General features: G+C 49.9%; 3 protein-coding genes across 5 annotated transcripts in view; 1 reads left to right on the top strand and 2 right to left on the bottom strand.

Annotated features, from left to right (window-relative positions):
- The window catches only part of CD80 (CD80 molecule), a 24,434-nt gene extending 18,250 nt beyond the window's left edge, over positions 1-6,184 (bottom strand). The window contains exons 1-2 of the mRNA XM_074857494.1: positions 6,062-6,184; positions 5,809-5,903 (exon numbers count right to left, since the gene is read on the bottom strand). Coding sequence (XP_074713595.1) covers positions 5,809-5,890 — 82 coding nt within the window. The 5' untranslated portion in view covers positions 5,891-5,903; positions 6,062-6,184. The remainder of the gene's footprint in view (positions 1-5,808; positions 5,904-6,061) is intronic.
- Positions 6,185-22,689: 16,505 nt separating this feature from the next.
- ADPRH (ADP-ribosylarginine hydrolase) lies at positions 22,690-33,795 on the top strand. 2 transcript variants are annotated; one of them, XM_074857459.1, is made up of 4 exons: positions 22,690-22,827; positions 23,520-23,866; positions 31,283-31,643; positions 32,382-33,795. In XM_074857459.1, exons 1-4 carry the CDS (start codon positions 22,754-22,756, stop codon positions 32,794-32,796), a joined length of 1,197 nt encoding a protein of 398 aa, XP_074713560.1. In that variant the 5' UTR covers positions 22,690-22,753; the 3' UTR covers positions 32,797-33,795. The 2 variants fall into 2 exon arrangements, with proteins under 2 accessions (XP_074713560.1, XP_074713570.1); XM_074857469.1 differs by lacking the exon at positions 22,690-22,827 and adding an exon at positions 22,934-23,421.
- A 264-nt stretch (positions 33,796-34,059) lies between these two features.
- On the bottom strand, positions 34,060-131,932 carry IGSF3 (immunoglobulin superfamily member 3). Of its 2 annotated transcripts, XM_074857441.1 has the most exons (10): positions 131,845-131,932; positions 104,221-104,598; positions 69,539-69,949; positions 68,287-68,676; positions 66,216-66,617; positions 62,190-62,594; positions 44,677-45,087; positions 42,553-42,960; positions 37,785-38,219; positions 34,060-37,014 (listed from the first exon to the last, which is right to left on the bottom strand). In XM_074857441.1, exons 1-10 carry the CDS (start codon positions 131,885-131,887, stop codon positions 36,764-36,766), a joined length of 3,534 nt encoding a protein of 1,177 aa, XP_074713542.1. In that variant the 5' UTR covers positions 131,888-131,932; the 3' UTR covers positions 34,060-36,763. The 2 variants fall into 2 exon arrangements, with proteins under 2 accessions (XP_074713542.1, XP_074713548.1); XM_074857447.1 differs by lacking the exon at positions 66,216-66,617.
- Positions 131,933-142,565: the final 10,633 nt, after the last annotated feature.

Below are 142,565 nucleotides of genomic sequence, written 5' to 3'. Positions count from 1 at the left end.
ACTGCTGTCCTCGCAGCACAGTTTTTGAAGTTGAGGTCCTCCCCACTGCTTAAGGCCACAGTTTTTTTCAGTGCTTGCTAAATCTCACTGCCTCATGTGCTCCCCAAGTAGCCAGCCCACTACTGAAAGTAATAGAAAGTGCCCAGTAACCAAGAAAATCAAGTATGATACCTCTCAATTATGCCCACTCAAGATTAGAAAAATTACGATTTTTTATATTTTTTTGCTTCTAAAGTACTTGCCCACAGCCATAGTAATATTCACCAGTGCAGCTAACAATGCTAAGGCCTGCCAGCCATTATCCTGTTATAAAAACCTGGTTCCTGCTCAGGCACTAACTCACGAATGCTCTGCAGATGACAACCTTGACAATAACCCTGCAGCAGGAGGACTGGCTGGAAGAGAGATTAAACAGCTCTATATAAGAGTGCAGCATGGCGAATGGTAATTAACTGAAGGAGGACTAAGAAAATAAGACCAAAGCAGTCCCGAGGTGTCTGAAAGGTGCAAAAGCTACAGAGGGAGTGAAATGAGAGGCTGGGGCAGGGGCGGCTGGAGGCACTGGCTGGGAGCATTGCAGGGCAGGGCAGCGCCGGGAAGGGGCTCTCTCGGGGGGTAGGAAGCAGCATCTGACAGCGAGGTCTGGTCAGACTGAAGCACTTCCCCCAGTGCAGGGGTGAAATTCTTGCCTGCCGGGCATTTAAAACTACGCAGGAGAGTCCCTACTATGGTGGGAGCAGCAGTGCACAGAGACACCTGCCTCGATGGTCTTTTCTAACAACTTTTTATATGATACGGTAGCATTCTGCGCTCGCCAAAAGGTGAACATCTTCTGAGCGCAGTATGGCTAGAGATGCCACCATTAGCCAGCAGTCAGCACTTTTATTTTCAGCCAGGGAGTCCCCTGGGACCAATGATATTTTAAAAGCATAATAGTGAAAAAGCAGAAGCAAAGCCTGTGGCATTTCCACATTGGGAAAAATTTACATATTCTCAAATGACCTCCTGAGACTCCTGATGGTGATGTCCCTCCAAGGGGACAGAACAGTTACCATTAAACAAAGTTCATCTATTTTGTTTTTAAATACCGACCTCCTTTCGCCAAGCAAAGAGACTTCACTGCGTTCAGCACACTTGCCTTGCCACCTCATGAAAAATACCACATCTACATGTGCACAGCGCTTATATTATGAAACACATGTTTAAAAGGAAGGAGAGTTTCTCTGAACACAAAAATTCTCCTCCAGCTTGGCACAACCTTGGGGTGCAGCCAGACGACAAACTGGCTCTGATCTCATGACTTCCCCACACAAGCAGGGGGGATCTGGCTCCCCTTTCCCTTCTAACCCCACGTGCTCCCACTGCTTTCCTTGCAGAACTCTCCAGAGACTTGTTCAATATGTCACATTGGTGTAAACCAAGGGGGAAAAAAAGAAACTTTCTGCTAACCTGGAAGGCAAATTAGGTCATCCAAGGATCTGGCACATACCAGAACTAGCACAAAGGCAAGGGGGATCGCACAGCCAGAAGCCAAGGAGAGAGGAGCAGGATTGCACCTTTTGGTGGCAATGACCTGTTTGGCCCCCTCAGCTTTGCAGCCTGTCTGCACATCCCTCTCTGGGGTACACAGCGTCGGGTGTAAAAGCAAACTGGCACTGAAGAGAGTGGGCTGACCCCTGCAGAAAACTAACTCATTACAAGCGAGGCAGGGGGATAACTCTGTAAATGACAGCCTTCATTTATGTCAGATTAATTACACCCATTAAACCACACTTGTAACTCAGAATTGAGGCAGCAATGAGCAGGAAAGGTGTCGAGGGCATACAGAGTGGCAACTTCTGCTGGTAACCTACCAAAGTGCATAAAAACTTCAGCCCCAAACTTTGCATGTTTAAATGCAGGAATGTCAATATCTGACATTCGCATTGCAAAAAGGTTACAAATGTCTCAGTGTTTCAAGAAATGCAAAAAAGCTGTTGCCTTTAGAGTAATGTGAGCTCACTGGAGTTATCTGGCTTCGTTATGATCTAACTGCAAAAAGGAGACAATGTGGGTGAAAGGAATGTTTGACCAGCAGCTTTACAAACTCAGTATGCAGGCGTATAACTGTATTTTGACTGTGTAAGAATGTAGCTTGTCTATGTTTAATTTTCTGTCTTTTTTTTCTAAAGAATTATTTAAAAAAAAACACATCAGAAGAAGTAAAACCAAGTCTATAAGCAAAAGCAGGAGCCTTAAGTTGGGTTTCTCTTTCTCCAGACAAGCTGGTACAGCAGGTTTCACTCTGGATAGAAAGAGACATAGACAGAAAAAGGAGTTCCTTAGTTCCTCTGCTCTTGTTTTTGAACCAAAGACATTTCTTTTCTGCGTGTCTGGAACAGTAGGAGACAGAAACTCATCCGAAAAAGTAAATTTAAAGAACAGCCGAAGGTAGCAAGAGCAATAAGATAGAAACTCAATTTGCATCCAGTGATCAAATGGGCAAATCCAGTATGTAAAGAAAAATTTCTGCCATCTCCACCATGAAATCTGACCTAGGCACAACCAATACCGGAGCTGGCACGGAAATTAGATGCCAAGCACCTAAAGCTCATTGCTAAATGCTCAATACTTGGGGGTGCCCATGAAACAGGAAATCTTTCTCGTTCTCAACCTTCTTTGTCCCTTTCTGAAACCCAGCTCCGCTCCGAGCTCTTTATTGGCAGTAACATGTGAGAGGGGATTCCCAGACTGAGTTACTTGTGAGCCAGCGCTTGCTTGCAATGCGGAGGGAAGTGGATATTCCCCCCACCCTCAACTCTCCAATATCTCAGAAAAGCTTTAGGGATTTTCCTCAAAACTTCCCAAAAAATTTCACCATTGGGAAGAAACCAAGAACTAGGCAGTCCCCAGTCGGAAGAACAGACTCCAGGGAAGCTTAAAAGGAATACTCCATGGACACAAAGCCAGGCTTGCTGGGTCCCTGCAATCAGTGCCTACACCATGTTTGCACACAAGGCAGGGAAAAGCCATACTGAGCGACTTCTAGCAACATTTTCCTAGTATAACAAACTGGGACTGAGAACATCCTGCAATTTGTAAGTAGGTGTGAAGGTGCAACAGCAGGAGAAAAACAAGCCCATGGGGATACCAGCAATGCATTCAGACTAAATAAATTTGTGCTGTAACCAAGGCTGTTCTGCCACTTTTCCACTGTGCTGAGGCAGCAGGGTGTTCATGCACATCAGTGTCTCCAGCAGCAGATGACATCTCAGAAACAGCTCTGAATCACGCTGGCATTTCAGCGGGTCATGTCAGGAGAACCTCAGAGCAGCAAAATTCAATTCAAGGGGAAACAAATGTATCTATGTAGCTTGGGCATACATGATTTCCTATGAAATACAACTTTCAAATCATCCTTTTTAAGCCCGCCATTAATGCCTTCTATTGCTACAATGTAAAAGTTCAGCCTGGCATTCCCTACTATTTTACTCACACAGGGTGGAGGAGAGCACCTGCTCTCATCCTAGCATGCTACCTGACCTTTCGAGCACTACGGCACGGAGCTGTGCAAGCACCAGGACACCTGGGATAAACCCAAGGACACAAGATGTAGCCACCGGCTCTGGGTGCTGGCTTTGACTGTGCCTTGATGTGGTCATGAGCAGTCCCACACGGTGTCAGTTCTGTAAACGCTGGCCATGGTGACTCGCTTAACAACGTGTGGGAAGTCACTGGCAGGGCGATGGCAGACTCCCAGGGCTTCACCATTTTGCCACGACAAGGTCAGAAGTGGGTCCTTGTGGTCCCTGTGGGAGACCTCGGGAAGGCATCAGCTACAAGTCTCAGTAAAGCTTTTAGAACCACTCCTTTGTGGGTACTGTACCATGTATTTTCAGGGGTCGCTAACATAGGAATACCTTTTTTTGGAGAGAACAGTGGCAGGGGATGTGCGCACGCATACAGAGAGAGAAAAGGAAGTGCATCGGCTGTGATGTTCTTACCAGTCTGCCAAGCAACCTGCTCCTGAGGCACCAGGACTTCCACAGACTCATTGTGTGGGAAGCATCTAACAACTGTGCCCCAAAAGTTGACATAATGCTTTTAAAACAGCTTTTTTTCCCCACTTTGCTTCTTGCAGAATTAAACCCTGTAATTTTGTAATTGATCAGATTTGGAGAAGCAAGTCTTCTCAGCAAGAGGATGACCAAATCCTGCTGGCCTATGAATTTGTGCCTTGCGTTTCCCAGCCCGGACACCTCTTTCCACACCTCCCAGCCCATTCCCAATTCCTTGGTGCCACCATGTTCCATACAGCCCCCTCGCAGATGGCTCCTGCCCTTCCTGTTGGCTGGGCAGGAGGAGGGGCAGCACGTGCTCTGGCTGTTTGGGTGCCACTTGTGGCTAGCCAGCGGCTTCCATGTAGCGGGCAAGGACGCCACATCTCTGCCAGCTCTGCGTCCTGTCAAATTTGGTTGAAACTGGGCAGAGGATTTGAAAGTTACAAGCAGGAGCCTAAGACAGATGGAGAGATGGAAAGCAGGATAAACTATCATTCCCTTAGTAAATCATATTGAAAAAAGCACAACTATAGGAACATCTAGTTTTCTATTATCAAACTCTTATTTCTAGTACTGGATAGCATGCATCAGACTGTATGTCCGAGTATTGCCCATCTTTGGCCTTGGAATCAGCATCCTTTTTAGACAAACTGCACAACTGGTGAACTACCACATGCTCGTAATTACATTAATAACATACCACAAGCTCTTAAAGTACGGAGACAGAAACAGTTCTGCACATGATAAATTGTTTGCCCATTGCTGCACGGGCAAAATACATCCGTGCTTGACACGTGCTTCACAAGCACAGAGGTTGGGGAAGGAGTGCAGGGGAAAACAGGAGAGCAGAGATCTCATGAGTGGCATTTGAGGTGGTTGCTTTCTTCACAAGTGAGCTCTGCGATTCAATCCCCGTTAAATTCTCTGAGTTTTGTTTTAAGATTCTGAGACTGAAACTCAAAATGAGACTCAGCATCAAATATCTCCCAGTTTCACAACATCAGCATGAAAAACTCCTAATTTTGCATCACTCGATCTTTAATCAAAGGCTCAGTTCAGCCCAGGTTTGCTCTAGAGTATCATTAGCTGTGATGAAACACTCAAATTGCCAATAAGCACAACTTATTTTGCACCCACAATGAACCCCAGCTTAGAAGTAAGTTTTGTGTGGTTTCAAGATTAACATTTCACACAGCTGAGAAGACTCATCCCAAGCCTCTTGAGGTTAGGAGGGACCTGTGGACTCCAGTGAGCTTTGAAGCAGGTCCTCGGAGAAGGACGGGGGACAGCCCTTGCAGTCCTCTGACGGGGACTTGCGTTGTTGGAGAAAAGCACTTGCTGTGTGCTGTGCTGCCCAGGCGGCCGAGACCCCTCCGCCCTGCCCTGTCTTCCCCACTGCGTGCTCAGTGTCAGCCATCCCAAAAACTGCAGAAACCACACCGCCACTAAAGCCGAAGCCTGAGGGGCTGCGCCACAGGCTCCCCACAGACGTCAGCTGCGCCAGAAACACCCTCTTTCTTCTCACCCCAGCTGGGATGGGTGACCACCTTGCCCCTCTGGGAGCCAGCTCACGGGTCCTCAGCGCTCACCACCACAGTTATCAGAGCCAGCCACCCCGAACCCTGGCCCAGCCTCAGCCCTGGCAGAAGACACCAGAACAAGCGCCCTGAGAGCCACCGTTCTTTGCCGACCGGCACACGGGTGCTGCAGCCTGCTCGGGCCCAGCACACCCCCCTCCCAAACTCCCACGCCGGCCGCTCCTGCTTACCTAAACTAAGGCAGAGCAGCACGAAGAGCCCGAACCCCAGCCACCTCCTCAACGCCGGCGGGGCGGCGGGCAGGCCTGCCATCTTCCTGTAGCTCCTGGGCCGGAAGGAGAGGGGGACACGGTTAGGGGAACGGCGCCCGAGGAGCCACAGCACTCGCTGCTGTGCCCCTCTCCTTCCTGCCCGCTGCTGCCCCAAAAAACCACAAGCACGAGCCCAGCCCGCCCCACCTCCCTCCCTGGAGCCCTGGAGTACCTGTGGCTTCCCTGGGTGCGTGGCCCTGAGGCAGGGAGGAGGCAGGGAGGAGGCAGGGGGCTCAGTGCCAGGCCATGGGCGCTCAGCTCCTGCCACAGAGACGCTGACTCCCTGCCGGGGTGCAAGAGGAAGGCTGGGCAGCGGGAGGGTGCTTGGCCTCATAAGTCGCCTCACACCCGCCCACGACTTCCTCATGGGGCGTGTGTAAGGCTGCAGCGCCCGCTGTCCCCGGCGCCCAGCGACGGGCATGGGTGCCACCTTCGCCCCTCGGTGCCGGTTTGGATGTGCCTCCAGCAAGGTGGGGGCAGGAAGGTTTTGGGCTGAGGGGGCAGAAAAGGGCCCTGCCCGCAAGCGGTGGGTGACAAGCGTAAGTGTTGGGCAGCGCTGGCACCGGTCGGACTTTTCAAGTTGGAGTTTGAAAGGCAACTAAGTTAAGCGCCTGATGCTACGTGGGGAATAATCCTATAAAACTGTATTTGAAATTAAAAACCCCACAGCATCATTTCAGGCCCAGCTGGATATAATCCATCAAGTTCAGTTACATGATGAAAATTTAACAAAGACCGCTTAAGCTGCATGTGTTGGCCATCATGGCCAAACGCCCGGGCAGGGAGCAGCCCCCGGACCCCCGGACGCGCCACCGGGACCAAACGGGCTCCAGAGAGCATCCACCGGCACTGGCAGGAGAGGCGGAGGGAGCGCTTGCCTTCCCAGCACCCGGTCCCCCTCCTCCAGGAGGCACCCACTGCTCACCCTCAGCCCCTTCCTCCCACTCCCCGGCTCACCCCGGCTCCGGACGGGGCAGGGAAAAGGCAGGGGTCCTTCTTGCTCTACAGCCTGGAAGAGCAGAGCCCACACCAACCCGAGCAGTCAGACAAAACCAGTCTGAAGCAAATCCTAAGAGAAGAACAAACCACTTAGTAAATAAGAGCCCGAGGGAGTAAATACATGTACGTGATGTAGATTTGCACAGATACTGCACACCCTCTTGCGAAATAAAACAAACCCTGGTATAGTGTAAGGGGTTATATTTAGCTGTAATAATCACAGTGAGAGGGCTACACACCAATGAAAACCTGATTTTCTTCAAGGAAAAAAATAAAGTGCAAATGCAAACCAAGATTAAAATCATTCATTTAAATGCAGATTTCTGGCTTGATGATTTTAATTACTCTGATTTAAAGCATATGCATCCTTTTTATCAGAAATGATTGCCACTATGTTGCTCCAGTTCTTCAGTTTATCTTTCCTGAATTGGATTAGACAGATTGACGTAGAAGTGAATTCATCGTAATACAAATCAGTTTTATTGCGACATAATTAACCAGGTGGTATTGTATAGAGAAATTAGATACTCCAACAAGAACAGGTTACAACTTTTCTGTAGAGAAAAAGATGATTCTATATGAAATGATGGAGAGGAGTTTGCTGTTGACTCAGAGTGGGACTCTGTGTCTCTCCATTGCAGGATTTCTAATGCACGTGCTTTGTGATTTGGGCTGTGATTTAAATCTTGTACATTTGTACTCTAGGCATACATTTTCTAACAGGACCACTGGCATGGTTTGCAAATGCAGATGACAGTAGGACCATGTGTTTACATACAAGTGTTTTCATGGTACTCAGAGAAGACAAAAATATCAGTACTATAGTCATTATCACAGTCCGAGCTCTCAGGCTAGGGACTGCCTCTCTGCAAGTCAGATGGGTCCATGCACTTTCTACTCCTGGTCTAATCATGTACCCTGAAGCATTATGGAGTTACGGGCAACCCTGTTATAGTTGCACAGTTTATCATCTCACTTTCATTTTAAATTCAAGATTTTAATTTTTTTAAAATATTTCTGTCATTAGAATATTACAACTAGAATGAAACTCCAGCCTGTTACATCCACATCTGCATTTCTTCCTCTGGGTTTAACCCCATCTGTCCCAGAGAAAGCAACTGAACTCATCAGCTGCCAGTCCGTAGCAAGGTGGCATCAAAACCCCTTCTTATCCACAGAGGAACCTGGAGAAGCTGATAGCTTCATTAAGGCTGCCTAGATTTTAGACAGACAGCTGAACTCACAGATGCTATTCTCTGCCAGATCTCCTTTTCTTTTTCTAGGTATCATGGCTTTTGGTATCTTCTCCTTCGGAGAGCTCCCTGATTGCAAGGAGACTGCAATAACAGAGAGAGTGTAGTGGACAAGTGCTTTGTTCTGCTTTGATCAGAAGTAGAAGTCATAATTTTTCCATCACTTAAAGCTTCCCTAAGTACACATTCTTGATTCTCAGAAGCCATCTCTTCAAGGGAAGAGGTATTACGCATACTTAGGATGCTAACAAAGTTGAAGGACTCAGACATATTGAAGTCACAGTTCAGAACAGACTCCTTCCTTTCTATGAGCACTGTAGCGGGTAATATAAGCCACTAATTCACAGCAAAATCCCCACAGGAATAAGTTTTCTCATGCACTTTAATAGGCCTTCAGCATTTCACCTATATGTGCTCCAGAAACAGGTTTAAATGGGTAGAAGAAGCATTGTAGCCTGAAAAGGGAAGCTTGGATTTAATAAGAAAGGGCCTTAAAATTCTGTTAAAAACAACTACTGTGGAAAAGAGGAAGGTGCAAGAGCATCACACACCCCACATTTTTGCTTTGCTGTCACACAAAACCATTAGGAAAAAAGCAGAAAAGACAAGTGAAATTTTGCAGCGTATGTGCTTGTATAGGAAATTAATTTCACTAATCAGCACTTGTGGTAGAAATCCTTTCCACTCAAAGGGAAGACTTCAAATATATTGCTGCTAGATTTCTCCTGTAGACCCACTGACATCACCAACTCTTTCCAAATGGCAGAGCCACTGCTGCAGAAACGTACTTCTAGCACAGTCAAACATCATTATTTTGAACATTTAGTAATTGGTAAAAACAAAAGAACCCCAACAACCTCCCCCTATTTCTCAGTCAACATCTCAGAGAAATATCAGAAAGGGTAGAACTGGCTAAATACTGAAAAACAAATCACAACACCTACTCTCTGGTGAGGATTCATAACCACATTCCCTCCTACAGAACTGGGATCCTTTTTATCGTTTTTAATGTGAATGGACATTCCCAAATGTGTTAATCTGAACTAAAAGCACATCTGCATACTTTTAATACAAGAATGTCCAGGTTGAATGGGAAGTATCCAAGATGTCTGTCCAGAGATGTACATCACTAAAAGATGGTTGCTCAAGTGCCCTAAAAACATGTTTGTCAGACAAATGATCCCATTGCAAAGCAGAGTAACATTTTTAGGAAGATTTTTCATAGAATTATACAATTATTTAGGTTGGAAAAGACCTTTAAGATCATCGAGTCCAACTGTTAACCTAACGCTGCCAAGTCCACCACTAAACCATGTCTCTAAACGCCACATCTACACATCTTTTAAATACCTCCAGGGATAAAGTCTCAACCATTTCCTTGGGCAGCCTGTTCCAGTGCTTAACAACCCTTTTGGTGAAGAAATTTTTCCTGATAACCCGTCTAAACCTCCCCTGGCACAACTTGAGCCTATTTCCTCTTGTCCTAGAGCCAGCATTCAATGGTTCTAACACCAGCATGTGGAATGCAAGATATATGGAGCATTGAACTGAATTTGGCTGATAACACTCATCTCTTCATGAATGGGAGTAAATGACAGCTTTTCTTCTTTTCCTGTAAGAGAAGGGCAGAAGGCAGTCTTACCAAAAAGGTCCCAGTGTCCTGAGAAGTTCAGCCGTTCAAAGATAGACTGTCTCCTATGCAATGTCAATAGCAAAAGAAAAAAAACTCTGTGGGGAAAGAGGAAAAATCCAACAGTTTCGAGTTACAGAAAATCACTTTCATCTTAGAGAGGGAAATAACAATAACAGAAACCCCACAGCTCAGGAGATTTCTTGTTCTCGTTTTTCCTCCTAGCTGTCCCCAACCTTCAGACTGTAAAGCTGGCAAGTTGTGAAGTTAAATGCTTCATCTCAGCACAGATTAGAACTCAAGTATAGTCTTGTTTACAGGAAAAAAAAAAAAAGAAAAAAAAAAAAGATGACTTTCAGGAAACAAGGGCAGGTTTCACTTGTGCAACCTACTTTGAGCATGTCAGAACAGATGGTACTGGCCCCTCAGAGCATGGGAGGGAGCCTGCCCCTCTCATGTCCTAGACCCTTTGGTGAGAGGTCTCAAAACTAATTTCATCCAAAGATGCTGCTGGGTGACGGCACACTTCAAGTGGTTTGGTGTTTGTGGTGCACTGGTGCTGAGGCCAACTGAAGGAGGAATCCTCAGGCAGTGTTCCCCTGCTGGGCTCAGCCCTCTCCCTGTGTTCAGCAAAGGTCGCACATGTTTGCTGGGGACCCCTCCCCTGGCATCACCCCCTAGGTACTGTGCTCCTCCACCATGCTGGGCCCAAGGAAGTCCTCACCGGACCTCTGAAAGACATTTTAAACCAGGGAGATGGGCTCAGACCCAGTGTTTACCCCTGTAGAGTGTGCTGGGCTTGATGCACCATTGTTCTGCAGCCTCTCCAGTGTGATGTATGCTCTGAAGATCAGCGGTCCTCTGGCCTTCAAGTGATTTGTATGCTGTCGCAGGCCTTTCAGAGGGCTAACAGCTTCACAATCATTTAACATCCAAGCTAGCAGACAGATTCTGTTTCCACAGATTCCTTATCTCAGTAATCTGAAGGCAGAGAGTCACTGCTATCAAAATGTGCTGAGGATGGGACAGGTACAACAAGCACAGTGCCCGGCTGGGAACAGAGTCCAGCAATACCCAGGGCAGGCAGCACTGCTTGGCAACTGGACTGGCCATGCACAGACAGATAATGTGCTTTGGTGACATGGTGCATTAGAAAGCACAGGTAGTATGTCTGCTGTGCTATGGTAAATCAGGAGTGACGAATAAAGTTAAAAAATGGTTTGAACTCAGAAACAGAGAAGGAGAAATGTGGGAAATTAATTCAAGTAAGCTAAATGCAAAATGCACCCACATTGTCTGGCAAGTGTAACTTCGGCCTGATTACTGTGTGGATATTTGACTTTCACTGCTCAAAGCACCAGGGCTTCTTGCCAAAACAAAGTTGCCTTAATAATCTGGGATTAACCTTCTTCAACTACCCCACAGCAAACTGCTGTATGGGACCCACTCGATCACTGTACTTTGTTGTTGTGAGGCATCACTGGTTTTGTAACCACCATGCAGAAGAGCCCAGCATGCTCACACGGTCCATGCAGCAAATAGTGAGCAGGTCTCTGCCCCACAGCATGCAAGATGGTGCCCACAGTTGCCTTCATCCACCACCCCACACCCCAGGCTAGTTCCTGCAAGCTCTTGCCTTGCACAAGGGGTGGTTCTTCTCCTTGTAAAGAAGAAGCAATCCCCCATGGTTTCCACCCCAGTGTGTGAAGACAAAGCAGCAGATACGCTGGTTCTCCTCAATAAAGCAGGCTGTGCTGCCTGCAATGGCTGTGCCAGCCCTCCCTGCCAGGGAGTCACAGCTCTTGGCAGTAGCAGGCATGGCTACTAGAAGACACGAGCCGATTTTTATTTTTTTTTAACATTCGCGCCAGCTATTTCAGCACATGGGTGGCTCAGACTCTGTTGCTGGCTGTGCTATAGGTTAGTATTTGTGCTGGTTGCATCTTAGGCTTCTTCTGGCTCGTAAGGGACTGAAAGCCTTGGACCTGTTTTCACAAGCAGCTTAGGCTGGCAGGGCACGGCAGCTCTGTGGGGGTATGACTGTGGCTGAGACGTCCTTGTCCTGACTACCTTCACTGTGGCCCCGGGACAGAGAGCAGGGACAACGCCGCTGGCTGCCACACCCGGCAGGCGATCAGGTAGACACCACTGAAACGTAGCACCTGGTAGTACATCCTGGGCTGTATATTAATTTTTTTGTGCTATTACATGGAAGAGATTTAAATGCAGCAATGGGCAAGCATTGAAAAGGGACCTGTCTGACCTCTGAGGGCTGCTGGAGCCCTGCCTCTCCCTGCAGGCAGGGCATCTGCGCTCCCTGCTCCGGGCATCAGCAGTGCCAGAGTGCAGCTGAGGACAGCCGGGTCCCTGGACAGCCTGCCTAATCAGGCACTTTGCTATTTGGCACAAGCCACTGCATCATGGGGAAGATGATTTTCAATCTGGTTCTTATCCAGACAGGACAGTATTGCTCTGTGTTACCTGGGGAACAGAGACTGCCCTTGCATTCACTGGGGAAAAAGGCGTAAGCCTCTGAGTCGGCTTCAGAGTGCACCACATGGAGGTGAGGTCTAAGGACTTCAGTCCTAGAGGCTTTGTAGAGGTCCATGAAGTTCAAGCTGTCCTAATCATAAAAGCACAGTGACAATGAGAAACTGGCACAGTGCAAACACAAGCAAGTAAATGTTTAAGCATGTGTTTCAACCTGATGACATGTGGCTATGAAAATGCATGTGTAAAAGGAGTGAATCAAGATATGAAGTAGCATGTTTGAGAAGCAGCTCTTTAGATCTACCTTCTACATGAGGTCTGCTGGGCATCTGTCCTGACAACTTGAGGAATCTGTCAATACGACTAAGGGCTGACAACCTGTAAGTGGGTTTTGCTTGTCAGAATGTTGTTTTGATTTTAGTAATCCACAGTTGATTCGCATGGTGCTTGGTTTCTAAAACACAGGCTTGCAAAAATCCCGAGAATTACTTCCATATGGATGATCAGAGAGAGGGACAAATCTCACCCTGGAACATTTATCCCTCAGTGCCCTCTTGGAATCTGGTTCAACATGCTAACCCAGCAAAGAAAAAAATTAAATAAACTTGCTTTTCTTGGCCATCTTTGTGAGTTGCACCAATTCACTGGAATATCAGATGAGCCCAAGAACCAGCATGAGCAGTGGGATCTGGTGGGCTGAGGACAAAGAGAAGCGACAGGTCCCTGTTGGCAAAAGCTGGGCATTAAATCAGCTCCAACTGTCGTATATAATGTCACCCAAACCATTGTGTTCGAACCTCTCCTGTCTTTGAGAGTGGAGTAAGGCAAATCACACTCAGTGCCCACTAAGAGCATGTAAATGAGGAGTTAATGAGAATCAGTGAGCATGCTGCTACCTCACAGCCCAGCTTCCTACCTGCAATTTCCCCATATGGACAAGAACAGTGTTTCCAAGTGTGAATACTATTCTGACACATATTTGTGTATATAATGCAACGCTGATTTCAACAGGATTCATGCCTGAAGAGCAGAATTATACCCTCTATTAAAAGCAGGGCTGAAAGCACTACCTGTAATCAGTGCTGCTAGGCATTGTTATCCTCTGCTTTGGTTGTGGTTAGGCTTCATTTTAAAGGCATTAGCTCTGCCGGGATGAAATTTTATATATAAATATGAAATTTTGTATTAAAAATATACACCAAAAAAAAGAAAAGACTAACAGTAAGAAAATAATAAGCTTTTTTCCCTCGTGCTGAGGTTGTGTCTGTATATCCTCACCAGGCTTTGGCTTGTTTCTGCATTGAAATAAGAAATTCATTGGTCAGAAGAGCATTGTCATGGCCCCTGTTTTTTCCAATCCTTTGAAAAAATATGCCCATATGTGTTAAAAAGCATTAGCTGGTTTCAATTTACATGTGCTCGGTAGAGGGATCACTACATAAAGCCTCCAAAACCTCCATCTGTAACAAGGTTGTGCTGGCAACCTACGGACTGGCCCCTCCTCACATTGGAGCAGTTTTTTTTGCCAAACACAACATTTTTTGGCAGATTTGTTTATTCAGAGACAGCTATGTATCTGTCCTTGCTGTGGATGCATCCACAGACGTAGCTCACTCTAGTGTACACACAAATCAGATGGCAACACGGGAAGTGCAAATTCAGGGCTTTCAGGAAGCAAAGCTCAAAAGGACTCAATTCCAGAAACCTGACAGGTTGACATTTGAAGGTGGGAGGGGGAGTTCAGGAGAAAACAAACAAAAGCAAAAGCCCCCAAAGACTAAAACAAGAACCAAACCTGAAAACATTTGAACCTCAAGCCTAAATGTGGTGTCCAGCTTTGGTTTCTTTCTTTTCCCTTCGAACCTAAAAAAGAGTGATTTTCTGTAAGTGCGAGCCATGGGACATCCCCCATTACATGGGTATCACACTTTTTTGATGGAAACCCTTGGACCTCTGGGGCACGGGTACCTTTTACTTGGTTGTGCCTTCCTTCATAGGCACCATCCACTCGTTGTGAGGCTCAGGGCAGCCTGCCTGTGGAATTCAGCTCCTCCATCAATATATCTTGTCTTCCACTTAGGGCACAGGCAGAGGATGAAGACTGATGGGAGGCCCGGGATCCAAATGTGCTCATGAAAAGCCATGAGAAGACACAAAGCAATCCCACAGCACAGGGGCTGTGTTTGGCCTGTTCGGCAGGTGTGCTTCCCATGCCCATATACACGCAGGTTCCCTCTCCGGCATCCCACAGACAAGCCCTGGCTTTCAGAAGTTCGCAACCTTCAGAAGGCTGCACTACGGTGAGGAATTTTAGAAGGTTGCAAGCACCACCAGCAACCATAGGATTGCCTTTGGAAATAAATCTGAAGCAAACATGTCTGGAAGAGCTCTCCCGAGCACTCAGCCCTGTCCCTGCTACCATGGGAAACATTTGCCCCAGGGTAAGGTGGCACACTGAGCAGCGGACACCCGGCATCGCCAACCCTGTTGGGTGAGTGTGGCTTTGCAGTGGGCTCGTAGAGAGGCACAGGCTTGGACTTGCTGCCCCCACACCCTGGTGAGGCACTGGCACTGTGAATTTTCCAGCATCAGCACCCTGTTGTCACTGCCATGGAGTTTCTCCCACCCAGCAGCCATGCTCCTGCACACCTCTGGGTGCTGGCCATGCTGGTTTGGTCTCTCCCTGCATAGCGGGCTCTCTTCCCATCCTGGTCCCCTCTGTCCTGTCCTCTGTCAGCCTGGTAGGGCTGCCCAGAGCCACCCTCTGCATGCCCACTGCAGGTGCCCTGCGCCTCCATAGCCACCCAACAGTGCCTTTAAACCAGCTGGGGAGATCTCATCTGTGGTCAACTTCTTCTTTTTCTTGGCTACACTATGGTGACAACTCAGCATCAAACAATCAAAACTCCCCTCCTTCTGTAGTTTCTAAATGGCAGGGGACAAGCTTGGAGCAAAATATCTTACAGCAATTCTCTGCATGCACAAGCTTGCACTTTGTGCTGCTGACTTTCATCCTGTTCCCCCTATTCCAGCCCTTGGTGCCATCAGCTCTTCTTGTGCTGTAGCCTGAGCAATCTCTGCAGTGACTAGCCCTTCAAATCTGACTGAATGTGATTAGAGCTTGTTTTCCTGCTGGGTAAACAAGATCTCCCCTTTGAGGAGCATCATTAATAACCCCCTTCCACCCTGCTCACTTCCCTTGAGGCACAACCTCCTGACATCCTTTCTTTAGGTAAACCCTTACAACACTCACATTAATCCCCTGTTTCTCCAGCTTAATGGCTTTGCCTGTAGCACTGTAAGGACTGCCTTTCTGAAGTCTTCTGTCTACACAGTCAATTATCTTATCAAAATAAACATACTACGATAGCCTGGCATGAGATAGCCTTGGCAAACTCATTTTGCACTTTATCTCATTTCCCATTTAGGGATGTCAGGCTAGCTGGCTGCTTGGAGATCCCACCTCACATACCTCTCCAGCCTTGGTTTCTTAATGATAGCAATCACCTTTGCTACAGTCCTCTCTGCTGGTAGAAATTCCTACCACTGGACTGTGTTTTCACATGTCAGTTCCTGAGCTTGGGGATTATGTTGCCCCTCATTTTCGCCTACCACCACCCTCACATACAACTGCTCCCTTTTCAGCAAGGAGCACCATCAGCTCTTCTGGTTTGCTTCCTCCTGGCCACAGCACAAGACACCTACAGGTTCCTCATATCAGCCTCGTTTATGGCTGGACACATTTGTGTCAGTTCAAGAGTGGCCTCACAGGTTTCAGTATCGCAGCCAAGACGACTTAAGCCACGCATGGCTAGGTTATATTAAAGCAGCTGGCATGTCAGGGATATTCAGTGGAAAAAAATGAGAAGGCTCTGGAGACTGAGGACGGGATAAGCAACATTTCACTTCCCAAGCACCAGTCCCAGTGCAAGCAGATGCAAGAACAGCAAGAAAAAAGATCTCACACTCCTCTGCCTCTTAGAGCTCCCCAGCTACTCCAGCATGACGGTGGCTTTGACAGACCGGAGACCAACACGTTTCCCACACCCAGCAAATGTCTGCTCTGACATGAAGCCTGACCCCTGAGCTCATGCCCTTGTCACATCCATGTCAAACAAGAAGCCGTTCTGCGCCCCTGCTGCTGAGGGTTTGGGGTGAAGCACAGGGGAGGGGTCTTTGATACAGAATAGAAGTACAAGTGTTATTTTCTCCTCTGTCCCAAGCAAAAGTGACTGCTGGCAGGCGGTGCAGAGCCACTGTCTTTGGGGGGGTATGGACCACTGCAGTACTGGACCTACAGTAGGGGCAGCATCCTTATTCCCATGCCTCTCTCTGTTTCCTGGAGTTGTGATTTTCTTAACTTTCAACTGACTTTTGACAACACGTGGTCTGACATATATCACCAATAAGTATGTCTGTTTTTTTTCCCCAAACCAGATCCTCTTACACTGTCTTGCAGCTTTGAGCAGCTACATACCTGGCAGCTCAGTGACAGACCTTCTCCTCCCAGATCTCAACTGGTGTATCAGTTTTAAGAGCAAGAGGTTTCACAGTTAGCAGCTTCCTTTGCCTAGCGAATGCTGTCAAGGGCTTGCCCATCCTTTCTGCCAGACCAGGGCCATTGTGGGAACACACAGGAGGGCTAACCACAGCACAGTGGTGTCTTTGGTGGTCTCCTCCAAAGGCTTCATTGCCCTGAGAGTCTGGGTACGTGCACGGGGTGAGGGTGAAGCCGGAAGCGGGGAGGCCAGCGGTCCATGTCCTTGCAACATCTCCCCGCTCCTCCTTCTGGAAGGACTTCTCCACGCATCAAGGCAATGCCACCATCGAATTGCATCACACACAGTGCGTAAGTACAGCAAGGAAACAGGCAGATATTTTTAAGCCTTGTCAAACCAATGGATAAAACAGAGCATTCAGTGGTCTTGTTCATACGTTCCTCTTCTGTCACACACCAGTACTTCCCAATTCTCTGAAATCTAATTCATGAAGAATCAAATGCAGAAGTAACCTTTCAAATGTCATGTTTTGCTGTCCCTAAGCCCTTTCCCACTAATTCTCATGGCCCTTTGTTCTCTTGGTATATGGCCAAAAGTAGGAGTCATTCCTAGGAACAGAAGTGTTTTAGAGGGAGCTGGTGAAGAAATAGCCAGAAGAGAAAGGCAGGAGAGAAGGTTCAGGTCACAACCCCACATCAGAGAAATCCCTGTGGTGGAAAATAACCACCCAATCAAATAACTCAAAGCCACCACAGGGCTTTTCCTAACCTATATTACCTAGCATTTTGCTTAGTCTCAGTTTAAGTCATTCAAGCTGAGGAAAGTTATCCTTCAGCCTGGCACGTCCTGGTGCTATAAGCACTCCCTGATAAACTAACAGGAATTTCTGAGAGCACCATTCCCATTCACCTGCTTCCTCAGATCTCAGCTAGTGTCTCCAGCTCTTCCTCCCTCAGGTTTAGCTTTCATGCCTGTACACAACCTGTGATTTCCTTAGACACCTTGAACACACTTAAAACCTGCTGGCAGAAGACAGCTGAGACCCTACTCCCCAGCTTAGTTCCTTTCCTACCCTTAATTTTACACTACTAACCTTCACCTAACTCAATTTTGGCAGGATTGAGGGCCAAATGGGCTTTACGTGGCAGGCAGATGACCGTCATACCAGGAGGCAGATGCATGCAGCTGGGAGGAGGGAAAGCTGGAGGGGAAGCGGAGCAGTAGTTTTTGGAGGAGCCCAGTAGTTAATTTGCCTCCGCTGTAGTGTGGAAGCACACATTGCCTGTATGAACCACACACACTTGGCCACATCTGCTGCTGTTGCAACACCAGGAGCCTCAGTAGATCCACACCTGGGACTGCAAGACACACTGTGCTTTCTGTTCCAGAAGGCTGAACTCCCTCTCCTGTGGCTGTTCTTCATATTCCTCGCACCTGACACACCTTTTCTACAGCACAGATCGCAATTATGTTTCCCAGACTGTATCTTTTCACACAGAAAGAAGAAACCTGCCCTCAAAGCAAAAAACAGGTTTAACACTTTAAACACTGCTGCTTCTGCAATGCAGGAAAAGTATCACTGTCTCAAAACCTGTAGCATGATGAAATCTCCTCCTCTCCCATCGCCAAGCAGCTGGCCACGTTTAACCCACCACATCCCACTAGGGTTTATCTTCATTGGCAAGTGCCAAGAACCTCCAAATTTAGCCTGCCGGTGGCTGTGAGTTGAGAGTGGTTGTAAGGCAGGCTTGATGGGCCCCCCTGTTTGCAGGCATGACACCCCTCTGATGAGGTCCCCCAGTCCCCCTGCCCCGATACACTCAAGAAAGGACATGGACACAATTGTCAGCAGCTCATGGAAAGAAAGTGGCAGAAGGGACAGCAAAGCAGGCCTGCAGACACCATCACCCTGCAGGTAGGGAGCACAGTGCCAGCACTGGCACACAAACAAAAATGAAAATGTCACTTGATTTACATCAAGGATCAACAGGCCTGCCAGTCCTGGTGCCTCGGAGTCACCGCTCGAGCCAAACCCCAGGTCCACAGGAGCTGGACAGGACTGCTTCACTGATGTCCCCAGGTTTGAAAGCAGGACTTGCAGCCTGCTTGGGTGGTCTCTGTCCCCACACACTCCCATTTACCAACATGCCAGCTATAAACCTAATGGAGGGGCAGTAAAAATGAGTTTGCAGTTCCTTTTGCTAGATGTGGACGTGGGAGACAGCCCTCAGCTCACCCAGGAGATGTTCCCTGTGTCACTGACCTTGCTGCTTGTCCCAAGGCAGCGTTGCAGTGACTCTCTGTGGTAAAGCAATTATCCTGCTTATCTTCTACCCTGCAGATTATGGTTATTTGAAACAGTTAGACTCGGTGCAGGGGTTTTGTATTTTTTAATTTTTTCTTTTAAAATCTGTGTTAAAGAGGGCTTTTGGAAGCATCCTGAGGAGAGTGATAGATGCCACAAAGAACAGATCACACCAATTTTCCACCTTTTCCCTTTCGCCCTGGGCAGCGAGCCAGACGCGCTTTCAGACAGTTTGTGGAAGGAGGCAAGCCTGGAAAGAAAAAGGCAGATATTTCTCCAATGAAGCCTGATTTCTTGAATGAGAGGCCAAAGTCCAATATTCCCCAAAACCAAGTTGGTCGCCCAGAGGCACGTCTTCTGCTGCCATCTCCAAAACTTTCTTCAGCCAAGCCCTACAAAACTTCTCTCGCTATTCCTGCAATGATCCCATGTCTAGGCAAAAGCATGTCTGTGACCGGCTTTGCCCCAGGCACAGGCTGTGTTTGCAGACAAGGCTCCCACCACCTTTTTTGGCTGTTCCTCAGAGGCGAGCCTCCCCCCTCCGCCCCCCACGTCATTACATGTGAAGTCAGGCAACAAGTGAGGGTCACCACCCCCCCAGGGTTAGCTGAAGAAAGCAAGTGCAGCAGCCCCGAGCATCCTGCAACAGCGAGCGTTTCCCTCGCACACGCATGCGGGGTCATGCACTGCTGCCTCACCAGCAATCGCTGCAGCCGGGTCCTGAGCAGACCTCATGTGGCATTTGCTGCCCCTGCTTTGAATGCCCCTGTTCTAGTGTATTACTATTTACTGGTGAGTGACAGACATGCACCTGGGGACTGAGAATTAGGGTAAGCCCAGAAATATTCCCCACTCAAAAAAGTGCCTGCTGCCCTTAGAGAGAAAAAAGTGCTATTAAAAGAATAAGAGACTGTTAAGAGGTTGGGACTGGTCCAAAATGAACATGGTCAAGGGCCCCAGAAGATCCTGTGGAAAGCCACCTTTGAACATGGGGGGCAAAGAGAAGATGAACAGGGGAGGTGAAAAATGAGAATTCCAGATGTTCCCTTGCAGTCCTGTTTTGGGTACAGCCGTAGGATCTAGAACAGAGAGGCACTGCCATGTTTAAGAGGGTGCACTGTGCATTTTTAATGTTCACCTTCTTCCAGCTCTTGACCAGAAGGTCTCATGTGAGGAAATGTCTCACAGGGTCTAATCCAGTACATAGCTCCAGTGCTGCAATGTTACCCTTCACAGCCCCTCCAAATAGGAGCCCTCAACATTGGGCTTATCTAGAAAGGCACATTTTTTTTAGTCAGAAAGAATTACCCGTTTTTTCCAGATGAATATGAAGGAAAATTCTGAGTCTAAGCAAGTGCTAACCACAGTGTCCAACACATGGCAGGGGCATGTCAGCAGGCTGTTCCAAGGTGGTACTTTCCAGAAGGCATATCATGGCCATTGGTGCACCGCAGCTTAAATTTTTATTTTTTAAAAAAAAACACAACAAAAACCCCAGAAAGGTGCAACATGGTGAGTCTTTAACTCTTTGCATGGCTTAGCACCAGAAGGCCAACCTTGCAAATGGGGAGAGGTCGTACCTGCCTCCTCATGCCATGGGGTGACTGCACCCCACAACGCTGCCCTGCACCATCTCCGAGCTGGAGGTGCTCCCTGATGGAGAGTGCTCTCCTTGCCCACCTCAAGGGCATCCCGTGGGACTCGCACAAGCAGATCCCTTTGGGATCAATGCATGCATTCAAGCCTGAAGAATGCTGCTCTGCCCACACCAAGTTTGCAGGCTCCTGCTGCTGGTTCCTGCTGCTGGCTCATCGTCCGCCGTCTGTCAGCGAGCAGCCCTTGACGTTTTTCTGTGACGTATCTCAGATGTCACTTAACTGCATTGCATGTCTTGGTTTCAGTTTTTAGGAAGCTGAAAGAGCTCAGGAACTAGGAAACAATTATGAGATCTGAAGATCTCAGTGTCACAGGCATTTTGTGCTGATACGGAGGCGTTCTCCCACCTTCCTGTCCGTTTGGGGAACCCTGCAACTACCCTCTCTGCTCCTCTGCCCTCCGGGCTGCAGCAGAAGCCGTTCCTCACGGATAGCCAGCCAAAGGGGGAGGGGTTTTCCCTCTCGCAGGCCCAAACCTTAGGAGAGAAAAACCCTGCTTTGCTTTTAAGCATTGTGCCAACCTTAGTAAATTCAGAGCCGTTCTATATAAACCAAAATGAAGTAGAGAAGCAGAAAAGGTGGCAGTGCTGAGACACCAGTAGCTTATTTTCCCACTTCCTTTTCTGTTACTATTTTCTCTACCAGATGCTTCTCAATCTCCACATTTGCAGCAGGGTGCAGAGGAGCAGCAGATACATCCGAATGGGCACGGCATGCCAAACTGCTGCAGCCGCTGGGGCGGACGCTCCCATGCAGTCCTGCGCTCTCAGCTACCTGAAATCCCCCAGGGCCCTGCTCCAGCCCCCCACTCTCACTTGCCCCCAAATTCCCCAGGGACTCTGCTCTGACCCAGCGCTACATTTGTGATTGCCCTGAAATCCCCCAGGGCTGCAGCTCAAAAACTACCACTGCTTTCTCTCATAGGCATGGGGGGGATTTTTTTTTTTCCCTTTGTGTAAGAGGCTCTGGGGTTCACCTTCTGGGGTGAACCGGAGCTCTGGAGACCTGGACTGCATCACATCAAGTGACTGCCGGTCAGTTAACAAGGTTTGGCCTCCGCAAAATGCAACCCCGGCCATGCTCAATCCTGTTTCTTGCTCCTGCTTCCTGCTGCTGTCCCTTCCTTGCCCATTTGCTATAAGCCCTCAGCTGCCTCACCACCATTAAAAATAAAGGATAAAGCGAGGCAAAGGGATCACCAAGTGCCTCGAGATGCAACGTAAAGCAGCACCACTGGACATAGCAAGGACTAGCCCTGGTTTGGAAGAGGCCAGGGTCACCAGAGCGCTGAGCTGGGCCAGGCTGGGGGCTGTGGGGAGAACCCTGACCCGAAACACGGAAAGACAGGGCAGGTGTATAGGCAAAGCCTCCCGGTAACGGCTGGGGGCTCCGCTCAGGCTGTGGTGTACGAATGCTGAAATAGGAGGGGAGAGAGAAACCAAGATGGGGGCAAGCCCCCCCCAAGTCTCCCCCCCCCTCCCCGGTGCAGATGCTGAGCGGGGCCTGCAGCCCGGGCCTGCTCCCCACAGCAGGCGGCTGCCCTGGCTGGGGCTCAGCCAGGAGGAGGGGGGGCTGCTCGTGCAAGCAGGGAACAGTTTCAATAGGAAAAGCAGGGGAAATGCTGAAAGCGCGTTTCATTTTCAGCTTATTGAATTATTTATTTATTATTATTAAATAGTTCCATTGCCATGCGGTGACTTCATTTCCATGAGGCAGCTTCCCTTCCGAGTTGAGCGTCGTGCCTCTGAGATCACCAAGAGAGTCAACCCCGAAATGGAAGAAAACCCCCATCTCCCTCCCGAGCTCCCAAACCCTCCGCCCGCGGCCGGGGGAGAGCTGGGCCCCGCCGAGCGCCAGGCCGGGCTGCTCTGGGAGCGGCACTCCCGGGCCCGGCGGCGGGAGGGGCTCCGCCGGCGCCGGCTGGCGAGGAGGGGCCTGGCCCGCCGCCGGGCCGGTCGCGCCGCCCCGGTCGCGGCGGAGGCGCCTCAGGCAGGCAGCGGCTGGGCAGGCCCGCGGCCGCGGCGCCGCGCCGGATGGCCCCGGGGAGCCGCCTGCCGCTCCCGAGGCGGGCCCGGCGCTGGCCGCCCCTGCTGGCAGGGCTGGCTGCGTAAGTACCCGCTGGGGCCGGGAGGAGGTCGCCTCACCCGGCGGCGTGGACCCCGGCTCGGCCTCGGCCGGCCCCGCCGTCCTTCCCCGCCTCCGCTTCTCCCAAGCGAAAGGGTCTCGCCATCAGGGGCCGCAAACCCCGAGGAGGAGCGTGGGCTGTCGGGGGGGGCATGGCTGAAGGTACCCGCTGGTGTTGCCAGCTCTGCCTGTGCGAGCACCCGCGGTCGTGGAGCAAGGCCAAGCCCTGCCCAGGGCCCGTCTGTTTTACCACCTCTACCAGGCCCTGCTAAAATGGCCAAGCTCTGCCTCACGCCATCAGCTGCTGGGAGCTGATCTAACCTCCTTGCCCGTGCTGTGGGCTGCATGCAGAAAGGTGTGGAACGTGGGTGCGGTCCCAATAACCTGCACACATCCCTGCAGTCCTGCCCTCGCTCTTCAGTCTTTGACTCGGCTACAGCCTGCAGCGTCATCCTGGGCTGCGGAGGACATGGCCGGCACACTTACCCGCTGGCGGGTGCATGCGGCCAGAGGTCCGTGGGGAGGCATGTGCTTTGAAGAAATACATCTTCTGAGGGAGACGCAGGTGCTAGGCCAGGTATCCAGCCTGCTGCAGCATAGCAGTAGAGGCTCGTACTGAACTGGGAAAGATTTTATTTTCAGTCTCCCTTTTTTTTTTTTTTTTTTTTTTAATAGTGTTTTCTGCATTGAAGCAGTCCTGGGGCAAAATTTGTGTCCTAAGGCGATGGAGAACTATGTGGCGTCGATGGTGCTGAGCGCGGTTGGTGACACGCTGGGCTATTACAACGGGCGATGGGAGTTCCTGCAGAGCGGCCCAGCCATCCACAAGGAGCTGGAGGAGATGGGGGGACTCGGCAACTTCAGCATCCAAGGTTGGAAAGTCAGTGATGATACGGTGATGCACTTGGCGACAGCCGAAGCCCTGGTAGCTGCTGGGAAAAACCCAAGTTTAGCGCATCTGTATTCCGTGATTGCAAAGAACTACAAGGAGTGCATGAATGACATGAAGGGCAGAGCTCCAGGTAACCCCTCCGTAACACTGTCTGGGCAGGGCTGTCCTCTCACTAACATCGCTCCCATTTCTTGCAGCTTGGAGCTCAGGCTGACTCAGGCTCTGCTTTTGGATGTTTATAGCATTAACTGTATTTCATGTAAATGCAAACGTTTTCCACACACAGTACTTGTTTCAGGATGAACTAAAGGGAACAGAATAACGGAAGCTGGAGTGGTTTGGGCTTCTCTGAACTAGATGAAAAAGATACTGTTTTGCCCATGTTTACAAAGCATTTTTAGAGGCATGTTTGAGGCCTGGCCTTGAATTCAGGGGAAAGATGCTGGCTTTTGCGCTGGGGATGTGTCTTTCCTATGCTCAATGGATGAAAACCAGAAATGCAGCCATGTGTAATGCACACCCTGAGATGCTGTGTTAAAGCAGCACATTTAAACAGAATTAATACAGAACTCCTCATAATAACAGCAATAAATTACACATAAAATATATTTAAAGGCACAAAGATCCTTGCCTGGAATAATTAAGTTTATTAAACCCAGAGTTCTGCATGTTTACTTTCTGCAACAGGACAGTCAGGCAATCGTCTTTTCTGAACCCTGTACCTCCATCATCTCATTTTTCTCTGCATAGACACGATGGTGCTGAGTCTGGGTCACAGGCAACGGGGTCTGGCAGTGTGTGGCAGTATTCAGGAAGGGGCCTTGACAGGCTGTGGTAGCCAAGCCATATACAACATATTCCCGTAGTTCCTAGTTCACCCAGGCCTGCTGACCCAGCTCTTCCCTGAGGACCCTGTCTGTCTCTGTGCTCATGGCCCAGCCTCTTCTGGGTGCCTGAATTAAACTTAAATTGGAGCTAATGAGGCTGGGCCTCTAATTTGACTAGTGCAGGCAGCGTGAAGTGAAGTATCCAGGAAACACTCAAATTCAGCAATCCTATGCAAAGTTTATACATTGAGAAGCAATTGCCTAGACATGCCTATTAGGAGTTGCCAGAATATATCAAGAATGTTCTGGCTTGACATTAAACGTGGGAAAGGCGAAAGCATTTGATACCGTCCTGCATGACATCCTTGTCTCTAAATTGGAGACATGGATTTGATGGATGGACCGCTCGGTGGATAAGGGATTGGCCGGATGGTGGCACTCAATGTCTCGATGTCTGAGTGGAGAGCAGTGACGAGTGTCGTTCCTCAGGGGTTGGTGTTGGGTCCGGCGCTGTTTAACATCTTTGTTGGTGACACGGACAGTGGGACTGAGTGCATCCTCAGCAAGTTTGCCAGTGACACCAAGCTGTGTGGTGCGGCCGACAGGCTGGAGGGAAGGGATGTCATCCAGAGGGACCTGGACAGGCTGGAGAGGTGGGACCGTGCAAACCTCATGAAGTTCAACAAGGCCAAGTGCAAGGTCCTGCACATGGGTTGGGGCAATACCAAGCACAAATACGGGCTGGGCAATGAGTGGATTAAGAGCAGCCCTGAGGAGAAGGACTTGGAGGTATTAGTGGATGGAAAACTGACTATGAGCCAGCAATGTGTGCTCACAGCCCAGAAAGCCAACCACATCCTGGGCTGTATCAAGAGCAGTGTGGCCAGCAGGGTGAGGGAGGGGATTCTCCCCCTCTACTTCACTCTCATGAGACCCCACTTGCAGTGCTGTGTCCAGCTCTGGGGCCCCCAACATCAGAAGGACATGGACCTGCTCCAGCGGGTCCAGAGGAGGCCACGAAGATGATCAGAGGGCTGGAGCACCTCCCGTGTGAGAACAGGCTGAGAGAGTTGGGGTTGTTCAGCCTGGAGAAGAGAAGGCTCCAGGGAGACCTCATAGTGGCCTTCCAGTACCTAAAGGGGCTACAGGAAAGGTGGGGAGGGACTCTTGATTGGGGAGTGTAGGGATAGGATGAGGGGTAATGGTTTTAAACTGAAAGAGGGCAGATTTAGATTAGATCTAAGGAAGAAATTCTTCCCTGTGAGGGTGGTGAGACACTGGCACAGGTTGCCCAGAGAAGCTGTGGCTGCCCCCTCCCTGGCAGTGTTCAAGGCCAGGTTGGACGGGGCTTTGAGCAACCTGGTCTAGTGGAAGGTGTCCCTGCCCATGGCAGGGGGGTTGGAACTAGGTGATCTTTAAGGTCCCTTCCAACCCAAACCATTCTGTGATGATGGTGATGATGCTCTCTTAGAGCCACTGAGCATAGTGTGACAGAGCTGTGCATTTCCAAAGTAAACCAGGTTGAAAACTTGAGCAGGAATTACTCTGCTTACCTTTCCACAGTGACCTCCTACCCTTGTGTAAAGAATTAAAATATCAGTATTCTTTAACACAGGTAGTCTGAGTTGTTGGAGTAGCCTAATTAATTAAATATTTAGGAAGGGGTAATGATGCTTGCCAGGATAGCAGGACTCAGCAGGTTAAACTTCCAAGAGACTTGCTGCTGTTTCAGCAAAGGAGCATCTTGTAGTTCCCCCAGCTGGTGGGGCCTGCCACAGCTGGCAGTGAGACAGCACCTGGAAGATAATTTTGCCTCTGCTATCTAAGCTTGGTGACTAAAACCTGAGATGAAAAGGAGAAGAACCTAAAATTTAAATGTTAGTAATTAATAGCTAAGGATAATAGCCCACCTGCTGCAATCCTTCTGTGAGTAACTAAGCTGCAGTATGCCCAAAAGCAGTTCCGATTTGGAAGTGAAGAATTTTAAAGTAAGTTTGCTATGGACAGTAATCAGAGTGACAAGGAAAGGCCAGGTTATCTAGCTAAACAAAGAAATGCATCTTCTTTAGTGGGTCCATGGACAATTAGCCTCGTAAAATTTTAAGGAAAGTGGGGAAAGTAATGTGGAAAAAAATGGAAGTCTGTTGGGAATGTCGTTGAAACAGTGTTCTGGAGTGCTCCTGCCGCGGCCACAGGAAAGGTGCTCGGCTCTGAGAGCTTAAATCCTGACACTTAACAGTTTAATGCCCACTGACATACTACCAAAGGGAATACCTAATCCATATCTTGAAAAGCTGTCTGCAGTCTCTGTGCCATATTGATAAATTCTGATGATAGAAGCTGCACATCAATAACTTCTTTCGGCAGTTCAGAGTAGATGGATTTTAACTGAGAACATAACCCAAGGTGATGCTGTTCGGGCCAAAGTAAGTACTCACGGGGGAATTGCAGCCCTTAAGGCTGAGAATGGAAAGTTGCTGCTACAACTTTCACCCAACAGAGAAGAGATTCCCCCAGAACAGTGGGGGAAAGTCACATTGCTCGCCCACGCAAGGGAGTCCAGACCTGAAAACCAAAACTGACAGTAACAAAGGGATTCCCACACGGTTATGAATCATCAGACGGTCACGGCAGGGTCCCTTAAGTATGCAGCCCTAGTAGAGAACTCACTGTCTTAATTTAATGGCAAGTTAATCCCTACATCCATTATTGCTAATTGTGATGTGTTGCAGCCCCAAATTCATTGTTCTTTGCAGATAACCAAGCCAATGAATTAAGCGACACAAGCATGGACATACTTCTTTCTTCGTGGTGCAACTACATCAGCCTCCACAGCTCTCCAGGGAACCTTCTGCTTCAAAACTCTTTCGGTCCAAGTCCTCTCCCTGTGGAATTATTTACCACTATGTGGTTGTTTTAAATCACCTTTTTTATGTGTATTAATTGATCCCAAACAGCATGTCTGTGCTCCTGAAGAGACTAAATAAGTGGAATGGAGGCCTATTCCAGAAATAGCTTCCAGTTGTACTTGAAACTTCTTCAGGTTGTCTTTCTTTACACACTGCTTTTTGCTTGTATTTCTTCTTTCCTTCGACCAGTACCCTCCTCAGGTTACTTTTAGATTATTATTGTTAGTACAAAGGATTCCTAACCAGGATTTGGTGGATTTCCAAAACAGAATTTCCTGATTCAGAAACTCCTACAGCAGTTTTTTTTTTAAACCTGTTTTTAAAAAAAGACCTGACAACGTGATTTCAGCTTAGTCTTCCTAAATCTGCTTTCAAATATTTTAGTATTTTAACTGTTTAAAAGCATGAGGATAATACTTGTAATACTTCATAATTCACAAGAGTCTTAGCTGTTGTATACTGGTTTGTTTTACACAATTTTTTTCCATTTGCAGGTTATCAGTAGTCACCTCCTAAAGTAATATGCACAGGCTTAAAGCTGCAAGCAAATTGTATTGTAAAATAACCAGTCTGTCTTTACAGGTTAAGCCTTGTCATCTACCTCATTTTCTTTTGACTACACTTAATGTGAGAACAATTTCACTTTTCAGCAAGGACTGAGTTGCCTGGTCTCAACCTGCCCAAACATGTCCTGAAGAAATGTCTTTCTTGCAGTTCCAGCAGGATTGCAGAGTCGTTTTGCTTTTGTTATGCAGATTTTGATTTTAAGCTACCCTAGTCCCTTTGCTCTTTCCCCTTCCTCTTGTCTTCCTGGCAGAAGGTCTGTTTTACCAGGAATATATGAATAGTCAGCACAGCTTTTAAAAACGTGACTTTGTTTGACAGGTTCTTTTTAATGTCCTGTTATAGGTCATAAGTGCAATGCTTAGTATAGTTAGATTTTTGAAAAAATGCCGCAATTTTCTGTAATCATCATAAAGTTGGAAATTCTACTGATATCCCTCTTAACGATTTTGATACATAGCAGCCAGCACTGAATTAATAAACTACATGAAAGGCAGATTTAGAGGCCTGAACACATTCTCGCTTTGAGACGTCACAGAAACAAACTCCCAGGCAGTGCAGTTAGAGGGTGGTGGTGATGAGTCTCGGCAGAGCCCGGTGCTACCCACACCAAACATTCTGCCTAGAATGTTTCTTCTTCCAGCAGAGAAACACAGCCCTGCAGTTTTCACTGTAAATCACCATGAAGAAGGATATGTAAGGAAGATCTGGACTGATCCAGGGGTTGGCTGGCCGTGAGTCACCACAAAACCAGCAGGTCTCATCTACTGGGAAGGGTGTGACAGTGGCGTCACGCGAGGGGCTGGTGTGCCAGCACAGCAGGCATGGACAAGGCCGGTGAAGTATCAGATCTGGTTGGTGCCTGGGTCATGCTGTGAGGAATTCAGGAGAACTGAATTCAGAGTGGCCTGGCGCTGTGGGCCGTGCCGATTGGCAACCTGTTTTTTCTGATGGGGGGAGACTTGCATAGGCTGTTTCCATTCTCAAAGTTGATTTCAGTTGACAGGCTTGGGGGCAAATAGCCCAACAGCCAGAGGATCAAGCTGCTTTTTCAGTTGAGACAACCATGCTCGGGGTGCTGATCCACCCGTTCACACGACAGAGGGCTGTATCCTGCGTTGATCTAATAAGCCTATAATGTAACAACACTGCTGGAAAAGAAAGACGCTAAAGACACAGACCAGCACATGACCTTATTCCTGACAGCAGCCAGCCATTATGTATTTTTAGCACATGTCCAGAAGCCAGTCTTAAAGCTGGATACGGAGTTATTTCAGTTGCGAGGGTGCTGTAAATGCCGTGTGCAGGTAAAATAGACAGCCATATACCAAATCCTACTGCCGAGCATATACATGAAAGTGCAGAGGTGATGAAGAGCTCTGCAAAGTACTTAGTGCAGTGATCATGGTGACTGAATTGCACAAAAGGTTACTGAATTGTAGAGTTCAGTCAAGTTTCTTAACCAGGCTTCTTCCTTGCTACTCTATTCTATTGAGCTTGACTTTCAAAGTAGCAGAACACTTACAAGTTTATCAGCTACCTCTCCCAGTTAGGCAGCAAACTATAGGAGCAACGGCCTAATTTTGGGTGTGTGAGCATGTCAGCTGCTGCTGTTACGCTGTGTGTCTGAGAGAGGACTGGGCACGCTATGGTTAGAAGATTAGTCTTTTGAGCCCACTTTTGCCATTGTCCAAAACATTAAACTTAAACAAACTGCTTGAAACCTGCCCTCAATTTACCTTTCTGCTGGAAAAGAAGTATTTCCGACTTGGCCAGAAGACTAGGAGAAAAAGACAAGGTAGAAGAGAATCAAAGATAACTTATTTTTTTTAAACTTGTTTCCTCTTCCTTGCACACAAGCATTTGGGCTTAAGTCTCCAAACATGTTTCACGGTCTTGGCTGGGGAAGCTGGCCAGGCTCTGAAATTTGGATGTGTTTGTACAGATGGCTTTATCCTATGAATGTGCTGGACTAACAAGTGAGGTTCTGAAGAAGCAGCAGAGTAATTTCTTTGAAAAGTAAATAGCAGAACTATGAAAGAGATGGAGGTGGACAAAGAGGAGTTATGGTGTGGCTTCCCACCAGAAGAGACGCAAAATTGCACTAGTGAGCAGAAGAAAACTGAGGAAGAGGGACAAAGTATATACAGACTTGAATAGAGTGGAGCATGAAAGGCCGTTGCTTCTTGTAATGTAAGAGGGATGTTTAAGGAAATTGTCAAATGGCAGTTTAAAACAAAAAGAAATGCTTTGCCTAACAAATCATGGCTCTGGTTACCATGGGATGTTGAAGGAGTCTGAAGGCACGCATGGGTTCAATCTAAGGAGACCAGTTGATGGTGGCTAGGTCGGCTGGGGGTTACTGAACACACTGCTTCAGGTCCATCTTCTGACTCGAGCAGGCTGTGCTCCTCTGTCTGCTGGAAGCCAGGCAGGTCTTCTTGGGGAAACATTGGCCTTGCCTCATTTTTTATAGTCTTTCCATAGTTATCAGTTAGTGGCTGTGTTTGGAGACGAGCTCCTGGGCTGGACAAACCTTTGGTCTTGCCTAGTACAGTTGTTCTTCAGCTTGTTGAAGAGGAGTACAGTAAAGCCAGTTATGTAGACTACGTTGCAGTGAGGGAGATACTACATCCATCGCTTCCTGACAAACCTAAACTGCAGCAAGGGAGATCTGGAAAACATTTCCTATCAGTGAGGCAATGGGAAAGATGCCTGTGAGCTTGTGGGGTCTCTGCCTTTAAAAGGTCCTGTAAAGAGGCTAAACAAGTAAAAAAGCAGAGGTACTTTGCTGTGCCTTGAGTGAGGGATCCTCCAAACCTCCTTTCTGTTTCTATCTATCTATCTATCTAGATACATGTGTACATATTATACCTAATATATATAGTATATATGTTTTATAGATAAGTTATTAAATAAATAACATGAAATGTAAATATAAACAATGTAAATAAATCAGCAGTGGAGTGTTTCTTACCCCTCTAGACTTTTTAGTTATTTCTACAAACAGGAATTATCAGGTCTGCTTGGGAGTATGCAGGATGCACCAGCAATTTAAGGCAGGATATGTATGTGAGCAGACAAGTGATGTTTTTAAAGAGAAGCTCGAATCCCTTACGCAGAGTAATGCTTCCTTCCCCGCTATCTTGCCTGTCTTCCCTCGGTTCCCAAGTTACGTGACTCTGTCTCCTACTGATGCGTGTTTCTGTTTCTTTTTCTTTCTTGGGCTCTGCTGCTCCTGTCCAGGTGCCATGTGTCAGGAAAATGCGCTGAAGCTGGATCCAGGGCGGCCGGATGGCTGGAGGATCCCGTTCAGCCCCCGGGCAGGAGGCTGCGGGGCTGCCATGCGCTCCATGTGCATTGGGCTGCGGTTCTGCCACCCCGCTGAGCTGGACACGCTGGTGCAAGTCAGCATCGAGAGCGGCCGAATGACCCACCACCATCCCACCGGCTACCTGGGGTCCCTGGCTTCGGCCCTCTTCACGGCTTTCGCAGTGAACGGCGTGCCCCCCCCAGCCTGGGGGAAGAGGCTGCTGGAGGTGCTGCCACAAGCAAAAGCCTACGTGCGGGACACCGGCTTCTTCGTGGAGGAGAACATGGGGCAATGGTGAGCTGTGCTTCCAGCACCGGGCTTTGTTAAAACTACAGTAAACCTCACGTGGGAGAGGGCGAGCTCTGTTTATACTTAAGCTTCAGTACACATTATGATAAACCCCTAGAGCAGCACATGCCTGCCGTGGGGTCGAATCGATTCAGAAAGTCTCTGAAGTCCACTTTAACAAAAAAAAACCCCAAACCTGACAGATTGTGTTTGGGTTGTGTAGTTGTGACATTTTTTGGATCCAGTATGAGGTAGCTAGACTTGTCATCTCAAGCAACTGTGATCTGATGAAAGATGAGAAGCGGAGCTGGGGAACAGCACCAGGCTTAGGGCTGTGCTCAGTTTGAAAGTTATAACCAAATCTGGCTGCAGATTCAGTGCGCTCCGTGCGCAGGGGCACACACAGGGCAGAGGTACTCTGAATCTGGGAGGATGACTCAGTTCTCGCTCTGAGCCTTTGAATCCTGCACAGCGCGACAGCAGCAGGTGCTGGGCTGCCTTCTCCCATGTGGCTGGAGGGAGGGGAAATCTAACTCACTGAAACATGTCCTTGTGCCTCTTACTGTAAATCATGTCCCTAGTTTGACAAATGGGGGACGCCTACCATTTTGCCGAGCCATCGCTCTGGGGTCCTGACGTGGCACGTTTTCAGCTGGCGCCCGGCACGCCTGCAGGGAGCTCGGGTATATCCTTCTGCGGTGGGACGTCTCCGACAGCTCCTCCATCCCGTCTCCTGTTTTACAGGCATTACTTTGAAGAGCAATGGGAAAAATACCTGGCAGAGAGAGGCATATCGGATGGGGTCTCGCCACCCACCTTCCCCCCCACGTATGGCGTGGAAGAGAGAGATTCATTCTACACCTCCCTCAGCTACGACGGCTGGGGGGGCAGCAGCGGGCACGACGCCCCCATGATCGCTTATGATGCGCTGCTGGGCGCAGGGGACTCCTGGGCAGAGCTGGCTCACCGGGCTTTCTTCCACGGGGGCGACAGCGACTCCACCGCCGCCATCGCAGCCTGCTGGTGGGGGGCCCTGCACGGCTTCCGGGGGGTCCCTGCCTCCCTCTACACCCACCTGGAGTACAGGGGCCGCCTGGAGCAGGTGGCCAAGGACTTGTACCACATGGCCTCGGCCGGGGGGCGGCAGGATCACACCTAACGCCCCTCGCTCACTCAGGGTTTTGCAAATTCTGTTTGCAAACCCACTGGCCTGAAGCATGCGAGTGTAAATCAGAGCCAGGCCTGCTTTTTCTGTTTGGGTCGGCTTGAGTAGGGGAGGCCATTTCGGAGCTAGCAGCTTGGGGCTGGTGGGTGGAGGGAAGCAGTGACAAGGTGGTTTGATGGGAGCACGCAACGGTGCCACGCTCCAGCAGCAGGACCCACAGCAAAACCCCCTCAGGCTGCCCCAAACCAGGGTCCTGCCCTTACAAGCATGTCAGAAGGGGTCAGGGACACATGCCTGAGTGCAGGGAGTGTACATGGGCTGGCAGTGATGCTCCCTGGCAAACCTGCAATGGCTAGCCCAAGCCAGTACTGTCAACGGGGAGTGCTGGGGACACCCCCTGCCATCTAGTGCTGAGCACCTGTAGGGCTAAACCCCTGCTTCTCAGCAGAGAGCACATGCAGCCCCTGATAACCCCCTGAGGGGAGCGGGTGGGGGGGCAAACAGCCAGTTGTGATGGGGGCAACAGATTTTTTTCATTCAGTTATTTTATCAGAGGATATGTCTTGTTTCAAATGAATGTGGGGAAAAAAAAAACCCCAAACCCAATCTTAGAGCTGCGTTAGCAGTGCATTTTGCACAATTTCACAGCACTTTTGCTACACAGGTAAGAATATATTACACTACTTCCCTATTTCAGTTAACGTCAGAGTTCAAGACTACTGACCAAACCCTTACTCAAGGTAAAAGTGGGTAATGAGGATTAACAGGTTGCATTTTACATCAACTTAAGCAACTTCTGTAGTGAACTATATTCTTCTGCTTACATCAAGGTTACTAAAGATTATTTGCTTAACATTTGCTATGGATAATTCTATTAAAAAGTATGTTTTTTCTTCAAATCCAGACTATGAAACAGCAAAGTCATTATTTTTTAGAGCATTTCAAAAACGGTGTATCTCATTCAATAAATAGACCTGACATGCCTCTGTTAAATGTTATATTCTATTATGGGATGAATTAAGGGATGGGAGGGAGAAGTATGAAGAGTCAGAGCGTGCAAGGTGTCTGCAAACTCCAGCTCACAAGAGAGACGAGATGCGCTACCAGGGCGGGAGGACAGTTAATGCATCAGGGAATAGGGGTGGTGGGAGAGGGAGAGGCTGCCTAAAAGGGGGAGTTCGACACACCTTTATGCAGGGACTGTGCGTAAGGGCATAATGAAAGCCCAAATCTGACAAAAACCAGCAGCGATAGGACTCACAATTTCAACACGGTTTACTACAGCTCTCAGGTGTGTTGTATAAAACATGTTTTAGTGCAACATAGTACAAAGTTTTTGTTGTTTTTTTTTAAAAAAAAAAACCCAAACATTTTTCCACATCATGCATGGATAGGGTATCTCTCTTTCTTCTCGGGTTTGTTACAGAAAGTTACAGCAGAGAGAGTGGTTTGAAAAGTTTTGTGTTAAAACTCGTTACAGGAAGAGTCTGCCTTATAAAAACAGAGAGAAGTTTGAGACTGGGCAACACACTGCCAGAGCAAGGGAGAAATGTCACCGACAAGGTACATTCAGGGACCACCGTGGGAGCCGCTTCCTGGGAAAGCCTGGGCTCGGAGCAGGAACCGCAGGGCTGGGACCTGTTCCAGCCAGGGGGACAGGGCCGTGGGACAGCCCTCCAGGAGGGCCCTGCTCTGGAGCAGAGAGGCTGGCGAGGCGGCTCTCCCAGGAAAGAACGGCTCCTGCCGACTTCATTTTCTCTTTTTTCCCTTAAAGCTGAAATGAGCTGCAGTTCCTGCCCGGGAGCAGTATGTACAGGAGATACTACATTTACGAAACAATACCCACTGGCTGCAGCTGCTGCTGTTTGCACCTCGGTTCTTCATTTCCATTCACTTCTCATCCCACTCCTCTCTTTGCAGACGCCTTATGCAGAAAGGGAAGACAAGTGTGTGGGTGTGTGATACATCTATATATAGGAGTGTGATATTCCGCATATGCTGGGGCCAGTAAGCAGTTATGTCTCGAGGAGGCAGACTTCGCAGAGGGATGAGTGAAATTTGGGCTTCCCAGCGGAAGGAGAAACCAGTGCGGTTCTGGTGGAGGAGTAGAGGTGGCTGACTTAGAATGCCCTGGCACGGGACAGTCCGCGGCCATGTGGTCCTCTCCCAGCTGGGAGAGAGGGTGTGCGGTGCAGATCTCCCACCCGAGGCTTCACCACCTCTGGAAACATCAAGGCATCAGGGTCTAACCGACTAGTGCTACAGAGCATCTGCTGAGGTCCCCTTCTCTTCACGAAGAGCAGTCCGACCCTCCCAAGGAGGGCAACGGCTGTGGGTATGGCACCTCTCACACATGAGGGGGGGTGCAGGGGGGGCGGGTCTTGCAGCTGCGCCCGTCCGCCCCGGTTGGCTTCAGCCATGCTGCAAAAAATAAATGGCCGGATTTGCCAGGAAGACATCAAGGAAGACAACAAAGGCCATTTTTGGCAAACATTTTCTTCCGCCAGACATAACGCTTAGGGCGTATGGGGGAGGAGGCGGTTTCCTCCACAGGACAGGGCAGGGGTACTTGGCATTACGGGGTACGGGAGCTCAGGTGCCCCATGTGGCGAGAGCCCTGGTTTGGTTCACGAGAGCCATATCTTTCACAGAAAGAACAGCATTTCCTGCCACAGTGACTGCCTACGACAAGAGCAGGTGACTTTGCCAGGAGGGGGAGCTTATGGAGAAATGTTTTCTACTCCTTAAGCCCCAGAAACGAAAAACGGCAGATACACGCACAAGCGCAGGGGAAGATTTCTCTCGGCCCAAGGGGACAGGGAAGCCCACAGGGTGCCGCTGCGGTGCAGGCTCCTTGCCTTGTCCAAGCTCACGCCGGGAAGTAGTGCAAGCTGCAGGGAAACTTGTGACACGTGGTGGTTAACTGCATGTCCCCGCTGCGTGGCATGGCTGCAGCTGGGCTCCTTGGCTGAACCATCCAGGGGCCATGAACCCAACCGTGGAGCTTCCCCTTTCTAGAGTCATTACTTTGGTCATGTTGAAGTCTTCAGAGACTGAATCCAGCCACCCGTCCCCAGGCGACTGGGGCACAGAGGGGACCCGCCTCGTCAGAGGTGGCAGCATGGACACCAGGGAGGAGCACGACTCTGGACCGTACGAGGACACTCTTTGCTACCAACAATGTCAGGGCTTTCAGGTGTCCTCCTTCCACCCCCCACTTCAGTTCCTGGAGACAAACAAAATTGCTTTTGTCCTGACTGCAAGTGCGCTGAATATTCAGTCTAAGACCTGGGAATGCTCCCAAAAGGTGAATTGCTCCCTCCTGAGAGGGCAGTAAGATGGAGGCAAGAAGATGCTGACGCTACAGCCAGTCTTTGAGATGGACCTCCCGATAGCCCAGCTAACCCCTCTGGAGGCGGACTTGGCTTTGTTTTGGTAGAGGAAGGAGCTAGCTCAGCACACCTTGGGAAAAGACCTTCTTCACTGTGGCATCGAGTCTGAGGAGGAAAAACTAGTCTGTTTTGGAAAACATATACATTTACTTCCAAAGAGATCATCCCAGGACCAAACGCCCCCTGGGAACTTCTCACTGTGTGGAGGGCAGGGGAAGCCTACAGTTCTTTGAGTGACCGAAAAAGAAACGACAACAAAAAAGTAACGGCCCAAAAGACAGCAACTGATGGGAACAAAATGAATCCGAGAGGAACATCTGCTATGTACAGCAAGCGCAGGGACCCTCCGTCCATTGGGGTGAGGGGGTGCGTTCCCACAGGCGCTGGAGGACGCCTCGGACCTTCCCGTCCCCACCGGCTGGGCGCTCCGCAGAGCTCAGCCGCCGCATTGGAGCACAGACACGGAAACAAATGAAACAAGAACAACAAAACCCACTCTGTTCCTTAGGGTTCCCGGTGTGTCTCTGCTTCTCTCTCTCTGCGTGTCCCCCCCGGGCACCTCTGCCTCTTTAGTCTATGGTTCCCGGGTGGATGCTGAGGACCGGCGGCTCTAGGCAAGTGGGAGAGTAGTTGAGATGAGGCTCTTTGATCCACAGCAAGGGGACTCCATTCTTGCCCTCTGAGTTCTTGCTGGAGTTTCGGCTCTTGAACCGCACCAGGAGGATGGTGATGATCAAGATGCCGAAGATGGGGAAGGGGTAGAAGAACACAAAGTAGAAAAGGGCATCGTTGGAGCAGATGACAGACTGCAGGGTGGAGCCTGGAAAAAGACACAGGATGGTCACATTTCCTGGCTTCTCTGCAACACAGGGCCTATAAACTTCTTCAGAAACAAAAAACCCAGATGCTCGTTAATCTGTGTCAATGCAGGAGATGGGGCTATGAGAAAAATACCAATACTGGAAAACAGAGCAGCACAAGAAAGTTATCTCAGGGCATGTTTTGGCTTTATCCCCCTCCCCAAAGTTTCACTAGGAAGTCCTCCCTGGTGCAGATTTTATGATACCTTATAAAGCGGCGAGCCTCACAAGCGTTGATTCCCTCAGCTCGGAGGCAGCACCCCAGGGTACCTCTCTCCAGGGCCTACAAAACTCTCACGATACCAGTTATCTCTGGGGCCTCTAAACCATCTGATGGCTTCAAGAATTGCTGGGAAGAGACCCTTGTGCCACAGCCTGCACCCCTGTGCAGAGCTAAGCCAAGTTCCAGGATGTTTCCCAAGGGGAAGGGTTAAACCCCAGCCAGGGGCAATGTCCGCCCCCACTGACCTGAGACATACCAGGCGGTAGGTGTTGTGGGGCGGGCAGCCCCAGCACAGAGCTAAGCACAATGCGGATGCTCAAGCCCAAGCAAGAGCTGGGCTACGAGCCATCAAGCTGACTGGAAAAGCACCGGCACTGGCACAGACTTGCCCCAGTGCAGTTGAGACCCAGTCCCACTCACCCCTTGGCCTTTTTATCATGGTTGAACCAAGATGCAGGGGATGGATGCCAGGGCCATGCCCCCAGGAGGGTCATTGCCTCTTCTCACCTGCATCCTGCACATGAACGGCGACCATCCCCGACTCCTCCTCCGCCAGCCGGTACCACACGCCGTTGGGGTCCGCCAGCCACTCCTCCACGCGGCAGGAGTAGTTGCCCGTGTCGGCACCGCCAGCCTGCAGCACCGTCAGCCGGAAGAGGACTGCAGAGAGCCTCTGGAAGCGCAGGCGGCCCTCCCAGCGACCGGCCTCGGGGCTGAAAACAGCATCAGGGCCCACGCTCAGAACCGCCTCCTTCTCCTCCTCCTCCTCCTCCTCCTCCTCCTCTGCATGGCCACCTGCCTCTTTGGCCCGCAGGTTGTACCACGTCACTGCAAAGTGGGACTCTGGGCTGGAGCGGGACAGGATGCTGCAGTCCAGCGGGAAGGACTCCTTCTCCTGCACCGTGAGGTTGGCGGTGGCCGTGTCCACCTGGAGGGTGGGATCTGAGATGACAAAAGGGGAGAGGTGAGCACTGAACAAAATGCTATCGCCAAAGCCACCCTGCCCTGGCGCAAACTGACTGTCACAGCTCTGGCAGTGGGCGTGATCCAAGCAAAACCCAAAGGCTTGACGCAGCCTGCCAAGTCCCACAGATACCTCTGTGGTCAACCCCACAGGCACAGCAACCTCACCCCACCGCACGCCGCCTGGCACAGAGTCAAACAGGAGCTTGGCTACGAGCGTGGCGCTACCGCCCTGCCCACGCAGACCCTCGCACCAACTAACGGGTGTGTGTGTGAGCAGAGAAAGCTGCTGCAGCTCATCCAGACGTGCTACGAGAACATGCCAGGAAATACTGAGGTTTGGTGCATGTGCTGAGGAGCAATGTACTACTACTCCTCAGCTACCGGTGCAAAGAACACTGCACTCTGTGCTTATTTTTTATTTCTTTAGAGCACTCAAAAGACGAGAAAATCAGCATGACAGAAGAGGAGAGGACTTTTTCCAGCAATTTGGGAAGTTATTTAGGTAAGAGGTTCCTCTATGGAGATGTCATCAGCACACACACAGCAAGGACATTTCCAAAAGTGTCCATCTCTTGTCTTTTTTCTCTAGTGCTTGCTGCAAAGCTGAAGAGATGTTTCTACCTAACTGAGATACAGCGGCCAGAACCCAGGAGGAGTTGATTAAAGGCTGACTTCAAGAGCAATTAACATTTGGTTTAGTCATCTTGCCAGGGAACACATACTCCAGGGATCGCAATCAGTCCGGATCTAAGCCTTCATTTAATGATTAAAAAGCCCTTTCTGACGTGGAGGCTGCGCAAGAAGGGCAGGCTGATAGCTCACCAAAGAGAGAGGAGCCTTCTCCTCCTGCAAAGAGAGCTGGGCAAGCCCTCCCTTGCACAGATCTTGGGCGTCCCTGCAGGAGGGGGCTGCTGTCCCCCAGCCCTCAGCAGCCGCGGGGCTGCTGTGCCCAGTGGGGCTTCTCATTACAGCCCCTGCCCTATACTTCTTAAATGGTCCCATAATGAAAATCTTCATTAAGGCCAGAGCTCTTCAGGCCATAGGCAACATGAGAGTTTTCAGCTCACATCTTTCCCCAGGAAGACTCCTGTGCAGAAACAGGAATGAGGTAAGTCCTGAGACAAGGTAAATCGGGTCTACTGAGGTAAAAAGGAGGAAGGGAAGGAAATGGCTTGTTGAAATCAACACAAATCCTCCCACACCTCAGCAGGTTAAGCAGAAAGAGGAGAACTGCTGTCTGAAGGTGCTGAGAGGTTTTTTTCTCCCCACTTTGCTCATGATTATAGTCCTGAAAGATGAGCATGGAGATCCTCATTAATGAGACATGAGTCACAAGCTACACTATTTTTAAGTGTAGTCATTTTGTTAGCTACTGGCTGCCATGAAAGAAAAACAAACAACAACAAAGCACTTTTAGAAAAAAATGATCCTGAATTAGTGCACCCCCAACTCCCTCTCTTCTTTCCACTCCACATCTTCCACAATTCAAAATGAGCCTCAAGGATTTCCCCTGCCATTCATTCCCCACTCCATCAGGGCTGGCAATTCTCAGCCTGGACAAAGGGCTGCACTTAACAATGGAGCAGGCATGCAGGGTACAGGGATTGTCTGGGGGGGAGGTCTCTGCTCAAGCCATCTTGGTCAGCAAAGCTTCCCAAGCAAAGACGTGGCAGATAAGGGCTGTACTGTCCCCTGAGAGAGCTCCTCCTTCACACTACAAATCTTCTCTGCCAGGAATGACCACTAAAACCTTTCCAGAATCTTACCCTTTTGCCAGCTGTGTTGCAGAGTTATGAGGCTGACACCTTGCTGGAACAGGCAGGCATAAAGCACCACAGCAGTACTTGCAGAGCGGTTGCTTTACATGCTGGAAAGTACCCAGCAAATGAGGATCATAACTGTTATTTGAACTGCAGACTTTAAGACAGACATTTAATCTTCAGTCATTTGCCTCATGAACTAGAGAATCCGTATTTTCCAAGGTAAATTGTCCTTGCAGCTTATCTGTTATTAAAATAGATGAAACTTAGCAGAGTACCCTGGGAATCTGCTTTTGAGGGCTTAGGAGTCAACGAGCACTGGTCAGTCTTTAAGAACCACCTTTTAGAAGCACAGGAGCAGGCAACTGCACTGTGTCCTAAGTCAAGCAGCGGGGTAGAAGACCAGCTTGGCTGAACAGGGAACTCCTTGTGGAGCTCAAGAGGAAAAAGAAATTGTACGATCTCTGGAAGCAAGGTCAGGCTTCACAGGAAGATTACAGAGCTGTGGTTCATATATGAAGGGAGAAGACATAGAAGGCCGAAGCTCAATTAGAGCTGAAACTGGCCAGTCAGATAACAAGAAGGGCTTTTTAAAGTATGTTAATAGCAAGAGGAGGTCTATGGAAAGCATTGGACCAATACTTGTTGGAGACGGTCATCTGACTACTAGGGATGAAGAAAAAGGGGAGGCATTCAATGCTTTTTTTTGCCTTGGTCTTTAATAATACTGACAGACTCTGAGGTATCTAGTCCCCTGAGTCAGAGGACCACGAGTGAGGGAACAGCGACTTTCCATTTGTGGACACTGTAATTGCAAGGGAGCAGCTGTATCAGCTGAATGCTCACAAGTCCGTGGGGCCTGACAGGATTCATTCCAGAGTAGTGAAGGAGCTAGCGGATGTTATGGCAGGATCCCTCTCAATCATCACTCAAAGGTCTTGGGAGCCTGGGGAGGTCCCTGCTGACTGGAAGTTAGCCAGTGTTATTCCAATTTACAAAGAGGGCATAGGAACTACAGACCTGTTAGTCTAAGATCAGTTCCTGGAAGGATTATGGAGAAGATTACACTGGATACTATTGAAAGGCATTTAAAGAATAATGCAATCATCAGGCACAGTCAACATGGGTTCACAAAGGGAAAGTCCTGTTTAGCTAATTTAATATCCTTCTATGATAAGGTCACCTGCCCAGTGGATGTAGTTTTTCTGGATCTCAGTAAGGCTTTAGTATCCCTTTAGTAAGGGATACTGTACCTCACAGCATCTTTCTGGACAGAAGGAGGGCAACAAAGCTGGTGAACAGGCTGGAAGGAATGTCCTGTGAGGAGCAGCTAAGGACTCTGGGTTTGTCTAGTTTGGAGAAAAGGAAGCTGAGGGGTGAACTCACCACTCTCTACAGCTTCCTGAGGAGGGGAAGTAGAGAGGGAGGTGCTTATCTTCCTGGGATCCAGTGATAGGACACATGGGAATGGTTCACAGCTGTGCCAGGGGAGGTTCAGACTGGACATTGGGAAGCATTTCTTTACCAAGAGGGTGGTCAGACACTGGAACAGGCTTTCTAGAGAGGTGGTCGATGGCCCATCTCTGTCAGTGTTTAAGAGGCATTTGGACAGTGTCCTTAATAACATGCTGTAACTATTTGTCAGGCCTGAAGCAGTCAGGCAGTTGGACTAGGTGATCATTGTAGGTCCCTTCCAACTGAAAATATTCTATTCTATTCTATTTCTATTTCTATTCTAATTCTTATTCCACTCCATTCGCAACCCTTTGCAACTGGAGCTTCCTCCCTGATTTGAACTTCTGTAGCACTTTTTTCCCCACTAGATCCTGGAAATAACAAGACCTGCAGCAATCCCTGATGCCTGCCTCCCTGTGTCTGGGCACGGCTAAAACCCATGGTGTTAGGCAGCAGGATCCACCTGAACCACTACCACCAGCAAGAGGCTGGCCAGGAAGCCTGTAAGTACCCCCTTGTCTATACAGAGGTAAGGTCTTCATAGCCAACTCCTGCCCCATCAAGAAGTCTGAGGCCTTGTCCCAGCTGACAGACGAACCCCTGGAGTTGCACACCCCACATCTGCTTCTTCACCTGCAGAATGGGGAGCAGCAGCGTGAGAAACTGCCTGGACACCAAGAAGGGTCTTGACCTCCTCTGCCACCCTCCTTTCATGCAAGGATCCTGCCCCTGGGGTGCACACCTGGGAAGCACAGACAGCTTCTCCCATCTCATTCTCAATCAAAACGTGAATAAAATCAGAAACCTATCCTACTGAATCTGCCAAAAATGCTGTAAAAAATTAAATTTGCAGATGCGGTGGTGACACAATCCCAAACCCATCTAGCCGTGTTTGCAGGGCTTGCTCCATGCTCCTTCCAGAAAAGCAAGGGTGCACCCAAGAAGACATGTAAGCAGGCATCAGCACGGTCTGTAGCGCAGTGGTCCTGCCCTGTGCCTGGACCTGCTGTTGATGACAGACAGATGGTGACTCATGACTTCAGCCCAAGAGGGCAGAGCACGGCTCAAAGCTGGTGGCACCAGATCCTCCTCACCTGGCTGCTTGACGGTGAGGGTGATGAGTCCGGAGAGGTCCTCTGCCCGCTTATACCAGCGGTCGCTGGGGTCGAGGAGCCACTCTTCCACACGGCAGTTGTAGGCCCCGCTGTCCCGCACGGTGGCGTTTTGGATGGAGAGGAGGTAGAGACCCGGGGAGGGGCTCTCCAGGTGCAGCCGGCTCCGCAGGTCGCCCAGCGCCACCAGGTCCCCGTAGCGCAGGGTGCTCTGCCGGCTCAGCCGGGCCACCGCCTCCTTCTCCGGGTGGCCCGGCCGCCAGACGTACCACTCCACTGAGAGCTGGGATGAGGGGCTGGTCCGGCTGCTGACCAGGCACTCCAGGGTCACCCACTGGTTCTCCAGCACTGTGATGTTCTTGTGGGTCTGGTTCACCTGCAGGCGGTTATCTATGGGGAAAGGCCATTAGAAACGCAAGGTGACCGAGGGCTGCAGGGGTCCTTTGTCTCCCCCCAAGCCCTTCCCGCATAGATACAATCCTGGGGTGTGATGAAAGAAATGAAAGGGAGGAAAAAAAATGATGGGGGGCGGGGGTGGGGAAGAGGAAAGGAAAATAGGACTTGTGGTTTTTAGGGTCTTCTGAAAATCTCAGACTAGCCACCAACAACACCCCATTCAGCATAGGGAACTGGAAACCCACAATCCCCCCGTAGGACCTGGGGTCCTAAGCGCACAGACACTTTGTGAAGGGAGGTCACACCTCATTTTTTTCTCATTCTCCTCCTGGGGCAGGGCAGTAGCCCGGTCACACCCCAACCGCTAAGCCCTTCTGCTGTGGGAAAAGGGAAAAAAGAAAGGCGGAGAACGGATGGCTGATTATAGGGAACCACCACTGTAAAACGAGAAGTGGCATGAGGTCAAAGTCACACACTGTGTTTTGCTGCCTTGGAATGTCCCTGATTTTTGCTCTACAATTTCATTGATACACAGAGGGGGTGACTGCAATCAGCTCTTTTATGTGAAATGATGTGTCATACACTCCTAACTCCTTCATGACTTCTTTCTAGGGCCACAGCCTGGACTTCCCTGCTACAGCCACTGCAGCAAGCGATGGACATTGTACTTCCCAGAGAGAGGCCGGCAATGCAAAGGAGGCGGCAGATCACAGTTCCCCCCTCCCTGACTGTCCCACAGCCACCCCGGGGACTTTGCAGACAGAAACAAGGAGCTGGGAGTGGCAGCGAGCAGCACGTTGTGGCCTGCTGCGCTTCCTGTGCGACCAGGCAGAGCTGCGCTGGGGATCATACTCAATATCCCTCTCATAGCCCCATCCACAGAGCTTGTGTCTAGCCAGCGAAATCCACACAGAGAAAAGCTTTAAGCATCCTAGTCCAGCCCTGCAATCCAGCTGTGTCCCTCCTGCCTGCGGGATTTTCTCCTCCAGAAACAAGCAGCCGGAGCAAGTGGAGACAAGGCAGGTTTCCTTCTGAAGTACTGATGCTCTGCCTCAGTAGCACACATGGTGTCCAGGCTGCTCTCAGAGACAATGCCTGCCTCCCCCCTTCGCACAAAATGAGGGTTCTGTCCCCAGTTTGTGAGGGCCATCTTTAGCTCCTCCATCAGCCCACCTTTATCAGTGATGTTGGCTGCCACAGAAACCACCAGCAGAGAAGATTTCTCCTTTCCTGGCAGTCAGCTCCCCACCTCATTAAACTCATTACTCGCATCTCATGTGCACAGTGCAGAGGGAAAAGAGACAAGGCACAGAGTAAAAATGAACTGTGTGCAAAACATTAAAATGCTTTCCCAGGCAAGCACACACCGGTTCTCTCTCAGTAGGTCTCTAGTTGACACTCTAGCTACGTGATGCTCTTGAGGATAAAGAAACCTGGATGGATACAGTGGCCCTCTAGATCACGGGGGATGGACAGCCTTCATGTAGGGACACTGAAATGCACGCCACCCCAGCCTAAATGGAGGACGGTCACATCAAAGGGGGAAAAGGTCCCTCTTTGTGCAGGGATGTGCAGGCATGTGGATGCAATGAGGGGGCGACAAGGAAAGAAGAGCCGAGGATCCCTGTTGCCCCAGAAAAGCTTGGTGAGCTCATGAGCCGTGCACAAGAGCCGATGCCCGGAGGATCCCACCGGCGTGGCACATGGTACCTGGCTGCTTGACGGTGACCTCCGTCCTCCCCGACACCTCTTCCGCCAGCTTGTACCAGGCGTGGTTGGGGCTGAGCAGCCACTCCTCCACGTGGCAGTAGTAGCTGCCGCTGTCTCGGACCTCGGCCCGCTGCACCGTCAAGCTGAAGAGCCCCCCCGACGCCGAGCGCTCAAACTGCAGCCGGCCCCGCAGCCCTTCCTCCTCCGCGTAGGTGCCGTACTCGAAGGCTGAGCTGTGGGTAGTCTTCAGGATGAGCTTGCCGTCGGCGTCAGAGGGCTTGTGGACGTACCACAGCACGGCGAAGTGTGAGTCGGGGCTGGTTTGGGATTTCACTGAGCAGTTGAGGGGGATGGGCCGGTTCTCCACCAGGGTGATGCTCCGCTTCGACTTGCTCACCTGCAGCTTGGTCACTGTGAGGGAGGAATGGAGAAGGATGAGGAAAGGTGGGTCATTAGCATAGAAAAGAAACTCACCTGGTTTGGAGAGGACCAGAAAGTCCTCTCCCAACTGCAGGCATGGCTGCTCCCACGTGCATTGGGCCTTTAAGACAAAAGTGTTTTAGATGTTCTCCTACCAAATCTTCTCTCTTCTTTCATCCCCCTGCTCTACTCCTGGACCCTCCCACCGCGGCCCTCAGCAAGAGACTGCTTTTTCAGTTTGTCCTTTAAAAGATTCCCTTTCTTAATTCACTGTGATCTAAGCCACCAAACTTAGAAAGAAGATTACACCCAAACTTTTTCAATGGTGAGATCATACCGTTTGCACCTCAGGGCAATGAACTGTTGAGCAGTTCTAGAGAAAACCATTTCCAGGAGGAGCAAAGTAAACAAGACTCTACTGCTGTCACATGCCAGCCATCTTGGTGACATGTAACCCACAGACACGCAATAGCTAGGGGAGCAAATGTGGGCACAACTGGAAAAAAAGAAAGAGCACCAGACTGGAAGGGATCAGCAGGGAGCAAGCTCTGCTCCAGAGACCTGGTTCCAGGTCCACCACAGACCATGCAGCTCAGGACAAGGTACAGCCATGTCACCTCCCTTGGCTTCCCAAGCACAACTGCAGCTCCCACGCAGTAGCTAAGTGGTCACACAATGTTGAGGATGACACAGCAGTGTCATTAGCTCTTGTCCCTGCAGGGAGAGAGACACAGCGGTTTCCAATTCCTCTCTCCCTGCAGGAGCAGGAGATAAAGCCTCCCCTGCGTGTGCTCAGGCTGTGCCTGTTGCCCAAGTCTTGACCCAGGGCAATCCCGTCTGCGGGGAGGACACGAAGCGCCCTCCTGTGACACTTGTGTCCTGGAGCCTGGCCGGCTGCAGATCCGAGGAGAGGAGCAGCTCCTGGCCAGACACACCACTCCTCCCAGCAGCACTGCCACCACCTCCCCTCCTTCGCCTCTCCCCACATGGCAGCTTCCCTCTGAAAGGGGGCATGCAGTCTTGCCGCCAGGTGAAGGGATTCTGCTGACAACTGGTAAATCTCTTAATAAAACCTAGCGAGCGCCCTGGGCACAAGTGGCACGACAGAAGTGTGGCAGCGCAGGCACGAACAACTGAAGGCTGCCGGGGGAGCTGTGCCCATCGGCACCCTGGAAACCTGTCCCACATCCTGTGTTTGCAAGGAAGCGACGTTGTCTCCCCTGTCTCACCGAGGCACGGGCTCCTCGCTTTGCGTTATGCTTTGCTTCCAGCTTCCTTGGGCCCCAGGGTCTCGGATGCCTGTCGGCACAAGCGATGAGCGATGGTGTGGAGAGAGAGGATGGGCACAGGCAAACAACATCAAAGGGGCGGGAGGAACTCCCAGCACAGCGATGCTTTCTGCTCTAACACAGCATCTGAGATAGGCATCCTGGTAACATATTAGACATTCCCCTGGAGCCTGGATTGCCCGTGGCTTTAATCAGTATGCTAATAAAGACTGGATGGCTGTGTTACCAGTATGGCATCAAGGCAGTGGAGGGAGGGAAGGAGGGAAATAGTCCCTTGTTTTTCCTCCCTGGGGACTTCAACCTAATGGGAGAGATTTAGCATCACCCCGTTGTGTTTGTGCCATACCCCAGACACACTCCTTACCCTTTGTTTCGCTTCAGGATGGCAGCACACCCACACTCGTCCCACCTCTTCGGCTCACCGTTGGTTAAGAAAGGTTATTTCAAGCATTAATCAATCTTCCAAGTCCCCGGGAGATGAACCAATGAAGGGGAAGGTGATTCTGAGCAGTTTCCTTTCTCCCCCAGCCCCCTTTCCAAACAGTTTATTTTTAATTGGTACTGGATTATTTTCTGCAACCGTTACTAAGGAAACCTCTGTTACTATAGCAACCGTGTATGTTAAGTCAGTAGCCCTATATCTATTAAAATGCAGTATATACACATGCTGTGTGTGGTGGGGTTGCTCAATATCAACACACGCGTAGAGACAAAGCCAGGGTACGCACAGACCAGAGCTGCTGAGATGCAAGCATCCCTTCCAGTGCTCTTCCCACATCGCGGCACCTCCAGCAGATGAAAATGAGGAGGACTGGCATGGAGTAGTTTTAAGCCTGGTGTTTGGGGCACCAGACCTGCACCTCATGCATGACAAGATGTATTTCAGTGAAGCAGTGCCATAATCATGGCAATTCCCACTGTGTACAAACAGCACAGACCCCTGAGGTCATCCAAGGGCCCTTGGATGGCCTCTGTGCAGCTCTCCCTGCTTCCATTTGATGCCTCTGAAGACATCATCTTTTGTAGGGGTGAGGGTGATGGGGAAGAAATCTTACTAACTCTGGCAAAAATGAGATCTTACATTCCACGCATGCACTCCAGACCCCCAAGCCCTATCTGGCAGCCACCGCAGCCAGTGTTCAAGAATTTGCCCAGCCATGCAGAGTCCCCCAAATCTTGATGAGATGACTGCTTCTACTGCTGCTACCAGTCAGAGCAGCAGGCCCTGGCAGGGAATTACTGGTCTTTCCTTTGCTAGACTGTACGCACTTGCACAGGTTCATAACACTGTGTGCAAAGTTTCATCTAGATTAGAGGTATCGTTGATATGTAATGACACCCCTGCCAATGCACTTCTCATCTAACATGACTTACTTTCCTAACGGAGGCACACCACAGAAGATGCAAGTGCAGGTTTCATTTCCCTCCCACAGAATTAGAGGATATTTGGTCTTTTCCAATCTGTTAACACCAAATGCTTCCCCATCCAGGTGCTGGCTCCTGCATAGTAAACACACATGTATCTCTTCTTCATTACCTTCTGCAGATCCTATAGAAACAATTCATGGCTTTTACAGAGCACAGGCTGAAAACTGCTGAGCTGGAAATGCTGTGACACACAGTTACCTTGGGGCAGCTTCACCTTCGGCCTGCAGGCTGGTTTGCTTGCTCGTGCAGGGGAAAGATCCTTTGCCCACAGTCTGGTTAAGACACGGGAAGCCTTGTGGGGTGGCCTGCACTTCTGCTCCCCCAAAGGGATGACCATCAGCTATCATTCACAGACACACAAAGTAACCCAAAAGGCTCATTGTGCATTTGGGAAAAACTATTTTAAAAGGGAAAAAAATAATAAATCCTGAAGTTAGTGGTCCAGGGTGATGGTAATGGTACAATACAATGCCAGGGAGTTCATCTCTTTCCATCCTGGTGGTTAGGTCTACTCCAGCACAAAGTGGGTCTCCCTACGCCCCGTGCAGCTTGCCAGGTCATGTTTAAAGATGCCTGCCATGACACAGAAATGATTGTAGCTGCTGGTGCAGGAATGAGACTGCAAGAAGACTGACACCCCAGGCACTGAGCCAGCCAAACCTCACCCTCCTGACACAGGGGAAACTCCCTTTCCTGGCTTGGGGATTTGCCTGGGCAGAGAGCCAGGAAAGGGCTTGGCCTTCAAATGCTGATTTGATCTGGTCTGGCCCAGGGGCTGGGGTTTCGGTGTGCCAGGGCAGGGCTGCTCCAGCCCTCTGTCAAGCACCAGAGGTGGTGGGCGCAGTGATGCGAACATGGCACGGTTACATGGCATTTTCTGCAGCGCTGTCAAGAGGCTGATGTTCTCTTAACAGCCTCCTGAACATCTGTTTAGTGAGGGAAACAGGTGCATGTGTCTAGGTGAAGTTATCGTGCATATCATCTGCAAACCATAATCCTGTTGCCACAATGTCTCCTGGCTCCCTGGAGAGTGCCAGTAAAGAGGATATCATACCTTGATGTACTGTAATTGGTTCTACATACACTATTAAGACTTTCAATTTACACTGGCAACAAGTCACGTTTACAACCCTCTTTTTTTTTTAAGCCAGCCTGGTCTCCCAGCCCCTGTGAAGCCACACCACCTGCACAAAGAACACATGCAGGCGTTAAACTCTGCAGTGGTGCTCAGGCAGGGGCCCTGCGGGCAGCACCAGCGCAGAAGACATCAGCTCTCCAATGGCACAGAGACACGCTCTCCCACACCGCTGAGGGCATCCTGACACATCTGCTGGAGGAGCTCCGGGAGGTTAAACGGGTGATGACTCATGTTGGAACCTGGCCAGGACACAGGGCACCTTACGTGCCTGGAAGGGTGGTGAGGCTGGCAAAGATGCTAGGTGTCCACAGCAAGCCCATACACTCACTAGACACCTGACTTCACAGACCGCCCTCCAGCATCACAGCCCCTTTGCACTAATTCCCAGGCTGAGGAAAACGTCCCCACTTCTTTGCAGGGACACACATTGTCTCAGGATACCTGCAGCAGCCTCTGGTCCTCAAAGCTTATGTCTCTGGGCTGGGGGGCAGGTCAGACACACCTTACAACCACTGCAGGCTACGACATGGCTAGGTGCTCTATGAGCTGATATATATGGTAGGGGTTTTCTACACACCATCCAGCAGGCAATCAGTCTCCTCAGACTGGGCATGTGGTAAGCAGAATTATACAAATATTTGGGGGAAGGGAAAGCAGTCATCAGAGGAGGAGGACAGAGGCAGTGACGTGATTCACAGCTTTTCTGCTGACTCGCTGTCATGGTGAAGCCACTTGGCTCCCTCCCCTCTGTTTCCTAATCATCAAGCAGAGGTTACAACACTTACCTTTACTAAAGCACTTTGCAATCTGTACCTAAAAATGCTGCGATAAAAAGATGCTCTGTCCCAGACTCCTTACATCATCCTCCCTCACAGGCAGCAAGAAAATACAGCAGCAGGAGTTTACTTCCCACCTGGGAGCCACTATCACCTAGTCCTGGGAATGGCAATGTTAAATTGCAGCTGAAGATACCCTCCCCCACAAAAAGCCCCTTACAAAACCCAGGCATGCTGCCCTACAGTGAAAGAGCGGGGGGCCATTGGCTGGGGAAGGAGCCAGCTCTGCATGAACCACCGGCTGTGGCGCAGGAGAAGTGAGCAGGAGGATGGCCACCACCAGCCCAGAGAGTCCCTGAGGAGCCCTGTCACCGTAGCAGGGAGGCGGTGTCCCATTTTGGAGGCTGCTGTCCTCTGGGGAGAGCTCCTCCAGAAGACGCTCTCGCCTGGAGAGAACTGATGAAGTGTTGCATAAAGTTTTCCTGGGGAATGTCCTACTTTTAGAAGTCTCCACTGGGATTTCACTGTGCTGAGGTATGGGGAGGGGGCAGGCAGAAACAAGGCCAACCCAACCCAAACCCAGCCCTGGTTTAACACCAGACAAGGGGTTTAGCAGGCCGATCAGGAGAGACACATTTCTAAGAGCACGGCCCCAAGGTGACTCTTCCTGTGAGGAACCCATCTCTCCCCAGCACCCTCAGCATACAACCCTGAAGGGCACTGGCTGGGCTTTTGGCACAAACTCAGCTGACCCCTCAGCCTGTGGTCACAACCCAGAGGTGCCTCATCATTTCCTTCACTAGGGCCCAAAAAGCACTTGGTGCCTAAATTCCTCCCAGTGGATGTTCACCTGGGACTCAAGAGACCCATGTGCAGGTCACTGCCTGTCACAGGCTTAGACATGCACTAACACTCAGCCCTCTGCCAGCCCTTATCCCTTCCACAAAGCAGGGCTGAAGAGCATCCTCCACCTCCACACACATTGCAAGGACACCCGTGTTAATGACCGTGGGGAACTGGGGCAACGGGAGTCAAGCAAGTACACGCCAGTCTTCTGACTCAGCACGGCGAGGGGTGGGTGACTCACGTTGACTAGGTTAGCTGAAAGCAAATCAATATTCAAAAGGGAAAGATGCACGAGCCCTTTCAGAGAAGAGCAATCAGAGGAAAGGCATTCACAGAAGGGAAGAAGATGAGATGCTCCTAGGAGGACCTTGCTCATTAGGCTTAACTGTGGCATAGAAATCACAGCGAAGTAAAGACAAAGACTTCCAGTGCTGGAGCAGCCTCCCAGGAGATGGTGGGAACATGGCAGCACAGCTCCCGACTCCTGCTATTCTCTTTTAACAGAACACAATTCCTCCTGAAACTGGATTAGCAAGGTTGTAAATTGCATTAGCCAACATGGGAGGCTGCTGGTGCAACAGGAGCAGGAGAAAGGGAAATAGCATTAGACTTTGCCTGCCATTATTACTGCCATTATTAACTTGTCACTTTACTGTAGTGTTCCTATAACAATGAATTATTGCCTGCAAACAGGCTGACATGATTGAATTACTGGGAGAGCAGCTCCATGGGAAGGAGAGACAATGTTAACCCTTTCCTGAGGAAGGCTCAGCTGCTGCCCCCTCCCAAGTGGGCAGACAAAAGAGCTCAGGCTTTGACTTTCAACACCAACCTGCCATCTTGACCTTCAGCAGTGCAGGTTTCAGGGCAATGCTAAAAGTTTCTACAATCCCCAAACCGCTCAAGTCCTGGTTGCAGGTGGGCTGCTCTGGGCTGGACATGCAAACAAGAGCAGAATATATGTCTGTCTGCAGCAGCGACAAAGATCCACAGCTGGAGCTCTCCCATCTCTGCAAGTCTTCCTGCCACCTCTCTAGCCTACTAATTTCATAAAGCTAAATCCTCAATTTTGCATGCTCCTCCTTTCTGGTACAGAGAAGATAGGTGCCTGGACAAGCCACCAAACCAAATGACTACTAGTCTAGATGGATGTGGGTCACCTTGTTTTTCCCCCTCCCCCCTTGCAGGGTCAATACCATCTGCTTGCAATCAGACAGGCTGTTAATCCGACTTTGCTCTCCCCTGGAGATGGTGCGATGACCCTTCCACAGAGGGCTGCACCAAGGCAGAGCGCCTGCACGGAGCGGGGAGGAGCAGGCATGCCTTCACCCACCCAGGCCATGCCCCTTGGCATTACCCCAGGTGCCTCCCAGATCCTACCCCCACTCCCCTGGGGTTTGAGAGGCATGAGCCTGTCTGGACTACTGTTCATGTTTTGATAAAAAAATCAGCTACATGACACTTCTCTCTCAGATTTACTGTTCCTTGTATGAATGCTGCAAATAGTGCTTCCTGCAGCACAGACTGGTGGGTGCTCCCAGCCCCAGGAGCAAGCCTAGGAGCTGGCTGTGACCCACCTCCTCTCAGGGACAGAAAGAGGCCAGGAATAAACCACCAAGTGACCTGCATTTCATTGTGTTCAACAAGCTGCCGCAAAGTCCACAGCCCAGCAGACACAGACATTCCCTGGCCTCACAGCCTGCTGCCGCAACAAGACAAGACAGGTACTTAAACAGCTGTACACATCCATGCTGACCATCACTGATTCCAACAGCCCCAGTCCAAATTTCAGCCCCAAGCACAGACACGTGTCCTGAAGCACACTGTACTACTGTAGCTTGGAGAAATGCAGCTAGATGCACCCAAAATGTAACCCCAGGGTGCTGTGGCAAAGCAGAACAGGCACCTCTTCTCTAACCCTGGGTGGACCCACCTGCTATGCTGTACCCTCGCCAGCTTCAGGCCCATAGAAGGTGAGCACCGCATCAGCCACACCTACTGATAAGTGGCCCGATGCCCCCCACCGCCCGCCAAAAGCAGCACAGTCAGACTGCTGACCTACCAAACACAATAGGTAACGGGGTCAAGTCCATCACTGCACGCCTCATGCTGTGGCACAAAGACCGCAGGCGGTGACAAGGACATCTGCTCAGCTAGGGGACAGCCTGGGATTACCAGCCATGCCACACTGGAGTCCGTGGAGCAGCTAACAAACTAGCAGGTAACAAAGCAGGGCCTCGGGGAAGCATGCATATGTGACCCAGAAAGTCTCTTTGAAGCCCAGAAGCCATACATCAGTGAGTATACACAGAAAAGGCCGTGTGTGTAGCTGCAGGGATGGAGGAAGCTGGGAAGCCCAAAGCCTCCACAATCCGGCCATGAATAAGCCAGAGACCACTGTCTGGGACATGCCGCTGGCCTGGGAAAAGCAAGAGCTTCCCCAAGAAACAGAAACCATGTCTCTCTGAAGGACAGCAAGAAACAAATATACCCCAAAGCAAAATGCCCCACCAACCTAAAACCAGAAACCTTCCTGCCAAACCCTGAAATGAATGTAAAAGTTCCGCAGGAGAGAGAAGAGGGGAGGGAAGAATAAAGATTCCCAGCATGAGTGGTGCCTGCTGTCAGAAAACAATATACGGCTCACTGATCACTTGTAAATTAAAATATGGAGATAGGATCACTTGAAGATAAATTCAGTACCAAGCTACAGCCACTGAGGATGAAGAAAGAAAAAAAATAACATACTGAGATATTTAATCAACTCCTCATCAGAAAGATTTCAAACAAAGGAGTGCTCTGTCAATTAGGAAAAAAAAGTAATTAAATGTACCTGAAGAGCAAGTTATAACACATACAGCAACACCACACACAAACTCCCATGCCATTCTGGAGGCTGGCCATTAACAGCCAAATTTCCTAACAGCGTGTCAGAAAAATACTTGAGAAGTTTGTGTAGGTGCACGCTAAGAGTACAGCTGCACCCTGTAGCGTAGGGCTGACTTGCACATGCTGTATTGGACTTCAGCATTTTCAGCAGTTGCTGATGAAAAGCTGGCTGCTACACAGAGAGAGATGAGATGCTGAGGGTACTATGAAATGCCATTTTCTTGCCATCCAGAGAGCAAACTCTCCAGACAGACCTCAGGCAGGATCACGAGGTCTTTTGGACGCTGCCCACACCAGCGCTGCCAGCCCCCAATTTTCAGTGCTGCCTTCTGTGCAAAGATAAAGTCCCCTGAGAAGGACCCAGCTGAACCCACTCTATTTACCTTTAACTATTCGTTTGCACCAGGTTATTTTTCTGCAGGTTTAGTAAACTGAGCTGGTGCACAGCAGGACCAATGCTGGCACAAGGAATGGGACAGGACCATGCAGCCAGCAGCGCACGTCAGGGATGAGGATCACCCCCTCCTGTGCAACCAAGTGCTAGGTCAGCTCCACCTGCATCCTAAACACTCATGATGCTGCTGCCTCCATAAATTAACTGGCAAATTTGACTACTGTGTGGAAGAACCACCAGGTGAAATAAGCCTTCTGTCATTTCTTAAGAAATTGTCTTCCTGAGTTTCTTCAGGACTGAGGAAGTATTACAGCAGGATGGGCTACAGATCCATCATTATCTGCGCCCCCTGCTTCTCTGTTATATGGGACAGAGAAAGCTGTAGGAATTTTCTTTAACAGCATCCCGAATTCCTATTTAAGCAGGCAAGATGGCACTGGGAACCAACTTTTACGTATACATGTTAAAATAAAAGACCCTGAGCCATAGGTTCAGCATGTCTGGAGCCTGCCACTTTGCTCTAAGGAAGCAGATCACAGGTTGTGTGAACCCATGAATTTAGTCTTCAACCAATGTCAGAACAGGTAGAAACCCCAAAATAATCAGCCCCTTATGAACCAAACTTCTGGAAAAGCAGTCAGACAAAAATTGTCCTTATTTATACTGCTGTCACGGAGGTGTTAATCTCATGACATAATATCTATATGGGAAGAAATGGCTGGATTTATCTTACTGAAGTTGCTTCCTTTACGTGGGCACTGCTGCACCACCTGGCTATGCAGGTCACTGTCGCGGTGAAGAGCAAAGCCATTGTGTCCAGCCAGCTGTGTCCCACCAGCAGAAGACACCCCCAGACCACCAGTCAAACCAATGCTCATGAAGGCAAGAGGCAGGGGATTTACAGTATATGGGGCTGGGCCACCTCTCTGTCTCACTGTTCAGCACTGTCTTCTCAAAACAGAACACAGCCTGGCTGTGCAAAGGACTGATGGGGAATACGTAGTTTCTCATCCCAGGAGAAGCATCCCACGCGATACAGAAGACAGAAGAATGGTGCAGGTCTCATGCACAAGGATGGACAGCCAAAGCTGCTGCTCGGGCACGCTGGGAGGGACACCTGGGCTGGGTACCTCTCCGACTGCGGGGCTGAGAACGCAGCAAGAGAAAAATTGCGCCGCTGGAGCACTGAGCCTGCTGACCCTGAGGCCACTCACCTTGTGGGGACCTGCAGGGCAGGGCTGGGGCTCCACGCATGGACTGGGGAAGGAGAACGGTCAACACTTGGCTGGAAACCCACTTATCACCAGTGCTCCCTCTCCCCCAACTGCTGCCCCTGCTGACTCTGCTTTTGAAGTCTTCAAGGACATTAGGGATGTACAAAGCTTTAGAGTTGGACAATGTCTAAGTACTGTTCACTGCAGAGTATTTTAGTCCAAGGAGAGCAAATAGGGAATCGATGAGAAGCTAAAGTGTGTGGAGAGAAGACGTTCAAGACAACATCAAAGAAGTTGTATGTGCACAGACTGCAAACCTGGCTGACACCGTGGTTCTGTATATGCACGCTGCAAATGGGAGTGGAAAACCACTCAGGAGATATCAAAGAGAAAAGCAGAGAGTGCTTTGAAATCGAAGTGAAAAAATTGCTCCTAAAAAAGTAACTGTGAAGAGAGTTCATTTGAACAGAGCAGCATATTCTGAATACAGCCCAGGGCTCCTGGTGCTGTCAGTCCTGTTAGGGGGGCTGAAAAGCAAGACTGCCCGCAGTAAGAACAGCGGACACACACAGAGCAGGCTGAGCCAGGTCAGGGTCCCACTAGGTGCAAGGATGCATTCCCACTCCCTTCACCTTCGTGAAATGCATCCAAGATGCTTCATACATTTAAAGTCCAGCTTCTCAGCTTATACCCTTGGGTCCACTTTCCAGGCTGAAGCCCCAAGGGAAGCCCTGAACATAACCGACTGCAATCAGCTCAACACGCTTGGCTCCAACAAACATTTCACGGGCAAACCTGCAGAGGAACCAAGTATCGCTGCTCCCAGATGGGAAACCAAAGGCAGGGGGAGGTGAATCACAGGTCTGATCCAGCAAGGCCAGTGTCAGCATTCCCAGCACGGGGCCAGGAACGCTGCTCACACAGATGGCCTTGTTTCTATGTGACAGTCTTTCTGTGGGACCAAGATGGCATTTGCTCTGGGTGCTTCGGCCCTGCTGACACCAATGGAACCTCACACCAACGTGTGACCTGCATGGGGCAAGATTTGCCTGGCTGAGTGATGTGGCAGAGAACCTCTCTGATACCCATGAACACAAAACCACAGCTGGCTTGACAAGGCCAGCCAGGAAGCACCCCGCTTGGAGCAGGGCAGGGAGAGCATCCTCATGTGGCTGTGTGCCCATGGGTAAAACCCCACCTCAAATCTGTATTTACAAACCAGTACCCAAACACTAGAGGGTATGTTACACACTACAGCAGCAGTGAGAAGAGGAGGCTCTCAGGTGTGTGAGACAGTGACATGGAGTACATGGAGAAGATGGGGATGGGGATGTTGGGAGCACGGTGTGATGGCTAAGTGTGGAGAAAAAGCACCCCAGGGTGCCAGCCTGGGATAAATAACTGTGCCAAGGAGGCAGCAGCAAGTCTAAGTGGGGAAGCTGTCCCAGAGGACCTGGCAACTGTGGAGACAGAGCTCCCCAGGGCAAACATGCAGGGGTAGAAGACTACCAACCATACAAGGTGGAAGAAGCAAATCCATCTGTGCTACCTGGAAAAGAGAAAGGGCTCCAGCTGGGTCACTAATGCAGGTCTATGCAAGGGGACAGCCCTAGGTCACACAACGCTGAACCCATTCATTTCATCTGTTCAGTGTGCTGGAAGCTGATAGGAAAGAGCATCAACTCTGAGGCAGAACAGCAGGTCTTACCCTGCTGGCAGTGAAAGGAAAGGAGCAAGTCCCTGAGCACCCAGGGGAGAGGAGACTGCTCTGCACCGCAGTCGCAGCTGCTGATGAACAGCCTCTTGTCTCTCCTGAGCACTTCTTGAACTCCTTCATCACTCGAGCAAGAGTACAACTATTTGCCAGATGGAGCAGGCGGCTGTAAAGCAGGAAAGCAGTGCTATTCTACAGAGCAAAACCACACTGGCATCAAGCAAGCAGCAAACTAAAGTTTCCAGACTTCATTTCTGTAAGGAAGTTTCCAGCTTATTAGTTTTCCTTGTTTAACTTTACTGCTGGATGCTGCCAACAGCAAAAAGTGTCAGGTTTTTAAGTAGGCACTTTGTGGCCCTTAAGAACACTTGTTTGAGCCTTCATTCAGGAGTCTGATCAGTATCCTACTGGCCACCCATCATAGGTAGAGTTCCTCTGCTCTCTGCTCCTTACATTTCTCTGGCCACCGCTAGCCTGATGCAGCAAGGCTGCCGTCAGCGGTGGTTTCTCGTGGACAGCAGGAGAGCAGCAGAGCACTCTGCACCCACCCAGTCGCAGGGTTTCAGGGGAAGCACAGTTCTGTCTCACCCTGCTCTCAAAGTAAGGTTCAGACACAAGCCTCCCTCAGCTTGAGGAGCCTCCACCCTCCCCCTCCATGGTGGTTTCAACTTGACAGCTCCTAATAAACCAAACTTTACGAAGCAGCTCCTGGAGAGCTCCTGGAAGCTAATTAATGCTCTAATGAAGAGCCTGACTGCCTTGTTTGCTCGACGGCTCCCATGTCAATCAATCTGCCATAGCCCGGCTTGCAAAAAAGCAGTGAGGAGCCCAGCACCCCTGGCGTCTGCTTGGTTATCAACCTTGGCACCCCTCCCCATCTCTCCCGAGGACACAGGGGCGGGAAGAGCGCAGAGGCATGGGGAGGTGGGTGCCCTGCAGGTAGGGATGGGCAGGTCTGTGCCTGAGTATGAAAGCAGTGAGGGAGTGCCTGGGGGGTTTGCCAAAGCCTCCTGCTTGTGTGAAAGCCCTTCTTTCTCATTCTGTTGTTGCTAGAAGGACTTCCCAGTGCTTAGACCCCAGGCCCTCTCAAAGCTCCGCCAAATCACCCCCTTGCTTGTGCTGCAGAGGAAAGATAAGTTTGGTAATGCATACGAGGACAATGGCAATTTAATACGCCAGCACAAATCTGCTCAAGCCTCCTTGCCAAAAGAGTCCTATCCAGAAGTCCTAGCCTGCCCAGATCGCAGCAGAGTCCTCATCACGCACAGTGCCGCCAGAGACTCTCTGCTGCCCTTGTCTGAGTCCCGCAGAATGCATGGATGCACGCCGCTCCCAGACAGCACCTCCTGTCTCAGCCACTCATCTCTGAAAACCTGGCAGGGAGAAGCAAGATCCAAGGAGGAGCCAGGAACAGAGGCTGCCTGACAGCCCTCGGGACTCCCCTTAACCCACAGGCATCTATCTACCACCTTCCTCCCTCAGGCAGGACCCAGAGCCCAGGAGCCTGGACACCATTCCCACTCCATGCTGCATGAGGGGGCAGTGCTCAGCTGGCACCAAGAGCTCAGCCTGAATCCAAACGTTTCCAGGGTCACCTGGATTCAAAAGGAACTGCCTGCACCTCTGCCTCCCCTGAAACCCAAGAGATCAGCAAGTGCCACAGAGTCACCACACCTGTCCCCTCCAAGGACAGGACCCATCTGTCCTGACTGATCTCTTGCAGATCAGTCCAGTAAAGCTTGCATAGAGGATGGTCTTCTCCACCTGGAAAGGGGCAAGTGCACAAAGGGCAAGGCAACAAAAGTCTCTAGAAGGGAAAGGGTGGTGAGCCCTCTGGGAAAAGGGATGGTGAGCCCTAGGGGCAAGCCCCAGCTTTCAGGGATGAAAGAAGCAGTGTTTCAGAGGCAGGCCATATACCGCAGCAGAAGGGGAGCCCCAAACACAAGAATGTGGGTGGGAAGAATCTCCACCCTGGCACTCAGGGCTCACTCCAAGCTCAGCCTGTTCTCCTCTGCATGGTCTGCTGCCAGCTTTGGCTTCAGGCAAGCAGCTGGTGTGAACTGAGCCGTACTTTTATTGTTCCTCCCTCTCTGCTGCAACATGAGCTCACTGAGAAAGAAACAACAGGCAGCTCCAGAGATGTAAGTAAAAAGGAGAGCACTGTGTTGTAAGGACACAAAACTGCCAGAGGCAATCTAGTCAGTCTGGTCCACAGTCCTGCCCAACAGATCCTCACACCAGCCTGGATTTCTACCCCAGCCTACAGAAGTTAAAACCCACCACTCACCCTACAGCAGTGCAGGTCTCTCTCCTTGCAAAGCACAGATGAGGTACCTGGGTCTGTGTGCCCTACCTGTGCACAACCCTCCTTCTACTTTGCAACCCAAAGTGTGCAGGCTTGCATGACACTGAGGAGTAGGCCATGAAAGGGAGCTTCAGATCCTACTGCTGCTGCTGGTGAGTTTTCACACACCAGCAAGTGATGAACACCATGCCCTTGTGATACCCAAATTCTTTATAAGCTCTCAAACATACAGCCAGCACCCTTTAGAGGGCTCTTCCTCACATTGCCAGTCCTTTTAATGGCTTCGTGCCCAAGGGGTCAGGAACATCACAAAGGCCAAATCTGGTTCCAGATGCCATGCAAGACATTTGTGCCATCCCACCTACAGGCCCTGTGTTCAGAACTGGGTTAATGCTGCCATTGCCTGCCTTATTCATTCCTCCTTCAGGAGCTGTGTGTTTCATTTCTCAAACACTGCTCATTTCTTCCTAGGAGTAGGAAAGAACTGGAGTGTTTCAAGCTGCTGACATTTCCTCAACATTACCTGTTGGCCATGACATAGCCGTAGGTGAAATTACATTGCAGCCACATTAATATATGCAATTCAAAACCAGAGCTGCCACCTCTGCAGTTACCACTGAGCACAGATGAGAACTACAAACACTACCCACCGCAAGAGTGCCAAGGAGAGACAGCCTGAGCACTGAAACAGCAAACTGACACACCAGGAGAAGCTCCAGCATCCTGTCCCTTGAGGATGTGGGATTTCACAAAGCAAAGAGATTAATGAAGCAATCAGGCAGCCACTATTTTACCTTTCCCACCTGAACACACTTTAAAGGCTGACATATATCGATTGCCAGGTCTGCACCTGGAAACTGCCACATAGAAAGGTCACTGACAAACAGGGAATGGGGGTTTAAGAGGAAACTAGAATCCTGACATTAACGTACAATCTGGAAACACACGCTGGCTCAGTTTGCCAAAAGACCTCCAGACAAGCCTTCTTTACAGTCTCCCTTAGTGGACTGGTAGTGGAGATAGTTCACCCCAAACTCACTGGTATAAGGGTCAAGGCAGGAACCTGTGACTAGTCCCAAGGGAAAGGCGAAAGCTAGAACTAAGACACCCAATACCAGCCTGAAGTTATCCCAGATTAAGGTAACTATAGAGACACAGAATTAGACTGACAGCACTCTCAGGTGTTCAATCATTCAGCATCCTGGATATTAATCTGAAAACCAGCACCTCCTTCATCAGTCTGGGGCTCTACGATGCTCATTCAAAGATGTCCGAGGAAGGTGCCTCCCACATCGTCCTGGACCCTCTCTGGAGATTATCCAGCCAAAAACCCAGTGATGACATGACCCTCTGCAGCCTGCAGAACCAGAGAGAACCACAGCAGTCGCTGGTACGACTGCCAGCATGGCATTCATGGAGAACATCAACCATCCGCTCTCAGAGGCTGCCTGGGACGTGGAAACAAAACATAGAGAGAGTGCAACCATGGTGCTGGGGATGCTCTGAGAAGTCCCTGTCTTCTCTTCCATCCCGCCTTGTGAGCCATAAAACCACAAACATTATGCAAGGCTCATTGGACTGACAGCTAAGATTTGTGTAGTAGTAGTTTGCTGAGCAGCAGGGAGATAGGGAGAGGTAAAAACCATGGAGACCTAGATGACTTGTTCTGTTAAGGCATCACTTGATGGTTACTGCTCCAGTAAAGAAGAACTGGCTGCCAGAGCACAGTTTAAATGTCCTTTAAATGTTCTCCCTGCCACCCTGAGCTGTGACACAGAGGCTCTCCTCTGGAAGCTGTTATCAAGGATTCCTCTTTCTCTCTCTGTCTCACACACATATGCATGCAGAGAGATGTGCAATGAAGAAGCATATTACTCCAGGGACCATACCCAGTCAACGCTGTATCCTAGGGAAATAAGCTAAAATGATGAACATCACCCACCTGACCTTGCGAGCAGTAAAACATGTATTACAAGGCAGGATAATCAAGATAAATGGAAAAGATTAACCTGGAGATGAGGGCAAGGAAGGAGAGAGGGAAGAAAGATGATGGAGAGCTCATGAGGTGCCTGGAGCTCACAGCATCCCCTGAGTTGTCTAAAGACGTTCTAAGGGTTGGGGAAGGTGGAGGACAGTATGAAAAGAGTCACTGCGGGGAAAAACACAAAGCCCAAGACAGAAGACAGACCCTAGGGAGGAGTCCCTCTGCACAGCAACATGAAGGGAGGACTACCATGCTGTAAGGAGATAAGCCAAGAGTCTTGAAGGTGCTAAAAGCCTCACTCCAAACATCACTCCAGCCCTAAGGCCAAGACAGCAATAAACCGTTCAGCTCAGCGATGGCCCAGAGTTACCCTGACCCTTCCTGTACAATAGAAGGTACCACCAAAATATCAGTGGGAAAGCCTACAGAAGGCACCTCTCTCCACTGGCTGTACAGGGACCATAAGCACCTTGTAGGTTTTCTGAGTCTCCCTTCCAAGCCAGGTGTCTGTTGCCTAGCTGTTTCACAGTCTGTGCAGGCACCCATGGCCTTGGTGACTTCCAGCTGGAAAGGGCTCAATTTCTGATGTCAGGCTTTTTGATCACTAGCTGCTTTTGAAGATGCCTCCATCAGAGTGAGAGATGCAGGCAGTTACTAGACAAGAGCTGGAGCACCTCACCTATGGCGCATGTGCACATGCAGGCTTTGGTAGGAGCATGTCTCTTTTCTTTGATCCTGTTTGCCCCATCCCGCTCCTCTCTTGCCCAGGTTAGTCTGCTCTGATGAATAGAGGTGGCAACCTGAAAGCCAACTCCGTCTCACCAGAACAGCCCAGAGACTGGACCAAGCTTCAGTCACCTCACTTCCCAGAAGAAAACCCCATGAACAGCATATGAGGAGCAAAGAGAGGACCCAGTTCCCCACAGGTGTATGAGGAAGCTCCAGCACATCTGCGGCTGAAGAGCCAGGCAGTTCTACCTGAGCCACGCACAAGCGTGAGACGTCAGTCACAGCCACGAGAGCAGTCCTCACTCTGGAGGGACCACTGCAGCACTCGTACGTACCCTCTCCCCACGATGCACCCCTCCGCCCCTCTCATGCACTCTTGGCACTCACCCGGCCTCAAGACCCTGATTTCCAGCAGGTTGGAGGTCCTGTCTGCCAGCCGCGTCCAGCTGCTGTTGTAGTTCTTCCTCCAGAGCTCAGCCACGCACTGGTACTTGCCAGCCTCGGTGTCGCTGGCCCTGCTGATGCTCAGGCGCACGTTGTTGCTGGACTCGGCCTTCTCGATGGCGGTACGGGTCCGGAAACCCGTGTACCTGTCACCCCACTGGACCCCACCGTCACGTGTGAAGGTGACCAGGTCGTGAAACTCAGTGCTGCCTGCTGGCTGGAAACGCCATGTCACCGACACCGGTACCCACGATGGGTAGTGGGGCTTGATGATGCACTGGAGATCGAAGGACTCATTGTAGGTCACCCCAGGGGTGCGGGAGATAGCTGTGACAGCAAAGCCGGCCTCTGCGGAAAGAGAGAAAAGGGCTTTGAGAGACACCTGCCTAATGAGGCCCTGCTGCCAACACGCAAAAGCTAGAGCGTGGTCATCCAGTCGCAGGCCTGGAATAATCAGCCGCTTGCATTGTGTCGGCTCCTCATCTGCAATTGCAAAGCAGCACGAAAAGCAGCAGCAAAACCACACTTAAGTGCCTGTGTAGTAGTGCCTGTCTGCGTGAGCACTGGCTGCAGCGGCAGCAGGATCGTGCTCAATTTCTGCCCAGAGGAGCGAGATCCCCTGAGAGCAAGCAGCCAGCCTCTGCAGGCTGCCAAAGTCCCGTAGGGAAATGCAGCAGCGGAGTGGCGAGGGAGCAGCATCAGGCAGAGCAGCTACCCAGCACCAGCCTGACTACTCGCAGACCCTGTGATTCACATCCACCTCTTGGGTAGGGGGTCCCCACCCCATCCCCCACCCCAGGTCTGCAGCTGGTTGCTGCAGGTGAAGGAAAGATGAGGAAAGGGAGAAGTAGCAGCTTTTGTTCATGCATCAGAGAGGTGGCAGTGGTTATAGAACGCCAGGATGGAAGGCAACTGAGAGAGAAGCTGGTTGCTTGTGTTCTTCCCACTGCACGGCTTTTCTTCTCTTGCAGATCACAGCTCCAGGACGGCTTTATGCAGTTATCCTCGCATATCCACCAGTCTGCAAGCCAGTCAATACATTTTGACTTGTTTACCCCCAGCACTTTGTTTGTTTAGGGGAGTTTAAAACCAGCAGTCTATGAGTAATCTGAAGATAACATATTCCCTGTTGACTTACATTTTGGGTCGGTGTATTTCCATTGCTCATTTGTTCCAAGCTGCGGAGAGAAATATTTTCTTCTCTTCCAGTCACCTCAGTGCAGCCAGCAGATTTAGCAGGGACCTTGTTTTCTTACCGGCAACACCGCCAAGAAGCACTCCCTTCCCGGGAGGCTCCGCAGGGTGTCCCACACCGGCTGGCAGCTCTCCTCCCTCCCCATGCAGTGTTGACCATCCCGGCACCCAGCACAGCTGCCACTGCCAGGGGAGACCCCAGTCAGTAGAAACAGTAATCTTCTGGATCGGCACGGAGCTTCAGCCTGCCACTGCCTCAAAATTACAGTTCAAAAGATGAGCCAGAAGCGCACCACAACCCTCAGAGCTCCTGCCACGGGCCAGACCGGCCGCAGCGCAGACACCGCTGTATCTGCACGCTTCCAGCAAGTGCCTCTGCAGTCCCCTGGCATCACTGTGCCAGAGCTCTGGGATGTGTAATTACGGAGAAAACAGGTCTATCTTTGCGATTAAAGCCTCTTGCAACATGTTCAGTGATTACCCAGGAGAGGAGAGCAAGACCCAGGCTGTCTCCCCAACAGGACTGCTGCATCTCATCCCCATGTAAGCCCTTACCTTCAGACCCTGCAGCAGTCCTCCTGCCCCAGAGCAAGTGTGTTACCGGGCCCAGCTCAGAGCACCACTGAGCCAGCAATAGCCCTAGAAAGACAACTTAATTTCACTAAGACCAGCTGACTTCATAAAGTTTAATCTTCAGTTGGCCTGGGCAAGGAAGCTTCATGAAGGGGCTTCTCTTGACTCCCGGGTGAAAGCTACGTGTTTTTCAGGTCCTCAACTCAACCAACACACTCATGGCACTCAGGTTAACACATAAAGGCCCTTCTTCCTTCGGGACTTGGCACAAAAGGAGAGAAGCCACGCAAAAAAGCAGGCAGATTTTCTGCAAGACCTCCCTACCAGAATACAGCAGCCCTCCCCTCACCCCACCTGCCCCCTCCTTCCCCAGCCAGCGAGGGACTGAAGTCCCCGCCAGGCACTCGAGATCCTCAGAAGTTCAGGGACAGCTGGTCTCATCTGACAGCACATCTCTCTTCTGGCTGTTGCTTCTGAACCACCCTGTAGATAAGATTTATGGGTTTGAACATCATCTGTGCTGGTTCAGCTAAAGAGTTTCTTACCCTGGCAGACTGGCAAACGATTAGACCTTAACTTGAAATGTGAGTGTCACTAAATTTACTGCATTTTTTTTTATTAGCAATTTCTGTAGCCATAAACCTCTCTTGCTCTTTCTTAGCACCTTCCATCTGAGTTTCCCAGAACACTTCGAGGCATTATGCTCAACAAAAAATATCAGATTCAGCAACAACGAAACAATACTCAATATTTCCTCCAATAATTTTTCATGAGCCACTTCAGCTTTGCTAATTATAGGAGGAGGACCTAGGAATTTCTTAGGACTTGACAGAACACGCTCAACAGCCAGCAATTTCCCTGGGACAAGAAGCAGAGGAGGGACAACTACCCTTCCATCACATCTTCTGGAACTGCTGGGCAAATCCAGGCATCTTAAATTTTAACAAGAGTAAAAGTGATATATTTTAAAATCTCAACACTTAATCTCAACACTTCTACAAGTAGCAGAGTAAAGAGAATGGCTGATACGTGGACTTACAGCAGGCTAAATGCTGCTGAGCTCATGAGGAAGATGCCGTTGAAACAGATGAGAATCTGCCTTTACAAACTAACATCCCTAACCTGTTTTTGGAAGCTATATAGCAAAGATTTCTAGCTCCAGACAGAACAGTCTCTGAAAGAAGGTCTAAAGTAAAGAGGAGGAAAGGAGGAAAAAACGAGACTTTAATCAGCATACAATACAGCTCTGAAGTCTGGTCTCTCACACATCTTGCCAAAGCTTAACACTACAGAGAACCAAAAAAAACCCAAACCAAAAATTTCTATTTTGACCTTTCAATAAAGCTCCCCGATTGTTTACAGCCCTGGTATTCTGCAAATCAGTGGCCTCAGAGGAGCAGCCATCCCTTCTTCAGTCTCCTGCACAGCACTTTGTGAACTAGTCCAGGCTTAAAACAGCAAGGCCTGAGTGGGACCAAAGTAATTCACAATCTATGCAAAACCCCTAATGCCCTACCTGCCCTTTCCTAAACTGATGTGGTTTCACTGTGTTTGAAACGGAGGAGCCCTTTGGCAGAGCAGAGTACCAGCTGCAATGATCCCACATCCTAGTTTAACGTTGGACAACGCTGGGCCTCTGGGCCAGCAGCTCAGTGCCTCCTTGCAGAGGCAGCAAGGACCGTTCCTGACCCATGTCTTCTGCAGGCTTGTGATGCTGTCAGAGATGCTTGCCATTTCTGGTGGCCGGGCCAACAGATGCCCAGCGTCTTGGTCTCCTGGTCTGGTGGATGGAGGTAAAGTTTACCCAGGACAGGCAAGGAGGCTTCGATGCCCACTGGCTGCTGATGGAGCACCACCACTGCACTGCCCATAGCCCGGCTCCAATGATGGGGGATGTGTCATGGGACTGGCAGCCTTTCTCCTCGGAAGGACGCTGGAAGCACTGCCCCCCTCCTTAGCCACCCCCTGCTTTGCTCCTGCCACAGCCACTCCTCAGACTTTGCCCCCACACACAACGGGGTGTGCAGGTGTTTTGCACCAACCTACTGGGAGCTGCGGATGGGCTGCTGGGTACCTCCATTTTGCCAGCAAGCAAGGGCAAGAGTGTCGAGAGCAGCCCCAGTTATTTGCAGGTGACCTCCTAGGGGGGGCCGGGTGTGCAGGGAGCACAGGCCTGTGGCCCCCCGCACCTTAAGTACTCACCCAGAGCAGTGATGGACACCGGGGTGCCCGTGTGCCGCTCCCCAACCATCTGCCACTCCCCATCCAGTGTCCGCGTCCACTCGACCACACGGCACTCGTAGTGGCCCTCGTCCGCCTTGACGCTGTTGAAGATCTCCAGGGTGAAGGAGCCGGGCCGGACCTGCTCCACCTGGATCCCCCCGTAGCTGCTGCGCTCGGCGTACGAGGGGCCCGGCTGCAGGGTGCCCTCCCGATCCAGACGCACAATTTCGCTGCGCCGGTTGAGCTTGTCCACCAGCAGCCAGGTGACGGAGAAGCGGCTTTGGGGCCCGAAGCCCGAGCGCACGTTGCAGCCAAAGCGCAGGCTCTCCCCCTCCAAGACATTGCTTGCGTTGTTGATAATCTCCAAGGAGATGCTGGTCTCTAAGGAGAGAAATGCATATACACAGGGGAGATGATACACACTCGCCACTTCTCGGTCTGCAAGAAGGACGCTGCCGGCCAGAGAGGCTTTCTACCAGGTGCAGGAAACTGCCCACGCATTTGGGTCCAGGCACGTCTTAACCTCATGCGTGACCACATCCAAAAACAGCTTGTGGGCAGCGAGCTGCTCCTGGTGACTTGCACACTCAAAGTAGGTGTAGGCCAAAGCTGGGAGAAATCTCTCCGCCTACGGCTCACGAGACATTGTCGCGTCTTCTGGTTGCAGGTCCGGGATGGGATCTCAGCAAAACTTGGAATTTGTGTTGCTACAACATGAACTGCATGCAACTGGCTCTGCCAAAAAAAGCTTCCAGCTCCCTGGGCTTTTCAATTCACGTCATCCTGACCACCATCTTGCCACGTCCGTTCCTACAACACCTTTTGCTCTCTCAAACTCCCATCGCTAGTGACACTAAAGGTAGCTATCAATGTTTGGTAACAAAAAAACCTGGTATCCTGAGCTTCCCAGAGATGTAAGACTTTATGGCTGGTTTTTCAGAGATACTGAGTGCTGGTTACTCTTGCTGTCTTCCGTTGGAGTTATGGACAATTAGCACCCTTGAAAAATCATCACATTTGTTGCTAAAGCTGGTGATTTATCAAATGGCAAGAATGAAATCTGTCTGAAAGGTGGCTGTGCCTAGAAGTACATTTTAGACATTTGTCCAGTGCAAGATTTCTAGCTCGAGTAATTTTGAAGGCCAAACAAATGAGACCAAATATTGGTAGGAGAGAAAAGAAATAGAATTTCTTTTGGAGAAATAAGGAGGGGAAAAAAAAGCTAGAGGAAAGGGCTGCATTTCCCTACAAACCTAAGAGACAGGAGACAAACATCGCACAAAATCCTTTTGCAGCTACCCTCTGCTTGGTCAAAGCTCACTGCCAAAGTAGCCTGGGCAAACACACGCATGGTTCTTCACGCCACAGCTACCTGAGTTTCAGGGGGCAAAACAAGGAATGAGTCAGTGGACCCTCTCCTCTCACCCTGGTATTTCTGTATTTATCACATTTGTCTGACAAACATAAAAGGCATTCAGGCAAGCCTCTAGCAGGGTTTTTTTCACCAAGGTTGGCAGACACACAGCGACCATGAGGGAGCTCCACGCTGAAGAGCAAACTGGGGCTCGAGGAGCACACAAACCCTGGTTTCTCCCAGTACAGCTGTCTTGCAAGACAACACCCACTGAATAGCCTGCAGAAACCTAGCAGCTCTTAGGATAAACCATGGCCAAGTCAGTCTCCCCATTACACCCGCTGAGTGCTTTAGAGCACCCAGCTCCCTGCAGAGCAAGGTGAGAGAGGTGTGAGGAGCAAGTCAGAGGCTGTCACACACACCTTCAGCTCAAGGCCAAAACTGCCAGCCTGCGAACATTACCAAGGTGGGGGCATGTGTCCCCACCTATGAGCCTCACACATATCCCTCCTTCTCTATCATCCCCTTCCCATCAAAAAACCCCAACCTTGCCAGATGGCATTTCAAGCCTCCACAGCATGCAAACTCTTACCCAGCCTCTTCCCCACCGCTGAAGTCTGGGCACATCATGGTCTCACCAGCTAGTTGCCCAGCAGACCAATGGTCCCAGGAGGGGATGGGCAAGTCTCTACTTACTGAGCGGCAGGACGGTGATGGGGATGTTCTTTGGCCGCTTGCTCTCCTTGTCGATGAAGTCCCCCGTCACGGTCTTCTCCCGCTCAGTCACCCGGCAGTTGTACTTGCCACTGTCCTCAAGGCGGAGGCGGTAGATCTTCAGCACAAAAACGTTGTCACTTTCTTTGGCTACCTTGAGCTGGCCCAGGGCCTCGCGCTGGGCAAACTCGTTGTTGAGCACCGGCACAGCATTAGGTCCTAGGCTGGCGATAAGGGAGCTGTTGAAGGCCCAGGAGATGGAGAAGTAGCGGTCAGGGACATTCTGCGCCTCCAGGATGCACCGAAACTCCACCGGCTCACCCACGATGTACGTCCGTTTCTCCGTCTCCAGCCGGACACTGAACTCCTTATCTGGGGAGAGACAGACCAACTCAGGTCAGCGTGGCAAAGCCCATCAGGACAGCCAGCACACCTTGTGCAAGATATCTACAACTTGCTACTCCCTGCACAGCCAGCATCCCTTGGACACGTACATCCACAGGTGGAGGGGTCAGGGGCTTGCTTTTGCTGTGAGAGCCCAGATCGGCTGTGCTGCTGAAGAGGCAGCTTGCTGTCCAGTATGCAAGAGCTGCAAGGCTTCCCCCGTCATAACCCTTTCCTCCAGCCTTTACTCCTGGGAGCAGCTCTGCTGCAGCACCAGCATCCAGTGGCACTGCAGAATGTGACCTGAAGCCTAGTCCTACTCACACCCTGCTCAGACGGGATTAAGAGGCAGGGCCTTTGGGGGTATCAGAGAGGAAGAAAGAGCTCAGTTGGGTCTTTAGATCCTTAGCAGGAACCTGTGCTTAGGGCTGGGACAAGGATTTTGACTGGCAAATGGACCTTGGGCAATACAGAAGTGCTTGCTGAAAGTTTTAATTTTATTTTCTGCTGTGTCACTCTTACTTCCTCACCTTCCAAAATTCTCATTGCCTGTACTAGCATCAAGTGCTTAAGATGTATGTTTGAGCTCCTGTGTCAGCCCCAAATCGCTGACCATGTCAGGAGACAGGGCCTGCCACCCTTGCTGATCCAGTGTCCCCTGACTGCTCTTTGCTGACATTTGCCCTGCCCGCAGGCCCTCCTTTGCCCTGCTTCACCCTGCTATTAGCCTCCCAGGTGGGCACACGGCAAAGCAAGGAGCCAAGTCCCAGCCACCTAACAAGGCACAGCCCTGTTTTCCACCTCCTCCCACCACCCAGCCGAGTGCGAAAAGGCCAGAGGAGACACTGACCGGTGGCTTGCACGTTGACGATGGCGCCCTGGGAACGCTTGCGGGTCATGGCATACCAAGACTTGTCCGGGTCCTGGATCCACTCTGCCGCCTCGCAGTAAAACTCGCCCTGATCCGATGGGTGGAGGTTGTAGATGGTGAGCTTTGAGGTGGTCTCCCCAACTTTGTCCAAGCGAACATCCCCTGTGGCTTGCCGCTGGGCGTAGGCGCTGCCAGCCCGCAGGACGAAGTCGCGGCTGAGGGAGATGACCTCCACGGGCACCTCGCTGCCTCGCTGCCGGTACCAGGCGATGGAGACGTGGCTGTGCTGGGCTGTGCTCTTGGACACCTCACACTTCAGCTCCAGGGAGTCACGCTCCACTTTGTTCAGTGTCTGTGGGACTGCCGTCACTCGCAGCGAGTCGGGGATCACTGCAGCAAAGGGGGACGGGGAAACACAGCCCGAGAGTTAGCAATGCCAAAATGCCAAGTCTAAAGCCCAGACGCATTAAAAGGAGAGCCAGGGAAGAGGGGTTTTTTTACAGTTGTAATTAATCGTTAAGTATCAGCAAAGCCCTGTTAGCTCATATCTAGCCCCCCAAAAGAGGAGAATTGTCCCCAAAGCCCTGGACTGGGAAAGACCATGACCTGCAGCACTTAAATTCCTGCTTAACGGACCCAGCTACTGCACAGGGTTTTCCATCACGCTGCAGAGCAGCACAGCTTAATACATCCACTTCCCATCGAGGCATTTCATCACCGACAGCCTCCCTCCCCTTCATCGTGTGCTCCCCAGCATGTTCTGTGGCCCCCCTCCTGCCCACATCCTTCAGCTACTCCTTAGCCCTGCACCGTGGTCTTCGCCCCTCAGTCCCGTTGGGGCCAAGCTAAACATATTTAGTTCCTTTAATCTTCCCTCATAAAAAAGTCAGGAGATCCAATTCCCTTCTCCTTTGTTTATATCCTTTCACGTTTTAATGACCCCCTCAGGCCAAACGAAGGGGTTTCTGCATTCGGAGGGAAGTGGCTCCTCTGAGGGCAGCAATGCAATTGCATCATGCCCAGCGCCTGCTCTGGGGACACAGCCCCGTCAAGGCACTTGGTAATAAAACTGCTGGCTACTTTTCCAGTTGATTAACCAGAGGAAAGGAAGTACAGCCACTAAAATCAGGATGAAAAAAACAACTGCAGCCCCCCCAACCTTGCTTGATTTTAGCAAGCATCTTAATTTTAGCAAGAGGCTCTACCACCAGAAGATAAGACTTTTTTAAAAAGAAGCCTTTCTAGACTTTGTTGTCTCAAGAAACATCATGTGGACAGAAGACTGTAAACCTCCCCAGCTCTGCAGACAAGGCAGCACCAGTGAGCCTGTAAATGCCCACAGTTTCACTGCACACCGGTGGAATATAATTAACATATCTCAGTTCAGTTTCATTGACAGCACTGGAAGGTTTGACAAAATTAGCCGAGCTGCTGAAAGCTGCATCTGTTTCGTTCAGGCACAGCTACAGAAAGCAATGAGCTGCACTGAAGACAACCGCTGGCATTATTTCTGGCAGAAAAGTCAAAGCAGAAGAGGGGAAAGGATAAAAAGCCACGAGATGAAGCAAATGAGAGGGAAATCCTCCTGTGTCCAGCCCGGATCGGGGCATTCGCTTTTACCACACGTTCACTACCCAGGGAATTTACTGCCCCTGACTGGGAAAGTACCTGGTAAGGCCATTTACATTGCAGGCCATTGCCCCCATCCCCGCAGCCACATCCTCCTCCCTCCCTTCTGCTCATCTTCCTCACCAGGGCTGCCATCCCCTTCCCACCGGCAATAGCCCCTGGCAGACCATGGCCAGGAGCCCACCTCACTTCACCTTTCCCCCTTCTCCCCTTTCCCTCCCAACTCCCAAATCAGCGGTGACAGCGGCAACTAACCTTGCTGGTTCACGCTGCCTGCACAATAAGATTTAAATATCTCATCTCAAACGTTTCTGAATAATTTCCAGAGCCACACAGCTCCTTTCTCTTTGCCCTCCAGCCATGGGATCTTGTAACTTTTCTTATGTTATTTAAATAAATTAAACCTGATCACCATCTTGCTGGAGTTACTCTCCTGCTGAGCTGCTTCAAAGGCAGAGCTCCCTGCTACACCAGCCTCTGCATGACAGCTTATGGGGTGAAAGTGGTTATCCATGAAGAAAGTGTGCCCGTCCTCCTTCCCCCAATTTGAGAGCCCTGTGTACCCCACCAGGTGCCTGTGTGCCCTCCCAGCCCTGCTCAGCAGCACAGCTGCTTGCTGGCTATGGGCAAGGCAGTGCCCTACTTACCCTGGGAGCCTGCCTGGCTCTGCCAGATGAGTACAGGGCAGGCACTTGGCTTGCCATACATGGGGCTGCCCGCTCCCTGGAAGTAACGCCAAGAAGCCTGTCCAGCAGCTGGGCCTCAAGCAAGCACTTACCATGCCGTTCCCCAAGCAGGTTAGAGGCTGGCAGAGGCACCACCAGCTGGAACCATGAGTTCATATTTCTAGGCCGTAACCTAGCTGGAAGGTTAGCATCTTCTACACCACGTGGGCAAGCCATTGCAAAATGTATTCCTGGAGAAAAATCAGGAGGCAGCGGCATGCTGTTAAAGGCTGTAATCTAATTGTGGTAACACCTGAGACGCTGTGCTGCATTCCTCCTGCTTTTGGTTAATAAAGCCAACCAAGATCCTTCCTGTCAGAGGAATCTGTAAGACCTTTTGAGTTGCATGCAGCCTTGAGGCCATTGTCTTAAATCAGCCTGGCACGGACATACATTTGGTCAGGGCCACCTTCCTAATCAGGAGGACTAGAGACCCACTTGCTAAATGAAAGCCCAGTTTCCAAAGGATCAGACATTGGGAGGGACAGGCAAGAGCCCTGAGCTGGCCGGGCCAGCAGGAAGGCTCTCTGCTTTGCACCGCTGCTCTCACACTTGGCCAGCGATGCACAAACTTTTTTAGTTACACTGCAAGATGCACCTCGGGTACCACGTTTGGGGAGGGGGAAAGTGGGTAGGAGAGAGGGGAAAACGCTGTTCTCAAGAGTCAGCCGAACGTGGCAGCAGGTCACAGCTCATTTCAGAAGCCCAACGAGCATTTCATTTTGAGAGCTGTGGAGCACTGGGGACTCCCGCAGTAGGGCTACAGGTCTCCTGGGGCTCACACACCCCCCCAACGCACAGACCCTGCTGGCCTGTGCCAACAAGAGGGCTAGAGGCATGGCTTAGCCCATCAGGCTGGAGCAGATCAGGCCTGAAAGTCACGGAAAGAAAAGCAAGCAGGGAATGCCACGAAGGCACTTGCCAGGGCACGACACCACACGTGGCAAGGTGCATTATCAGAAGAGAAGTTCCTCCCAAGCTAGTTGCCCTGCTCAGCCTTCAAAGACATCAGTTTGTGTATCAGAACATGAGTAACTCTTTGCATGGCACTCATCCAGGAGCCCTGGCTCCGCTGGCAGCCATCACGCCGCCAAACTGCCCGCACTCATCCCGCAGCCGCCTGCCACGGGAAGCACCAGGGTTTCCGGGGGCACTCTGCAAGCTGAGCTCCCCTTGAAAGCAAGGGTAAACTTAGATGAGAGTCGTCACTGTGTGAAGGGGAGCGGGGCCACACCTGAATCAGAGCCAAGAGGGATGCTGCAGGACATCTCCTCTTGCCCACTCTTTCTCACCCAGCTCCTGCCTGTTTCTCCCCTCTTTTCAACATGCCATCCAGGCAGCCTGCCTTGCACCTCCCCCAGCATCCAGCCTTGCTTCCTCCTTGACCCCCAACACAAGTCCACCCCTGCAGCTGTCATGAACCCCCAGAGGTGTCTGCAGAGCTCCCCCCTCTCCAGCATCAAGGTTAGGTTTGGCAGTGAGTGGCTGTACAGGGAGATAAGCGGCTGAAAAACACTTCCTGGGAGCAAACCCACTGCACTACCACCATCCCTGAGCCAGTCTACTGAGCCTGGCCTCTGCCGACAGCACTGAGCTTGTACTTACAACACTGAAAAAGAGCAAGAAATACAGCATTTCCTATTAGTCCCCAAGCCACAGGTTACTGCGGAGGGCACTGGGACAGGTACTCGGTGGTGGGCGGGCTGCTAAGCACAGGTTGCTCACAACCCCCTGCCAAGTTTTGAAAGCTCCTGAAATATTGAATGTAAATATTGCCACTAGAGGGTGTCAGGGACCCAGCCAGGGAGAGTCCCAGGGCCCTGCTGCCAGAAGGAGGAGGAGGAGGAGGGGGGAGCCCGGGGATGGTCCCCTCTTGCCAGGGTGGTGCCCATGGGCAATCCTCCTCAGGAAGCCCACACACACAGCTCCAGTCAACCCACCCCAAATGCACACACCTCAATAACGCACAATCCGTGAGCATTCCATGAGTTAATTAAGGCTAACTTTAGGACAAGGAACTGGCTTACAGTCTCCCAGAAAACAAGTGGGGAGCAGAGAACGGAGTTCCTGGGTCTGGACTTGGTGCACATCTCAACACGCTTTCCTCTGAGCCCCAGGACCAGCTGTTTCTAGCAGCTCCCGGCACCATCCTGAAATCTGCCCACATGGACAAAGATGACCCAGGCATCTCCCTTTTCCCCAGGCTGGCTCTGGTTCATCCTTGGTATCCAAATATGCAACCACCTCCAAGGGGTAGGCTATCACAGCTTTTATGTGCCGGACAGAAATCAGACAGCTACCAACATTTCACCTACTCCCAGGCAAGACAGCAAACCTGCCTTGAGATGTTGCTTCCTTGTTAAGAGATGCAGGAGGATTGTCAGGCTGGGAGCCAGAGGCTCCCTAGCTTGAGCTGGTAAAACAATGCTGTGAAAATCACTTAGCACCATGGCAGCCTTACACTGGAGGCTCTTCAGGAGTAAAACAACTTACACAGGCTACCCAGCACAGTGGGACATTCTCAGGGCCACTGCAGGACAAGCAAAACCCACCAATATCTTCTTCCCTTGGATTTTGTTATACCAATTTTACCCACTGATACGCTTTAGAGGCACCCTATGGTGCTACCCTGTATCCCCAGCTGCCCACTTCATACTACCTGGACAGAGCTAAGTGTGTCAAGTGTCAAGTGTGAATTATTTAAGAACAAATACACGTACTCCCTACTCCTAGGGAGCTGTTTCTGGCTGAGAAATACCACTCTGGATTTTGCAGGGAATTAGTGTGAGAGTTATGTTTCCATCTGCCCTGCAACATCTTGTTGCCCCGCAGGGATCCCAGCTCAGCACCACAAACCTCCTTCCCAAACCCCTCTGGTTGTGCGTGCAAGACAGAAACAAGCTGCTCAAGAGGAACCACAATGCCAGTGCCACCAGTCCAGAGGTGAGGACGGGCAGGCACCGAAGGACACCATGAAGGGCACTGTGGGTGAGGTGTGCAGACACAGTGGTTTGTTATTACCCTCTTCAACCTGCCAACCCTCATGCAGCCACCCATGCCATCCCAGGGAAGGAGGGGATCCCAGGATCTGGCTCCCACCAGAGCCACCCCTATGCCACAGAAACAGCTGGAAGGGACCTGTCCTCCCCCAGCCACTGCAAGCTCTCAGGGAACCAAGCTCCTTATATCCCTCCCCCACAACACTATTGATTTCCATTCCTTACAGGATCCAAATACGTGTGCATGCATGTGGCAGGAGCAAGGGGGTGGTGATAAGGCAGGAAAGATATCTAGATTAGCAATGTAATCCTCTCAAGACCTCATGCCTGGCAATTAGCTGTACATGCTGATCTGTACCTGCAGCACACCAGACACCTCTCCTCCTCGTCAATCAAAAGCTCGTGTAATGCCTTCAGCACAGAGGAAAACACATGTTGTGTTACGCTGCAAAACTGAAAACCCTCCAATGTCACCTTTGCAAGTGGACAAAACCAAGCAGATCATGTCGCTGGTAGTGTCCTTTGCTTGCCTTATTTTAAGTCCCGACTAGAAACTCACAGGCAGCCTGGGGCAGGCAGAGGAAAGCTTTGTTCCTGTTGTTGCTTCTTGTGAGTTTCCCCCACTGCCCAAGGCCCTACCTGAGACCAGAATTTGAGGAGGCAAACCTACCACCCCAAGATGTACTTTTGCTGTGACTGAGGGTGTGGAGTCTCCGTGTAAAATGTATAGCAAGAGGTTCCTGGTACCACAGGCAAAACATAAAGCAAATGTTAATAATCTGGTTGGTTTGGGGATTACTTTCCTTCAGTAAAGCCCCACCTGCACTGAGAAACAAGGATGGTTAAAGACAGGTTTAAATGAAAGGCAGCTAAAAGTCTACTACTTATTTAACTAAATTAAAAAAGAGGTCATACGCTTATCTGAATTAGTGAATTCACTTCAAGCTCTTGAAGGGGTAAGCAGAACTTGCGCTGTGGTCTAAAGAAAAGCAGTCAGAATATACTTTTAGTCCTCATGCAAATATTTAAGCCTTATTTTAAATAAGAACTTGAACTATGAAGTCACTTTCAGTTGCTGCACATCAAGAAATGCACAGTGAAGCACTAAAGTCGCTTGCAATTGTATCACTGCAGCATACTGTGGTAAAAGCAGGAAAATAAAAATAAAATATAATAAAGTAACATAACACATCCCCAGTTTGCACACTTGCAGCTTTTTAAAAGAGCAGTTTGTTATCAATTCAACTGCTGGTAGAAAGCAAGAGGGGAGCCAAAGAGTTAAGTAAGGCGACATGGCAGTTGTTTCACAGCAATGGTAATAAATCCTCTGATTACAATAGTATCCTTGTTGGTACATTAATGACTGGCTGGAACGATTATGCCGATAGAAATGCATCTCCAAAAGCAACTGGGTGAGTTCAAGCAGCCAGTGAGAAAGGGTGCAGGAAAAACAGAAGTCACTAATGTAGAAGAAAGGGGAAAAGCGAATCAGACAGAAGACGCAAAAACTGGAAATTAGGTCAGCTTTCCGACTCAGGGCCTGAACTTCTCCTTGCTTGCTGCGGGCTCCGTTAGTCGCACACCCAGCCTGCGCCACACGCCGTGGGCGGCCGTCGCTGTGCTCCCTCCCAGGCAGCGGCTGAGGATCCCGCTGCACAACCTGCTCCCGCTCCACCGGGTGCCCCGTGAGAGGAGCTTCCCCCAGCTGCACGGGACCCCCTAGCCGGATGGTGTGGTTGCAAGCCAGTGTGCCCGCCCGGGGCACACGGGGCAGCAACCCTCTCCCGCAGCTTCCCAAGCCCCACATGAACCCACAGGGGTTGGCAGCAGGCGCCCCGTGGCCCCACCAGCAACTCCTGCCCTGTGCGCTCAGGGCGAGCATGCAAGAGGAACAGACGAGCTAGGCCCCAGCTTGGGCTTGTCCTTGATGGACCCAGGGGAGCTACAGCTTTCCCAGCTGCTCACGAGTGCTTCAGCTCCAGGAACAAAGACAGCCACCCTCCCCTTTTCCCCTGGGCTTTACTCCGAGGCTCCAGCCCCGCCAGCACAGCGCTGTTCAGAGCAGCTCTCTGAGCCTCCTTCCACTGGCAAGTGGTAGATGCTTTTCCAAAATTGCTGGTCCCCTTCCTTCAACTGCTTCAGATGCGGTGTGGTGGGTGCAAGGAGCACATTCACAGCCGCTGCCCCTGTTTTGCTGTGCTCCATCACCCCTCTGCCCTCAGCTAAAGCTGCTTTGGGGAGCAGGGGAAGGCAGGCTCCCGCTAACAAGCTCTCCTCCTCCTCCCCCCATCCCAAAGCACCCCAAGGAGCATCTGCTTATTAGGACAGCTAATTTAGGTAGAGAAGTTTAAGTGACCTCATTAAAAGAAAAAAAACTAAAGAGGAGAAACCAGAAAGAGGTAGTAAAAGGACAAGGCAGCACCCAGCAGGGAGAATCATCATTTGTTCATTAAGCAAAAATTAGCTGGAGCATGGGTGGAGCAAACCCTGACGACAGGCAGCCCGAGGGGCAGAGGCGCTGGGGACACAGAGGCACCCAAAGAGCAGGGTGAGCCGGGTGTGTGGCAGGGGCAGAGCACAGGCCTCACGTCTGCCTCCATCTCCCAGCCGTGGCAAGAAGGAAAACCTTTACTCCCTCGTGCGCACACGTTTTTTGCAATCCTGATCTGCACGGCAGATGCTCTCTGTGAGGAGGAGCATGCAAACCAGCCTGCAAGTAAAAAAGGGTATGAGGTGCTGGCAGAGATGACCTTCAAAGAAAGGGACAGGGGTTTCCCCTTCCCAGCAATGGGAAAACTCGTGCTTCGCAACAGCCTGGACGTCCCTGCTCTGCTACCCAGCACCTGACAAGATACGGTTCTCGGTGGGCTCTGTATTTGAGCTCCGTGGTCGCAGCGCACCCCGTTCAGCAGGCCGGCACTCCAAGCAGACCCGGACGAGCTTCAGGCATGCTGTGGCACTGCCCTGCTCCTGCAGCTCTGCCAAGGGGGATGCTCGCATGCTGGCCTCTGCCTGGCGTGTCCCCGGCCATGGGACCTCCCAGTGCCCCAGCTGCATTGCTCAGTGACACCCGGCCAGGCTGCCAGCCCAGCCCAGCACCCCGCCGACCCCCTCCAAAACAGAGCCCGGGGGAGACATCCATGAGGGCAGCAGCGGGCTGCAGACCTCCACGCACCACATCGACCACTCACCTGCCAAGGCAATAACCTCCAGCAGCAAGCCAAGGCGAGTCAGCTCACAAATCCCTCCTTCTCTGTCTCCCTCTCTCACCTTTGTGAGGCTTCAGCTCTCCAGCTAATCCCAAACGCCACCAGCAAGCTACCACAGCTTAAAGCAAGCCTAAGCCACTGCAAACACGAGGGCAGAGCACATCAGCACGCACCTCTTCCACCGAGGGTTAAGCTGATGCATTTTACTTAACAGCACTTGTGAGCTAAGAGCTGGGACATGGGAATTTGCTGTGGCTTAAATCGGCACAGGGCAACCTGCTAAGCCACAGCCTCCTGGAGCCCACAGGACAGCCAAGGAAAGCAAAAAAAAACCGAACCCAGCAAACACAGAGCCAAGGAGCTGATGCAGCCTGGGCTCCTCTGAAGCTGTGCATCCAACACTGTCTTAATGTTTTACACCTCTGAAGCAGCAGTTAAGAAATTATATAAATGAGAAATGTAGAAAATTCTCTTTTCTGCAATTTTTTAAAAGCCTTATTTTGTCCAACCTAACGCACTTAAGCAGACAGGCAATACAAACAACTGAACAGGAGGAGTCGTGTAGTATCGTTTCAAAACAATCAAAACACATCTCAGGCCATACTCCCCCTGGACTATAATTATGTTTGTGGTGCTTTATAGTCAGGTGAATCGTCCTTCTCAAAAATCAATTTTCAAGGAGGATTCTCCTCTACTTCAACTATACAAGTAAGACCAGGAGCAACACTGGAGATAAGAGTGCAAGAGCTGCTTTCAGAGATTAGTGCCCTTGCTTCAAGAGCTCGGCAGAGATTACACAGGAGGTCAAGGCATGCACACGAGAGCTGTTTTTCCTTCATTTATGCAATAATGAAGGTTTTGAGACCTTGCAAGCACCGTTCTCCCATCTGCCTTCGGGGACCTGACCTGTCCCAAGAGCTGCAAAGCCCAGGACCAGAGCTTCCAACAACCCCTTCTGGCCAGTCACTCCTTAAGCTCAGCAGCAACGATTTATTTTTGCCTCCCGGGGCAAGACGACACAGACCAAGACATACTTGGGAGATGGTTTTTGTGAGCAGCAGTTTTTAAACTAAGAACTCTAAAGGCTCCCAAACCAAGAATCTGAGTCCATCCCCTCCAAAACCCACTTTCCTGCTGAACACACAAGAACGGAGCATTTCAGGTCTCACAAGCAAAGCACCAAAGGAAGCACAGAATTAGGTTTTATTCTCTATTAGAGCCCAAATTTCTGTTCAGCCCAGGTCTGGGTCTTAAATTCCCATGGGAAGACAAAGTGAAAATGCTGGCATCCTGATGCACAGACAGGGAAGGAGAGACCAGAAACTCATCTCCTTCACATGCAGATTAATGAGAGACATATGGTAGCTACTAAGTAGATGAGAAAAAGTTTTGAAATCTAAGAATAAAAAAATCTCTCATACAAACTAAGACAGCAGAAATCTTTTCTATCAGTCCTGTTTAAAGCATGGAAATTGTTCATAACATATTACACAAACATACATCTTCACCAGACAACAACCATCTACTGAGCCACAAAGTCAGCGTGAGCTGGAGGGATTTCTGGGAGCTAGAATGAAGGATGTTGGTTCTTTATGACGTTTCCAAGCTACTTTCCTCCAACAAGGTTTTGGCAGCTCAAAACCATTATTCTGAAGCTGGCACTCTCATGATGAATGAAAGGCACAGTCTGGCTCTTGCAGGATGGAATCCAAGCTCTCCAACTACGAGGACCAGCTGCTCTCCTCCTGCACTAGAGACCATGGAAAGTAGAATTAAGATGAGTAATGCAAATTCAGCCAAACAGTTGACAGACTTCTGCCATTGGATCAAGGTATCATAGATAAAACCAGGTGACATCCACTTCTGCAAATCTATTTTCCTGATGAGCTCTTATTCCTACTGTACTTCTGCAATTTTGCCTCTTATGCAAGTGGCTCTGGTCATCTCTCCTCTTTAAGCTCTTCATGCTCCAAGCTTCTTCTAGATCAGGTGGCGGTGATTTGGGGACAGAGGATAAGAAGAGGGGATATGAAATACTGTGCTTGGAAGGGCTTTTGAGACTTTAAAAAAGGTGTTCGCTTGCTCCAGTGTAGCAATCAGCTAGTCTGGAAAAGCTAGTCTGGCATGCACAAGCAGTTGACTTTCTGCATGATAGTGCTTGGCATGTTTGTATTGAAATCTTTTAATAAACGTATTTATTTTTATATTTATCGATCTGGGCATTTCAAAGCACACAGTGCCCTTCCTTTTCCCCCACTTCTCCCATTCGACCTCTCTCAGATTTCTGTGAGCCTCTCTGGTTATCACCCCAATGACAAATGGCCACCAGCAAGTTGCTCTCCCTGCAAAAGGGCACCATCTGCAAGGCTTGAACAGCATCCCCCCAGCTTGAACAGCTACAGAAGGGGACATCACTTTTCCCTACAAACTGTGCTATATTTGAAGGAGATGAAGATGACAGGGCGTGTTGAGGCAGTAGGAAGGGCTGTGAACAAGGATCAGTTGACAGAAATAGTGAGAGCTCTCCATCATGAAGTTCTGCACTGCCTTAGCAAGGTGCGTGAAGAAACCCTTTTGTTCACCACTTCTAAGGCAGCAGCTCCTAAACTAGACAGACAGGCAAAAAGGATTCACTTAACAGTTCCTGCCATACAAGTTGTATTCCACATGTTTTTGGAATGGCCCTCCGACCTTTCTTATGTGGAGGGGGTGCAACGACTACCCAGGGGAAGCTTCGCCCTTCCCCAGCAGTGAGTGTTCCACACAACCTCAATGAACTGACAGCAGACTTAGCCGCAGAGAAACCACCAGGTGGTCTTCCACAACACACACTAAATGCTGAGTGGCAGCATCATTTCAGAAAGAGGAATGCTTTCTCCAGCTTTACAGCCACTGGTTGCTTGTCCTGCTCACCAAGTGACCCCCACGAGGAAGATGGCTCGCTCAGAGCCAGCAGCACAGAGGCACACCACTGATGATTACTGTCAGAAGGGAAAGGTCCGAGTCTTGCAAAATACAGGTAGGTGTTGTAGGGCACACTGCAACAAGTTTTCCAGGATACCTCAAATCCTTTGCCGGAGCCAGTGGGCATTTAAAAATAAGTGTTCAGGAAATAAATCTCACATTAAAATAAGGAGAAGATGCTTCTGGTGCACCGTATCATTAACTCAAATGCACAGACTGTATCAAAGTAGTGCATTAAAAAACCCACTCAAAACAGTAACGAAAATAAGTCACAAAATAAACTAGTAAATAGGAAGTTTCCATGATGTCTCCAGTGCCGGATCAATATCACCGACTCCAGCAGAATTTGGGATTTTATTTATAGCACTTCCAGCCTTCTACTGGTGAAGCCTCTGAGTGAGAGCCAAGCACAGCTAACACACTGCCGTCCCCAGGTCTCCAGACAGTTCCAGTTTTCCCAGTTTCACCATTGTGTCCGAGTGCAAAAGGCTCTGCATGCTGCCAGCTTCCCAGCTGCTATTCACTGCCCTGTAGGTAAATGGCAAAATGACCAGCAATGAAGCACCTCACTTGCACTGCTGCTTCTCAGGAATGCCCTTGGCAGAGGTAGGCTCTGGAGTTTAACTGGCTGAGACACCAAGCGAGGCATGCCCAGGAACAGCAGCAGATACTCTGCTGGTTGCTGTCTGCTCAGCAGATTGAGGAAAGCACAGCATAATGAAAATATCACCAACTCACATCAGCTTGAAAAGACTCTTGAGCAGGAGGAGGGAGAGGGAAGCGCTTCTCAGCAGTTACAAGAGAGGGGATCTCTAAATGTCCTGGACTCCTATGAAAGAAAAATAAGGGAGCAAGACCCAAAGATAATGTTTTTAAGACTGCTGAAAGACAGGAGTCTTCAGGATGGGCTTCTCAGCACCGCGCTATCTTTGGACAGTATCTTCTTGCATTTTCCTGTAGTGCTTCATCCACTTATGTTTCACATCCAGAAGTGCCACCAGCTCTGCCTGATCTGCACTTCAGGCTGAATCTGCTCAGTGCCTGTCTCAACTTCTTTTGCACAAAGGTAATGGCTTGTCTCACAAGCACCTGTGAAGTTTGAAAGCCCACGATCTCTCATGCAGATGAGCTATGGTATGCAAATAAGGAACATATTAGGTTCCTGATAAGATACTTATTCTTGCATCACCCTCACTCTGTACATCTGTGGAGGGAATAAACTATCTGATCCAAGTGGCTTTTTTACAAGCAAGTAGAACTGGAAATCAAGATGGGTCGATCTGCAGGATTATGACTGATCAGTTGATGTGAGCAATCATCTCATTACCAAAAGCAGAGCACACCGATGGCAAATGGTCAGAGCAGATGAATTATTTAACCCAGGGCAGATGCATGGACCCACAACCTATTTAATACCTTTTCTCCTGCCACATGAAAGTTGCTGGTGTGGGAGCCTGGCTGATCTCCTCTCAGTACCACCACGGGGACTGGGAGTCTGCTGCAACACAGTCCCTGTGCACAGCTTAGTACCAGGCGATGAGGCTTGCTGTTCAAGCTGCACACTCTGCAGAAGCATTACCCTTCTGCCTTAGCTGAAAGAGCAGCAGGATATGGTGCATGTCCCCACTGATGAAATGAGAGCATGCAATTACAGTGCGGGTGTGTGCGCCTGTCTCCCACCTAACTTTAGCAAGTGGCTACTGCTTTGGGAGCGGCTAAAGCTCTCAAATAACAAGAGATGGACAGCAGTCTCAGAATAAGTTTCAGTTATCATGAAATAGCTGGAGGAGTAGAGGAGATATCCACCACATATTAATATTTCTCTGTGGGGAACAATGCAATGTTTGATCAACCCTTAGACACCAAAGACATCACCTGGAAGACAACCATGGGGATACCCCAATCAAGGAAAAGCAATTATCGCACTTTATTAGATACCTAGGAATTCAACCATGAAGCAAAACCCACAGGAAACCAAGCTTCACTAGTTCCTCTGCTCGCATTTATTCTTCTTTCTTTTATAAAAGAAACCTTCGCTGAACTCAGCACTGGTATCAGCACGCTATCTTGTCTAAAACAGGGGACCCACTCATCCACTCAAACAAAAAACCCATCGAAGGCAGACTCAGGAGCCTTGTTTTGAGAACACGTCCTTCCTCCTTGCCTACCAGTGTTTTGTTCCCTATAACCTAGACATACAAAGCGGGACAGTTTTAAAGGCTATCGTATTTCAGATCACAGCTAAATTCCTGTAAATGCGACCTTCAAAAAGGAAGAAGAGAAGAGCTTTAGCTTGTTTCTTTTTCTGTTACACTAAAATGGCAAGAAAGATTTTTTTTCTCCTTAATTATTCTGGTTTTTTTCCCCAAACCCTTGCTTGAGCACATTAGGTATTCAGGTCTCCTGCACCCTGGCAGACTCAAGGGTGACTGAAGAACTAGTGGAATCATGACAGCACAGAAGGGAGAGTGGGGAAATCAATAAGGGAAGGGAGCTTCAGATGGACTCTTAGGGCTCCTAAGTCCTGGCTTGTTCCTACTAGCAGTCACACCTGGGAGAAAACTTCCTTGGGAAAGACTTGTTACCTGCAGCCTGTTGGCAGAGATAGGAGAAGACTCTCTGCTCACACCTGAGGCTCCAAACAGCTCTTCTAGGCAGGTTCTTCCAAATGCCACCACTCTATAGCAGAATGAATTATACAGCAGCACTGCTCACTACCCCAAAATAAATAAGCAGGGAAGTGATTTAAAAAAGAAAAAAACAAACACCCTTGTTTAAGAAAAATGTTCATTCTTCTAGCCATCACTGAAAAAAAACCAACATAAAAGAGACAGAAAGCTATTTCGCCTTAAAATTCATTGCAAGTTTATTTGAGTACTCGATCATTCTCAGACATTCTGGATCTATTAAGGACTGGTTTATGCCAGAAAAATCCATGCAAAGTGATTTCAGTTAAACTAATGTAGCCTCTTATACTTGCCCGTTAAAATAGTTTTGCAGCAGACTTTAATCCATGTGGTTTCCTTTGATAATTTGAGGAATTTAAGGGTGTCCACATAGTGGGGGGGTAATAAGATTATGGAAAAGACACACAGGTCAAATGCAGAACTCACTACCTCACAAGTAGCAAATAAAATGCCAATTCCTTTCATGCCACCAATGCAAATTCAACCCCCAAGAGTGCCCAAAAACAGTATGAGAAAATGTGAAGATTACATTCCTAGGAAGCTGACAAATGCTCCTCCTTCACCCATAGAGCTCAGGTGCGCACCACCATGCTGAGAACGTCGAGAGCGTGGCCTTCCATTGGCTTCAGTTAAGTCTGACGCAGAAACCCTTTCCCATGGCCCGCGAGACATTTGCACCCTGGAAACACGGGTCAGTGGTGAAGACACCAGGCAGGCTTGGAGTAACCATACTCTTCTACCTGCTTGCCAACAGGTTAGACCCGACCACCCACAAATGCCAGCAACATCACACCTCCCCAGAGCAGAGTCTGATGTCTTCACCTATCAGAGCCACGTCCCACCAAGCCAAGAAATTCCTCACAGTGCTAAGGACCTAATTAGTGACAGAAAAAGGTGACAACCTTACAAATCTTCCCAGTAGCCCAATGGGAGGTTGGCTCCTCCTTAGCAAGCAGGGTGCCACGTCCCCTTTCCCAAAACCTCCAAACACTTCCATTGGGACATAGCAAACCAGACCAAACCACGACAAACAGTCCCTCGCAGCCCAACACTTCTGGGTGGAGAACAGCAGCATTTTCCCAATGTAAGATCAAAGTCCCTTCCTCTTCTTGCCTAGCGAGGTGCACCTTGGTGGCTGTGCAACCCCAGGCAAGCACTGAACTGCCACCTCTCCGGTCTCCCCACATCTGGAGCGAAAGCCAGTGGTGCCCCAGGAGAGGCTGTGCTTATTGTCGGCAGGAACAGCTCCAGGCATACAGTCCCCCAGGAAGGGAAGGCTGGATCGTAAGCCACAGCTGGGGAGACCCACAAAAGGAGGGCACCATCAGCTTCACATGCTCAGGAAACTTCACCTCACTGAAAAAATAATTGCAAGGTTCAGGCTTTGTTTGTTTTTATAAACCCCCCCAGTACCCATCACATTATTAAAGGAGATTATGGAGCATCTCTGCTGACATGTTCAACAGCACACACCTGCAAAATCCTCTCATTTTCCTTTTAAATACTTCCCTCCTTCCTGCCTTCTACTTTTTTTTTTTTATTATTTTCATTGTTTCTTTGCAGGCTCCTCATTTATCTTCAGACTCAGTCATTTAAATTTTAATAAGAGGCTTCACTGTCTATCCCCCTTTTCTTCAAAGGCCCTGCTTTATTTTTCTGTCTCTTCTCACCTCCCCCACCCCCCCGCACCTAATTGTTATTATTTTTAACCTTCAGTACTTTCCTTTGCTTTCTCCTCCATTCTAATCTCTCCCTGCTCCCGTTTTCCCCCTCTGTACTAAGTCCCTTTCATCCCTCACCTTCCTCTTGCCCCCGGCCAAGCATCCAAATACATGTGGAGCAAGCGTAACCATGCATAAATACGAAGGGGATCATCCAATTTCAGCAAAATGCTTGCCCTTACCTATTCAAATATTTGACTTGCAATGATTAAGTCCAAGAAGATCATAAATTTTTTTTTTACAGAGCTCTGCAGGTCTTTAATAAACCTCAGCCTCCGCCTCGATGGCAGCCAGGACTGCAGATGCTGAGCTGTTTCCTATGCGTTACAGCAGATTTGCTCCAAGGTAAGCGAGAGGGACGCCTGAGCGGAGAGCTTGAATTATAAGCGAGGAGATTTCATTCCCCAGTTGCTGGTTTATTGAAATTCAATGCCTCCCTCTCACCTGCCGCTTTGTTATGCTAACCTCTTCTGGCTGCCCTAAAATTTCCAGTCCACAGCCCAGGCAAGCAGCCGCACTCCCGTCAAACCTGGGAACTGCGCCCTGCAGCAAGACCTGAGGCACCGGCCCAGCCTCACGCGGGCCTGTCTCTGGTCTCTGTCCCATCACCGAGCGAGGGGCCACTCCTCCTAAAGGGGTTAGGTATGGGGGTGTCACTACAGGCTGGCCCCAGTGCCAGGGACACCAGGCGATGGCCACACCAGCCGGTGAGAAGGGCAGCGGGGGGCTCCTCTTGCCTTAAGGGGAGACTCACCATGGTTCCAAATCCCTTGCACAGAACATTTGCCAGGGTCTTGAACTTTTATTGCACGCAACCTCGCTATCCTCCAAACAGTCCGACCAACTGCTTGACCCCTGAGGGCAGGGAGGAGGAGAGGAAGCCATCTCCAGCTGGCAAGCTACAACTCCCACCATATTTCCACCTCTCACAAAGCGCACCAACAGCCCGCACAGTGGCCGAGCTGGAGGAGTTCAGGGCAGAGCAGCCAGCTGGTGCCCAGGGATGCCAGCTCCTCCAGCCCAACTCCCCAGAGCCCCACATCACACACTGACGTCCAAAAAGAAAGATTAAACCTGCACACAGCTCACAGTGCCCTGGGGTAAGCATGTGCAAGAGCCACCAGCGCCTTCCGCTGCTCCTCCTGCCCAAAAATGCAGAGGCACAAGGATGCAGACAAGGAAACCACACTTGGCATATACAGAACCCTTTCTGGAGAGCCATACTGCACTTCGCAAATGTTTCATTAAAAGTAAGCTCTCCTGAAGGGAAAAAAATAGCATCTTTCTTTTCCAAAACGGGAAAACATGCAAAAACTGAATTGTTACATGTCCCTGGGTGAGGCACTAAGACAGAGCCCATCCTATAAATGTCCACCAAGGCATACAACAGTTTTGACGTAGCACTGCCACAGCACTGGCAAAAATACTTGTGTTTGCAGAGTGGAACAGGACTAGAGTATGAAGCAAGCTCCTAACTCTCCATGCCGTCTCCCCATTTCTAGAGGAGATGGAAGGCTGCTGCAAATGGTAGTGAAGACTTCACTCCTTGCCAACCTGGGTGCACAAACCTGGCTGAAAAAGAAAACAATCTATTTTTGTTTTAGCAATACTTTTATTTAACTCCTACATGGTCACCTGGGTTTTAAACTTGCTGTTTACACCAGCCCTCAGCCACGGAGATGCCCTTGGTAACATGGAAAGCCCAGGGTGAAGATTTGCTAGAGCAAGTCTACCTCACCCTTCCAGATGCTGCTGGAAGGGCCCCCCCTTGCCAGGCGCACACCTATGCTCCACCAGCAAGCACATCAGGCCCTCCACCAAAGAAGGTGCTCACGTTTAGATTTAGCTTTTCCTGCAGGAAAAGCAGGTCTCGCCAGTACAACCAGCCCCACAGCAGCCGCCTGTGAGCTCCACAGAGGGGAAAGTTCTTGAAAACACCTCCAATTCCCCAGCATCCCTCTGTCTGCTTTCCCACAGGGCAGACCTCAAACCAGTCTCTTGCTGGGAGGAAATAAATAAATAAAATAAAATACACCCGTGTGTGGGCCCATGCAATTTTAATCAAACTAATGTCTGCAAAAAGGGGGGTAGAGGGGCGGGGGCAGGGAGGGATTATGGTGCCACTTGTTCAAAGCGCTCCCGTTTATTCCACATCTGCAATCCCTTTTGAGCTCCCAACAGCAGCGAGGAGTACGAGACATACAAAGCGAGCGTGTGGCGTGCGCTGAGCTGTCTCTTTGTTTTAGTCACCGTCTGCTGCTAATGTCAGCGAGAGAGCACTCCGGGGATCGACGCCTCAGTGCAGTGCCAGCTAATTACACACTGACAAAAGCACCTGAAAGGGGGAAAATGAAAGAGAGAGAAAACCAAGCATCCTAAAAACAATGGATAACTTACCAGGGGGCCAGGAGTTAGAGACACCAGATCTGCTTCCCACGGGGTTGAGGGAGAAGGGGTAATGCATAGTGGGGACAGAGTGCACCCTGAGCTCCACTGGGAATGGTCTTGCCCCCCAGCAGCAAGGGTGCTGGAAGAGGGGTAGAGGACAGCATGACAGCTCTGCCCAGGCAGCCATGAAATGGGGTGGTAAAGGAACACTGAAAAGGCAATTGCAGGCATCTCCAGGGGTCCCAGCAGAAGGAGATGGCAGCAACGTGGAGAACCAGCCTTAAAAGTTTTGAGGACTATTTCCTGCAGAAGTGCCAGGCAAAGAGTTGGAGCTGCAGGAGGGAGAGAGAAGCTGGTGGCTAGAAGGCGTATACCAATGTTTGTGCCAGCCGTGTCAACACCTGGCACGTTTCAGAGGTGGAGGAGAGGAGCTCATAGCAGGAGCAGGAGAAGGGGAGCTCTGTCCCTCTCCTGACCACGCAGTCCTGTGAGTCCCCATCCCTGTCTCCCAGCTGGCCTACCGCTAAACTGGCAATCCTGATGCTCACTGGCCTTGCAGGGAACACCAAATACTTAATAACCATTTGGGAAGTGGTCCATTCATTACAATACCTCCCTCAGAGATACCTGGGAGCCACCAGTCACAGGGAGAGGCAGAGGCAACAGAGCTGCTCAGGAGCAGGTTCCTGTGGGAGCTCAGGTATTAACCTGCCCCCAGCTGCGGGACCTGGCCACAGCTCCCAGATGGGGATTAAAGCCAGCAAAATGAGAATTTCAAACATGCATCCAGCAAACCCATGTGCGTTCCCTGCAGCGGCAAATAATCAGGTGCCAAGGAGGAGATTAACCCTGTGGGACTGAAGGAAACAAAGGCGTAAGAGCTGGTCTGTTTAAGAAGCTGCTGCTTCTCCCAGACAAACACAAATCTGAGCAGCAGGAACGAGGGCAGTGCTTGCGTGAGAAATACTGACTGCTAGGAAATAGAAGCCTATGATTTTATGCGGATCCACAAGCAGCATGAAGATCCCTGCAATAGCTATTATGGCAGCGGTGGTGAGTCAGGTAGTCTCCTACCTAGGTTGTACCACGGGATGCATTGCTTTAGAGTTTATTTTAGCTGATGGTGAGCAAGCCACAAGGCCCCATGCACCCTGCTCCACCAGCTACCAGACCTACAGCAGGCAGCACCCTTGGGCACTGGCTGCCATGCCCTGACAAACAGGCAACAGCTCCTCGCTTGGGGTCAAAGCGACACAGGATATGGATGGAGCAGCAGAGCTATGGGGATGTCCTTTGCAGGTCACAGAGCCTGATTATTTTGGAGTGGGGGCACACAGCAGCCAAGCTGGAGGGGTTGCCTGTACCGGCAGAGGTGGAGGAGCTGTGTCCTGGCCAGTGTTTGCTTGTTCAGGGGACCACCCGTTCAAAGTGGAGATGGGGCATCACCCAGTGCAGAATGAGAGGGTGCTCCTCATTTGCAGGCAGATGTAGCCAGTGCCTCTTTTGGGATGAGGCTCTTCCTGCACGCTGCTGGCAGGCTAACAACTGCTAGAGACTTTCACGTGCTCCCTACTCAACAGCTAGATGTGTGTCATGACAGGCTTCAAGTGACACATCCCTAACACTCATGCTGCTGCAGCGGGAACACGGCTCCCAGTCAAGCAGCCTCCAGCAATACCACCTTGGGTTGTGATCTTGTCAGGTTTCATAAGCTTAATCAGGTTCTGCTCTGGCTGGTGTACGGGGCTTCACCGGCAGGCTGGCTGTCCTGCTGCTCCAGACAGCGTCCCTGAATGCTCAACAGCAGAGCTGTGCCCTGGCAGTCAACAGGAGGATCTGTGTTTCAGTCTTGACAACTTCAACCAGCAGATAACGAGAGACAGGACTGGTGGCCCTTTGGGCATCAGCTCAGTGGACCAGTAACAGGACTGACTGTGGTGGCTGGCTCAAACCCATTACACTTCAGTAGCAATGGAAAGCCCCTTCTAGCCTTTCGGGGAGATGTCCAAGGAGCGGAGGGTTCTGGGGTGGCTCCTGGGGCACACATGTCATCTAAAACATCTTACTAGTCCAAACTGTCCAGTTATCCAGCTTGACTTAGCCCTACCAGAGCATCCTGTGGCCTGAACATACCACAGGAGATGACAAGTCCATCTTCCTGTGCCGATGGCCTGCGACAGGGCTGCCTGCAGAAACTCATCTCACTGCTGCCCCGGGGCAGCTCAGCACCCATGCAGCACCCTGAGCAGGCACTGAAGCATCTACAGCAACAGGCTCTGGCTAAGCCTGACCCCCATGGACACAATCAAAACCTACTGCACTGCCACCCAGCCCAGCACGCCTCTGGTGTCCCAGTTCCTCCTCTTCCCTCTACCCACATCAGACCCTCAGATGGAGCTTCTTGAAAGAGTCAAGATCTGAGGAGCTCGGTGCCTCTGAGGATGGGCACGCAGCACACGCGGCTCTGGCCACAGACACAAGGGAGCCGAAACGATCCGAGAGTGCCGGGCGCCGGCATCTCATTCCCCACTGCTTGCCAGCCTCTGTGACTCACAAAGTCACTTCAAAAGGAGCTCCTCAAAGCACCATTGCTGCCTCTGACTTCCCAGTCACAAGGGGAGAGGAAGAAAGGGTAGGAGGCAGCAGCGCAAAGGTAATTACTGCATCCCAATGTCCCTGATGGAAGACAGCACTGAAACCCCCATTGACTGCTCTGGAGTCAAGAGCCTGAAACAGCATGTAGGGCACTTGAAGGATGAATGGGAAGTGTGGGGGAAGAGCCCCCACAAGGGCCCTACAGAAGGAGGCCAGCTGGAGAGGCCAGGACCCATGTCTCTGGCAGCTTTGGGGTCGCATCCTACTGCAGGAGGGAGCAAGGGTGCTCCTTCCACCCCAGCCACAGTCCCTCCCTGGTCATCCCCACGTGCAGCTCTCCCTGCTCCAGCGCCTCCAGGATGCCACCCTACTAACATGCCCTGCTGCTCTTCACAACACAAAAACTCCTGTCGAAAGTCTTCCACCCGCCACTTCCTCCTCCTCTTTGCCTTCCCAGTGCTGTTGTTCCTGCTTTCCTTCCTGTTCCCTTTTCATCTCTTTTTTTTCCCCCCACCTTTTGCATGTTTTTAACTCTCTCACCTCCAGTCTCCCTCAGCCCACTCACTCTCTGCCTTGCACCCCTCCATTCACTCCCCTTCATGTTGCCCAGTCCAGCACTGGGATGACCACAACCTTCCTTTTCCACAGCAAGGGCAGGAGCCCCTTGATGTTCCCCGACCACATCGCAGCCAAAGGGCTCCATCTTTGGCCCAGCTTACCCTGCACCCCAGGATGTGGCTTGGAGGCAGAAGCCTCTCCTGCAAAAGGATGCTCGTACCCCAGGGTCACCTGCACCAGCCACTGAGTTGTCTGGATACACCCATACACTCACATGGCTTCAGCTGCTGCACAGCCTAAGTGGGGCTTTTTGGGTGACGGGCAGTGCTCCTAACTTTACTCGCTAGATAAGCTCTGCGGTGCCACCACACAGGTGTGGCCTGAGCAGCTTCCCTCAATAGTGACACGCTGGCCCAGGATATCGCTGCAGAAGGAAAGAGGTTGGGAGCATCCCTGTGGCCGTAGGGCATCTCCGTGCTGTTCCAGAGTGGCTGCTCCTCTCAGGGTGGCCCTTCTGGCCAGCACCCGCAGCCAGGGAGCTCCTCTGAAGCACAGAGTCTCCCCAAAAGAACGGCTCACACCTCTGGCTCACCTCTCCACCAGCTTTCCCTTCCCCGTAGGTTCGCATTGCCGTGCCAGCGCTTCCGGCCACACTGTCAGGTGGGCGCACAACCATCACCTGCAGTTTTGCAAGGCGTCCTATCTGGGGACAGGTGGCATCAGCACACCTGAGAGAGCTCAAAAGGTGACAACAGACTGCCAGAGCCCCGTGGTCATCTGCGGCATGCTGATGCAATTCTTCAGCAGACAAGGCTCAAGAGCCTAACATTAACCCTCTGAAACCTGATGCTTTGGGATATCTTTGTTTCCATGCAGCAGCACAACACCATAAAAAATTTGGTCTCTAAATCTTCTCACCTTCAGTAAGTTTGGCATTACAAGTTACAGTCGTGAAAGAGTTTTGGTAAGAAATGGCTTTATAAAAATCTTACTCTCTTGAACAGGCAGCTAAAAATGAAGAACGAGAAGTATGAGGAAGTTAACTGCTCAGACCACACTGTGCCCAGGACAGAGGCATCCCTGTCCAGAAGACCCTGCCCGCTGTGACACAGTTACCCGAGGCAGGCATCCCTAGCTACAGCATTTCTTTGCAGAGCCCTAAGTTATAATTTTAACTAGTACGCAGTAAGGAATAAAGCCCTAAAGGACACAATATGTTGAAACACAGTGTCAGGGAACAGAGGCAGGACAGAGCTTGGACCCTGAAGGGCATCCAGCCCATTAGTACCAACTCAGCCAACGACAGTCCCTTAAGGCAGAAGCTCATTCAGATTTTAAATGGGGAACAGAGCAGCCCCACCTCTTGCCTCCGGGCCAGAGGGTAAAAAAATCAGGCTTCTCTGCATTCAAAAGCGCCTTTGTTCAGGTTCCCCCCCTTAGCTCTGACTTTGCTCTTCTTTGTAGGCTCTCTAGAAATGTCTCTTGTTGATGGCAAGGGCAAGTGGGGCAGCTAATTCCATCCCATTTGCATCCTCTGAAATACTCCAAGGACTGTGGACACTGTCCCAGTGCAGGCAGCCAGAAGGCAGCTCTCGCTAAGCCAGCATGGCTCCTGGATGCACACACATCCAGCTCCAGAGTAGTCTGCTGTCAATAAAGCCTGCTGGAGGGAGGCAGAGGATAAAGAAACAGCACATGTGTGGCCTGAAAGGAGACTTTTCTCCTATAGGCACAGCTTTCCCAATATCAAGGGTTGCCACTGCTCTTCTTTTCTGAAGGTGGCATGAAAACCTTAAACTGGGGGGAACATGTTAGTGTAAACCCAACTGAATGCCATCCCACAAGAGCTTGGGAGGGTGCATGGGGCACCCCCAGCCTCCCTGGAGGCTGCAGCAGCACAGCCTCTGGTACCCCCAGGGGGCAGATACATGGTTGATAGAAGCTGCCCCCTCCTCAAATGATGAGCCAGCGCTGCCTGCAGCACTCTCACGTTCCTTGTAGCTCTCCTTCCCATTACATCTCCTATTTATAAACAGCTGTTTGGCAGTATTACTAATCAGTGCCGTGTGGAATAATGTTACGTTTCCCTCAACATTACTATTTTATCTTCTTTCCTCCCTACCTCCAGCTGCTTTCTTTCCACCACCCCCAGCCTGGAAAGCAGTAATACATTTCTTCGTTTTATCCAGGCTCTACTTCTCTGATAATGTAAACAATTTACTTAGAAACCATGCAAAAAAAAAAAAAAAAAAATTTAAAAATTAAATACTGTTAAACCCACTTAAAATAAATACTTGCCAAAGGAATATCAGCTGGAGACTCCTCTCTGACTTATAATAATCCCACTGCGCCAAGGGAAATCCTCTTAAACTTGTATCAGATAAAGACTGTAAAACTGTTATAGGGCTAAACTGACAGGGCAGCCACAGAATCAAGATGGAAAATTTTTCCTTCCAGCTTCTCCCTACCGAAGGGCAGCTCTGTCCCAGTGCAGGTCATACTTCCTTCTCAGCACATGAAGCAAAACCCTGCACTGCCTGGCAGAAGCTGGAGGGAATGGGAAAGGCCAGTCCTGCCAGGGCTTCGGGCTGCAGGAGGAGGGCAACTAGGCTGCCTTGGGACCCAAAGCCTACCTCTGGAGCACCAAAGTATTTCTCTCCCTTTCCCACCCCCCCAGCAGGCAGCAGAAGCAGGTCAGAGACCCTCTGATGCTCTAAATAGAAGAAATCTCCCCCCCAGGATGCTCAGTATCAACATCTCTAAATTAGCAGATAAGGAGACCGAATCAGAGGGGATCCACTCATGCTTCTGAGCCCTCCCAGAGGCAGGATGGAAGCAGCAGGCTTTCAACTTTTGTGCTATCCTATCTGATAGGACAAAAAGCATCTGATGTACGACTGGCAATGCTGCTAGGGGCTTTTGGGTTTGCTGCTGTTCTGCAGTTTGCCTGAGTGCTGGCCTCCAGCTTGACTTCATTTTGTTTGTTTTGTAATTCTTCAACAAAAAGACATGCATCCATACCACAATGAGCATGCAGCTTTGTAGCAGAGAAGCAGACTAGCTCAGCAATGGGCACTGCACTTCCCCTCTGCTACATGGGGACTCGATCATTTGCCACCAGACCTACTTGTTCTTCAAGATGACACAAGAAAAGCATCGGCATCAGCGGCAGAAACAGCTGCTCCTGCCTCTCAGGGCAGCAGACCGACAGAAATGCAGAGCAACCGAGTCTAAGGGGCTGGAACTAAAGAACAAATAAAGCAATCCTCCAGGGAAAACGAATTAAAAAAAAAAAAAAAAAAGAAAAGAAGAGTGGGAGGAAGGAGTAAGCATAGCAAAAACCTCCCCAGGGAGGCAGCAGGAAAAATGGCAACGTGGAACGTGAAATTTTTGCTGGTAATCAAATAATGGTCTGCTCCATTGTGGGATTTCTCAGCACTGCAGCTGGCTGGAGCCACAGGGACCGTATTCCACTTTCAGAGTTCACTGAGCAATTGCTAAGGCAGGGGACGGGTGCCATATGTTACCAGCTGCGCTCACAGTTATTGCTTTCTCCATTTAACGCTGAGAGACTGTTTGGAGGCACAGAAGCAGAGAAACCTGCACACTTCGTGCCTCTCCCCTGCCACCCGGTATTCTGGTGAGGCTGGCAGAAATGCCAACAGGCTCTGCTGGCGAGCCCAGGAGCAGGTCCCCATGCCAGGACCGTGCTGACCGCTCAGCCCCGCCAGTACCCATCACCAGCGGGGAGGCACAGGCGGAAGAGATGGGTGCCCCGTAACCACCCTCCATTGAGGGCGGTCAATACAGCTGGAGGCAGCCCCTGGAAAGCTGCCGAGTGTGCAGGAGGTAGGAGGCAGGTACCAGGCTCTGCCCATCCCACATTACAGCCCGCTGGCTCCACCACCTGCTCGCTTGACCCAGCCTGGCTCCTTCTGGCTCTCCTTTTGGGCTCCATATTTCTTCTCTTCTGCCAGATCTTCTCTCAGTTGTGCATGTAGTGAAAAAGTAATCGTTCTGGGAAAAAAGGGTTGGGGGCTGCCTGGAGCACATTGGGAGGAAATGTTAAATTCAGGCTGGGAGGTGGCACCAGACTGTTTCTAACACCTGATGACCTTTTGTTCCCATCATTAGCAAGCAAAGCCTGACCTGAAAGAGCTCCCTCAGATGCCGAGTTCACTTCCTTGGAAAGGACGGAGAGCCCAAGACTTGAACCTAAGGTCCCAAGTAACCCTCTTGTGGTAGAGCTGGTCTTCAAATGCACCAAGATTTCTGGCTAAAGATTTTCCTATCCTGTTAAAAACCTTTGTATCCTTTACCTCCTATCAGCATGTCACACCCAGACGTTGTAGCAATATACACAAACAGCCTCTATCACTGATCACTCTTCTCAGAGGGACAGACTGAGAGGCATCCTATAAATAATTTAAGACATTTAGGATTACCAAATAGCTAATTTTACCAGGAACTAGCAAAGCATTTGAGAAGAGTCGGCAGGACAAGTGAAAGGGGCATGTGGGCTGAGCAGAGTGTTGCTTTTGCAGCACCTTCTTTCAGAGCAGCAGAGGACCCCACGCCTTGTAGCCTCCAGCCTCACCGACACTGAAGAAGCAAAGGGCTGGGCAGAAGAGCAAGCGCAGCAGTCCCATCAACCTGAGAGATGCCCGAGTGGAGCCAAGCACGGCAGGAGCCAGAGAGACAGCAGACTAGAGGGCAAGACTCCGAGCCTTTAGAAAAGAGGCTTTTGCAAGGAAGACTGCTTTAGTTTTCAAAGATCATTTTAACTGACTGGTCTGATTTTATTATCCAGGCTCAGCGCTGCACAGAAACCTACCCAAGCAAAACCCTGCAGCTCTTTACAGTCTGAAGGCAAGTCAGCATTTGGGCTTCTGCGCCTCCCTTTCTGACAAGTAAGAGACATAGAAAGTCAAGAAGCGAGAGGGCTCATTTTAAAGACCAGCCTAGATTTGCAAGCAGAGGGCTGTGCAATTGCCTGAGGCTGTATTCATTTACATTTTTAGAAATGCATTTTAGAATACATTTTTTCTTACAATGCACAGGTACAAGTGTACAGACATGCATAAAAAAAGGACACATATTCTTATTGTAAATCTTCTCCACACTCTAGCTAAATTTAAATAAGTACCTCTACCTCAAAAGGGACAATGTAGGAAAAACATATGGAATACAGCGATGTGCCCCAAATGTGTCTAATGCCAGATTTTTGAGAAATGGGTAGGTGGATGGGGGAATAAAAGAAAGAATCAGTTCCACAACTGAGAGCCCTCCCCAGAAAGCATGTCACGCCACCAAGTTGCCTGTGGTTTTGAGACACAGGGCAGGAAGGCGAGGGAGGAGAAAAAAAAATGACAGCAAAGAAGGAAGAGAGTGGATACAATGGATTAGCCATTTTTTCAGGCATGGTTTGCCTAAATTTGTTCCGTTTCTCCTACACAGATAGAGGTGGAGAAGTGATGTCATGTAATACAACAATAAGAAAGTAAAGATTAGGCAAGCAATTCCAACAGGAAAGAATAGGAGAGGGTATACTGCAACAAAACAGGAGTAATTGGAAGCGTTTAGCAGGAAAATATAGTAACAGGGGATGAGATAAAGATACACAAAATAATGAGTCAACCTTGTCTAGCAATGCGAGGACACATACAGAGATTTCTGTTACAAGCTTTCAGTTATAGCCTGAATGGTATCTACAAAAAAGTGGAAAGCACAAGGAAGAACTAGCCCATGCAATTAATTGCCAGACTGTATATGACTAAAGTTTTTTAAAAAAAAAAAAAAAAGGACCAAAAATTTCAACAGGTCTTAGTGCCTTCCTCTTACCAGCAGGAGTTTTAAATCCGGAAGGGGCATGGAGCCTCTGGACTGGCTTCATGCTTGCCCATGGCACCACGGGCTGCAAGCTCCCTGCCCGCAGCACTGCCGACCACCAGCCCCCTCAGCCTGGCAGCGCCTACGAGCCTCATGGCTTCTGCAAGGGCAAAATTGGGTGAGCTTAAGCAGCTATACTTCCAAGACATCAGAAATGACTAAGCAGGACTGGAGATGAATCCTATTCAGCATCATTACCAGGCAGAGCTGAAATATAAGCCTTTGTTTCTAACTCCCGCTATCTGAGGAGCTCAAAGCACTTCACAATTATTTAGCTTAGACTTTGTGAAAGGCGTGTATGCTATTATCCCTAATTCTACCAGCTGGAAAATGGTGAGGGAGACCGTGAGCACCGTATCCAGGGACATGCAGTGAGTCTGCAGCATGACAGGACCCGATGGCTGTAGTCCCCTACTGCTACGCAGCATCAGCAACCGGGTACTCTGGTTTGCTGGTGCAATTCCCCAGGCTGTGCACATAGGAACTGCCAGAGGTAAGTATGTTTACCCCCCCTCATTCCTCATCCATTAACAGCAAACACTCCCTTTCCATCCGTAGTAAGAACAGAAAGAAAAAGCAAAGCAGCATAGGTAAAATTTTTTTTCAAGGCTACTACAGAGAGATTTAGGCACGTAAAGGAGGACAATAAGAACAAAATACGCCGTGTCTAGCTGCAAAGGACCACCTAGGAGAAGGTATTTGATTTTTTTTTTTTAAATTTCTTTTTTTTAATGTCAGCTAAAGGGTAATTTGAAAGTGAAGGACATTTTACTCCTCTGGGGAGCTAATTACTGCAACAAGCAGAGCCCAAACAGGCAAAGATGAATGCAACTCACAAAGCAGGAATTTCAACACCACCAATCCTAGAACTCACTTTGGTTAACTGACAGCTTGGCCAAATAAAGCATACACATGCTTCATGGAGGCAGCAAAGCGGTGAGATGGCCTCAGAGAGACTAGGACATCTGAATTTAGGATCTCCAAATTCTACCTTCGTACACCAGAGCAAAGCAATACAGACAAACTCCTGCAACCTCTCTAAAGAAGTAAGAAACATATGAAATACAAAAAATATGTCAGAAAAAAGAATCTGGGGATGTACAATAGGTCCCTGCTGTTCTCACCTGGTTGAGATCACCAACGCTATGACATTATTTAGCACTGACATAACTGTTATATCCCATTTTACACCTTTCCTAAACACCCTCCCTCCAAACTGCCGCCTAACAGAGGTTCCTACTGCACAGCAGCCAAGCAGTCCATCATGGGATCATAGGGCAATTCAGGGTGGAAGTGACCTCGGGGGGCCTCTAGTGCAACTACAGGGTCAAGCAGGGTCAGCTGTAAGGTCAGACCAGGCTGCTCAGAGCTGGATCCTGTTGGGTCTTGAAAGCCTTCAGAGATGGAGCCTGTGCAACCTCTTGGGGCAGCTTGAACTGCTCTTGTTTCAATTTTTGCCTGTTGTTGCTCATCTCCAAAAAGCCTGGCCTCCCCAGGACACAAGCTGCTTGCTCATGTACAGTGACAAACATTTTCGCCTGTCTCAGGAGAAGAAGAAGGAGGCAACATAGAAAGAAGAGCCCCCAAAGACTTCTATCAAAACTGGTAGATCCTTGTCTGCAAGACTGTCATCTCTCTCTCCGACACCTCCCTCAAGCAAAGCCACCTTCAGACCAGTTGACGGCTGGAATAAATAGCAGTCACTGAGGTCCACAAGCCCCACGTGAACAGAAGTGATTGCTCTTGCCCTGAGTCCCCCCGGCAGGTTCCCAGGAGCAGATGGTGCTCTTCCAAACATGGCAAACCTGTGACATGACTTTCTCCCTCTGCTCTGTGTGCAGACAGATCACGTATGGCAGCACTTGATGAAGAAGAGGAGAAGCTGCTGGCAACAAGCAGCAGCAGCTGGTACCGGCTAATAAAAGGGTTTTTTTCTTTATTGACTGCTACATGCCCTTTAGCTCTCCACAGAGAGATTCTGGAGATTTTTGGTTGCAAGTTCAACAAAAGGGGCCTGCTTTCTTCTCTTGAGCGCTTGTCTGAGACACATGCAGCTCCTTCCCTTCCAGTGCCAAGTCTCTGCCCTGTATAAATCTTTCTTGCACCTCCCGTGCCACCAAAGCCTCTCACACACACCCTACAGCTATCCTTCCCCTCCCAAGCACTGCCTTGCAGCTGGCCATACAGTTACACGTCACAGTTCAAGGGCAGAGAGGACCACTACAAGACACGCTCCTAAAGGCATGGTGAAAGTACCCTTGGACTGAGTTCTGGTCTGCAGAGAGCTGCAAGCAACTCTGGCAGCTCAGCATTTGAAGATGAGACCCCACCAAGCACAGCCACAGCCAGCACTGACCTCAGGCAGAGAGGCAGCTGGCTCTTCATCCCACCAGTGCTCTCGCCCACCACCACTCCCAAGCCTGGCATAATGCTGAAACTTCACCACAATGGGGCTGCCAAAAAACCACACACAGCCCCTGGGAGCCGTCACAGCCAGGCAGGACCCAGGGGAACAGGGCAGAGATCAAGGCACCAGCCTACCCAGGCAGGGTGAGACCAGTGAGAAATAGCAGAGAGCAGATGTGTGGCTGGGCTGAGAGGGTGGACAGGACACTGAATAGCACCCAGCTAGCACAAGTCCTCTCTGCCCCCCTTTCACCTGAGCCTGGCAGGAAGGAGACACTAGTGACCATCCCTGCAGGCACTACCAGCTCCATAGCAGTTCCCACCGGCCACCAAGACAGCTGTGTGAGTGCTACTTGTTTCTCAAGTCTGCACCAAAATTGCTCCTTCCCACTCTGTGGTATCCGTGGAGGCTCTCCCTGTCCAAACCCCTTCATTTTTTTGCTTTAACTCATTTAGGATTAATGCTGTACAGCTGCCACCCCCCAGATAGGGAGTACAAGAGCTGCGACCTCCCCTAGTGCTTTGAAACCCTTTCTCCTGCTCTGTCACTACCTGTTTAAGAAAAACCTCAAAGCTCTATTTCTTCCCTCAAATCACTTACTCTGAAAGAGCTCAACATTTTTGGGAGCACAGATAAAAAAAACACTTGAGATAAAAGTCTGAAGCTTCTGAGGAGGTTAGACCCGGGCCTCTTTGCTGTTATCTATGTAAGGGTACAGGCACACAAACAACTCATTGCAGAGATATAGTGGAGTACAAATTTGCAGTGACTCACACACTGTGAAGTAACTGCCATGTACTCACGTCTACCCCACAGCAAAACAGAAGTTTATTTACCCATCAACACAAGATGAGAAGCACAAACCAGTTTCTCAGATTGCACAGCACCCCTGGAGCTTTACTATCTAAATTACCGCACAGAAACCTCCTCTTCTGCCTGCATTTCAAGAGTTATTAAGACAGGGATAATTCCAATGACAATCTGGAAAATACTGCTGTCCTGCCAGTGGTGATGTTGTTGCTGGGATGCTGCTTTCCTTCACCTGCAAATTCTTTGCTGTCCTTAATTTCTTCAAAAAGTGAAGGACCAGCCCACATACATACTTCTCACAGCCAGCAACAAGCAGGCCAGGATACAATTGCCAGTCAGGTGTGGATGGTCCCCAGATCCCCCATTTAATTGATCCAGTTTCGTAACTCCCCTCTTCAGTGTGCCCAAGTGTCTTCCCAATTCAACCACAAAGCCAAAATTTCCATCAGCTGCTTAGGAACCCCAGGGGGGAAGCTTCCAAAAGCAGCCAAGTCTTCAGCCACTACTGGAAGAATTCATTTCACTCAACACCAGCTGCCTAACCAAGCCTAGCTCTCTCTTCAGTCAACTTAGAGAAGGATGCACTTAATTTAAACAAAGATGGGTTGCGGTCCAGATCTGTCCCACTCTGTCCTCCGATGGCAGGTACTGCCTCAACATCCACCTTAGGCAATGTGCCTGCTGTTAGATGAGTGGGAGGCCACTTGTCCGATCTCCTAAAAAGCTTTTCCCCCCATGCTGAGTAAGAGAGCATGAACTAGCCTCAGCAATTTTGTGTCAGCCTTGGGGAACTGAACTCTGAAGGCAAATAATGGAGTTGCAGACTTTGTACGTGGGCTAATCCTTTCTCATAAATCAATCACAAGGCCATGGTTCCACAACATCCTGAAGAGCTGCACCCATTTTTTTTGCCACCTCCCTCAGCCTCTGCAACTCAGTTTGAGATGTCCTAACTTCTTCCTCCTAACACATCTCACAGCCCATGTGTAACTCCTTCCCAATGATATAGCTCAGGAGAAGATGAGGAGTAGCAAGATACAGCAAGACTTAATTTACAACTGAAGTAAATTGAAAAGCAGTGAAAAAGGTTAAGCCTTGATACACATTTCCCATGGCAGAAGGCCCTTGAACTACATCACTGGCCCCATTCCTAGCTTCAGGGAGATGAGCACTTGTGCTGCATGCCTAAGAGTCCCACAGAGTCCTTGGGGAGCATTTCTTACTCCAGACCATTGGAGACTTCAGGTCCTCAGAGTTGTACCAGATCCTGGCCAAGATCTCAATGAATTAAAAGGAACCTTGAGTGGAGACACCAAAAATGGGAGAGGGAGAACCAGTCACACTTGCTGGTCATGAGGTGGGTAGAAGTGCAGAGCCCTGGATACATATGCCTCAACGCTGCTCAGATGGCAGGAGCAAAGACACATTCCAGCTGCTCTGCTACAAGCTGAGATGTCCCGGTGCACAGAACAGCCCCATATGCTGCTGCATTAGTGTCCCATCCAGCTTCCCCAACACAGGGCTGTATCGCCCAGGTGAAAAGGGGAGACTTTCTTCAGCTCTTCCCTCAAACCACAGGACACAACAACTCAAAGCTCCCAGAGTAGCAAGTCTAAAACCAACACTGCTCCAAACCCATTCATTTCATACAAAAACGTAGAGCATAGAGATGCTAACAAACCTGTCTCCCTCCAGGCTTTGCTGCTGCCAAAGAAGAGCCACTCAATCTAATGAGTCAATTAAGAATTCATAACTGGATGAAAGAAAGAAAAAAAAAGTTTGGTTCTGTTTCTGAGGAAATGAGAACAATAACTCTCATTTAGCTCTTGTGTACCTCTTCTTGCATATCGTCTGCAGCAACAAAGCCGGACTGAAAACCCACAACCTGTAGCTGAGAGCTAAAACGACAGGGGAAAAAAAGAGCACGTGCTTTGCTCAGCCCTGCAGAGAGCAGCCCATTTCCCTGGCAGGACTTCATGGTCCGACAGGTCTGAAGTCAGCACCGGTTCACATAAACAGGAGCCAGAGGGGAGGCCCTCTGTAAGGGCTTGTTGTCTACAGGTCATCACAGGGAGCACTCTGGGAAATTCAGTTTCTGTCAGAGTTTGGTTAAACCACAGAAGACACCTATGCAGATACACACATTTAAAACGCAAGTGACCCTAAGTCACTTCTGAAGTGATTTTTCAGAAATGAATTAAGCTATACCAAATTAGGGCCCCAAATTCTGAGCACAAGCATCCATGAAGGGGCATAATGTGATTTAACTCATCCACTAGAAGTTACTTCAGGTCAGTTTTCTATGGCATCCCGACACACATAAGCCCAGAAGCCAACGTCCTCAAAGATTATTCATAGGTGTCTACAGAGTCCCAAACCTTACGTGGCTTGTACCTGTGGCCAGAGTAGGACAGAGCGAAAGCACATCATCCCAGCAAACCCTGGGCTAGCCACTGAAGCAGCTGCTGAGCTATGGTTAAAACCTGGAGGGCACTGGCTCCCCTGCCCCGGGGAGAGCGGTGGTGGAGCTCCCCGCTGCCCTGCCATCAGACACGCCGGCTATGCTCACCCCGTGCTGCACCCCATGCCGCACCCCATGCCAGCAGCTAACGCAGGGGCTCACACTTGCTCTAAGGGCTCTCCTGTAAGGACCCCAGCTCATGGGATTTTGGCTGGTTTCCACAGGGTGCAGCTCCCTGGCAGAGCAACCCAGCTGCCAACTCTGACTGCCATAACCCCACCCTGCCCCCAGGCACTTTTGTTTCACTGGGTGTTGGTTTTCAATGGGCTTTACTCCCGGAGGTGACTTTACAGTGGCAACACTGACTCAGTCTTGTTCAAACTAAAGGGGGAACCACAAACCAGGGCACCTGAAGCAAATCACGGAACTACAAAAAAAGGCAGAAATGAGCATTCAGACATCTACCTCCTGATGGCTCACAGACATCAGATGGGAAAGCAGGCACCTAAATAAGCATCTGCACCCAGGCCACGGGGCTTCACCTGGGAGAGTGGCTGGGCTGGCACCCCTGAAGGGAAGGAGCCAAGGTGCACACAAGCTGAAGGCAAGAAGCACAACCCAAAGGAGGGCTTTTGTGATCTGAGTTCACACCTTGGCTCCTTTCACAATGGGTTTCCTGTGTCAACACAGCCTGAACCGGCAACACCCTGACTGTCTAGCACGTCTTGGATAATGCCAAAGTGGTTTCCAAACCAGAGACTTGCTGGCTCATGAATGTCTCCTAAGGAAAGCGAGCCTGCTGTCTGTGGGCTTAAATTTGCTAGAGGGGTGTCTCTGCTGGGGAGGAGCTCTTTTAGGAGTCCTTCAGCCAAAGAATTTGATGGAAGCTATTTGACTGCTGTTTAGCCGAGTTAGAGACTTCAAACCCAATCCCCTTTGAGATACAGAAAGCAAGCTGAATCTTGAAAAGGTCAAATAAGCTAGCCAGAGGTGTGCCTGGAAATATTCCAGATTCTAAAGAACCTGGGTTTGATTTTTCTAATGCAGACAAAAAAACCCACCCAAACCAACTCCCCCACGTTCATCTACAGACAGCTCAATGTGATCAGTGTGCTGGTTTCAGGACCCACTCAGCACTGCCCACTGTTAACAGCCTGAAGACGACCGTCCCTCCTGTTCCCTTTACACGCTGCTCGTTACTGCTCCTCTCTTCCCCACTCAGCTAGTTCACCACCTTTGGCACACAGCTCTCTCCTCTGCAGCTTGTGCCATCTGGAGCAGCCTCCCTACCCCTCTCTCTCTCTGTAAATTAGTTCCATGTCCCTCTTGCTTTCAGGCACAGCTTCAAACGTTCCTCTCCCTGGCTACGCTGCCTGGTGTCTCTTCTTTATAAGGGCCTTATTACTAGAGAAAGCTTGGTAACTCCTATGTCTCTATACGATAATTTCCTGCAATTCACACCACGATGTTGCCTGCTCTTTGCTCCTATTCTCCCTCAGTGGTGTTTTTTCTGACAGCTTATATGGACTACTTTGCAATGGGTGGTTCAAGTGTCTGCGCCACATTCCGGTTGGGGGACTCCTCGTCACCCCAGCCACGCCGTTAGCAGGACAGCTTACCCACGAGGTTCATCTTGGCGCTGTAACTCCCAAAGTACCTCTCGTCGGTGTTGGGTGTGTGGCACTCGTACTCCCCGGCATCCCGGTCCTGCAGCTCGGTGATGTGCAGCAGAACAGCATCCCCCTGCACCCGCTCCACGTAGATCCCCCGGCTGCGCACGCGCTGGGTGTAGATGGCGTAGGGGAAGGAGGGGTCGACGGTGCTGACGATCTGCACCTCCCGCTCGGGGGCCGAGGGCAGGTAGATGGACCACTGGAAGTTCTGCTCCGCCGGGCCCTGGTAGCCGCTCACCTTGCACCACAGCGTGATGTGGGACCCCTCCGTGCGGTAGAGGGGTCCTTCCTGCACCGCCACTTGCCGCTGGGCCAAGGCCATGCCTGCAGGAGGAGAGGAGCCCAGCGTTACTTCCCGACAGCCAGCCCCAGCGCCTCCCCCGAGATGTACCCGTCCTACCCATTCCACAGCCCTGCTTGGCAAGGCAAGCCCTCACACCCCATTTTAAAGCTGGCACATCGGGCTCTGGCACAGCACTCCCCCAGTCACACTGCAGCTTTCTTGCTGACTCAAGGGAAGTGTTTTTTGAGATGACCCATGAAAAAGCGGTGTTGAGGTAACATAAAACCCTTCTTTGGAAGTGATAAGAATCCAGGCACGAAAAGGTACTACACTGCATGGCAACAAACCAGCGACTCAAGCTGACAGGGCTTTGTTTTCAGTACTACTCATTTTCCAAGCCCACCGCCCTGCAATCCAGGCAAGGGTTGCTGCTGGAGGGCACATGGAGGTGGCACGCGGCCACTCTGCAGCACCCCGGTACACACGGGCAGCTGGGGAGCTGCTGCTGGGCTCCCTGCTCCGGCAACAACTCCCTCTTCTCCTGGCACAGCCCAACCAGGACTGTCTTCCACCAGGAGAGTGGCCCACGTGCAAGCCAGGAGGCCACACTCCCTTCTCCTTGGGTTTCCAGGCCACCCAACTGCAATGCCACAAGCACTTGTCCTCCATCAGCAAACCCGCTGGAGGCTTCAGCTGGTACAAAATCCCATTCTTTTTCCCCCAAAGCCAGCACACCTCCACTCTCTCTGTTACGCTTGTAAAGGCATACAGGGAAATACCACGTTTCCAGCACTGCCTTCCCAAGTCTATATGGAAGGAGTATATTTAGTACATAACAAAACCAATTACAGTTAATGGCGGGAGTGGGCATATTACACTAAGACTCACCGCCCCTGGCTGCTGGAAATCGAGACCCAGTACCGTGCACTGTACACACGCAAACTCGTGCAGGACGGAACAAAGACAATCCTGCAGCACAGCGACTGCGATCTGCTGTATTTTTACACAGATTATGGATGGCTGGCCCTTGGGCTCATGGCACATTACCAGCACAGCCCTCCAGGGGCCAGATAAATTACAGCAATCTATCTTGTTTGTTGCTACATCAAAGGCTTGAGGTCTGGAGACCACGGTGGGTGTTCATCGGTTATTGAGTTACCAGCAGCATGTGCACATGGCAAGGCCAATCACCCTGGCTTCTGTGACTGCTTGCCTGCCATCATAAAACAGCAATAAGCCGATTTAAAGCAGGTCCTGCATAATCACGTTTGCAAATTTCATCCTCTGTGTGCGGGTGCACTTTGGGTTTTTTCCCCCCCCCCCTCTAATTTTTGACAACAATGTTCAAGCCCAGAGAAGAATTTAACCTTTCAAAAACCAGCAACTTGCAGGTGGGAGAGGCAACCTGGCATCTGGGGATTACTGGCTCAATCCCACCCTCTGGACATGGATGTCCAGATATGAAGTTGTTCTCCACAGCCAGCCTGGACTGGAGCCAGGAGACTCGGTTCTTACCAGCTTAAAACAAATTGTGAAAAATGGGTTCAGCACATCCATCAGGCCATGCAGCTGAACAGATGGAGTGCAATTCAAACTATTAACTTGGGCTCAGCTCGCTGCTGCTCCAAATTATGTTTCTTTTTACTCTTTATGAAATAATGTGATTTAAGGGGAGGACAGGGAAAGCTAGCACGTTCAAAATGAAGAGGGAGAGGAACAACAGAGGCAAACACTCCCCCACTGTTTACTGTACCAATCTCTTCATCCTGAGGAAAGATACTGCTAGAGACAACTAACACATCTAAGGTGCAGACAGCCTCTTCTCTCACCCCATAAAGGCCAAAGGACAAAGCAAATACTACAGCCTTTGAAGTGAACTGTTTTTAAAGCAGCAGGAAGGGTAAGATCTTTATTGCACACCTAAAGACAGCTCATAATACAATTTTTGTATGCACATGTAGCCTTGCTACAGCATACAGATACCCTGCGCACAATGACACAATTAAAATTGCACCACAATGCAAACATGTAGCGGTAGGAATTAAAAGTTGCACACACAACACCCATTCAGGTATTTCTCAGCTGAGTGCACAACCTTGTTTTGAAGGCTTTTAATGCAGTGCTGTTTTTTTACACAGGAATTCTTTGAGGAGTTTTCCAACTACCCAGTTGAAAAACATCATTTATCGGAGACACGTATTAGCCCTTCCAAAGCTTGCTGGCAAGATCACAACCTTGGAGACCCACAGTGCAGATCTCTGCACCCTGATACATGCAGCCTTTTGGTGGATGTCAAATCCCACCACCCTCATGGCCAGCATTCATGTGGGCTTCCTTCTTCCATTAACAATGGTTTTTGGGACCTCGCCTGTAACTCTACAACCTGGAGTCTGGCTCCAGGTTTGGAAGGGACCCACTTTCCACATTCCTCCTCTCCTATTTCCTCTCGCACTGGATTGCTGCACCTTCCTGATCCAGCCAAAAGTGAGAGAGGCAAGAGCCAAAGAGCTCCTTGCTTCCCATTCTGGCTGCAGGAGCCCAAGCAGCTGAGGGACAGAAGAAGCCGGTGCAGAAAAAGCCCTGCTCAGCCCCAGCGTGGAAGGAACAAAACAGCTGGGGCTTTGCTACCACTTGTAGTGAGTTGCTGTTCAGCCTCCAAAAGGTGAGACACAAAGGCTCAGGAGTCGGTTGAACGGGATGGATCTCCAGAGGGGCAGGCACATCCACAGTGCTCTTCCCCCTGCCTGGCCGCAAAGTCCTGCTCCAACACAGATGGGCACAAATGCTTTTCAACACTTAAAAAAACCCCACACAGCAGAAGCAGACACTTCTCCAATAAATCATTTTAATTGAGAAAGGGAAGGAGAAAAACAAATAGCCTGAGACAGACATCCACCACTACAAGCTTTCCCCTCAAATGGTTAACTTTTTGCACGGTGAAGGGCATTTGGCAGTTTTCAAGCTCTGGGAATCGCTGTATCCACAAACATGCAGTATCAAGAAAAGAACTGCATTTCTTAGCGAGCAAGTGTTCTGATTAACAAAAATAATGCGCCTGAGATCCCATTTTAAACTCTTATCTTTCCCTCTTGAAGTGAGAGAAGAGCTCACAGGAGGAGGAGCTGTGTGCTCCACACCTCCCCTAGGACGCCCAGGAGACAGTTATGGTGGCATTTGGCTGGTACTTCACTGGCACAGCTGGCTTTTAATTGCAAATCCAATATAATTTACTGACAATGCAAGGGCTGATATGGAGGAGGTAGAGAGCCAAGAGCTACTTTAAAATTAATAAGAAATGATAGGTTTCTGCATCTGTTTTTTTTCCAAAAGGCAGTAAATCCCCAGTGATAAGGAGGAAGCGTTCCCTGATCCTTATCCCCTACAGATGAGGACTACTGTCGCCAGCCTTTTGAGCTAAGAGCAAGCCAAACAACAGCCAGGCAGCTCCCAACACTTCCCCTGGCTTACCCATCTCCCAGGCCCTGTCTGGGAGACAGGAGGTGCACGGGAGAAAGAGGAGGTGGCAGGGGCAGCAGGGGATGGTGCAGCCAGGCAATTAGACTCAAGGCCATGCAGCAGGGGACTCAGGCACCAGCAGACTCGGGTCTGTTGTGCAGGACTCAGGCACCAGCAGACGCCCAGTCCCAGTGCCTCCTCTACACCAGCCTGCCCAGCAGGCTCCAGGGCCACGGCAAGTGTCATGGAAAGCAGCTCTGAAAGGCAGGTGAAAGGGCAAGGGAGAAATACAGCATCAAGAGTCACCCAGCCACTCACGTGTCCATCATATCACTGCCAGAACTTCAATGCCTCTCTGTCCAATCAATGGGCAAGAAAGGAGCGTCAAGCATCCCTGCCAGCCAGGCATCTCACCCAGAAGCACTGTAGCTCAGCTACCGAGTATGCTTTGTCTTTGCAAAACCTGCACCCTCCCAGCAACATCAGCTGACTACGGCAAGATCTGACCTTTCCACAGGGAGACATGCAGAGCTCAGAGCTCAGGCTTTCCAGACACCACTGGTCATTTCGGGTGCCTGCTTTCAAATACTTTGAAGGTGCCCCATTTCAGAAAGTGCCAAACACTTACTGTTTGGGAAGGAGGTGGTCCTTTCAGAAGAACAGCTGCGCAAAATTCTATCTGAGAACATTGATGCAAGGCCTATCGCCAGGGATAGGCAAGTGTAATAAAAGAAAGGATGGCTGTGCACACAAACTCTGCCACAGAATTGACACACCAAAAGAATTAATAAAAATTAGGGACAGAATGACCCACTTGCACACACACTCTCACCACCTCCGAGTGCTATGCCTGCACCACACTCAAAGGCACCTCAGCAAGTTCCATCAAGGTATCTCAGATATCAATAATCACTCAGTAGACCTTTAATCTAAAAGAGAAACTTGAGCTCTTGGAAGGAGTATTATCCTGGGTCTGTAATCATTAGAGAGCAATTAAAAAAAAAGTCTTTATATTTTCCATATCTTCCAGAAGCATAGGGCTGACTGTGCTGAAAACCAAATGGATTACATAGCTTGAGGGGATGTTTCTACCCCTGCAGCTTTACAGCAGTTTTCCTTCACTTAGAAGCTCTAAAGCACTATTTGTCAATAACTGGTAATGCTAATCCTAAATTTCCTTTAAAAATTACTTTGTGCCTTTCACTACAACTATTAGACAGAAAGCATTGCCAAAGGGATCCCTCTCCCTCCTCTACCTGTCACTTGCACAAATACACAGCACCATTTGTTGGTTTTTTGTTGTCGCTATTGTTTGTTCAATTTATAAGTGCTCCTGAAAAAGTGTCAGAGCAAAAACTAGGGAATGGCTTTCACATAAGAAATAATGGAGCAGGTGAGGACTCTGGCCTGGAAAAAAGATGACTTTGAGGGGATCTGGTAAAGGTCTATACAAATATGCATGCCATGGAGAGGATGGTCAAGAATTGACTATTTACCATCTCTTCCAGTTTAAAAGCCAAGGGCTGTCAACTGAACCTTGTCAGATCCAGTTTTCAAACAAGCGAGGCAGTTCTTGCAGACACGGGGACATCCTTGCTGAGGGATGCTGTGGATATGGAAAGTTTACATGCGTCGAAAGGTGGGCAGGACTAGTACTTGAAAGAGGACTACTGAATAGGCAGATGACATCACATTCAGGAGGCTCCCAAAACAAGCCACAATTGCACAGCTGTCTGCCTACAGCTTTCTGAGATGCAGTACTAAGCTAGGTGGAGGACCCTTAGTCTGAACTGGTACAGCTGTCTTCATGCCCCTTCACAACCTGTGTCATCACTGGCTATACTCTTCAGCCATATGGGTCACATCTGGTCTGCACACTATGCATTGACTATATGACAACAGAAGCTACAAAAGGCACCATTTTCAGCTTTTTCTCTAGAAGCGTGGCTATCTCTGCTCTGAACACGGCCAACTGAACTGGTTCCCCCAAAACACCCTCAGAACTGAAGTGGGAGCCTGCACTCATGTGCAGGGAAGGGAAGGGGAGCGTGCATAAATCCTATTTGGCTATGACAAATTAGCATCTGCAGCACACCACAGGACCTGGCAGAAAGTCCCCAGTAATGAAGACAATTCAGACACAAGTGCTAAAGAGCAGTTATGCTAAAGCGCCTACTTCCGAGCTTGAGAGATGCTCTGGGCACACGCAACCCAAGAGCAGGTGCAGGCGCCAAGTGCATCACAGGCTGTGGCAACTGCTGTCCTCCCGCAGGTCTGGGGCTCGCTCAGGCGAAAGCAGTGCAGGAGCCCAGGCTCGCCACCCGGCTGGCCCTCACTTGAGGCCAGGCGAGTGCCAGCAGACTTCCTCCGGCTGCATTCAGCGCTTTCAGCCTGGCCCAACACCACAGGAGGCAGCAGGCATACCTGCACCCTGCTACGACCGTGGGGGGAGGAAAGGACGCCGTGTCCACAACAAGGAAACAGCGTTTTCATCCAGTCTAAGGGCACTGTTGCTGTATTGGCCAGTGATGTTAATGTGTTGCTTCCCCCCTGCCTCCCGTACACTCGCAGCCCACCACAAACACGGATGGAGCACTGCAGGGCAATGCCACAGCCTGCAGCTCATGGGCAGCAGGCCACAGGGAACAGCAGGGCAGGCAGAAGCAGCCTTCGAGCTGCAGCAGTTGGTGCCTTGGCCACTTTCACAAAGTAACAGGGAGCACATGGTTAATTGTAGTGCAGCAAGCAGGGCTCCCCTGCAACTCACTCCTCAATGTTTCCATTCCCCTACCCCCGATCAGGAGCATCATGCCCTGCGCAGGCCTTTGCTCAGGGACAGTTAACATCCTCCCAAGCTTACGTTCCGTCTTAATTCAGATTAACTTTTCAGCCTCCCCCAGACATGAGGCTACCCAGGGAATGGCCCTTCCTCTCTCCCTTCTGTCCCCCAGCGAGGACGCAGACGGCTTTTGCCAAGACCAGCCCCTTACTTAGCCCTGCTGTGGAGTCCAGTGAAAAAGGATGGACCAATATCCACAAAACGGTGTTTCATTTCAAGAAGGCTCTTCCAAGCTCATTGTTGTCCAGCCACTGAGAACACTTCCCCAAGCAGCCGTCTTATTTTCCATTGGTTGAAGACTAACATAATCTCTATGGGAGACTCTGCCCCAACACGCAACACCAAAACAGCGACAATCTTCTAGCAACATGCACCTGCTATTCTGTGAAGTCTCCTGTTAACACGCACAAATAAAAATTAGGATCAAGCTTAATTTTTGCATGAGTCACAGCAGGGACAATCTCTGTACACTGCAACCTGCTGCCAGATGGAAAAAAAACAATGCTATCAGAAGAAAACATGTGGTAACCCCCCCTCTCCTTACTGTAAAGCCCCATTCTGGGAAAATACAGTATTTTGCTTGGTGTATTTTTTGTCATGCCAAGAGAGTTCACTGTACTGCAAGGCTGGCTGAAGCCACCTGCAGAACAACTCTGTCCCTATCCTCCACCCTTTTGCTTTGATGTTTGAATTGTGCTATCAAGGGTGCCTGATCCCCTATCCTCCTCCTCCACTCCTGCCACCATCCCACCACTCCCAACACATGGACCATCCTTCCTGAACCGACTGAAAAAGCTATTCATTCCTCATTCAAATTCCTCCCACTGCTGAGCCAACTAAGGATGGCTAAGTAGAGAGGTCAGCCAGGAACAATTTATACAATAATTGGTATGGAAATATCACAATCAGTGGGGAAATATCAAAGCACGGGCAAACGAGACAGGAGCCGCCAATGAAGCTCTTTGTTCTTCCAACACAACTGCTTTCACTCATCTCTGCTAGCCGTTCCGTCTCACAGCCGCTCACTTCAACAGCAGATGTTTACTGTCTTTTAAGAAAAATGTTTTCAATAAATATGAAAGAGGTGACATTTCTTTTAATCACCATAGACTGTTCTGGCCTGTGACTGGCTTCACAAGTGCTGACTGCAAAAGAGGTCTTGTACCTCTGCTATAATTATGCATCCAGTCAGACATCCAACCCCCTCGCCAAGATCAGAGCCATTTTTCATCCTTTGGTTCTTCTCAGATCTGGTCCTCATATTGACAGATGACTTCCTTACTTTTCCCAGTACGGCATTGGTATTCTACAGCTGCACAGTGTTAAATGTGATCTGCCCTTGTGATTTTTTAATATTTTTTTTTTAAGCAAACCTCATACTATATGGATGTCACATTCCTCTAACTGCTCCTTCTTTGTGTCTACGATTGGGCATGTTAAAATACGCTAGTTTTAACACCACCTTAGAACAGCATATTCTTGAGCCACAGATCATCTCTATTACTACAACCTTTAAACTTCTAAAAATGCTGGAAGGAGGAAGGAATAATTCATTATCTACACTGGACACTGAGGTGACAAGAAACAACAGGCTTGCACTTAAACAGCAGAGATTCCAGTTGGACATGAGGGCTAGGTATATTTTTAACTTCCCAGAAGCAAGGGAAGCAAGGCACCTGAGAGACTGCTTTGTGAGACTGAAGACTCTTACACTACAGCTCCCTCTGACAGACATTTACCTTCTTCAGGAATACCAAAGGTGGAGATGAACCTGCCCTGGGGGATGCATGACACAAGACCTCCCTGCTCTTACAGTTCTATCGTTCTTGATCATCCCATCACAAAGCAGATTTAAAGTTACTTGGCTGCACTAAAGTCTGAAACTACTCTTTAATCTAGTATAGCTTTACTTTGAAAAGCCACAAAGCCAAGCATCCAGAAGCCAGCCAGCCATGCCTGTGGTCAGAGGAAAGAGCGATACCCTATGTTAACAAAAGGAAGGAGGATGGCAGGGCAGCCATTCTGCACACAGGTCCCTGAGCTTGGCAGTTCGTGGTGCTCATCCTCCTTACTTCACATGGGCTTTGAAGAAGCTGGTGGATCAAAGCGTACCTGATGTACAAGGTGAATAACAATACGTGCTGATGTACAAGGAAGACTGAGTCAACTGTCCTGCTGGTTCAGATTCATAATGGTGAATGACTGTTGGGGGCTCAAATATCTTTGTGTAACACACCTACTGCTTATTATAGTTTGACTGTTCTCCTGCAAAGATGTTGAGAAAAAGGTCCCTTTTAATCTGCAACCCTTGTATTCCCCAAAGGAGATACCAGTTTCAACTAACCCCGCAGAACCACAGAGAGGTCCTATAGGCTCTTTTCGGTACTTAAGGTAGAGCCCATCCTGTGAATCTATTTATCAACTATTTCTGTTCCTCCAAGGTCAGAACAGAACCTTCCCAGCCCTTTTCCAACTCTCAGATCAGCATGTTCTTCATATACCATACCATCACTATCCTTATCATTATGAGAAAAATACACAAGCAGAAGCTCCCTGGCAGATTACACTTATATTGGGAATATGCAGGCAGGAAGCGTTGGTGTGCCCACGCACTACTTCTAACTTGCACTGCTCCTTGTGTCTTATCCTCAGGAGTTTCTTCTTTCCTACCACCCACTGAATACATGCCCTAGTGACTTACATCACTTCTGCTGGTTCCAGGTCTGGTTAAGCGCTACAATAGAAAGCAGCATCTAGTTACAGTGGCCCAAGGCAATGCCTACTTTTATATTTTCCAATGAAAAGCAGCGATGGCTTCATTACTGCCTTCCCAGCCTGAGCTTTGAAGCTGTAACCACAGGTATTCACCCTAAGATTTAACATACACCTGCACAAAAAGTGAAGTCTCCCAAGATTCTTATGTGTGTTTTTTGTTCTATTCTTTTACCTCTTAAAATACATGGAAGGACACACCATTTACCATGGCGTTTCTAGTACTGCTCCCAGACCTCTAAAAGATTCAGCATTGTCGTGCTAGTTCCAAAGCTACGAAGCATCAACACACATTTCAGAATGCTGAACTCTTAGCTGGTATGTGTTCCCAACCTATCAAGAGGTGGGGGGAAACGAAATTGTTTGAGCGACAAAGCTAGGCAGGAAATTTCTGACATAGTTCATTATGCCCTGCAGCCTCCGTATTTCTTTTTATTATCGTTCTTTAGTCTTCAGGTCCTACATGTTCAACAGCCAGGGTCACTCAGAATTGTCAATCGTTATTCCCCGTGCGATCACTCACTCTCAGACAATAAGAAACTTCATTTTGTTTCACAGTCAATAATGTTTTAATGTCACTTCTTTTTTCATTTTCCTGCATGCTCTGCAATCCCTCCCAGTATTAAACAACTGAATGCCTCTATTATTGCTGTAATTCACCTCATAACATCCTGGATACTTAAAATACTCTCCCAGGAGAGAAGAGTGTAGAGTCCCAAATCTCACCTTCACATTATCCTTGCCAAAAGGAAACAGCATTTAGTACCCAGCCTTTCATTAAAGGAATTCCCTCTCTTTCATTAAGAGGTCTCTCAAAATACTCCTGATCCACGGAGAGCTTCGTTCCTTATCTTCCCTTAAATTTGCTTTTCCTGAAGAAGAGCAAAGCTTCTTACTCTCTCCATTTGAAACATGTGGAGGGAGGGAGCACACACAAGTGCCTCCCTTTACCTCCAAAGAGAAACCCCAGTGTTTTGGCCCATCTTCCCATACTCCTGGAAGTTGCATATTTGGCTTCCTTCCCCTCCCCTTGCTCTGAGTGTCTCCAGGTTTTCCCTTACTTTGGTAAGGATGACATTTAGGAGTTCAGCACCCTGACTTTCTCTAGGACCTTTACTTGCATGCTTGTTCTTCTGGGCAGGGCCAGAGCATCTCCTTTTCAATCTCCAAATCAGCACCCTAGCCATTTATGAATAGCTTAACTTCAAATAATTTGATTTCTATGGAGCGAGACTTAATTATCCATTAGATATCAACAGGTTTGAAGAGCTGATGACAAACTCCCCTGCCCATCCATCCCACCTCCCAAAGCACTCCAGTTGCACCCTTTGGCAGACTCTGCACCTGCTCCCCACCTCCTTTTGAGCACACAGTTCTGTAGAAATGGCACCGAAAAAAGTTATAAAGTGTAATATCCAGAAATGAATGCAGCCACGAGCAATCTCTCTCACTTCCTTCTGGCACAATAAAGAAACATTTGTGCCCTCAGCCATGGCCATTAGCATGAAAGAACATCCAATTTGCAAGGCAAAGCTGCCATCTTGTACCTCCTCTTCAGCAAAAGAACTTCCAGGTAAACAGCAAATTAAGTTAAGTTATCCCCAAAGTCAAGTCTATTGGCTAAAAGAATGCATTTCTTTAAAACAGTTTTCCCACCCCACCATAAAGGATCACAAGAATACAAAGCATGGCCGTGCAACAGCAGTTTCCATTACCCCCCCCAAATTCTTGTGGTTTCTTCTCTGTTCACTATACACCAGCAAGATGCTTCCTCTCGAAACCTCTGTGATTGTTAGACACCATCCCTGAAAAGAGACACACAGATCCAGGGAGATTCTTCAGCTACCTGCTGCCTCTATTGCTAATTAAGATGACAGAACTCTTCGTCTCCTTACACTGTAATTTATTAGTTTGACATGCAACAAACTATCAGCAGTTGCCACCAAATTACCAAGGTTCCCATTTCAAATGGGAGGACAGGTGCTTTCTAGTATTTGGAAAGGAAAACAAAAAAGAAAGAGAGATGCAGAAGCACTTTGTTACTATTGCTTCCAGTCTGGGAGAGAGAAAGGTATAATCATTCCCTCTACGCACATTCATAATGCAATACTATTACCAATGAGTAAGAAGGACAACCAGACACGATTCTCCTCCCTGGGGAAGAACAACCCCATGCATCAGGGGGGACTGACCAGCTGGAAAGCATAAGAAAACTTTTTTTTTTTTTAAATAAGCACAGCTTGCCCAATGAGATTGTGGAGTCTCCATCCCCAGAGATATTCAAAAGCCGTCTGGACATGATCCTGAGAGACCTGCTCTAGGTGGCCCTGTCTGAGCAGGGGACTTGGACCAGATGACCTCCAGAAGTCCCTGCCAACCTCACCGTTCTGTGAAGGACGCTAACAGGATTGCATTCGTTGCTGCTGTAGGCTGTTATTTACCTTAGCTCAGCACCAAGCACCTACTTAGAGCAGCCTCACTGTGCTAGCTCCCCTACAGAAAAAACAGCAGCAGAAACACCCTCATCCCAGGAAATTAATTTAGAAATGTAGTTTCACAATGCAGTTTAATCTGCCACAGGGAAAAAAAGCAGTCTTGCTTTCTCACTCGCTTTATTCCTAGCAACATACACACTCCTCTCCCTGTACTTGACCCCCATAGTAAGCTGAAACAGGAATGACCCAAGGGAAGAGTTATTTGTTTCCACTAAGACAGCAAGACCACTTTTTTCCTTGGGGTTTGGGGACGGGAGTAAACAACCCTTTTCATTAGCAGCTGAGATATTCCACCAGCTCAGCCATACTGTGAAGCAGCACCTTCAGACAGGCAGCAGATGGGTCAAGAGAGGCCGGGGAGCTGGAGAGAGCGAGGCAGCATGGGATGAAGTGCCGTGGTCTTCCTTTGCTGGGAGACCCTGATGGTGGGTCTCTAACAGGTCTTGTGGCAAGGCATCAGGTGAAGCAGTGCTGCAGGTGCTTGCTGCAGGTTACTCCCAAGCACACAGAAGAAAACAAAAGGGCTCCAAGCCACCATTTCTAGCAAACAACCCTAAGAGCAAGTGACTTAATGAAGCCTAGCTTCCTATGCCTTCAGGAGGGATGCTGTCTCTGAGACTTATGATTTGGCTGCAAGCTTCAGCTGGAACTTCTACAGCTGGCACAGTCATTTGGAGCACTGCTAGAGCCCTTGAGGAGAACAGTCTCCTTCAGTCCTCTGCCACCTCCCTGACTCGGCTACCTACTCTTCACAAGATTTGCAAGAACTGTTTATCTCCAAGCTCCTGTCAAATTTGCATGAAATTGGCCAAAGGGCTGCTAGGTTATCCAGGAGGGGCAGCAGATGAGGCAGCACAATCAGACATGCCATCTTGCTGAGAAGCCAGCCTGAGGAAACCCAACAAGAGGCAGAGGCTGGGAATCAAAAACCACAGAGGGAAGAAGCACTAGAAAGACAAGGTAAAACAAGGCTAAGAAGGGCTTTTAAAGGGAAGACAAGCATCTTGCATTTGCCAGGGCAAAGGAGGAACAACTAATTTGAGAATTCAGGGGAATCAGTAGACAGTAAAAAAAACTGAACAAATTTCAGAGGCAGAGATGGATAGGAAGTGCTGCAGCTTACACTTGTTAAGCAGAAAGACTCAGGTGTGTGCACATGAATGTAAGTAAGCACCAGAGACAGAGGTCAAGATTTTAATTTGAACAGAAATATGAACTTGTAACATCAGCAGAGAGAGGCCAGTCCAATTTTTATTATACCAAGACACAGGGACTGTAGGAAGATGGACAGCATCACAGAATAGGCCCCTTACAGCCACCAAAAACAACCCCTGAAACTGGGCAGGGTATACTCACGAGGACGTAAGAAAAGCTCTGTCAGAGAAGCAGGAGAAAGAAGACAGACAACAGGACTCGGAGGAAACCATTCCAGAAAGAGACCAAAGCTGGTTATTGCAAGGGCAATTGCCAAGTCAAGGAAGGTAACGCTGGATCACGACTGAGATATAGAGCAGAGGGGGCTATTAAGAAAACCCTTGCAAAGTAAATCACAGAGACAGACTAAACTGGCAGAGAGCTGGGAGGCAAGAGCTCCAGACAGAGCATCCCATGGGGCTTGCAGAGGACAGAGCAGCTGCTGAAGGAGGAGGGGACAAAGCAGCTTTGCATTGAGTGAGAGAGGCTATGAGTAGCAAAGCAAATGGCAGATAGAAGGGAAAATGAGCTGGGACCCTTAAGGCAAGCAAAAGGGTTAGAAAATCTACCTTTGTGAAAAGCACGGAGGAGACGAGCACCGGGCAAACCCTCAGGTAAAAGCAGGTTGTTATCTGCATGTCAGTCCTCTTTGTAAAGTTGCTGAGGTTTGACAAGAAAATCTGAAGGTGGAAAAGGGGCTATCCAGGCTGGGGGGGGGAAGTATCATTAGCAGCATTCAGTAAAGCAGGAGAAGTAAAAGCATTTATGAGGAACAAGGCAGAGGGAAGCAGCCGAGTGCTCTCTGAGTTGGGGAGGTCTGTGCGGTCAGGGACTCACGCCGGCTGCACGCCACTGCACGACAGCAGGAGCAGAGGCAGCAGATGGTGGGGCCAGGAGATGGGAGAGAGGGCAGAAAAAAAGTGTCCTTGAGGGTGGGGGCAGATGTCACTGCGTCGGTGGTGTTTAGCTATGGGACACAAATACTGACAAAAGAGGGGTGGGAGGAAATCCAAGTCCAGGGTGCAAGAAGAAAGGTGGCACCAGGGGTGGCAGGGCAGGGGGAAAGCAGAAAGACGCCTGAAGGGGGAGCATGGTGTTGGCTGAAAACCAAGACAAGCAAAAGCCTGGCTGGTAAGCCAGATACTTTGTTATGGCATGGGTGATCTAGGCATAGGGAGGAAGGACCCTGGACCAACCAACAGCACTTGCCGAACAACAGAGGCCCCAGCCTTTGGCACTACGACAAGAACTACACATAAGAGATGCGACGGAGAAAGGACATGACCTTAATGACCAAAAGTCTCACTTGACGTATGGAGTCTGGAAAAAGCTGCAAGTTGGATTTTTTCAGGATTACAGGATCAGCTCAGCAATACCACACCTCAGGCACAAGTCCAAACACCCTCCCGCCTCCCAGAGCAACGTGCCTCTGCACCCATGTGATGAGACGGGGCAGCGCAGCCTGAGAGATGCTCCAAAGGCGATACACCCCGACTTCAGCAAGAGCAGACTTGCCCCTTCGTAGGGCTGCAGGTTTATCTGAAGGTCTGGAAGAAAGAACAGTCCCAGTTTCTAGACACAGACTACATGTCTAACGGTGACTAAACAGCATTTGTCACTAAAAAGAATCTTTCCCAATCAACTGAGAAAAGGAGGGTGGGGAGATGAGGTAAACCCTTCCTCTGCCGATACACCACACTGAATGTCCTCCTGCTTACACTCCCTGATGAGCAGATGTATGCAGAAGTTTTGATCTTCAGCTACTTACTTAGCAGAGCCTAGTCCTCTCTGATCAGGGAGTTAAGGAAAGGCTTACATAGCTACCAGGGAGGGAAGCTTTTTATTTATCTGATTTCAACATGCCCAAGTTATCAGACTCTAGAGGAATTCAATTAATGAGAATAAAACTCTTGTTTGATGCAAGTCTGGAAGGGTGGGGGTTTTTTTCTGTAAATAGCTGCACCCCAGAGATTTTACACTGATTATAAGCCTTAACAGCAACTGATTGATGCATGTCGAACAGATACAGCAACTGCACCAAAACGCCACACACAGTCCGGACCTGTCAGGGACTGACAGAGCTGTAGGAGATCAGCACAAAGACAGGGAGAAGGAAGGGAGGGAGGGCCAGGAAGCTGGGAAGAGCAAGCCCAAAGGAGCTGCCGATGCCATTCCCCCTCCTCAGTTTACTGCAGTGGACTGCAAGTAGTGAGGGTTGACATCAGCTGCATTTAAGCACCCACTAACACAGCTCTGTGAGTGCCTCCCCACAGCAGCTGTGAAATACCATCTCCAGACACAGAGGCAAAATTAAATGCCCTGCACAAGCTTGCAAGGCAAGGCTGGGGTACCACTGGCACACATGGCTGCTCCTGGTACGTGTCCCAAAGCATGCAAAAGCCACCCCTGGCACCCAAAGCCATGGCCATCCCAGGCTGGGGAGGTGCCCTGACAGGCCCTGGGGAACCTGGGACCCGCTCCCACCAGGGCTTCCTGCCACCATGGCACCCCCTGGGTCTCCCCGTGAGAGGGAGTATGACTCGAGGGGGCAGCGGGAGGACCAGGGCACACACTGCCTCAGATTCCCACAACGGGACCGAGGGGCTCCAACAAATCCAGGGGTTGACCCCAGCACGTTAGCAGGGCAGTGGGTCACACCTGGGCCCGGGTTAGCCACCAGCACCATGAAAGAGGGGAAAAGAAGGAACTCTGATGGCAATATAGGCCGTGGAGATTTTTACTTGGATAATCCTCTCCTAAGGTTGGTTGGTTGGCTTTAAAGGGAACATAAAGAGGAACATTACAAATCACTGAACGAATGGAAACCAAACACAGGGTGCAAAACTCTTCTCACACAAACTTTTTTTTTTTAAATCCTGCCATGAAGATAATCACAGCTCCCAACACTGGCTTCCAGGCAGTGCTCATCCTAGGAGATTTACCCAATGTTTATTCAATGCACATTTCACTAAAACCCGCATGGTTGTATCCAGCCAGGAGACCAAACAAACATCCATAATTTCCTCTGACACCTCTTAGCTACACTGCTCTGACAAAAGCAAACAGAGGTTTCCAGTATCATTACATGCTAAAGAAAAAAGAAACTCCAGTTCCCTTACTAAACCTCTTCAACATAGTGAGTGAGCAAGAGGGAAGAATCGCAGGCTGAACCAACCAGAATCCATCAGCTGGTTAGGACAGCACCAGTAATACCTCCTGGCTGTATACTTGGGAAAGACACATAGGTGTTTCTGTAGTCTACTTATGCAGAAACCTCAGAAACTCTTACTTCTCTTCCCTAAGGGAGATTCAAGACATTTGAGGTTTAACAGCTGCAACAAACAGTCTCCTCTTACAAGAGAAAATATTCAGGAACAAGATAACAAGAGACACAGTTACTGAAACAGGATGAAAACACGGAAAAAGCCTCTGGGGTCTAAGCACTGCCCTAATGACTGCAGACTGCTACTCAGAAAATCTGAATTCAAGTATACAGCTCTCATCACCACTTGCAGATCAAATAGGAATGGCAAGATGCAAGTCCTGCTGCCTGCAAGAGAGATAATCTAAGCCACCATTTGTGAGCAACCTGCTAGTGTTGCCACAGCCCCTGCAAACACACAGAAATAAAAATCTGCAATTGCCCTTGATCGTGCATTCATTCCCCCGTAGATTACTGTGCTGAACCCAGACATCACTACTTTTCTGTCTGGGGGAGTTGAGGGCACAGTCTTTATTACACTTGAAATGGCAAGGGAATATATTCTGTATTCAAATTTGATTGCAGACATGGGAGATGGGGTAAAAAAATGGTTAGAAGGGAAATGATGCCAGCTATGCGTCTTTAAAATAGTTTTAAGAACAGTATTTTACTTATTTCACAGCCAAGAGGTACAGCAATTCTACAAAGCCAACTCAAAATTAGCAGATACATTTTCCCTGTACACTGGAAAAGAATGTGCATGCTAAACCCATTATATAGACAGTGAAGTGTCATCAGAGCAAAGAAGGTAAAAATAGCGAAGTTATCTGTAAGATGACTAAGCAAATGGATTTTCAAAAATATGCTTTCAAATACGACACCCTTTTCTTAGAGCTGCATACATCCGTTTAGCTTTGTTAATTTCTCAATTCTTTCTTTTGATAATTTATTTTTGGCCTCCTGCTAACATACTTCCCCAGAAGCCTCACTTCACCCTACCCACACTCAAAGACTCGCATCCACATACGGAGAATGATTTAGAAACTGATGCTGATCACCCCAGTAACTAGAGAGAACCTCTACCAACATACATACATTTCTTTCACATCCGTCCATCCACTGGAAAACCAGACTCCTGCTGTCTCCCACCCTCATTTCTACCCCTTCCTCATCACCCCCACCTATCTCAGGGGTCTTCATGGCTCCACTGGCATCTTCCAGGAATGATGAACCCTCCCTTCTCATGCAACCCTTGCTTCCATTATTTTTGCAGGCGAGAAATGGCCCACCTCTTTTCCAGGCCACCGCCAGTGGCCGGAGGAGGAGGCTAGATGTTGCCACCTCAGGGACCACAGTGATTAGAAGAAATGGGTGCAGCAAAGCCCAGGTACTGCTCCTGCAGCTGGGGTGGGAGCCACATCCCTCAGTACCTCTCCCTCTTGCATGTGCTGCTAGCAGCCAGGCTTAGAGGCTGCTGGCCTCAGCTATGGCCATGCTCCTCTGTGCATCTCCCTCTCTTCCACCAACACCCAGATGTCTCCGTAAAGAAAATTACCCTCTCCTCAGATTACATCTCCTTAGGGACTTAGTTGGCCTTAGTTGTGTGTTGGCCACACAGCTACAATCGCTGGTAATCGACATTTCCGAGGTAACAGCTGTAGTTGGTACCTGGCCAAGCCTCCCAAGTCACTCCTCTGCCATGCCAAAACCCTGCGTATGGCTCCCCTCTGGCTCCTTCTCACGGGGGGATGGGTTCCTGCCGGCACCCCAAAGAGCCAGCTCCCACCGTCTGCCCTGACCCCTGCCAGGAAGCCAGCCCTCCTCCTCCAGGAGCCGAACACAAAGCCCTGGGCTGTCCTTCCCAGCAAGTGGGTTTCCAAGGCTCAAACCCATTACAGCAAGATCATTAGGATGCTTTTAGTAACGTATCCCAGTGGATCTGCTAAAGCAGCTATTAGGTATTTGACACAAAGCAAATTCTCATTCACACTCAACCCTCTCATCCCTACATCCTCCCCCAAAACGAGCCAGTCAAAAGACAGGGACAGACTGAACTACACAGCTTTGTGATCCAGATGAGAGCACCAGCCCAGCATGGGCAGGCCTCTAAGAAGAGGTGACAGACCTCTCCGAGACCGACCCCTCGTCCATCCTAATGCCACCCCACACAGCTCAGGGTGGTCTCAAATGGCCTCCCCCCCTCTGCCAGGAGGAAACCAACCTCCTTCCCACCACACATTCGCTCACACCTTCTCCCCTGCAAAGTCTGGGGAAAAAAAAAAAGTCAGCCCAAACACCAGGGGCAGGCACAAATCCAAAAACCCACTGCAGTAAGTGCTGCCCTTTCTTTACATAGTGGTCTCAGGGCAGCAAAGGTCCCCCCACGGCAGCCAAGCTCCCTGGGAGCACCCAAGCCAAAGCAAACCGACGGCAGACTCGTGTGCATAGCTACTGGCAGTCTTCATCCTTCACTTTTGCAAAGTTATTCCATTTAAAAGATAAATGGGATGATTTCTCATGACTTGCCCCATAAAGACAGAGGAAACTACAGTGGAAACAAGTTTTTAGCCTCACCTCTCCCACCTTCAGCAGCAGAAGTAGGTGTACTTTCAAGCACATCATGGGAGAGCTTTCGCTATGGAGGGGAAAGGGGTTAAGCTGCTGCTGCAGAGGGATCCTGTAGCCACAAGTGGAAAATTCAAGAGGAGTGGATGAGGTGTAAAAGCAGCAGAAACATGGAAAGAACAGAACAAAACTAGGCATCTCAGGCAAGACTTAAAACACATGTGAGAATGCAGACAGGGTCCATCTATAATGACAATGGCAGTACAGGAGAGTCCACCTCTGAACATCTAGGCAAGGGGAAGGAGGTGGGAGAAAGAGCCATGTGAGATGGGAAAAAGGAAGGTGTTTTGATATCTACATATGAAGGCGAGCAGGAAGATTTACACCCACCTTGCAAGCCTTCAGACTCTGAACAACCTCTGCCCCTCTGCAGCACTGGCATCTGAGGCTGAACTCTGATCCCTGCTCACAAGCACGGCACCTGAAGCTGATCTTGTTCAAGTCTGTCTTATTTACAGCAGCAAGGAGCGAGTGCTTGGCGACTTAAAGCATTTGGCAGCTGCACACTCTGGATTAGATTTAACTGCCGACTAGCTCATGGCATGGGACTGATTAGACTTAATGGCTCCTTACATGCCAGTGACCCATAGATTAACTGTGCTGCTGTAACACCGATGGCTGGAATGAATCTCAGCAGCTCCAAGTTACAGTCACGTGGGCTATGCCCCACAAGCGTGACGGAGTGGCAAGGAGATGCTGGTCCTATTCGTGTAGGATAAGGGAGAGAGCTTGTGCAGCTAAGTAACACCACAGAGCTCAAAGTAAAAATCTATCTTCTTCTTTACCTAATACCAAGAGTGAAATCAATCAGGGCATAACAATCTCTTCCATTATATGCTCCCACCATGTATAAGAAAAAAGCAGCCTGCTTGCTTAATGAGAGCAAGCAAAACCTCAGCCCTAACACTGCACTTTTCCTCAAAAAAGAAAAAAAAAAATCCCATGACACCTTTTAAGCTCTACTTTAAGGAGCTGAGAGCAGACAGGGCGACTTGCCTACAATTATATCACAAGTCAGAAGCAAGCACTGGAATTTGCATGCTGTGACTCCTGCTGTAGGTGCTGGATAACACTGCAGGCATAAAGGTCAAACCCTTCAGCAGGAGCTCTTAAGACATTGTCTGCAGGCCACAAGCAGTCAGCAGAAAGCTGGCAAATGGCACAATGCCAGCCCAGTTTCTCTCGGTATCCACGTCCTTCATTGCAAAGCGCCTTAGCACCTGGCAGGGCGGTTAAGCAATCATCCCCTGCAAGATGGAGCAAACATCCCTCTTCCATAACGGGATTAGCAGCAGAGTAGGAAGATGGGGTATGGGAACCTCTAGGAGAGGAAAGCAAAGCTTGACAGCATATTCAGGAGGTGGAGGAAGCTGAGGATCAGGGATTATATGAGAAGGGAGGGAGCAGAAAGCACTGAGCCAGGGAGATGAAATGATATGGTGAGAGGGGGCAGAGTACTTTGAAAGCACACCGGAGATAAACGCATTCAGATAATTGCTTAGAAAGGAATAAATATTAGTAAGTACTATAATTACCCTGAACACTTTATAAAGCTGTAAGAAGAAACATGACTAGAAGGGCTGGCACACATGCTCATTGGGAGCTCCTATTTCAAGCTAGCAAGGAGGAACCAACAAGGCCTGACACCCAGGTTGGTAATTTCAGCCTGGCAGCCAGCCACAGCTCTTTAGTTAGATCCTAGGTACTGGGTAACTTGAGTTAATAAGTGCCAGATTCCCGCAGTACAGTTTTCCAGAGTAAAGAGCTTCTGGATGACTTCTGGCAACAAGCACCTGCCTTCTCCTGTGGGTCTTACTCAAGGTGCTGCTCCACTTTCAGAGAGATTTGGAGGAACCTGGGCGGATTCTCGTGTCCCTGGTGATGATGCTGAATGGAGACAGAAAGATTCCTCCAAGAAGTCAAAATCTCAATTTATCTAAGCAATCAAATCTTGATACCTATGCTGTAATGAGAGATCAGAGCCCTTCTTTCCCTGAGAGGCAAACAAAACCATTTTTGCTTTTTTGGTGCTCAGCATCCCATCTTCAAGCCTCCATTTCTCTAAAGGCTTCAGAAAGCACCCATTCCACACAGCAGCCTGGTCAGTGCAAGCACCTCTCAAACACAGAACAGACATTTAGCACTACCAAGTCCACAGAAAAATGCATCCACCTCACCCTGTGCTCCCAGATCCCTTTAACAAGCTTATCAACTTCCATAGGAAGCCCAAAAGCCATAAGTGACAGTGTGCCTCAGGCAGAGAGATCAGTGATGCAGCAGGGGGTGGGGGGCAACAGCCACCAGGAAAGTACACCAAAAAAAAAAAAAAAAAAAATCCCCCAAAAAACCAAGATGCATTACGCATTCCCTGCTATTCCCCTGTAACCACGACGACTCCAGAGGCGAATGCACGTGTTGGGAAGCAAAGCTATCTGCTTCTGTGCACGGAGTAGGGAACACCAGGCAAATGACACCGACTCCAGACTCATGCCACTAGTTAAAACAAAACAGAACTTAGCAGTGACACAACAGCTGTACATCAAAATCACCTCCAACCATGTGAGACCCTGAAGACCTGCTTTGCAAGGGTCAGAAAAACAAAACCCAGAACACCAAACCAAACAACCAGTATTAGCATAACGCTCGAGGGTGCTAACAGCTGCACAGCTGCTCCACGTGCTGCTCTGCGTCAAAGGCTCGGGATCCCGATGGTTTCTGCTATCCCGATGGGGCCAACTTTGGTGCCAGAAACTGCACAGGAACCTCCTTATTCCTGCACTTCAGCAGCAGCCCTTCCTAACTGGTAAAGTCTTATGGCTGCCAAGATCAGAAGAGACAGGAGAAGTGCTACATGACTTTTCAAGGCCCAAATGGAATCAATAGCTTGGTAGGAAAGGAGAAGACAGCTAAGAGGGGTGGTAAGTACACTGCTCAGGAACAAGAGAACAAATACAGATGGATCCTGACTATCTCCGTTTCTTTTGTACTTGGGCGTCTTTGACGCTTTAAGAGCTATGGGTGTGGTGGAAGGCCCAGCATTTGGAAAGACCCGTCCTCCAGAGCCTGTTCTCATCCTTATCAGCTGGGTTCTTCACCTTCCTTCTCCTTGTAATGCTTTCCCTTGGCTCATCTTTTCCCCACTCCTCTACTTAAGTGGGCCACCTCTGCCTTCCCTGTGGACCACAGCCCAACAACGGCAGGAAAAGGACCTGAAACACCAAGAAACCACCAGCACCAGAGTAAAATCAGAAAGAAGGAGCCATAGGACAGACAGTACAGGCAGTGGCTTCAGCCACAAACTGCAGATTAAACACTACCAGGGCAGACAGAGCAGGCAGCCTGTCAGTAGCCAGTAACAGTTAAGAGAGTGGCTGTGGTGACGCACTGGACTCACCTCACCTGTACGGCAGGGCTGAGCAACTGGCCACACGCCCCGAATCCATGGCACTGAGACCCTGGTGCATGAACAGCAAACTGGGGTAACCCTGCCAAATGAATTCACCGTGCCCTCCAGCCACCTGCCTCCACAGCACCACCCCCTTCCCTTGGGCCTCCATAAACATCTGCAGGACCATGTGAAAAACTGATCTACTTTCAAGTCAGACAAGGACCCCAATACCTCTGTGTATTTACTGGTTCTGCCAGGTTAGTTTTCAGACCAAGCAAGTCCCTCCAACTGGTTCCTCATGTGAACGCACTGGCCTGCACCCTCCCCTCCCCACGCTGGGCAGGAACCAGCCTGGAACAACTCCTTTAAGGAGCAGCCCTGGTTTTTAGCATTTGTGCAAGTACTGTGCAGCAACAGTACAAGTCCAGGGTGTCAAAGCCTCTCCCTTTTCAAGAAAAGCTTCCCATCACTTAGCCAAGATGGTCTGGTTTTGTGCTCATGTTCAGCTACTTATTGAAATGTGACTTTAGCAGCCACTAGAAAGGCAAGATTTCCTATTGTCTCATCGCCATTTGCTAATTAAACCTCCTAATAACAAAAAGCTTACTAACATACGTTGCTCAAAACGTTCTTAGTACACTGATGGAGACAGGGTGAGCAACAGGTTAGAGCTAGAAATGACATATATGCAACAGGTTAGAGCTGGAAATGACATATATGCACGCAGACATCCTAGTCCCACCGAAGGCAGCTGCAGACCCAATTTTTTTTGCCTTGCAATTTGATCAAACCCCACTTTGTCAGGAAAGGCTCCATTTTAGCCTCGCCATAGCTGATAAGAAACAGTTGCTAAACATCTCCTAACATTTAACCAGAGAACTATTCCTTAAGAGGATTTTATATGACTAGGAAAGAGATGCCAATATAAAAATGGAGTCGAAACCAATTTAGCAGGTTATCATTAAGGAGTATTTAGCAACTTAAAAAGCCAGAGGCAAATCACAATACTGCGGTTTTCCAGACACTGGCTGGAGGGCCTAAACATCCTTGATACCAGTAGACAAGTCAAATCACGAGCAGAGGAACCCTAGCAACAAGAAGAAAACCCAATTGTGCTTGAAAAGCTTCCTCCTTCCTTTCAAGAAATCTTCCTGGTGCTGTAAGTTTCTGGGCAGGGTCTGCAGATTGCTAACTATCAGACAGCAAGGAGCACTCTTTCAGGTTACAGCATTCTGATTTGTCTCAGTCGAACCAACTAAAACACCTCTGGCTTCATACTAGACTGTATAACCTTTAGGCCAATGTCTAAATCCATGACTGATTTTGTAGAAAGAAGCCAAGAGAGACCAAAAAGAAGAACTTTAAAAGAAAATTTAAAAAAAAACCCCAACCAAACAACAGTTTTCTGGTCCAAAAAAATCCAGTGGGCCTCCCAACACAGAAGTGATGCTTTCCCTACGACCCTCTCTCTCCTGCCCCCCTCCCTGTGGTCTGCAGCACTGTTTATTCCGCCTTTCACTTTATATAATGGGTCCAGTAAACGTGTTCCAAGTACACATTCGATTTACAATAAAAACTGCTTTAATAAAGACATCTAACTTGACAGAAGGTCAACTAAAAGACGACAATTCGCATAAACCAAAACCTCCTGTGTAAATAAACAGGATTTGCAGGAGCCTCAGGATGTCAGGCAGTCTGGCCAAGACTGCAGGGAGGGAGTGTCCCCATGAAGAATTACATTTGGGGACCCGCAAGAGTGGAGCCTGCCAGCCCGGCACCAACGGCCGCGGCAGCCTCCCACCACACTCGGGAAACCCAGAGAGCCGGCTGAACCACATGCAGAAATGAGGCAATAGCCAGGGCCACCTGCAAAGCCCCAGTCCAACACGGTCCCCAAAAGCAGCAGAGCCTCAGTCCACCCTGGCACACTGAGGATGGGTTCAGGTCTGGCAGCACACACTGCAGTGATCTAGAGGCAGCAAATACAGGGGTGAGGGCGGCACAATCGGCTTGCAAAACGAAGCTCACGGTGGAGGACTTCGGGCAGACACAGATGGAGAAAGCACGATCTTGGCCACTGTTGCTAACAATGCATCGAGGAGCAGATGAGGTGCCAGAAACATTCCTGGGCCACTAGCTTTGGTAAACAAAAACAACCCCAAACCCCGTGTGTGCAAACACCCACTCTGCCGTTTCCTCCGTCTGTTCCCCTCCAGCCAAGCAGCCTTCAGCTCTATCACATCTAGGCTTGTGCGTCAGGCACCGAGCCCCTCAACCCCTGCGCCCTGGCAGGCAGCACAAGAGCAGGAGAGTGCCCTAGCAGAACACCTGAGCTGCCGCTGCTGCCCAGCCAGCACCTCTGTCTCTTTGGGAAACAGGCCTTTAAGATCATCACTCCTTTCTCCAAGAGTCACCCCTGCATCATTATTTCATTCCAACATGCCATTTACAAGTGAGCCGCAGTTTCAAGACCTTATGCAGGCTCTACTCCCCTCTAGGAATCGCAAATAAATCACCAATTACTATGCATGAATAGAGAGAGGAAGAGGGTAATGAGTCTATGTACATATATACATATGCAATGTTTGAACACAAAGAGCTGTAAATTGCATTCACAGGTGGTATTCTGGAGACTGCAGGAGACTCAAAAGCAGAACTATTCATAAACCAGTCACTGACACGAATGAATTCAGCATTCCCCAGAAGCCTATTGTGTTTCCTATATATTACACTATAAATATGAGGAGTATCAGACTTTGCATCCCTGCAAAAAAGAAAGTAAATCTTGCAACTACACATAGGATTAGCACTGGCTGGCACAAGTATTAATGGTCTCATCGCTGCATGAGGATTATTTACAGCACTTGCTCTATTTTCCCATTTTGTACTTGCTGTGATGAAGTGCCACTTGTTTAAAGAACCCTGTAACAAACACTGCAGCAAGAGGGGAAAAAACAGCAGAGATCTACAAATGTTACACCCACATGCCAGATGTGGATTTTCAAACCCTAGTTTTGCTGTTACTTGGATTCTGGTAGCTAGTTAATGCTTGATATATTATATTAAATCATCCACTGGCTCTTTCCATAACCACAATTCCTTCTTCAGCGGTTCTAATGAGTTTGCAAAAGGACAAGGAAAAACTGAGTTTTATGTCTTTTTCTGCATACTCAACCCACAGTCGCTTATCCACATATTCTAGCATTAGCATTACTTGTTTGGAAAGCAACAGTCCTTTTCCAGACAGTCAGAGATTTATGTTACAAAATATGGCCTTTTACTCCAGCTTCTTCCCCACTAAGTCAAATGACATCTCAGTTCCACAAACAGCAACCTAAAACACTTTGTGCAACTCGAGGCTTTGAGGCACAATCACGCATCCCTGGTTTTGTTAAAACCAGCTGCTGGGCAAATGCAGATCAACTGCCTAAAGAAACCCAGGTAAAAAACACCAAAAGAAAACTAACTCCAAGCATGCACACAGCACGCTTCCTACCACTAAAAACAGCCTCACGTTTAACCCAAGGAGGCCAGCACAACGTTTTCAAACTCGGTATGTCCATGGGATATGGGGACCACTGAAAAGCAACCGATTCTCCAAGTGACAGAAGACACCTCGCAGCTCATCCCCCGGGGGAGGGCAAAGGCACGTTAAGAGCCAGTTTTAGGTCAAACCCAGAAAGCAAATTCCTGCAAGCAGAGAGTCAGGGCGGCCTTGGCAGCCGGCCAGGCGCCGGGTTAAACCCGACGCGGGGTGTACAGTGCGGGTCCCACTTCTGTACCGCCGCGGGAAGCCTTCGGCAAGACGATGCCCTCTGCTGCTACGCCGTCGCATCAGCCGGGCGCGCTTCGGAGCGGCGCTCAGGCAACCGACCGCTCGCTTGCTCGCTCCATATTAGGAAGACTTAATCCAGAATGGTGTTATTGTTCTTCAACAGGAGAGATTGAGTGTGCGAAGCCGAGGCAGCAAGCGATTGCCGTTCGTCTACACCCATCTTGCGGGCTACGACAGGCTGCCTGGACTTGCGGAGCAAAGTCACCCTGGATAAACTTAGCTTTAAGATGGCTTTTTCAGGGAACCCAAGGAAGAAAGCTACTGGTTAAGGGAAGTTTGAACCTTCTCCAAAACCATTTCAAAGAGTCACCTCTCTTTCCCTTCTCTAAAGACAGACAGAGAGCACAAAAAACCACACACACACGCAAATTAGAGACATGGAAGCACGACTGCAATTCAAGTAAAGATGTTGCTTCCAAATTGGCAGAGCAGGTATGTGTCAATTCTCAAGACAGTAAAATTGCCAGCCTTGCTGCTTCTGCCCTCAGTAGCATTAATGCCAGCAGAAAATCTTACCAGTGAAAAGGCAAATCAAAACAACTCCAAGGTTGCTCTGTATGTACACAGGCTGAAAGCAGCGTGAGGGTGCTGTACTGTATTTTCCACAAACACTCCTATCGACTCATCGGTACTAAGCCAGGCACGCGGGCTGCCGCAAAAAACGTAACAGGCATTTTAATTGTCTTGTATTCTGCTTTTCCCAAATTTGTAGGAAGGGACCTTGCATTGCCTCAGCGTCTCTCGCCCAGCAGTGGGGTCCCAAAGGACTTCATCGGACGGTGTGCAGCCATCCCCTGGGCAGGCACTTGCAGGATGGGACAGAAACACACGTTTAACGGTTCACAGGGTACAAACCGCAGGCAGAAAGAGAAGGGACTACCGGAGGAGTTGGGAGAGCGAGCACAAAGCAATCAAATCGCGTTTTAACAACAGCGGGGACTGCCTTCCCTCTACATTTCAACGGACGCCTCGAGAGCCACGAAGAGGACTTCGTGTTTCTGCTGCCCACCTCACCCCAGGCGTTCCCTCTGCCTTCGCTGGGCCAGCTCGACACCGACCCCTCGTCACCCCCGACCCTCCCGGCTCCCCTCCGAGCCGCCCCCCGAGCCCAGCGCGGCGCAGCCCCCACCCGCCTTCCCGAGTTGCTCCCGGGGCCCGGGGCGGAGGAGGTGCCCGGCCCTCGGCTCCCACGGCCCGGCAGCCGGCTCCGGCGGCGGGGATGGCCACCGGGCTACCGCAGGTGGAGGTGAAACCCTGGTTTATTTCATAGATATATATATTTATTTATTTCCCCCCTTCCAACCGCAGGCACAGCGCGGACAGTGACAACTCCTGGGGGAAGGCGCCGGGTATTTTCGGCAGCGGGTGACCCTCCCGGAAGCCCTGCCAAGGAGGGCACCCGCCGGGGTCCCGCCCGCTCCCGCCCCGCCCGGGGGACCCCCGTCCCGTCCCGTCCCGTCCCGCCGGCCACCGGCACTTACCGAGGAGGAGCAGGGAGGCCAGCTGCGGCCGCAGGGTCCGCATGGCTGCCGGGGCGCGGGGCGGCGGCCGCCCTTACCTCCCGCCGCGGGGGGCCGCGGGGCGCCGGCTCCCGGGGCAGGCGTCGCGCCGGGCCCGGCGGCACAAAGGGAAGGCGGCGGGGCCGGCACGGGGAGGCGCCAAGGCAGGCGGGGGCATCGCCCCCGCAGCGGGGCGGCCGCCGCGCCTCCCCTCCCCTCCCCTTCCCTCCCTCCGCGCCGCTCCGCGCCGGCGGCTGCTGGCCGAGAGGCAGGAGGAAAGGGAGCAACCGTCTGGTCCAAGGCGCGGAAAAAAAAAGAAAGAAAAAAGAAAAAAATACAGGGAAGGGGTGGGGGGGGTACGAAGCAACAACAAAAAGACCCCACCCCAAAAAGTTATAAAAAATGAGCGGGGCGCCGCGCCCCCCGGCTTAGCCCCGGTCCGGCCCGCCGCCCTCACCTGCCCGCCCGCCCGGCGCTGCCGCCGCCGCCGCCGCGGGGTGCCCGGCGCTTCCTCCGCGCCGCCAAACCCCTCCCCCGGCCCGCCCCGGCCCGCCCCGCCGCCGCCCCGCTCCGCTCCCCCCGGTGGTGGCGGCGGCGAGCGGCCCCCGGCCGGCGGGCAGGGCGCGCTGCGCGGCCGCGGAGCCGGGGCCGGGCCGGGCCGGGCCGGGGGTGCCGCCGGCGTGCGGGTGCTGCCAGGACGGGGCTCGGGTTGGGGGGGCGCGGCGGAGCGCGGCCTGTGGGGGGTTGTGGAGTGGGACTGCGAGGCCGAGGGTCGTGAAAGAGCGCAGGGATCGAGCGGGTTCCTTTGTTTTAAGGGCAAAAGAGAGTCCCCGGGCGCTTCTCGGAAACGCGGCTTCTCGGGAAATGGCGCAAACGCTCCCTTTTGTTCCCATGCGAACCAGAAATCACAGCCGGGCTGTCCGAGTTTCGACCAAGTCGTGACCGTCCCGTGGCGATGCGCTGTGCCGAGACCCGCCCCCGGGCTGGGCGAGTGCCGGGTCGCCAGGTGTGAGCCCTCCCGGTGCGCGGGCGCTGCGCGCTCGGGGCGCTGATGCGCTCGGGGCGCTGCCCGGGCCGTCAGCGCTGGCGCAGCGGGTCAGCGGCGGGAACGCATCAAAAGTGCGTCCGGGAGACACCGAAACGCACAACTACGGCAACGCGGGGGACGGGGCTTTACGCTGTTTGTGAGTAAAAGATGGCCCCTCTCAAGGGTGCAGATGTTCAAACGTCCTTGCAAACAAAACCCCCGGTTGCTTGTTTGCTCACAAAAGTAAAAGAGGCCGGGAGTGACAGCAAGAGCAGAGTGAGGTGCCCTCCTAGTGCTCCAATCCTGCAAGGACCCTTTGCAGGAGACCCTTCTGCCTACGCACAAAGTCCCCGATCGAGTCTTGGTGATGCAAATGCAGGAACCCAACCCTTCTGTGCCACAGAAAGGCAGGAACCAGCACAATCCCAAACCGTCTAGTAAGAGGTGCGAGTCCGCAGAAGCTGTACCCAGCAGAAGTCAGAAGCTGTCCGTATTGCCATATGGACTCGCTTCCCAACGTGGCTGCCATGGCAGATGCGTTGGTAACCAGCTTCTAGTGACCCAGCAAATTCTGTTTCTGCAGGCTAATAATGTTAAGCTGTGCCATTTTCAGAGTGGGAGTTTAATTTGCAGCTTTGTCATGCTCTCTGAACGGAGGAGCCAAGGAACAGAATAACCAGAGACGTGTGGGAGAGAAAGGGTTAGCATTGTATTTGCACTGAAAATGAAACTCACGCTTTGGCCCTTAAGCTTTAATTACATCAAGACTGCCTTCAAGTGAGACTTGGAAAAGGAACAGAGGTGATGATAAGAGTTGATAGAAAATACCAGTCTATTTGCCTTTTCTCTTAGGTGATTTCAGGGCTGAGACGTCACCCAGTGTAATATCGCTTGGCTTGCTCAATATTTTTCACGTGAAGTCTCCTATTATAACTCCTCACGGACAAGCCCAGGAGTATTTAGAACAAGCACTGTGGAGCTACTTTGAAGTAAACTTCCAGAATCTTTACATGGATGCAGGATAAAGATCGTTTAATGCTTCAAAAGATGTCTAACTACAGAAATAAATAATAGCAACAGGAAAAAAAAATTAAGAAATACAAGGCACAGACAGGAAAACGCATTTTTTTTCAGGCCAAACTCAATAAAAAGGAAGCATTAAAGCTTGGTGATACAAGAAAGCTTTTCTAGATAGCAAGGGATATAGACCACGGACACACTACATTTCTATATGGATAAATTATTCCCATCTCCAGCTGAAGAGACAGGGAAGAAAACACTGGCATGATTCAGGTGAGCTCCCAGCACAGGTCAGGGACAAGCCAGGAGCAGACCCCTGGTTTCTTGGCTCTGAATACATTGCTTTTGCCAGTGGAGCCTGTCGCAAGATAATTCAAGATGAATTTGGGTGCATTCTTGCTATTTCCAGGCACTGTGTGACTTTACAGCGTACGAGCCTAAAAAGAGCATAAAAATGCCCTGCAAAAATGTTATCAGAGATTCGCTAAACATTCACATCCTCTTCTCAGAGCTCTTGCAGAGTATTGCATTAATGCATAGTAACAATAAAAATATAAAAAGACCATGGAAATGACATTATAGCATTATAAGATTAATCCAATTCCAGTCAAATTAGATTATAATAAGAACTGTGTGTGCTAAAGACTATTAATGGGAACCTGTGTTTCAAAAGCTTCATCACCTTTGCGCGTGTTCTCCTACCTGACCCCAATAATAAAAATAGCTTGGCGTTCACGAGAGCGCCCTTCTTCAGAGAACTTGAAAAACACTCTCTGGTCTTTTGAGGAAAACATTGGCCTCGCTCCTGCATCAGTGGGGAAACTGAGGCTTGGGCAGGGTGGCTTTCTCAAACCTAGAGAGGCAGCCAGCCTTCCCTCGGGCTTAGCTCTGGTGCTTTGAGCTCCTGTGGTGGGGCTCTGACTCCCTGTGGACGTCTGTCCGTCCGCGTGGTTTATTCACGCGGCTGCATGGGAACAAATGCCACAGTCACCTCAAAGACAAAACCATTTCAAGCACAAGGTTACTGTGAAGCAGCTCTCCAAGACGACAGATCTGGGCTGCCTTGTACTCGCAGCACAACTGAGTCATTCAGGAGCGCCGTCCTCAGCAGCAGCCAGATCATTTTGGTCGGGCCATGCGGTTGCTCTTTGGCAGCAGGATCGCTGTAATAGCTGGAGGCAGACGGGCGTGACTCAAGTGATGCCGATGATATACACATTAGGTCGCAACCCACACCACTGTCTTTCTTGTTGCTCGGTCACTGCCAGCAGTCTGCTCGGGCTTGCTTCCCCATCACTCGCCTCAGCAAGCAGGGGGAGAGGCCGGACAACGGGAGCTCGCGCATGGGGCGAAGGGAAAACGATCCTGCGTGCTGCCGTTTGCTGAGCTGCTCCGTGCTCATACCAAGTCACAGGCGCTTCCCATCAACACTGCCTTTCCTAGCAGGAGAAGCACAATCGAGGGGTGCCTGAAGCCCAGGCGAGAGGCGAGACTGGGCGGCTGCTGTGTGGCCGAGGGCCATCAGGGTATACGTCTCCCAAACTGTTGTAATACAACAGCTGTGACCGAGAGCTGCAGCCTTTGCCCCAGGGAAGCAAAGTGACATCAACATCCAGATTCCGAATACACCACTCGCCCGATGTGCACAGGCTTCCCGTGACCCCACACAGATGAAGAGTGAAGTTAGACTATTGTCTGGCCCTCGGAGAAAAGAGGTTTGGCAGAAATGCAACATATGTACGTTACAATATAAGAATGCTGGTCCTTCTTCAGGACAAAACACTGCACACCCTCAAGTACTGGACCCAGTGGGTGTTTACCCCACTCCTCTGGTCAGCAGGCAGGGGAGGGAACAAGGCACAAGACAGATTTTTTGAGCAGGCAGTAACCTGTGTGGCTAATGGTAACAGTATAGCAAAAAGGGGACTGGGCTCAACCAAGCAAGGCAGGCCCCTGTCTTGTTTGCTGCAAGGCAGGAGACTCCTGACTCCTCCACAAATCAGGGGGAGTGATTTCCTTCCTGTACGGGAGGAAAAGAGATACAGGGGAAAAAGAGGAGGGGGAGATTTAACTGCAGTTGCAGGAGTGACTCCCTCCCTGAGGGCAGTGACTCCAGCCAGAGCTGGAGAACAGTTTAAAAGGCTGTATCACTCGGACAGAGGGATGTGCATCCGCATCCCCCTCCTCTCAGAGGCCACCTGAGCGTTTCAAATCGAGCAATCAGAATCAAACCATCCAGAAACAGAAAGCACTTTTAAAAAAAAATTGTCCCATGTGATTTGCCCAAGATCACGAAACACAATCTGCAGAACTCAGGGTCCTCTGGCTGCTCCAAGCCTGAAGATGCGTTTGGGGGAAGATCACAATCAGGTCAAAGCACCTCTGCCACATTGTGAAAGGGAGGGGAGACACGCCTAGGGCTCCGGGCTGAAGCGAGGAGAAATGGCCAGAGCCATTTAGTTTGACCGAAACATTGCCTAAAACATTTTCTCCAGACCTTATTTACACTGCAAAGTTTTGAACATCAGTTTTCACCCGGAGGAAAAAGAAGATATTTATATTTAATGGCCAACATTTAAGCTCCTTTAAAATGAGCTGAGAAGTTGCAGTTGGAACAGAGAGAAAATCCTAACTACCCTGGCATAAAGCAGCAGTGCTGCCATTGCAGGGAAGCTGGCACCTGTAACTAGACTGAGGTTTTGGGTCTACCTCAGCCTAGATTGCACCCTAGGACCAGTATGCCATGGATGGCACCAAGGCAGTTCCCAGGTAGCCCTGTGGATGAGAAGGAATTCCCAGTTGTGTGCCCTGGACAGAGGGATGAGGAGAGGGAGAAGGAGGGAGAAAAAAATAAAACAAAACCCTGTGTAAAGATAGATCAACACATTTCCAGATTTTCAGGACATCTGTCAGCAAGCCCCAGAGTGTATGGCAGCTAATCCCTTTGCAGATTTTCCTTTAACTGTTGCTTGACAGAAGAGTATGCCAATTTTTTTCATAAACGTCCCCATGTCTGAAGTTGCGCTCCGCCTGAGGTTATGATCTATCTGTGAGGAAAAACATTACACTACTGGCTTGGGAAATGACATTAGGGAAACATCTCACTGAGAAACATGCAGCAGCTTCAAGCTTTGGACTATGTGCAGAGCAAAAGATATTCCCTGAAGATGGAGAAGGCCAGAGGCGAGGTGGCTGCCTGACTAGATATCCGCAGTGCTCCCACCTTCTCCGACACCCCTGCCAGCTCGCTCCCGGGCTGGGCAAAGCCAGTGCAGGGAAGAGGGCTGGTGCTGCAGGGCTGAGCTGATGGTCAGCTCTGGCTTCAAACCCCTGGTAGAGAGCTGCAGAAGTCCTCCCACATGTCCCCTCCAGACACAGCTGGAGCAGCAATGCAACTTGGTGTGCATTTCAGGATCTGCGAGAGCAAAAGAATAATGCAAAGCTTCATTTGTTCCTGATTTAATTCTCAGAAGCAATTCTCCCTGCTGTGTTTTCATAGAATCATAGAATACCAGGTTGGAAGGGACCTCAAGGATCATCTGGTTCAACATTTCTTGGCAAAAGCACGGTCTAGACAAGATGGCCCAGCACCCTGTCCAGCTGAATCTTAGAAGTGTCCAGTGTTGGGGAATCCACTACCTCCCTGGGAAGATTATTCCAGTGGCTGATTGTCCTCACCATGAAAAAATTTCCTCTTGTGTCCAGTTGGAATCTCCCTAGAAGTAACTTGTACCCACTGTGTTCTGCAGAGCTCAGCTGTTGCACCATTCATCTGCTAAGGGCAGGCAGAAAGCAGTCCATAAGATTATTCTTCTATACTGCAGCAGTAAAATGTCTTGGTCCTGACATGGGCACACACACATTACAGGGGCAGAGAGCCGTTTGGTACCAAGAGGACTGGGCTCATTAAGCATGGATGACACAGGCAAGGCCCCAGGTACTCCTTGACAAGCTGCTGTAGGCTCTGCTCTGTGGCCAGCCAGATCTGCAGCTGCTTCTGGGACCTTCCAAGCTTCTGTAGGCTCTGTCTGAAGTACACACAGGAATGCACACATTGTTTTTCTGCTTTCTAATCCTACCTACCACAATCAAGCTCAAGTCCCAGTTTTGTGATGTTTTTCCAGTTAATTCAGACCTCCCCACCCTTTGAGCATGTGCCGGAATAAGGCAAGTGAGTAAAAGGTTGACTCCAAGCCTGAAGATTACTGACAGAGCAGCAGTTTGTTTTCTTTCCCCCCAGGAAGAAAAGTGACATAGAAAAATGGGCAAATGGACATTTCCATTATCAACTTTATTCAATAGCAACCAGCAAAAAAAAATGGGCGTTTCAGTAGTAAAAAAAAAAAAAAAAAAAAAAAATCACCTTTGACAAATACAGTTTTGGCCTCCCATCCCACAAGACTTTCAGCTCCTGGTTGCACTTCACATTTTTCCACAGAATTATTTTGAGGAAAGAAAATCTATTTCCTGGACCGATCTAACAATGTGAGACTCTTTGGGTGTGTCTGAATTCTTTCTAAAGAGTCCTGGGCAACTGTACAAAAAAAAAAGGCAATCTTTCAGCTGCTGTCATTTATCTTAAAACATTTCTTTCATCTAGTGAGCTGTGATAAGCTCTTTGATTGTTACTCTGGAAGAAATATGTAATCGTTAGGTTTCAGAGTCCACACCTTCATTTCTGTGATTGAAGCCAATTCATACCTCTCTCAATATTAACCTGACAACAAGATAGCAGCTGATATTGGAAGATAGCAGCAATTTCTGCTTGCATTTTGTTGTGGGCGTTGGTCACCTTTATGTAATAACCAAATGATTTGGGACTAGGAGGGAGAAGTCTAGGACACCATGCCCTTACTCCCAGAATTGTTTTGCATTTTACATTTCAGAATCATTATATAAACCCTAAAATATTCATGACAGCAGGAATGAAAGCCCAGAAGTCTCACCTTCCACTGAGCTTCCTGAATGTTAAATTACAAAACTTGCTCCCCCATTCATCCCCTCCACAAGCGTTCTCTTTCTCCCTCAGCATTTCATCTCCCACTCCAAGGAGCACACCTCCATGGGGCAGCAGGCTTTGCTATGCTGCTTCCAACCCAAACTGAAAGCACACAGCACAGGAAGCCAGCTACCTGCCTGCAACACAAGCAGGCAATAAATGGCTTCTCTACTACACTGCAAATGACTCATCACCTCCAACTTTTCAGTTCCCAGAGTCTCCCAAGGGAGGCAACAGGTTTTGTGCATTAGCACTGCAGCCAGGTATTTTAAATAAGTGTACTGGCAGAGCAAACTGCCCCTTCTCCTTGTGATGAGCTATAGGTAGGAGCTTGCCCAAGCATCCCTGCACTGCCCTTACAACAATAGAGCAGGCAGGCCTGCAGATGGAAAAGCAAACTTATACCCCCAGAACAAAATGGACCCAAAAGTCCTTTCTGGAGGACCAGGAATACCTCTCTCCTCCTCTTTACTGTCACCCCCATAAATTCTGTGCAAATGAGAAACCGTATTGGGGAGAAAGCTACTAGTTTCAGTACGGAACGGGGTGACCTTGGTTCACTGCTTTCTGTCTTGCCCACCTGACAATATCTTGCAGCCCCAGAGGCATCATGCCTGGGGGAGGTGAAGGGGCCATCCTGCTCTGCGGCTTCCTCAACCCTCTTGGCTGAGCCTGCTCCTCTGCCACATGGGTGATGTGATATTTGCTGCTCAAGAATAAGGAAAAACTAACTTCTGAAAGCTTGTTGGCTGTAATCCCCCACCTGCATCCTGTCACTTCTTCATAGAGGCCCTGGCTGTGGGGAGGAGGGAGCGCAGGCAGCCTTCTGCTGCTGCCCTTGCCACGCTCTGCCTCCTGCCCCGGCAGCGTCTGCATCACTGGAGATGAGGTGGGCGTGGGTGAAGCTGGGAGAAGAGGCAACAGGTTTGCAGGATGCTTATTGCCAGGCTGATTTGCTGTCCTCAGCAATTTGCTGCCTGAAAGCAATTGCTGTGACTAAAGCTGGCCCTGATAGACCTGGTTACCAAATCTTAGGGATATTATCTTACTCCCACTTTACCCTGATGGAAAAGACAGCTCAAGGGACAGAGCAGGAGAGAACTGAGGTCATGGGTTCCCCTGAGGCAGGACCTGGTTGTGGCCCCCTGACAAACACCCAAGGGATGTTGACTTTGGCTATCCAAATCAACCTGGCCAGCCAGCACGGACAGGTTTTTGTCTGCAGCTCTGGAGCCGTCCAGATCATCCCGTCCATGTGGAAATGTGATTTAGAGCAGGGCTGCAAACTGAAAATCTGAAACATTTCTCCAGTAAAACATATGCCAGATTCCCTTGCTAACCTCCCTTGACAGATAAGCTGTAGCAGAGACTTCTTCCCCAGGGCAGAAGGGGAACCGTCAGTTGCCCTAAAAAGGCTTCTGGCTCCAGCCAGTGGAGTTCACCAGCTGCTTTTCAAGAAGAGCCGTTTGCTCTGCTTTGTTTTCTTTCAAGTACTGTTTGAATTCCTCTGCAGACACACATTTCAAGCCGGAGCTAACACTGCAACAACGGGCAGCCGAAGCTGAGGAAGGAGTGTCATCTGCTGTCTGTCTGCCAGCGCCAGCCCCCAGCCCAGGGGGGACAACAGAAATGCAGTAGCCGGCCCCAGCAGCAGGGAGGAGGTCTGCCCAGTACCTGTGCTCTAACCTTGGCTTTCCTCTGACTTGCTTTAGGATAACCAGCTAGCTACTGCACCCCTCTTTGCCTTGGTTTCCAACCCAGCAGGAAAAAGTAACGTTCAGTACAGTGTTTCATGAATTTTCTGGCAAGCACCCCTGCCAGAAGAGGAAGAGCTGCCAGTACCTGCACATGCACTTGGACAACATGGACGCAGAGACAAACCTCAGCTCAGAGGTCCTGACAAAGCCAAGAAAGACCCAATTTGATATCATCATACTCCTGAGACAAAAAACAATCAGAAAAAATACCCAAAGCACTCTGGTAGAAATACAGCAAAATGGGATTTTTTCAAGTGTATTACAGACCAGTGACAGTGCCTGAGAAGGAGCAAGGCAGGAGTTTTGCAACCTGGTTAAAAGCTAGCTCCACTTTCACCTCAGCAGACAAATGCAACAGCATTATAATGCAAGCATGGTGTCATTGTGTTATTTCACAACTCGCACAGATGGGATGGTCCTTCACATTCATAAGAGGAAGCTTTCCTCTACCATCAGTACATGAGTTGCCCTGTTTCTGGGGAATGGGGTGATTTTGGAAGCTGTCATAGCCCCTAGGAGCAACAGGCGTGGACTGGGGCCCCCATGCAGGCAGGGCGGAGAAGGGAAGAGGAAATGCTCTGATTCACAGTTACCGATTGGTAGAGCAAAGCAACAGCAGATGGATGTGGATAGAGGAGCATAAAGAAGCCATGAGGCAATGTTAGTCATCGTGATTAAACCACAAGAGTGTCTACATTTGCAGTTATTTAGTTTACTTGTTTGTAGACACACATGACAGGAACTTAGAGGAGATGTGAAAAGGGATGACAACAGAATTTTGTGGATATCCACAGCGGGCTCCTCCCTGGCAAGAATGATCATACATGTACAACCCAACAATGTTTGTCTTAAGAACTGTGAAGGGAAGGCTGGCACAGGCCTCCATGCCTCCAAAGTAATTTGGAAAAGGGCAGCACAGGAACAGCTGAGGAGTTGTGAAGGTGTGGGAAGCCAAGGCAAACGAGAGGGAGCCAAAAAGCCAAGCATGAGGGGGATGACCCAGTCCAGCATCATTCTGAGGGGTGTCTTCAGAGCTCACCTGGTAAGGAGGGAGGAAAGGGCACTGGCCGTTATGAGATGTCAAGAGTCTGGGTGAGTGGTTCAGCATGCAGATGGCTAGGGAAGACTACACATCAGCAATGTAATACAGGATAAGGTTGAGTGGGTGGGAACACAGCAAGGCAGCCAGGGCAGAGGGACAAGGTGCATGGAGGCCCTGAGCTTAGGCCATGTGGTGTGGTGTGGGGAGAGTGTGAAAGGTATCAGTGGGGAAGACTGTGGGCAAGAACAGGCTGGTGTTAGCATTGCTGAGCTTGAGCTTTTGACAGCCATCCATAAAGAAACAACAAAGAAACAGAATTAAAATTTAATTTGGACTAAAGATGGATGCAAAGATGAGACACAGGTTGACTTGTGTTTAGCATAAAGGTAGTGGTTAGACTTCTGTTGGTAGGTGAAGCTGAGGAGCTGTAGGAGCTGAGGAGCATGTTGTAGCCTCTCAAAGAGGCAAGAGAGTCATTGAGGAAGGAAGGTGGCAACCTGAAGGATATCAAGTTTACTTAATCTCCACAACAGTATTTCCACCTGAAATGCTCTGCAGGGCCTGAAATGAAAGTGCCTGTGTTGAGAGAGTGAGGGAAAAACTAAAAGAGTGGGATCTATGGCTCCATATTTTGTGTATCTTTCCCTCCCTCGCAGGTCAGTCAGCAGCATCCCCACAGCAAGTACATCCTGAAAAGAACAACAGCTATCCTTCACCTTCAGCACACAGCAGTCCTACATCTGCTCGGTGAAATTACCAGCCCTCTTGCAGGGCAGCACATGCATCAAGTTTTGCAGGATGGGGCTTGGAACAGGATGTAGGGGGATACGTGTTAGGAAGGGCTCATCACACTGAGCT

Source organism: Strix uralensis, chromosome 2, assembly GCF_047716275.1.
Source record: "Strix uralensis isolate ZFMK-TIS-50842 chromosome 2, bStrUra1, whole genome shotgun sequence".
Taxonomy (NCBI): domain Eukaryota; kingdom Metazoa; phylum Chordata; class Aves; order Strigiformes; family Strigidae; genus Strix; species Strix uralensis.
Note: the sequence above shows the minus strand (reverse complement) of the source record. Positions and strands in the feature narration are given on the sequence as shown.

What these genes read in the sequence shown, in the direction of transcription:
- IGSF3 (XM_074857441.1), bottom strand. Translation starts at nt 131,887, where the DNA reads ATGCGGACCCTGCGGCCGCAGCTGGCCTCCCTGCTCCTCCTCG. An exon ending in CGTCAACGTGCAAGCCACCG is followed by an intron (nt 68,677 to 69,538) that starts GTCAGTGTCTCC and finishes GTCTCTCCCCAG; the next exon opens with ATAAGGAGTTCAGTGTCCGG. An exon ending in CATCACCGTCCTGCCGCTCA is followed by an intron (nt 66,618 to 68,286) that starts GTAAGTAGAGAC and finishes TTCTCTCCTTAG; the next exon opens with AGACCAGCATCTCCTTGGAG.
- ADPRH (XM_074857459.1), top strand. Translation starts at nt 22,754, where the DNA reads ATGGCCCCGGGGAGCCGCCTGCCGCTCCCGAGGCGGGCCCGGCGCTGG. An exon ending in CATGAAGGGCAGAGCTCCAG is followed by an intron (nt 23,867 to 31,282) that starts GTAACCCCTCCG and finishes GCTCCTGTCCAG; the next exon opens with GTGCCATGTGTCAGGAAAAT. An exon ending in GAGGAGAACATGGGGCAATG is followed by an intron (nt 31,644 to 32,381) that starts GTGAGCTGTGCT and finishes CCTGTTTTACAG; the next exon opens with GCATTACTTTGAAGAGCAAT.